Genomic DNA, 144,179 nt, shown 5'->3' with positions numbered 1-144,179 from the left:
ATGGTGGTTTGGGTGACAGTAACCAGAGTGGCCTTACTATGCTGGCCCACAAATAACCTCCCATGACACCGACCCCCACTACCTTGTGCCTTTGGTGAAGTGTACCTCATCCAACTGGTTCCTGGAGATCTGCAGCTGGTGGTGGTATGACATTGCCCATGTCTGGGGGGCACATCATTGGTGCCACAGTGGTAGAAAGTGGAATTGGAGTCTTCGGTTTGCTCAGGTGTTACAACTGGGGTGGGAGGAGTCAATGTGGGTGCAGTCAGTGTCACTGAAGTTGACTCCCCATACTGCCCAAAGGGGCCAGCCTCTTCATCATCCTCCATATTCCCAGGAGTGTTGTCATCACTGAATGCTTGATCCTGGGCTGGAATGGAGGTCTCTTCAGTGGCAGATTCCTGACTCGTACTCTGCCAGTTGGACCAATTGAGAAATTTAGTCACGTTTTATTAGCAATAGTGTGTATCGTACATTCAAATCTTTTGCGACTAAAAATGTAGATACCTTGTAGACAAAATAGGAAGAGATTATTGTGATGATAGTTTTCAATGGTATTGCACATATTACCTTAACCTTCACCAATTTCGAACAGTGCGACTTCACATAAGCAGGTAATAAGATGTCCTGAAATTCTCATGAAGTTATTAGGAAGAAGATCTAACATCTCCTAACCATTCAGCTCAACACAGTGGAGAGGTGAAATGTGTAACTGACAATTCCAATGCCTAACTGATGTCAAAACAGACATTTCCACAAATAGCATGGAAGTTTGGCATTAGTCATCATTTGGACAGCGCAGAGTCAATTTTTCAAGTGCCACTTATATCCAGCATAGTAAATTTCATATGTTAAAAACGTCAACACAGTTTGATTTTTGAAACTCGTTACATCAATTCAATTGTTTGAGAAGAACAGAGAAGAACAGCACAACATTTTGAAAAAAATGCAAACCATTTTCAGAAGAAAGCATTGAATAGGGATTGATCACTACATGACACTTTACCATATGTTGAAATCTTTTACACAAGAGAGAATGAACAATATGGGATAGCAGTATTCTTTTAAGAAACAGAAACAGGGCATCATGGTTGTTGTAGTAATTTCAAAGACAACTTACCAACACTTGCAAAATGGTAAGTGGAACATGCCTGTGGAAATTGTGAAGTTGTAACATTTGCAATCACCATACCATCATGTGACATGTAATGAATTTTGACACCTGTAATCTTAGATGCAACACAATACATTCAACCAAACAATCTAAATTCTGTGATACTGATAATTTGAGGTTTCTATGTGATGAAAGTATGTGCAAACACATTTACAGCAGCTGAAATTAGAACAAACAGGTCATTTAGGTTTACTGAGAGTTTGTAAAGTGCAAATTACCAGACTCCACTCCCTAGGTATTCCTGTCATGCCTTCAGTGTTTAGGATCTGCAAGACTTTCTTCTCCTAGGGCAATAATGGTATTGGGGGCCCGGGAGAACCACCACCAGTCCTGTTGGCCTCCGTGTGAACCTTGGAGACCAGGAAATGCATCCTTCCCCACAGACAAAACAATTATGGCTCTGCTCTCAGGACTGACAATTATCCCTCAGTAAAACATGGAAGTTTGGGGCCTGGCATTGTGCAAAAAATAAGAATAAATTAAATAATTGACCACAGGGTACTAAATGAAAGGGGATAACGGGACACGAGACAGGGAGAATGAACAGAAAACCCTCACTTGAATGGCAAAGCCTCTGGTAGCAAAAGCGTGGTGCAGTGGAATGCAAAGGATCATGGTCTGAAATGGGGTGTGTTTTATAGTGTGGTATGCAGGTGATTCTATTTGGCCAATGGACATCAGGTGTGTTCTACTAGACTGACTCTCTCCATCTGGGAACTGTTGGTAGTAGACCGCCAACACAAATGTGAAATCAGAATCTGCTCTGCAGGAACCCGCGGCCCTGACGGTGATGGAGTAGTATTTGTCAGCATTGGAGTATGCCTTGTTGGCAGTGGTGTGTAGCAACCACGGTAGGAAAAATTCTGTTGATGTGGATGATGAGGCCACCCACATGCAACTAAACACGGAGGGAAAAAGACCGCCGACTCGACGGAGTACTAGGGACCGCTGCTGCGGAGGGATGGCGGTAAGATCTAAACAGGGCCCAAAGTCTTTTGTAAATGCTATTTGCGTAGTCTACATCATTGTCCTTTATACCTACCTCAAAATTCATCTAAGGCTTCATGGTATTCTCCATAATAATGGTTGCTTTTTTAAAGAATTTCATTTGAAAAGCATCATGGTACCCTTCAAGGACTCATTTGGGTACAAGAATGTTTAAGATGCAGATGGTTTGAACATCAGAAAAAGCATAAGTAAACAGCATATGCCTAAATAAACAAAAAATAAATAGAAATAGATAGATAGATAGATAGATAGATAGATAGATAGATAGATAGATAGCTCGATAGAGAGATAGATAATGATAAATAGATAAATAAGCAAAATTGGTGTAAGGTAGTTTTTAAACCAACATAATGACTTGCATAATTCATGGCAAAATTATGTATTTGTAAGAGAGAGAAAGGCAAAAAATCAGTCCCCTCTGTTACTTGTTGCGCTATCAGCCACATAATGATGTGACCATTTTGTGATGTATGGATTTTCCTCCTTTCTGTATAGGTGTAGATGGAGAAATACATAAGCCAAAGTATTCCATCTTGCACACCACCAGGAGGGACTCAGCTGCCGCAGTCCAGACAGACCTGAACTGTAGAGCCACTGTTCTTCCTCCACTGCCTCCATGACATTTTCTTAGAGAGAGCTGAAGAGACTGTGAGCTCCTAGTTGGTATTATGTTCAGCCCCTGCCACTACTATATTTTATGTTATATGTATTTGTATAGAGCATAACTCACTCTGGAAGGTATCCTGGCACTGAAGCAGAAGCTGTATGGGTTGAGCCAGGGCTGGGGCTTGGTGAAAAAGCAGTTGTTCAGTTGCCTGCAAGATTCAAGAACTGAGGAAGTGGCTCTGAAATGCACAGGCACGATGTTCCTGACTGTAGGAACGAGGTAGGAGAAGGCATCCCTATCTGTTCTGGTTCTGTGTATACAAGGAGTGTGTGCAATGAGTCCGGCTGAGCAGAGATTTCTGATAGTTTGTGGAAGTTTGTGCAGTTTTTGAGGCGTGTTTTGCCAATATTGTGTAAGGCTTTGTGTGTGCTCATGGGGTGTTTGAAGACTGCTTGTTTGTGGAGCTCTTTGAGTTGTTTACATTTGGCTGGATTTTTCCGCTCAGTTGAGCATTGATTTCAGCATAGGGTGCATTGTTGTAGTCCAGCTTTCTGATGATAAGGGGTTTGAGTGAAAGTTCTGCAAGTGTTGGTATGGAGGCATTTCACGATCGTCTTGGGTATTTTGAGTGTGTGGATGCAGGAAACTGTATTCAGTTAGTTGGTCATGGTGAGGTAGTTGTTGAATATTATGTAGAGGTTCTTTTTTTTATTGATAAAATATTTTATTGTAATTTTTTAAACCATGAGGTACGGTACAAAGATGTAAAATAAACATACAATAAATACTTGAGGAACACAGCAGAATACAGTACAAGATTCATACTGTTTAGTGCATATTAAAAACCATTTGGGCATTAATTCATCTGTAGTATTAATATTTTACCAATCGAATTAGAAATGTATTCAACATACTGAGATGAAAGCAGGACACTCTGGGGGGGGCGTGGCCAGCCGTCGATCATGGCGGGCATGGAGTGAGGGAGCTACAGAGCCCGGGAGCATTTATCCGGCGATACTGCGGTAATTTGAGCTCTGCTGGGCTGTGCCAGCCTGGCATGGTGCAGTGTGTGGAGGGGGCTGAGATATTCGCAGGGCCTATGGCGCCGCACTACGTATACCACTAATGAATGGACACACACTCATGCTGTGCTCGTGTGGACCGGAAGTGCCGTGCCACCTCCGTCCGTTTATTTAAAGCCTTCTGGCCACGCCTGGCCAGAAGGTGATACAATTGTGGGCAGTGCTCCCGGGGCTCAACCTGAGACCCTCGGAGCACTAGAGCGCTACATCCCTTCCCAACTTGGATTTTGAAAAGAAATAAAAATAAACAGTTCAGCATGCAAAGTCTGCCAGTCTGTGGTTAGGCCGGGGATTGGGCCTAAGGTTGTAGTGCCACTTGCCTCTCAGGGGTGTCGAGTCTTGAGAGCGTCCCGGTGACAATGGAGTTGTTACTTCTGCTGTGGTTGTGGGCAGGAATGTGTTTGTTACTGCCGTGTCTCCTTCTTCTTCCCTTGTTGCTGGTTGATCATGGTCGTGAAGTTGTTCCCGCGTTGGTGGTATTTGCTTAAACCATGATATGTTTCGAGTTACTTCTTCCCCATTTCGGCTGGCTGTGATTGCTGTTCCTTTGGTTTCTTTGATGATCCAGGGTTCTGGCTCAAACGGTGTCTTGAATTTTCCTCCTGGTCTCCTTGTTCGTATTAACACTGTCTCACCGGGGTTCAGGGTCCTTGTCTGGGCTCTCCTCTTGCAACTTGCCTTCTCGTTCGTCCTTCTCCTCCGTTCTTGTGTGCTTGCTGGTGAGTATGGCGCCGGGACCCAGTTGTCTGCCATGGGTAACAGATCCCTCCTTGGTCCAGCCAGCATCAGGGCCCATGGTGACTGCTGAGTGGTGCTATGCGGTGTGCTCCGGTATTCTCTTAAGAAGGCTTGCAGCGCTTCTTCTGGGTCACTCCCTTCCACTGAGGATATTCGAAGAATTTTGTTTACTGTCCTCATAAACCTTTCCACTTCGCCATTAGCTTGTGGCCATTGAGGAGTGGCTCGGTGATGCTTTATCCCCAGATTTTGCAGAAAGTCTTTGAAGTCACTCCCTTGGAACGGGGGCCCGTTGTCCGTCTTGATGACGAGCGGGATACCGAACATTGCGAATGACTTGCTAAGAATTGGGAGAATGTTCGTGAAACTGGTTGACGCTGCTGTTTCTACGATGGGGTATTTAGTGTAGCTGTCAATTAGTACCACTGTGATCCTCCCATCTGGGAAACTCACAAAGTCTAGACTCAGCCATGCCCACGGTGACGGGGCATGGTCTTCCGTGATCACCGGAGCTGCCACGTCCGGGCTACTGGTTATTTGGCATGCTCGGCACTCCCGTACTGTGGTGTCGACGCTATCTTCCAAGTTGGGAAACCATATTTTCTCACGCATCCGAGCTTTCATCCTGCGGGTGCCTTGGTGTCCCTCGTGTGCTAGGGTGGTCGCCCTTTCTTGTAGAGTCTTGGGGATTACTACACGGGAGCCCCTCAGTATTAGCCCATTGTCAGCACAACTTAGATCATTGTGAATTCTCCAGAATTGGTTCAGGTGCGTTCTGTCTGTCTCGTTCCAACCACTGACATTCTTCAAGAAGTTTTCCCACGAGCCTGACTGTATTGCTTCTTTCACCCGTTGGATGACTGCATCATTGTCATAGTGGGAAATGATGATGTCTGCAGTTAGTGCTCTGGGGCATGCTCCGGTTGATATCATGTTCATGAACTCTTCGGTCTGGCACTCTTGTTCAGAGTTGTGGGGTCCTTCAGCAAATGGGTGCCGTGACAGAAAATCCGTCGGGTTTCGCGCTCCAGGTCGATAGACGAGATCCATTTGATATTGTTGGATTTGGATGGCCCAACGTTCAATTCTCGGTGGTGGGTGCGGAGCTGTTCCTCGGAATAGAGGGATCAGTGGCTGGTGGTCCGTCACCATTCTGAACGGGTGGCCAGATATGTATAGGTGAAAGTGGGTGCATGCCCATTTTACTGCTAGAGCCTCTCTTTCGATTTGCGAGTATCTCGATTCTGTCGCTGTTAGGGCCTTGCTTGCGAACGCTAATGGGGCCCACACACCTGGCTCTGTCTCTTGTGAAATTAGAGCTCCCAGTCCGACTGGGCTAGCATCCACCAGTATCTCTGTGGGTTTCGCAGTGTTGAAGTATGCCATTGTGGTGCTATCCAATAGGGCGTCCTTGATTTGGTGGAATGCCCTGTTTTCGGTATCTGTCCACTTCCACGAACTTTCCTTCTTCGTCAAATTTCTTAGAGGTTCCGCGATTGTGGCCAGGTTAGGTATGAACCTTGCACAGTATTGTGCCATACCCAAGAAACTCCTCACTTCAGACGCGGTTGTAGGTGCAAGGGCATTCTTGATAGCATGGGATTTGCGTGGGTCCACCTTCACTCCTTCTGAGTCAAACACGTAGCCAAAGAATTCGATGGATTTCCTGAAGAATTGGCATTTATCTTTATGTAATGTTACGCCATATTGTGCGAGCCTCTGCAGTGTGGCTTTCAGTCTGTGGTGATGCTCTTCACTCATTTTGGCGTGGATCAGGATATCGTCGCTGACGTTTAGCACCCCTTGAAGTCCGGATAGTATTTCCTTAATTGTGTTTTGAAAGATCTCGGCTGCGGACGAGATGCCGAAATTCAGTCTTTTGTATCGCCGCAGCCCCAGGTGCGTTGAGAATGTTGTTATGTAGCGGCTCTCCTCGGCTAGCCTCAGCTGATGTTTTCCTGCGTTAAGGTCTAGTTTAGAGAACCATTGGGCCCCGTTTAAATCCGTCAGAATGTCATCTACGGTGGGCGTGAGGTGCCGCTCCCTCCGTATGGCCTTGTTTGGGACCCTCATATCTATGCAGATCCTGATTTTGCCTGGTTGGCGTGGCTTTTCAGCTATTACCATGGGGGACACCCATGGTGTTGGTCCCAACACCTTCTCAATCACTCCCTGTGCTTCTAGCTGGTTCAGCTCTTTCTCTACTGCAGTGCGCAGGTGAAATGGTATCCTTCGGTGCCTCAGCGCTACTGGTTGTATGGCGGGATCTATGTGTAGTTTGATGGGCGGTCGTTTGATGGTCCCGAGGCCTTCAAATAGCGTGGGGAACATTTGTAGGATATCGTCGGTCTGGAGTGCTTTTACCGTGTTGGCAAACGCGATGAGGCAGAGGTCTTCCGCCATGTTGCTTCCGACGAGTAGGTCTGCTTCCTTGTCTATTACATGAAAAGTCGTCATTACTTCATTGTCTTCCGCTTTAACTTGAACCATCATCTTCCCTCTCAGCGGAAGTGGTTCCTGGCTGCCATAGGTCAGTATTCGTGCCTTGGAGGGAACTCGTTTGGGTCTTGGCTTCAGTGATTTATAGTGCTGGATGCCCATTACGTTCACGGTGGCCCCAGTGTCGATGACACCGGTCACTGGTGATCCATCAATTTGTATTTGGCACTTTGGCTGGGGCCTTCGACGTCTCTTTAGCTCACTTACAAGCGACACGTAATAACATTCGTCGTCCTCCTCTGTGGATGACTCATCGAATTGTGGTTGTGATTGTCGCTGCGCTTTGCCTGACCGGGATGACGCTGCGTCGTCTAATGATAGTTGTCTTACGGCTCCGGTGATCGTTTTCCTTCCTGATGCTCCTCTTCCGCGAAAACCGCCTCTGCACATGCTCGCGAAGTGGTCGGGTATTCCGTACTTTGAGCATGTCTTGCCTCGTGCTGGGCAGCCATCTTGGTTGTGCTCTTCTCTGCCACAGTAGCCGCACGGCGCTCGGCGTGGCGTTCTGGTCGGCCATCTTCCTCTGCTTCCTCGACTGGTGCCGCGAACCGCGTCTACCCTTTCCGTCTTCACTGTGGTTCCCGCTTCTGCTCGTGGATTTAGGGCTGCTTCCATCGCGGTTGCTCGAGCATCTGATAGCTCGTGGGATCTGGCGAGGATTAGTATTTCTTCGAGTGATATGCGCGGTTGCCTCAGAATCAGCGTTCTCAGGTGTTTGTTGCGACACCCTTGGATGAGTTGTGCAGTTACTTCCTTCTTTTCATCGTCTTCCGTGCACGTGCTTATGAGGTCCCTCAGGCGTGCGTGAAATGCGTCCATTGTTTCTCCTTCCCTTTGTTTGGATTGGCGGAATTTGAAGCGTTCATAATGTGGATTTAATTGGGGGTCAAAATGGGCGTTCAGCGCGGCAACTGCTGCGTTGTAGTCGGTGTCGGCCCCCGTGTTCGGTAGGTGCTTGAATAATTTGTACAGTTTTGTGCCTCCAAAATGTAGCAGCAGGGACCTCTTCACCTCATCGTCTTTCTCCCTAGTGGCGGTGAAGTAGTTGTTTAGTTGTCCCAACCACACGGCCCACCTTGGTGCTGCTGTGCCCGGGTCTATCAGTTCGCTGAAAGGCGGCAACGCTTGAATTTGAGAGTGTGCTGACGGTGCTGGTGGTTGGGCCATGGGAACTATTGCCTGTGCTGGGGGTCCCGCTCGCTGTGCTGGGTCAGCTGCCTCCTGTTGCTCCCCCTGGGTTGGTGGACATGCTGGTGCTGGGCAGGGGTGTGACGTCTCCTCACTGAGCTTCTAGGTGGTTGCACTTGCTTATGCTTGTTGTGTTAGATGTTTAGCCTTTGGGTCATGCCTTTCTTACAATTAGCATACGGGGTATCAATGTTTGCTTAGGGGTGTCTCTGTGTGCCCCACTCGTTTCATGCGTTTTGGTTTGACCTTGTTTTTTTTTTTCTCATGCACCTGTGCTTGTTTGTTTCTCTTCCTTTTGCTTTGCGTGTCTAACGGTCTCTGTGGCAGGCGTGGTTGCTCCTCTTCACCTGCGGTGTGCCTGTGTCCCGTCTGGGCCTCGCGCTTGTGTGTTTTTGGATGCCTCTCCTTCAGCGCGCTCTCACGGAGCTTCTCCCAGGGGGCGTCGGCTCCTCACTGTTCTGCGCATGCGCGCACTGCCGGGCCTGCCGCCGGGCTGCTTGCCTTGGCGCGTCTCGTCGCTTGGGCCGTCTCGACGCTTCTGCCACCGGTGCCTCACGCAGCTCCTCGCATCTGCTGCTTACCGGTAGGTGGTTTCTTCTTTAGGCGGCTGGCCTGCTTCGGTCCTCTTCGTCGCTCCGCTCCGGCGCTGCAGCCGGTATGTTCGAGCGGTGTTTCGCGGGGCGGGTAGCGCTTTCGGCCCACGCTGCTTGCTTCAGGCGGATCCCACCCTCTTCGCCAGTGTGGAGGGGGCTGAGATATTCGCAGGGCCTATGGCGCCGCACTACGTATACCACTAATGAATGGACACACACTCATGCTGTGCTCGTGTGGACCGGAAGTGCCGTGCCACCTCCGTCCGTTTATTTAAATCCTTCTGGCCACGCCTGGCCAGAAGGTGATACAATTGTGGGCAGTGCTTCCGGGGCACAACCTGAGACCCTCAGAGCACTAGAGCGCTACACAGTGGATGTCAGGGGCTGAGTGTTCAAATGCCGCGACTGCACCAATCCCGGACAAATAGCGAGGTTGGGACAGCGGCCCGTGTGATGATTGCCATTTACTGAGAGGACGCATCCTGCTTGCACAGCTCATCGGCTAGGCAATGTAGAGCGGATGGACAGGCCGGAGGCGGCCCCGATCTGCTGTGCTGCGGACCTGCCTGTGAAAAACTGAGGAATTGCCCTGAAGCCGGGAGGCGGCTGCGACTTGAGGCTGAGCCCGAGCTGGGCCGGAGCGGAGCAGCCTTAAGGCAGGAAGGTGGTGGTAGGGCGTCTGCCCTGACACTGGTGTGGGCCTGCGTGTCCCCTCTCTGGTGGAGCGGATGGATCAGTTGAATGCGGCCTGGGTCTGTGGGGTTGTGGACCTACCGGCAGGATACCGGCGCTGTGTGCAAGAGAAACCCCAAGCTGCGGCCTGCAGACTGGGGCAGAGAGCTGCGACTGGTGACTGGGCCCGGACAGAGCTGGAGGTACGTTGCCGGAGGCCGTAGGGGGTGTGCCAACCACCCCTATGCCGGGACGGGGGCTCGTGAGCTCCTCTGCGGTTAAGCTGCGGCCCATCTCTGGAGGCGGGAGGACTGGAGAGCGCTTCCCCTCCCCCCCTGGTCATCGGAGGCAGTGGCGGTGGACCCTGATCCTGGGGCCTTTCCCACCTCCCTCCTCCCCAGCCTGGATGAGTAGTGGATGTCTGCACAGAACGAGCTGGAAGGGGGAAACATGGCCATAATAGGGCCTCTGGGACCAAACCACGGATGGCGTGACCACCCACACTATTGCCCATAGTAAAGCCCGGCTGGGAGGCTGGGACTCCCCACTGGTATCGCCCAGTGTTGGGGACTGTGACCTTTGCGCATACTGTTGGTGAGGAGGAGGGGTGCGTGGTCACTGGATGTTGCCACGTTGCTGCTCTCTTCTTCCCCCTCTTTCATTCAGTCTGGCAGTTCCATAGAGGTCCTCACCCATTGACCTGCCGCTGCCGGTGGTGACCCCTTGGGCGAGGGGCGACCGACGCTCCCTGCTGAACACGCTACTACATAGCTGGTGACTTTGGTTGGGTCCTGCGGCTCAGGCTCCCTGACTGCTCCCAGAATTACTACCGCAGATAAGCCTGGGCTGGCAGAGGGCTCAGCACAACATGGTTCAATCTGCATTGCGGCCCTGACATGGTCCTGACGGTTCGGGCCACAAGTCAGTGGCTTTATAACTGCTCAAATCTGACACACTGCCCTGCTGACTCTGGGGGCTGCTGGGCAGTCCGTCTCTCCCTGCCTCCTGTGGCTGGACTGTCAAGGGAAACTGACGCACGTCTTACTTTGGAGACTCAGCTGTCACCCTTATTAGCACTGCAACTACCTATCTATCATACACGAATACCTACTGACCAGAGGCATTTGGAGCAGAGAATTCCTGATGAGAGATGGGACAAGTAAAAGGGAAAACACAGGAGATGGCCGCCACACACTCCCAAGACACAGAGGATGGAGATCTCGCCTTGAGTATGCAATCCACTAACACAGTTCCGCCTATGGGCGACACGGGATCCCAGGATAAGCTGGACATGATACTTAACGAGGTCCGAGAATCCAGGAAGGCCATAGAACAGCAGATAGGAGCTCTTACCATCGGCTTTACTCTGCTGAAGGCGGACCATCACAAATTAGCTGCAACGGTAAAGGACCATGGCTCCACCCCAAATGACTTGGTGCCACAACAGAAGGAGCACTCAAAACAGATCCAGGTCCTCAAAAACAGGTAGCAGGGCTGCTGGACAAGGTTGAAGATGCAGAGGGAAGAGGTAGGCACAACAACATCGGCATGATTGGACTTCTGGAACAGAGCAAGGGGATAGCGCTGACAACTTACATCGAGCAATGGTTTCGTACGCATGTAGGCCCGGAGGCCTCTAGGACTTCTTTTGTGTTGAACGAGCGCACCGTATTCCTACCAGGAAACCGAGAGTGGGCGCCCCTCCAAGACCCTTAATAGTGAAGAACCTTAACTACAGGGACCGCGATGTGTTGCTCCAAAAGGCACGAGAGAAGCTGCAGATCCAATTTGAGAATTGCCAGGTCTCATTGTATCCAGACTACACGTTAATGGTGCAGCGCCGCAGATCTTCATATGAAGCAGTGAAAAGGAAGTTACGCACTATGAATCTCAAATACGCGCTGTTATTTCCTGCACGTTTGAAGATACTCTACGACCAAAAGACATACTTCTTTGAAAGTCTGGAGGATGTTGAGGAGTGGCTGGAAGTCAAGGAACCCAAGCAGCTTTCCGGACAATCTCTCCCTCAGCAGACTCGAAGCCCTGGAAAAACTCGCCGACATCGACCACGCCGTGGGATCAAAACTGGGACTGTGAGGCTCTTCCCTGGCCCTACACAGCAACAGCCGCAAAAGAGTAAGGAGATGGCCTTGGCGTCTACGACTGCCTTCAGAGAAGGGGCCTCCTGGTGGAACTCTGAGTCGTTGGAGCAGAGCACTGTGCGTTCAGACTCAGAAAACATTGTGAATCTCTTCCTTAGTGTGACTCCACAACCAGCAGATTAGCTACTAGGGCCATAGGCCCTCCATATCCTATGGAACACTGGGCGCTTCCATGCCAGAGGGCATCGACGGCACACATATCTGAAGACTCACATATCCTTTTTGCTCAGGTTCCTTATATTATTCAATGTCACAATGATGCTATTCAACATATACCCGGGCCCGGAGGGGCTCCTGATCGTGTGTTTCTTATATGATGGGTACGGCTATTGTTTCCCACTTTGTAAGTGCTACAGTTTATTATGTGTCAGTTCAATGTATATTTTGTTTGGTCTAGCCTGGTTTAGTGTATTGGCGAGACCTGGTATTATGTTTACAATGAGGGTTTGCAATATCTCACACAACAACATGGGCATCATACTGGAATAAGTACGACACAATTTACTGTGAATGCATACTCTGAACAGCTATACATTTGTAACATGGAACGTCCGCAGGCTAGGTCCTGTGCACAAAAGACACAGGGTACATGCACACTTGCTACGCCGTGGGGCACAAGTGGTCCAAGAGTTGCACTTGATGGAAGTCGAAGCTGCTAAAATGCGGAAGAAGTGGAGAGGGCAAATAATGTCCACAAATTACTCTGCCTTTGCCCGTGGTGTGATGATTTGGATAATAGGGGGAGTCCCATTTGTTGTACTGGACAAAAGGTTGGATGCACAGGGTAGATATATATTTCTGCGAGGCACACTGGACGGAGCGCCGTTAATCCTGGGGAACATCTATGCTCTTAATTTTGACCAACACAAATTTCTTGCGAGCCTGAACTTTATTTTGACTGGGTGGGAGGCCTACCCATGGATAATTGGGGGCGACTTTAGCGCAGTGATGGACATTGCCCTGGATAGGTATCACCCACCGCTGAGATGCACGGTAGCCGGCAAACAGGCAGAAGCATTACATGCCTGGGTGGAGGGCTGGGCCCTTTGTGACACGTGTAGGCTTAAGAATCCAGCACATAGGGAGTACTCCTTTTCCTCCCCGGTACACCAAATACACACCAGGATAGACAGAATCCTATGTTCCAATTCCATAGCAAACCAAGTCACAAACACCACCTACTTAGCGAAGACATTCTCAGATAATAATCCCCTGGAAGTGGCCCTTAGCTGAGGTAGAGTACCCACCTCGGTTCCCACATGGCGGTTATGGCCCCAAACATTGGAAGACACAGTGTTTCGTAGCAAGCTCTCCACTGCGCTACAAAACTACTTTACGGAAAACAGGAACACAGCCTCCACAATCCTGGTCGAGTGGGATGCAGTGAAATCAGTCATACGGGGAACAGCGATTAGCACCACGGTGGGAGCTAGACAATAGACACACAGGAATCTGACCAAGTTAGAGCAGGAGGCAGTGCATGACCCCTCGAAACAAAAGTCCTTACTGGAAACATGCATTCAACATGCAGAGTTGCTGGAGACTCTCAGGCTAATCGACTATAGATCCTATACTCACTTACACCACTCTGACACAGATAAATCAGGCACGCTGTTAGCGAAATTGATTCGGAATGATCCTCCTACAACAGTTATAGGCCACATTAACCTCCCTGGGGGAGGTTTTGCAGATACGCAACATGATATGAATGAAGCTTTTTAGTTATATTAAGAGGAACTGTACAGTGAACAGCTGGTAGTAGAGGGGTCCTATATAGACACATTCTTCACCAATTTACCATATCCACAGGTCCCAGAAGGTATGCAAGACTATCTGAAAGGTCCCATTTCAAGGGCAGAGATCTAGGTAGCCATGGGTGGGCTCTTCTGCAATAAAACACCGGGATTAGACGGATTGCCGAGAGAATTTTACGATGCATATGCGGACATATTATTTCCACAATTGGAAGAGGTATATAACAAGTCACTTGAATTAGGGTATCTCCCTTGCACCACTGTCCAAGCACTGGTAGTTTCTTTGCCCAAACCAGGTAGGGACTTAATGGATATGTCACGTTATCGCCCACAATCACTTTTATCCACTGAATACAAAATCCCCAGCAAGATTTTGGCAAATAGAATTCAACCCTACCTCAATAAGCTGATCCACATCGATCAATGTGGATTTGTACCATCTAGGAGTACGTCCCTAAACCGATGTAGGCTGCACCAGATCATGACTACAGGTCTTGCACATTACCAACAAGCCGGCTGCATAGCATTAGACATGAAACAAGCGTTTGACACACTGACGTGAGAATACATGTTTAAGGCCATTGCACATGTTGGTTTACCCCCTGAGTATATCAATTGGATAAGGCTATTGTATGCTGCTCCAACTGTAAGAATTTGGTCTGGGAAATTTATCTCCAGGGAATACGGCATTCACAGGGGCACACGACAGGGCTGTCCCCTGTCCCCCATTCTGTTTGTCTTAGCGCGGGAGCCATTGGCACTCCGGCTGCGATGGGAAGCTACACATTGCGGTATACCCATAGGGGCTGCGACGCACTTGATGTCAGCCTATGCTGATGACCTAATCATATATGTGACGGATATACTAGGGGACCTGGGACCCATCCCCCGTATCTTTGCTGACTTTGAATTGATTTCAGGCTTGGCTATTAATGAATCCAAATCCAATGCTTTCTTTTTTCACGACCGCTTGTGTTCAGACAGTATCATCTTTGGGAGGCTTACACTACCAACTGCCCCACACACCTTCAAATACCTGAGCACTAATGTCTACCGCTCACAGGTGGAAGTACTGGAGGGTAACCTCAATAAGGCTATTCGGGGTACACGGTCTCAGGTAGCCTTCTGGATCACGCTCCCATTGTCAGTTATAGGGCGGGTGGCACTGTCGAAAATGGTGGTACTTCCTCGTCTTTTGTACTATTTTGCAAATTTGTCTTTACTGGTACCATCAATCATTTTTAGTACACTGGACACTAAACTGCTTGAGCTAATTTGGGGTGAGGGTCTTCGTAGAATTAGTTTTAAGAAATTGCAGATAGATACACGTAGGGGTGGCCTGGGTGCACCAGACTTTCGGGCTTATTATTACGCGTGCCAATTGCAGTGGTTATCTTACTGGACGGCAGGACAAAACTTACAAGAAATTGGCTGCACTACTAGACATTAAGAGCAGGGAACTCTCCACACTTTACTCTTACCAAATAGCAGACCTCCCTCAACTTTACCACCCCTATTGCACACTCAAGTGCAATGTTGGAAAAAAGCTCTGAAATACACTATCGATGGAGGGCGTTAGCAGACAATATCCCATTACTAGGAATACCACTGGCGAGCGACAGATTGACACGACAGACGATTGGACCGTGGCTGGACACGGGGGTGGAGACTGTTGGGGAGTTATTTGAAGGGGGGACACTGATGGATCATGATGCCTTTACGAGACACACGGGAGCGCCAACCGCACTATACATGAAACATGCAGCGTTACTGCAATATATTAAGAGACAGTGGTCTCCTCAATGAGAGTGAATGAGTTAGTAAAGTATCTGTATTTGAAGGGACGCTGCAGTCATCTTATTAAGTGGTTATATAGCAGTATCCGCACGCATGCAAGACTTCCTCTAGATAACATCCGAGTGCAGTGGTGTCATATGGATACTTCGTTACATATATTGCGTTAAGTTAGCATGAGTGTATTACATGTTTAAACAGACATTTTTCCTTTGGCTTCAGTTTTGCACACGACACCTACTTGTTGTTGTCGCTTTCAACCTAGAAGCGGTGATGTGATTTATTTGAGAATAATATGTTATTACTATGCTATCAGCTTTGCCTGGTACACTTGGTACAACTGTCTGCACACTGAGAGCTGCACACTCTAAGAATAACCTAACACAAGGTTGCTGGGAGGCCTGATCCTCGCACCACATTAGACATAACACAAATAATGTTGATGCCAACATTTTGGGCTCTACGCGGGTTTAAGATAGAGTTACACGGAATGAACGTAGACACTTGGTGCTGCGCATGAAGAGAGCTGGTAGCTGTTGATGTGATCTACTCCTACTGACATTTCGAGGTATGGGTCCGCCATGCTAAAGCCCGAATGAGACCTTCTTAGATATAAAATAATATACTAAATAGGGTGCGCGAAATATAGGTGATATAAATTTCTATAGATTTTGCATTGTAACATGCTATCACCTTTTGCTTACTATGGATTAGTGACTATGCTGCTAACACTGATTTTTATAATCTGCATTTTAGTATTATACAAGATACTGCGTTTGAGAACTTTGCATTGAATAATAAATATTTCAAACTTGCACTTGTGTTCTTTGACTCTCAGTTTTGGTTTGAAATGATTATATAACGAAAGAGTGTTCATGTGTTCCACGATTCCTGAGGTATTCTAAAGTTCATGTTCTGGTTTGTCTAAGACATGGATCATTCCATAATGACCCATGAGACACTGTAGCTAGCTAGGTAAGGGGATTTCTGACACTGAGATGAGTTTTGGATCATCCTAACTCACTGAGGTTCTAGATCTCTATGCACAGTTCTGTGGGAGAACGGAAACCCTGCTACATGGCGCCCAACGTGCAACGTACGTTGTTGGCCTTATATCATGACACTCGAGTAGTATATCATTCAAACCTTGACACCTTCATTCCCGTTTCCGGTAAACGGTGGTGTCGGAAAAACCTACCTATTTTTAAATAGGTCTTTTCAAGCTTGAATTCTTCTAAAAACGGTTTCTTTGAATTACTACCCAGTTGTGCTACAAAGTGTTCTTTGTCTTTTTTCTCTTCCTGTGCTACCATGGCCGTGGACATACCGCAGCATAGCCGCGTCGCGGTTCGCGACCACTTGCGGGCATATAATGTCCCTGTGGAGGGCTTAGCTGTGGTTCTAGTGGTGAGTGCGGAACATGCGTACCCATACGAATTGTTTTATTCCTGGGTGACATTTCCGGAAGTGGACGCTAATTCGGGTGTCTTCCATTCATACACTGCCTCGGCTGTACCGGTGGCTTATGCTCCGTACAGGGCACTGGAAGTACCTATTGATGCTTGGCAGCACGGAGTTTGGTTTAGTGGCGCCCTACCCCATTCTTTAACGGCTCCGAGGTTAGGTCCTTTGTCCATTCCGGGCACAAATTGGCCCGCTTTGGGTGGATTTACTCCTCACCCTAATCGCGCTACTTGTAGTGTAGCTGAACTGCGGCGTCTTCATGAAGTCGCGGTTGGAGTGATTAGGGCGCTTGTTCATTACATTGGTCGTAATGTTCATGGCGCAGCCCCCGCAGGTGCGCAGCTTCGAGCAGAACAGGCTGGTTTGAAAATCAGTCCTGTCTTGGTGAATTCCGTTATGGGCAAGAAGCCCCAGGATAAGGATGATTTTCCTTACTGGCTTGCCGAGAAATTCGACCAGCTGGAGGCTGTGTTTCCCAATACGACTCCGGGTGAAAAACACCGGATTCTTACGCTCAGTTTACCGAAAGATTTAGCCCCTGAACTTGCTGACTGTGAAACATGGGGTAAGACTTTTGCAGCGGTTTACTCGAGGTGCTATGGCACCCCGTCTGTGTCGAACCTTTCTGCGGTCCTTAAACGTGTTCAGGATGATCACGGACCGGAGTCGGCGGTTGAATTAGGTATGCGCCTGAGCGGCTCGTTTGAGACAGTTTGCGGTCTTATCCTTGCGAATGTCAAGGGGGATGCAGTGAACTTTCAGGTGGCCAATGCTCTGGCATTAATTCCCGATGCCGAGAAACCCCGTCAGCAAGCAAGAATTATTGTGGCGGCTTATAAAATGGTTGGCCGCACTTCTAAGGGTTTAAAGGCTTTTTCGGAAAAAGAGAAGAAGCAGCCCCAGGGACAGTCTTCGGAAACGGGTGGACAACCCAAGTCCAAAAAACAAAATTGGCCTAAAAAGCAGAATCAGGGTAAGCAACAACAACAGCAGACACAGGTTTCTAGTCGGCGCCTTCACAACCTGCGCAGTCAGATCGAGTTTATGATTTGCGCGATCGCGTGACGATTAAATCGCCTGAAAGATTTCAGGCTTCTGACCAACGCTCTCCTCGTTCCTTTCAGGACTCATCGGCTCCGTCAACCGGTGGTGGAGGGGGCGGCAGGGGCAGGGGTGGCCAGCAAGGACGTGGCCAGCGCCGCACGCGAAGTGAAGGGGATCAGCGGGACGACTCTACGCCAAAGAGACCGCAGTTTGCCAAGAAGAAGGTCGCTGCCTTAACGGCGCATCGATATGCCCCAGATAGTGAGAACGCGGCTTCGGAATCTGACGTGGGCTCTGACCTTGCTGGACAGCGCGGCGGAGATTACCATAGTGAGAGAGGCCCTCCGTCCACTGTTGAAGGTGACAGCGACTGACACTTATGTTGTGATTAAAACGGCTGATACACATTTTGCTCCCCCTGAACGACTTTTTGAAATTGTCCTGTTAATTGAAGGTGACATGCAGCGAACTGTAAAAGGGGTATTTTGGGAAAATCTTTCGTCTACGTATGACATTTTGCTTTCGGAGGCTGACTGGCCCCCACCTTTTGTTCTCGCAGCTCCGCGAGGGGAGGAGGTGATCCTCCCCAGTTTCGCGCACACTGTGTCGAGAGTGGAAGCGCTGCATTTTGCAGAAGAGTGGGCTCTGGCGCTTGCGCCGGCTGTGTACCGAAATCAGTGTGGCTGGGATAAATTGTCCCCTAGCCATGAGATTCCTTTAAGGTCACAGCCGCAGCCACAACCTCAGTATCCCATACGGCGTGAAGCTAAAGCTTCTGTCGCGGCTATCCTTGAACAATTGGAATATCAAGGTGTAATTGAAACGTGTGTGTCACCAATGAATAATCCCCTTTTTACTGTGAACAAGCCGGACGGCTCATATCGTCTGGTTTTGGATTACCGGCATTTGAACTCGCATTGCCGTAACTGTGCAGTACAGAATACTCACGGCTCTGCCCTAGTGAATAGTCTTGAGCGTAAACGGTTCAAAACCACGCTTGACATTTCCAATGGTTTCTATGCACACAGATTAGATGGTCTAAGTTCCCAGTGGACCAGTTTTACGTGCGGCGGCGTACAAAAAATGTTTAAACGACTCCCAATGGGCTATAAGAATAGTCCTGGAGTGTTTTCCGCCCGCATAGTCTCTCTTTTGGAGAGCTTCGATCCAGTTGCTTGTTCTTATGTGGATGACATTTATCTCACAGACGACGAACTTTGGGAGCATCTGTGTCGAGTGAACAGCATAATTTGTAACTTTGCAGACATGGGTTACAAGTTTAACTTTGCAAAATCACACATTGCGGAGTACACAGTGTTGTTTCTGGGTTATGAACTTAACCACGAAGGAAAGGGGTTGGCTCCTCAGTTCCTGGAGAAGTGCGCGCAGTTGCGCTCTCCGACAACGCTGAAAAAATTACAGTCTTTGCTGGGTTTTTTAAATTTCGGAAGGACATACATTCCGGAATATGCCCAGCGTATCAAGCCTTTGTATGCCTTGATACAACCTTCTTTTTCCAAATCATGCTGGCTGCCTGAGCATTCAGCCATTCTGCAGTCTTTGCAGGCTGATTTGCTCGCTTCTGACTACTTACAGACTCGTGATAACCAGACCAACCTGGTGATAAGAATTATCCCAGGGACGGTGGGTTTCACGTACCTGACTTTTAATGAAGGGGATACTGTACCTATTGCTTACAAGTCACACTTATACACTTCGGCTGAACTGCGTTTTTCCACTGTGGAGAAAGTTTTAACGGCTGTGCAGATGGCAATTCTTAAGGAACGTGCCCTGTCGCAGGGAAAGCGCATGTTGGTTGTTACCCCGTGTCCTGCCTTGGAGGCGGTCACGAAAGCCAGTGTACCGAATTCTAAAGCTTTGCACCCTCGGTGGATTCAGTGGGCTACATCCTTGACATCCCAGGATGTCACGTTTATTTTTGACGCCGCTTTACGGTCGCAGGAGTATTTACAGTATGAGTTTGTTCATCCTGCTCCTTTAGCGATGCGGCCGTTGGAGGATTTCCATTGTATCATTTACACTGATGGTTCGGCGCAGGTTGCGCATGGCTCTAAACATGCCTACGTTTCCGCTTGCGCCATTGTGGTCGGAGCCATGGTGAACGATGAGTTCAAGTCCAGTGTCGTGCACACGCAAACGCTAGGGGACTGCACCGCACAATTAGCAGAGCTTCGTGCTCTAATGCTCGCATTGGAGTACGCTGATCCAAGTGTGACGACTTTAATCGTAAGTGATTCTTACTACTGTGTCCAGTCTTACAATGAGAACTTGTTTTTTTGGATTCAGAATGATTTCCGTGATTCCAAAGGTAGCACAATAAAACATAAAATGATCTGGGTCCGAGTGGCAGAACTTAAAGAGAAACTGCCGCTCGTGTTTGTGATTCATACTCTCGGCCACCAGCGCGTGGGGGTCCACGCTGTTGGTAATTCGCTTGCTGATGAGGCAGCGAAGTCTGCGGTATCGAAATACTTAGTTGCAGCAGTCACGAGGTCCAAAAGCAAAATAGATGATGACATCTTGGCGGCTGTTGCTGCCACGGAGAAGGGAGGTAAATATCCTGCGGGGTTCCCTTCAAAGTACACATACCACTTAAGTCCCGATAAGGTTCCTTATGTGAAAATTCCGGAAGTTGGTGAACGTCTAGTTTCCAACTCGGATCGCAGGGCTTCTCTGATTACAGCGGCTCATGGAGGTGTGGCGTCTGCGCATGCGGGCGTCTCAGCCACTGTAACTCAGCTACAACAAAGGTTCTGGTGGCGGGGACTGTACAAACAGACGCGCGATTATGTCCTTATGTGTGACATTTGTCAGCAGATTAAGCCTTCTACTGCTGCGCGTCCGCCTCAGACTCAGTTGTACATCTCTAATAAACCGCTTGGTTGCGTTTATTTGGATCACTGCGGTCCTTTTTCCTCTGATACTGCGTATAAACACATCTTAGTAGCAGTTGACTCATGCACACGCTTTGTGTGGTTATGGCCGCATCGAAGCGCTGATTCGCGGACTGTCATTAAGGATTTGCGTGTCTTTGTGGGAATCTTTGCCTGTGGTACTTTCCATTCGGACCAGGGTCCGGCTTTCGCCTCTAAGGCGTATAAGGATGCTATGGTTTCGTTGGGAGTCCAAGTCAAGTTTTCAAGTCCCTACAGGCCTGAGGGCAATAGTGTAGTAGAACGAATGAACCGCGACTTAAAGCAATCTTTGACAGCCCGAGTTATAGGCACTGGTAGAAACTGGCTGACCCACCTCTATGGCGTGCAGCGTGCGCTTAATAATCTCCCTAGAAGGTCTCTGGGTGGGCGGACCCCATACGAAATGCTCTTTGGTATCAAGATGTACGTCCCTGACCTCGATGGTGCACACTGCCAGGCCCAGGCCGCGGCCTTTGACGTAGATGAACATTGCAATGTTTTACAGGATCTACAAAAGACCAGAGACAGTCTTGCTAAGGAACACTTGCCCTCCACGTCGGATGATGCGTTCCAGATCCCGGTAGTTGGCTGGCTGCCCCAAGTTGGAGAACTGGTTCGAGAGAAGATCGATAACAAGAAAGAGTTTGGTCCCTCGTATCGTGCACCGGTTCGAGTACTTGGAGTGAAGGGCACAAGAACAGTCATTTTACCACCACTTCCAGGTCGTAAAGAAAACAGATTTATTTCTATTGACAATGTCAAGACACACAGGGTGGCCGATTCTTCATAGCATGACACCGGCTGTATCCTGTCCTTCCATGGTGAGGCACTCTGTGCTGGCTATTACATCTGGCGCAGAACAGGAGGTGTCCCTCGAGATGCCTGCCATATCCAGTCCTTTATTAAATGCTATTCCTGTTACTAACATTGATGAATTGACCTATGCAGATCCTGCTGATTTATCTATGTCCGATTTACAAGCTCGTTTGGCTAACCAGTCCAGATTCTCTTTTGACTCTGATTCGGAACTTTCAAAGAAACCATCGACTATTGCAAAATATGCCACGTTGTTTAAAAAACATTTTTTAATTCCACCTTGGACATACGTTTGGCTGATACTATTTTCATTTTATCTTTTTATGTCAATTGGTTTTGTATTTTATTTTTTCCGCCTGATCGATGGCCATTATGTGAAAGAAAGAACAGGAATTCAGTACCTTAATGGAACATTGGCCCCTCTTTCCTCCTCACATTCAGCACACAGACTAAAAAGAGACTTGATTACAGTAGAGATTACTGCTTGGCCTGTCCTTGATGGGATTGTGTGGGATGCGGTTAGGTTTCAGATACATGGCCCCACAGAAGTTATTAATGTTCCTAATGTGCTTAGAGTAAACATGGGAGATGTGATTAAGCAAGATATTCGTTCTGATGATTGGGATCTACAGGCCGTAGAAGCATTGTTCTCTGATTTGAAATATTATGCGGCCTTTGATGCTGAGGATTTGTACTTAGATTCTGTCAATTATGGTGATTTGTTTTGTTATCAACATTATGGAAATCATTTCCTGCACAAAACAAGTTCCAGGAGGGTTCCTGTGAATTACACACAGTGGGAACATTGTCCTGCTCCTTTACAGGGGAGCTCAAGCACATTTCTGGGAAAATACTCTTATTTTACAGATTTTAATCAGTCAAATCCTGAGTCGTTTTATTTTAAAGTGAAACAGAAATTCATGTCCGAAGTTAGACTTACCGATACAAAATTGCTGTATTCGAAGTCCTTTCTAGACAAATTAGCTATAGATGGTTATGAGTTATGGAAGGAGGCTATTGACCTTAAATCGGTTTGGGGTACCAAAGATTGGCAGGTACAAGGCACTGAGGCTTTGCATCGTGCATGTCTCATCCCGAATCACATGTTGTTTTTAAATTCTACTATTTCTCAAACAACATGCTTTGGATTGGCTACATCTAAAAAATTAAATACACCTACCATCCCTGATTTGGAAGAATACTCAGGTTGGAGTAATTTCACTACATTGTCCATCAGTGGGATACAAGCACTTTTGCACAATTCCTCCTTTAATATTTCCAGTTTTGATCCAGAGGGGTGGCTTTTGTGGCAAAGTAGCTCTGATTCTTGCCAACGTCGTTTTTTGGGTTTGTCTGAAGGTTTTACACACATCAGGCCAGATCCCAGGTTTGAAACAGATCACACTGTTACCACTTATTCAGTAGGCAAATTGTGTCAGAACTGGTTACAACATTCCACTTTGGCTGCAGTTAAACTGCATCTGTCCCAGTTGAATGAGAATATAGAGCTAAATGATTTTATAAAAGGCCCGGCTAGGGGTAGATCTAAACGCTGGCTTTATGCTGTGTACAATGAGATTTGGAAATTTTCACAGATTGAGGCTGCTAAACGCCTGAGAGCTATTGATCAAGCAAATTTGGAAAAAGTGCTTGCAGTGGTCGATAACAGTATTAACATGCTTTCTTCCAGGATTTACACGTTGGATAATATTGTTTCTTCTGTTGTTGATATTGTACATGATGAAGTGTCCACGTTATACCATGGTCAAAATCAGTTGCGTTCTGTAATGCAGTTTGCATGGACCCTACAGACACTTAAGGCTGGTCGAGTTCCCTGGAACTCGTTGAACGTTTCGTCCCTTTTCGCCCCTTTTAATCTGACTGAAAAGCAACGCATGCTTTCTATGCGTGATGCGTCATTTTCTATGTTACATATTGAAAAGCTAGAATCCTTGCCTTTCTCTGTTGCTGAAACCACTACTGCCACGTGGCTTATTCATGGATTAATTACATTACCATTTCCCTTATACAAATTTACTAATTGTATGCGGTATATTGCTATAGGACGATATGAACCACTGGGCAATGCATTCCTACATGAGGCATGGTCATTACCATACACATACAGATGTATGAAGGATGGAAAAGAAGTGAATCTTAATGGTGAGGAATGCACACAGTCACCTGACCATTCATTAATATGCAGACACATTCAGTTACACAGTTCTTGTAATCAAGACCGGCCAAATTTAGCATGTGTTTTAAAAGGCACGCCAGTTCCAGCAGTAGTTCCTACATTTACATTATTGACTAATGGTAGTTATTTGCTTTTAAACAACGAGTTATGTTGTGGGTTATTAATTGGTGTGGCTTATGTGGTAACTGTATCAGAGCGTGTGGTGTGTTGCAAGAATGTTCTATACCCACCCACGCATGGATCTTCAGATGTCTCCATCTGGCCACGGATTCCAACCTTGGAAGCGAAGTTCAATGGTTTAAGCAGAATAAGGGACCTTTTGTCTCAAAAACAAGTGACCCTGAGTTCGGCCCGGGAAAATTATGTCCTTCACATAGCTAACACACGCACAGAGGTGCAGGCGCTTTTAAATACTGATTTGCCGTTTCATTTCTGTGAGCTGGTGCACCAGATTTTTAATGCATCTTCCACGACTGGGCTTGCACATTTTTTTAAATTGGTTAGCAGTGGCCTCGTGACTACATTTGAAAAAGTTTTTGGTATCATTCCCACGTTTTTCCACTCTATTTTTTCGAGTTTGTTTGGTGGACTACCTGTTTCACTGGCTGTAGCCGCTGGCATTTTGTTGGTGTTTTTCTTCATAAAACATGGATGCCCATCCTGCGCAAGAAGCCGTTCAACGCCTCCTGACACTGTGCCGTAATCGGATGCTCAATTACTATGGAACATTGCCGCTTGCAGCATTAAGCACGGCTTATAGATTGTCATTTCAGTTCACCGACTTCACGTGTGTCCAACCTGTGTTTCACTGCCTGAGCTGCGAGTTCGATTGGGCCATTGATTTGTGCCTATGCTTGAGGACTGCTCCTGACGTCGATTTTGATCAGCTAATGCGTCCCGTGGTGGCTCACGAGCTGATTTGTTCTGGCGAAAGAGTTATGGCCTTGGCAGCAATAAATGGAGTACTGGGCCAATGGGAGATCTCTGCAGCGGCGGATGCCTTTCTGACACACAGCGATCTGGTGAACCCACCGAGTTGTCCTCTGACGTTACAGGAGGATCCGATGCTGGAGGAGCACGTATGTTCTTTCTCATTGCTGAATTGGATTGCTGAACTATTTTCGGATGATGGCAGCGATTTCATACTGGAGGCTGTTGCAACTTTCTTTGCATATACTTTCCAATCGTGAGATGCCTGGGAGGAATGCTTTGTTATGAAATATGACTTTCCCCTTGCTGAATTGGAGGGATGGACTGTGTTCAGATGATGGAGAGTTCAATCACGTGATGTCGCTGAGGATAACGTCAATGTGGCACATGACTTTGGAAATCGGATAAGTGCCTTAATTTTTCTCTTACAGACATTTGAAGTAATGCGACCTGGTCCTACATTTCATATTTTTGAGACCTGGCGATTAACTTTTGGTTCGAAAGTTTTTTTTTTTTTTAGGTTTGAGGCCATTGTAGGCATTCATACATATTCATTCATACATATTTTTTTAGCTTATTTTAGCTCAAGATTATTGAACTTTGCTTTCATTTTATGTATCTGATTTAGTATTGCCTTTTCCCTTATGTTTGACGGTGCTCGGATCAATGGGGGGGTGTCATATGGATACTTCGTTACATATATTGCGTTAAGTTAGCATGAGTGTATTACATGTAGGGAGGTGTGGCTCACTGGTTAGAGGCGGCAGACCCGAGTGCAGAGAACGGCCCGGGACCAGGGTTCGATTCCCGACGCGGCAGGGTCTTGGACCAGGATCAGCGGACTGATAATTCTCGCATCGGTGCCCACTCCGACCGGGGAGCACACTCGGCAACTCTGGGCATTAGCTTGCCTCATCTCTACAACGGCCCCCCACAGACGCCAGGGATGCCTGGTTTCACCCTGGAGATACCCAGAAAAGGGACCATCTCACAGGGAAAACCAGGACGGGTTCCCCAGCGGTCTACAGCGCCGGGACACTCGGGTAGAGTAACTGTGCGCTATACAAGTATCCCACATTTACATTTACATTTACATGTTTAAACAGACATTTTTCCTTTGGCTTCAGTTTTGCACACGACACCTACTTGTTGTTGTCGCTTTCAACCTAGAAGCGGTGATGTGATTTATTTGAGAATAATATGTTATTACTATGCTATCAGCTTTGCCTGGTACACTTGGTACAACTGTCTGCACACTGAGAGCTGCACACTCTAAGAATAACCTAACACAAGGTTGCTGGGAGGCCTGATCCTTGCACCACATTAGACATAACACAAATAATGTTGATGCCAACATTTTGGGCTCTACGCGGGTTTAAGATAGAGTTACACGGAATGAACGTAGACACTTGGTGCTGCGCATGAAGAGAGCTGGTAGCTGTTGATGTGATCTACTCCTACTGACATTTCGAGGTATGGGTCCGCCATGCTAAAGCCCGAATGAGACCTTCTTAGATATGAAATAATATACTAAATAGGGTGCGCGAAATATAGGTGATATAGATTTCTATAGATTTTGCATTGTAACATGCTATCACCTTTTGCTTACTATGGATTAGTGACTATGCTGCTAACACTGATTTTTATAATCTGCATTTTAGTATTATACAAGATACTGCGTTTGAGAACTTTGCATTGAATAATAAATATTTCAAACTTGCACTTGTGTTCTTTGACTCTCAGTTTTGGTTTGAAATGATTATATAACGAAAGAGTGTTCATGTGTTCCACGATTCCTGAGGTATTCTAAAGTTCATGTTCTGGTTTGTCTAAGACATGGATCATTCCATAATGACCCATGAGACACTGTAGCTAGCTAGGTAAGGGGATTTCTGACACTGAGATGAGTTTTGGATCATCCTAACTCACTGAGGTTCTAGATCTCTATGCACAGTTCTGTGGGAGAACGGAAACCCTGCTACAGTGGGAGACGGATATGGGACGAGAGCTCACTGACAGAGAATGGAAACATGTAATAGAGTACCCATGGAAAATACCTCGCAATGCTACGTTCAAGTTTATTCAAGGCATGGTATTACATAGAGCCTATTTGACACCGCACAGATTGCAGAGAAGGTACCAGGCCAATGCCCATCACTGCCCCAGATGTGAAAGACCAGCAGCAGATTTACTTCACATGCTATGGGCATGCCCCTGCCTTGCGGATTTTTGGGGAGGGGTTACGAGATCACTTGAGGGGACTACTCATCTCTCTGTAGGGGGCGCAGCACTGGAGTGCTTATTAGGCATCTGTGGACGTACAAAAACACAGAAGGTCCAGCTATGGTTTCTGGACCTGGCGCTCATAGTTGCTAAAAGGAGCATCACTATGCGCTGGAAGTCGGCCAGGACCCTTCGCTGCACATGTGGCACAGTGAGCTGTCCAGATGGGTGGGGTGGAAAGTGCGGCACTGCGTAGGGAGAAGGCCCGCGGCCTACGGAAGACACCAGTATCCCTAGACTTGGACACAATGGTAGAAGCACATAAAAGTACTGATCCCGAAGACACCCCGGACATTCTGCACACATAACCATAGAACAGTGGAGCTTTTCCCTTATATTAAAACTTTTTTTTTAGTTAGCTACTCAAGGCTGGTTAGAGGTGTAGCAATGTGACCAGTTAAATTAACTGATGAATGCGTTATTTCCCTTGGAAGTAACGTCTCCTCAATGCACTCAATATGGAATTTCACTGGAATCTTCAATAAAGGTCCACATCTTTGTTTTTGAGGGATTTTATCTTTATTTCATATCAATGTTTGATTCTTCATATTATTAAATTCATAATATGTATTCATAGTTTATGCCCAATGCATTTCAGGCTTCTGCCCTTCATCATGGGACCTAATATCTGAAGGCAAAACAAGTAAAGCAATGTATAAATGCGACAAGTTTTCGAAGTACAGTCTCATAAATAAACATGGTTAAGAATAGCATGTGATTTGAGTACATCTGTGTGCTACACACATGACTAAGCCGTGGCAGTGGATGTGGAGATTCAATATGTGCACTGAACATGACATTAATACTAATTCCTCAAAAATGCATACACATGTGTGAACACAACCTCATGGTGCACAGTAGATGACTGATTAGGAGAAAAAGTGAGTGTGAATAAATAAATAAATGAAAGTGTTCTGTTGACAATAAATAGTGTACCAAACAATCTGCATGCATGATGGATGAGGTGCAAGGAAAAGCACTTGAAATCTGACCTGTCTCGTTAAGGTTAACCGATCCGAATGTAACTCGTTCCAATGTGATAGTCTGCAAAAACATTAAATCTCGATTATACACGAAAGTAAATGACGCAGTAAAGGTGCGTTTAAAATGCCGTCAGTGCTGGTGCTTACCCGAGCGGTTAACGAAGTCTTCCTCCCATTCTGCTTTCCATGTAATGTGAACGCGGCGGTCGCGGTCTGAGTGGCGCCATCTTGCGACGCAAGATGATATACATAAACTTGCGTGTGATAGGCGGGTCAAATGTCAGGTGACACTACTGTGAGTTAACCGGCCGTTGATAGGCTAACAGGTTACGTGTGGTGTATGGCGCGGTGACTGCGAAACCGTGAATATGAAACTTTATTGAAAAAAGGTGTTTACGGGGTGAACAAATCAGTGAAGCGCGCAGTGACAGCATTTTAAATGCACCTTTACCCCGTGATTTAATTTCTTGTATAATCGAGACTTAATGTTTTTGCAGACTATCACATTGGGACGAGTTACATTCGGATCGGTTAACCTTCCCGAGACAGGTCAGATTTCAAGTGCTTTTCACTGCATCTCATCCATCATGCATGCAGATTGGTCGATACACTATTTATTGTCAACTGAGCATTTTCATTTATTTATTTATTCACACTCACCTTTGCTCCTAATCAGTCATCTACCGTGCACCATGAGGTTGTGTTCACACATGCATATGCATTTTTGAGGAATTAGTATTAATGTCACGTTCAGTGCACATATTGAATCTCCGCATCCACTGCCACGGCTTAGTCATGTGTGTAGCACACAGATGCACTCAAATCACATGCTATTCTTAACCATGTTTATTTATGAGACTGCACTTCGAAAACTTGTCGCATTTATACATTGCTTTACTTGTTTTGCCTTCAGATATCAGGTCCCCTGATGAAGGGCAGGGCATAAACTATGAATATATATTATGAAGTTAATAATATGAAGATTTAAACATTGATATGAAATAAAGATAAAAACTCTCAAAGACAAAGATATGGACCTTTATTGAAGATTCCAGTGAAATTCCATATTGAGTGCATTGAGGAGACAGAAAACCAAGACAAGTATTCACGAGATTAACACATCCGAGTGCGATTTCCACACTCCGTTTATTGGATTTCTGACTAGTTAAAGTAACTCATAAAGTCAGTTCGGAGAGAGAAATATCAGTAGAATAATATGTTTGGTAGCCAGGGCCTGGGGGCCGGGGGGTTGGAGTTGACAGTGTGGAGGTGGGATTTCATGGATATCAATTGCACATAGATGTATGTGACATGATCGTTGCCATATCACAAGGGGAGGCGAGCTATGTGTGGCTTTCTCTTCCCTTTTCTTTTACCCCATTGCCTCTGTTGTTGGACATACTGCTTCTTACATGATGAATATGAAGGTGGGGCTTGTATATTGTTGTGTAATTTGCACCAATGGTGTGCTTAATACGTGGTGGAAGAATAAAAAATCCAATAAAGTTTGTTTAAAAAAAAAGCAAGACACTCTCAACTATCATTCAAAGCTTCATTCCAGTTATATAGAGGCCCCCATATACGTCTGCCATGTTTTTTCTCTTTCTTACCCTTTCTCTCGTGAATCCCTTTCTCCATATTATATATAGCTAACAGTGTTGCTACCCATTGTTGGAATAATGGGGCTGACTGATCCAACCAGGCAGAGGCAATAATAATTTGCAATGCAGACCTAGCAAGAAATAGGAAAAAATTGTACACATTTTGTCTACCATTTGATTGAATCCCCCAAAGTATTAAAGCTGGATCTAGCACCACATGTATGTTCTGCGTTTGATCCATACATTTTTCTGTTGATTTTATTAAGCTGTCCAGCTGGGGACAGGTCGCAAACGTGTATTAAATCCACTTCAGAGCTATCACAACGGGAACACCTGCTTCCCACCTGACCACCCCATTGCGCTATCCTGGCCGGCGTGTAATACAGCCAATAAATTGTTTTAAAATGTTGAGCCTGCAATCCTGCCGAGTATAAGATACTTTGCCCCAATTCTAATGATTCGGAGAAGCAGTTCTGTTCTATACCCAATTTTTCCGCCCATTTTTTCCCATATTTCTCCAAGTCATCCGGTTTTGCAGCTTGGAGTTCAGCATAGATTTTCCTGATAGTACAATTCTATCCTGCTCTTATAGCATCTAATATTACCGATCTCTGATAGCCACCCGCCCCCACCCCTTTTCCCATTCAGAAAGCTCATAAGCTGTACGTATTTAAAAAACAATCTTATATTAATCCCATACTCCTGCTGGATTTCACTAAACATCTGCATGCCATTAGGACCAATCAAATCCCCCAACACCTTTAATCCCTTCTGTTCCCACTCTAACACAATTGTATCCGAGAAAATATCCGGGAGCATTGGCTTTCTGTAAAGCTGTGTATAGTAATTAAATCTTCGGAGCCCTATCTTCTTTTTATAAGCAGCCCAAATCTTATATGTGGCCAGCAAGGTCTTAAATTTTGTTTTTTTGTAGTAGCTAGGTTCCCTAAATTTCATGAAGCAGTTATTTGCATCCTCACCTAGTAACAGCTCATGCTCATATACTTCTGGGATGACCATTATGTCTATGGGATCCCCCCAACTCTCACAAACAAATCAAACATATATTGAAATGCTGAAGCCCAGTAATACAATTTGAAATCTGGGACTGCCCACCCTCCTCTCTCCCTAGGCAGTGACATATATTGTATAGCACTTCTAGTTTTCCCATGAGCCCATATAAACCTATTCGCCATATGCTCGAGCGTGTTCATCCAGTGCTTCTCAAACTCTAACGTTATGGCCCTTCAAAGATAGAGTACTTTAGGGAGGAATACCATCTTTACCACATTACTACAGCCAACAATAGTCATATGTAAATTATTCAATCGATCAAAATCTTTTTTGGCTTTCCCTATAATTAGCTCAATGTTCTTTTTTACTAGATTTCCCAAATTCAAATTAACTTCAATACCTAGGTACGTAGCTGAATCAACCACTCTCGGATCTTCTAATTTAGCCCATTTATTTTGAACTATTAGCGTCTTCTGGCTATTTAGCGCGTCCCTAGAAATTGCACCAAAGCTTTGAGCCTCCTCTTCTATTGCACCCATTGTGTCCCGGGGATTAGAGGTGACCACCGCGACATCGTCTGCATAGGCCAACATTTTGGTCTCCCACCCAAGATACCGTTTTGGACTAATACTACTGGAGGCGCCCAGCTTTCTTAGCAGGGAGTTGATGTATAGTGTGAAAAGCAAGGGCGAGCAAGGGCAGCCCTGCCTTGTCCCTCGATTAATTATCACCGGTGCTGTGTATCCCCCATTCACTATAATCCACACCCTTAAAGCTTTGTATAGGACCTGTATGGCCTTGATATATCTACTCCCAATTCCAAACCATTTCATCACATCCCAAAGGAAGTCCCAGGAGAACCTATCAAACGCTTTTTCAGCATCCATAAGGATTAAAGCTATGGGGTCCCTTGAAACTTCTGCTGCATCAAATAGAGTTATAACTCTGCGGGTGTGTTCTGTAGTCCCTCTCCCGGTAATAAAGCTGTGCTGGGCAAGGATGGACCATTTTCCCTATAATTTGGTTCAGGCAATTTGCCAGAGCCTTTGAATAGATTTTGACATCACTGTTCATCAGTGTAATAGGCCTATAGGAGCCTGGTTCTCTCAATGGTTTGCCCTTTTTTAAAAACACGATAATATCCGCCTCTACCCAGGAGTGGGGAACAGCATTCCCTTGTTGGGCTTGTTCAATTATAGCCACCAGATCTGGTCCTATTGCATCAAGAAATGTTTTATTGGAATCTAAAGGCTTAAATCTGGTCCAGCAGCTTTCCCTGCTGGGAGACTCCTCAATGCCCCATAAATCTCATCCTGCGTCAGTGTTACCTCCAGTGCCTCTCTATCTTTGGGGTCAATAACTCTGTTCAAGATTCCCTGTAGGTATTCCTGGTTTACATTCTGCTCCCCTCGCTGCTCATCCCAGTGTAAAACTTCGTAGTACTGGCAAAAAACATTGCAAATACCTAATGAGCCCTCTATTAGCTTTCCAGCGCTATCAATAATAGCCCTAATTTCACCCGCCGCTGCCTTTTGCCTGAGGCTAGCTGCCAGAGTGTGCCCTACCCTTTCGCTAAACTCATAGCACTGTTCCCTTTTTGCAATACATTTTTCTGTGGCTTTACTTGCGGCAAAATCACTGACTTCCGCCATAGCTATTGCCAATCTCAATATTATATCGTTAGAGGTTCTTTGTGTCTGTTGCCAGAAGGCCTGCGGGTCCACGTTCAGCAGGCCACCAGGTAGAGTTTAAGAGTGAGGTGTCTTTTCTCTGTTGAGACAGTTGACTTTCATCCATCTGGCGACTTTGGTCATGCAAACAGAGAAATTGTTTCCATGTGCTTGGTGTCTTATTGGAGACAGGGTGTATAAGCTGGATGTGGTCAGGGTAGGCTGTGATGTTGATTCCCTTGGAGTGGGGTTATGTATAGTTTGAATAGGGCGGGGGTGAGTGAGGATTCTCGTGGAACTCCGCAGATGAGGTTGACTGCATCCGAGGTGAAGGGGGCTATGTTGACCACCTGGGCATGGCCTGTCAGGAAGGAGTAAATCAAGCAAAGTTTAGCACCAAGAATGCTTGGTTTGTGCAGTTATTGGATAATGATTAACACCTTGGCTGCTAGGCGTTTTCCCCCTCCTGTGCTGGGAATTACCATTTTGCTGTTTCCATGACGAGCTCAGCTCGTCATCAGCACACGACACCCATGGGTGATGACGAGCTGAGCTCGTCATCAGCATCGAAAGGGTTAAGTAGGAGTCGGTTCTGAAGGCTACAGAAAGGTCTAGTAGTATGAAGGTCTTGGTGTCATCTCTGTTCATGATCATCCGGATGTCGTCCTTGGAGGTGATACAGGTAGTCTATGTACTGTGATTGGTCCTGAATCCATATTGAGTGGTGTTGAGGAAGTGGTTATCATTGAGATGGGTGGCTAGGCATTTGTTTATAATTTGTACATGTCTTTCGTAGGGTAGGACAGCAAGGAGATAGGCCAATATTTAGCTAGTGTCTTCAGGTCTGCTGAGTGTTTTTTGAGGAGGGGGAGTACTGTTGCGTGTTTCCAGGCATACAAGTAGACCGGGTTGGTGGCTAGATAGACATTTCAACCATCAATTCAGTGACTAGCACTAAATTGGGCACAGTGCATCTTCCTACGACTACCCTACAGCACCAAGAGGGCAGCAAACCCCTGGTCACCCAATGCAATGGGGTGTTGGCAAGAGCCGCGGAAGAAACACAATACTGCCTACACACTAGTGCCCATCTGCGTGGTGGTGCACAACTCATCCTGATCAGTGCTGTCAGTGCTTGACTTAGTCCCTGGTCTCTTTTTGGAGAAGAGTGTGAGCTCCGATCAGCAAATTGTGTTAATTACGGTTGCTTTGATAATGAATTTCCAGGAACAAGTTGTACTTACACTCAAACCTGATTCACATGGTTTTCCCCTGCATTATACTGTCTTATTTCTGGAAATTAATGGGTCACACATAAATCTATTAAAATTTTCATTATAGCCCGATGCATGACATTCTCACAACAAGTGAATCAGGTGGTGGGCGAGGAACTCACCGGTCACTCATGCTATAAAATCATCTTTAGACCTTAGAATGCTCCTTGATTGAAATAAACCTTAACCTAATCAAATGTGCATCAAGAATAGTAGTTAATTTTAATCTTTCACTTAGATCAGACTCTATCCTTCACAGTGAAGGGATCTAGTGTTTCAATTATAGTTTTCATTAGTCAAATATCACTAGTGTTAAATCCTATCCTCTCTTTAAAAAGTTTGCATAATGGATTGTGTCCGATTGCTTTGTAGTTTTATGAAGTTTATATCTGAAATAAACTTTTTTGTCTATGACTAAGGTGAAGTAAAACCATGATGTTAAGTCAAAGCTATGCATAATCTTTTGTAATTTTTACTACATTACAAATCAATATAAACCATTTTCTTTTAGCTTGTAATTTTTTTAATACATTTAAAAAATATTTTTTTATTTAATTTACTATATAACAATGAATTAAATATTGAACCTAACATTTAGGTAATAGTGCTGTAGTACTTTTAATTATTCTACTAATAAATGTATACAATTAATTTATGTTAATATTTCACTTCAAATATTTTACTTAAAAAAAAGTTAAAATACCTTTTAAAAGTTTCCCTATTTAATGACTTTTTTAAAAGGAATATATGACATTACAACGCAAAGCATTACAACGCATACTTTGACAACCCAACTCCCATTACAATGCATGTTTTTACAATTCCAACCTTTACAATGCATGTTCATAGAGATGAATAGACAGTGCTATTACAATACACATATTACTATGTATACCAATACTACACATACCATTACAATGCATAGTAAATCTTCTATGTTGAAATAACAGTGTCACAGAAAAAAACTATAAACCATATTTAATTAATCAAATATTATTGTATCACATTTTACACACAAAAAACACGCTCAGTAGCAAACGTAGAATCCACAAACAAAGCATAGGAAATGGGTGTCCTTCCACTATTTCCACTACAACAGTTGGGCCATCATCTACTCCAAATGGCTGCCATTCTAAAACGGAACGTAAAAATCAACATTTCACATGCAACATTTCACATGCAATATAATAAATATATATTTTTGCAGGTTTTGAATCACACAGAAAAATCATTTACCCCAACAAACTTCTAAATTAAGCCAACCATCATTTTGTGCCCAGTGAATACCCTGGTAACCACACGCATCTGAAGTAGGAGGAGAAAAGTGCCAGCTTGGACTTCAAGCACTGTCATCTATTGACTGAAGTAAGTGTAGTTTGAAAACGAACCACATTTAGATAGAAAAATATAATTAGCAAACCTTAAAATATTTCTCAATTTTAAATACATTGATAGATCTTGTAAAACAGATCCCGCAATAAAATACTCATTTTCTATTGAAAGTAAGTGAATGTTTAAAATAAATCTGATTTAATTTTAAGCAAAAAAAACCCCAAAACCAATAATTTCATTTAATTTTTTCAATACATTCACAGACTTTGAACATAGACATGCAACAATCAAATTTGAAGCACATTTCTGAAGAAATTGTTCTGTAAATTTACTGTAAAGTCTTTTTATTCGAAAAATAATATATATTTAGATTTATTTTTAACATTAATGAATTCTTGCTGGTAAATAAGTAGTATGAGAAACAATTACCAGTAGGATGGTTTAATTTTTAATAAAATACATGAAACGTTTTCTTAAGAACACTGTTTTTATTCACGTTGTGTACTGCTGGCACCTAGCTGTTTTGCATTTCTTGTGCATATCGCTACCAGGGTGTGGTGGTGTACTCGTCTGTAAGAGCACTCTAGTGGTTCTCCGCTCTCCTCCCTATTTAAGAGTCGGGATGCAAGCGCGCGCGCCAATGGCGCTCTGAAGGCACACAAAAGGCAAGCCCGTCTGCACCCATCCGCGCATCGGTCGCGCTCAACGCCAGCCACGCCGCATCTTTTACTACTAGCTATACCTACACCAGGAATGAGCTTGTCTTGATTGGTGCTCAGAGGAATTTTGCATTAGAGATGAGGGTAGAGAGCTGTGGAAAAGCCGTCCGCAAAGAAGGTATGTTAAATGGTCTTAGTTGTGGATCGGTTAATGTGAGGTCTCTCATTAAGCACCATTCTAAGGGTCACCTATTATTGGAAGTCCAAAACCTGGATGTCCTGTTTCTTACAGAAAATTGGACACAGGTAGATGTGGAAGTTGACTAGGCTTGGCCTGCCCCCGGGTTTTAAAACATTTCATAAACCAAGGACGGGTAGGAGAGGCGGGGTTGGGATTATATTTAAAGAGATATGGAATTTCGCCTCTCTGTGTGGAGGAAGTCCCGGGGTTCGAGCTACTGGGGTTTTCACTTAAGAACAATGGGGGTGCTCTGTGCTCCAGTATACTCTGTTATAGAACTCTGGGAGGCGCCGCCCCCGCTACCAAGAACTGATTGATGTGATATACAATCTTGCACACTCCCACACTAAATTAATGATCTTGAGAGACTTCAATCTTTTGGGAGAATGGCAACAACGACTCGGCTTGCAAAGAACTGTGCCAAGCATGCGAGAATGTTAATCTACCACAGCTGGTGCTGAGCCCTATCCACCAGGGAGGCCATGTGCTAGACCTTATATTTGCCAGGGAAAGGGATGTAATTGTGAAGGAGATACTACCACTGTGTTGGACAGACCACTTCTTGATTCTCTTCTCTCTACAGTTAACCACCCATAATAAACACATTTCTCACCCAGTTAACACCTGTATGGGTAGGGAATGGTCTAAAATCTTGAAATTAAATTAACTTCCACAGCTTGTGGATAGTAGTGGTTTTGTCACTCATAGCTCAGTGGATGAAAACTATCTGTGTCTATCTAATCAGATTAATAATTCACTGGTTCCTTTGAGGAAGGCTAAGGGCGATAGGAAACCTTCCACCCCTTGGTATAATGAGGACCTTAGATTGCTGAAGATGAAATGCAAACAAGCAGAGAGGAAGTGGAGGAGGAAATATCTGGAGACTGATAAGGCAGCCTTGGAAATACTATTGCATAGCTATAAAACAATGATGGGCAAGGCTAAAGCAAAATGTCTTGAAGAAACTATTCTGCAATCATCCAACCAGACTAAAACCATATTTAGTTTAGCTAGAGACTTGCAGGTGGACCTCTTAAATACACTTGCAGTCTATACATACGGGATTAACTAAAAGTTAGATGTTCTTAACACCTTGATCACAAAAGCACAATCTAAAGCTCACTTGGTGCAGGCGGTATGTTGTTGTTCACCAATAATCGTCAACCTCTCCTCCTTACCGGAGTTCCTTGCATCGGTCTTAACCAAAGTTAAGAAACTCCCGTCATCAGGGCAGATCCGTAGTCCATCTCAGGATTATTGTTCTCCTGTGGTATCTGACCCACTTGTTCAGGATTCAAACAACAGGAATTAGGGCCCTGATAACAACAAAATCTCATCAGAAAACCTGAGACATGTCGAACCAACAACCTTTGGCATTAACAATCTCGCACCTGAACCCCTAAATGTGGACATAACAAACCAATGAATTCACCAATCCCCAATAGTAAATGCGGACCCGACCTTCTTAAAATCAAACCAAGTGACCCCTCTAAAGAACACATCATTAATCGGCAACATGGCTCCCGAGTGTTCCGGCATGGATGCCGGCAAAGTAGTGAATGCTGTACAGACCCACAAGATGAGCAAGAGGGAAAAAAAATACTTCGGAAAAATCGTAACAGACTAGTAACTGAAACACAATAAACTATTACTTTAAAAAAACACCTCTACTTTATTACCAAACTTGTCTAGTACAACTAGCATTACCACTAGCCAGTCTTTGGCCCAACAACCAACTCTGTATAAAATATCTATGTCAATAACCGAACCACAACCTGCACCAAACTTTGGGTCTGAGCAAATTGAAGTTCTTAACCTCACTCCCAAAACAACACCAAAAAGAGGCCTTCCTCCATCTAACGTGGAACCTGAAGTAGATGGAGCAAGCCCATCAGCCATAAACCACAACATAATGGCTACCCCCGGTGTCAGCACATCTACGATGCTAACAGCGGGCAAGATGAGACTAGGCAAGAACCTGGAGGGCCTAGTACGCGTCGCAGGTAACCCCACCCATGACAGAAAGATGTTGTTTTACACCAGCTATGACCCAGGGTCCTGCCACTAAGTGTAAAACCACTTCTAATAAAGCAAGTCTAAACTCCCTTAGCACTAAAACTACCCTTAACAAAGTGTCCCTCAATTTTTCAAGTGATAAGTCAGACCCTTTGCAAAGATCCTTTGGAAACCAACGGAGACCAAACAACACTGCAACGTCACCAGCGCTTACTATCGTCCCCACAGAGAGCCACCTGCCCAAAGAAGGGACCCAGTCCAAATTGTTGTTAGTCCCAGAGTATATTTACCAAGGACCACATGACATCTTAAATCGTGGGAACGTTCTAAGACTTTTTAAATCAATTCCAAAATTAAGTAATTTGGAATCTAACGACATAATATCCATAGGATTCATGTCCAGTAATAGCAATTGATCAATTAACACAATTCTGATAACCTTGGCAACTGAAGCAATGAAGGAACAGGTACAATCACAGACAGAACAATTTAACAGCAGGGGTATAACTTTAGAAACACCTACTGATCTGCGGTATCCCTCAATTCTAGCAAGCGCTCCGGTCCCTGCCCCTCAATTAGCAAACACACCATTTTCGATATTAAGATCAGCTCGAAGTAGTTCCCCAATAGAGCATGGCAAGCCAGCTGTAAAAAGTAAATCCATCGTAAAACATGATTGGGCCTGGCTGCCAGGGGCCCTGTTCCGAGACCATAAAGACTGAAATACTATTCGCCCTACCTTGTCAATATGGTCCTGGAATATTAATGGCTTGGATAAGAAACTTAAATCCCTCGACTCTTTAGACTTCCTGAAAAATAATAACATCATACTTCTCCAGGAAACATTCTCCTATCGAAGGCTATCTTGAATTTAGCCTACCATCAATAAGAGTGCACAAGCATGGTCGGCCACGATGCGGTCTTTCAATCTACGTCGCCAGTAAACTATCTGTGAATATCAATGTGTTGTAATTTCATGAAGATTGGATCATAGATATCAGAATCGGCAGTTCAAACCCAGACAGGCAACTTTTTCTGCTTAATATCTATGTTACACCTCACCCCAGAGAAAAAAGGCCAAATGTGACCGTCTGATTGAAATTACTTCCAACCTGCTAAGAGACAATGGTGCAGCCCCATGCTTATTTTCCGGAGACTTTAACACCAATCTATACTTAAGCACTCCAGATGAACATAATGAAATATTCCATGCCGTACCGTCACACCTAATTTCCCCACTCAAACCATCAGGCATCAAGCCAAGCAAACTGGGTGAATATGCTGATTTACAACTCAACAGTCTGGGTTTCACTGTATTGAATGGGAGATTTTCTATGGATTCTCCACCAGCCTGGACTTGAACAAATGGTCTCTCCCGTTCTTGATTACACGCTTGGAAACTTCGAAATGTTCTCTTTAATAGAGAACTTTTATATTGCACCACTGGGCGCTAACGATCATCACCCCCCAAATAATAGGATTATCCCTTAATGTTGTTCATCATTCGGCAATAGCCCACACTACAACTGGCATTTATACATAGAACCTCAAAAGTTTGAAATGGACCGATCATCTACTCCCCACAATAATGGACAAATGCAGATCTCTCCTGGGAGAATGGAGCACAGCAGAAATTGTACCAATTAAAATACGGGAGCTCATTGCTCAACAATTACTGAGCCAATTTCCATCTTTAGGACCATATGTATCATCAACCTGATTTGCGATTCTCAAATAGCGATTTTTAAGAAATCGCTATTTGAGAATAGGAAATAGGTATGTATGTACAAAATCGCATTTTTTTGGCGATTTCTTAAAATTCCTTAATTGCGATTAGCAAATTGCGAATTGCAATTAAAGAATACTTTCCCATTCATTTCTGTGGGCCAGGAGGCCCATAAGAATGAATGGGAAGTTATTCTCAATTTGCGAATTCGCAATTTGCTAATCGCAATTTGAGAATTATTTCAAGGGTGCAGGGGTGTCTCAAGGACACCCTGCTGCACCCCTGAAAATTACATGTGTGTGCATATGGTGCACATACATGCCCAATGGGCATGTATGTGCGTCATATGCCACCCTCACAAATGCACAATTGTGCAAATTTACAAGAAATCGCAAATTACCACCAACTACAAGTTGGTGGTAATTTGCGATTTCTAAACCTGAATTCGCAATTTTGAAAAGCTTCATACATAGCAGTTAAGGAATCGCAAAATTGCAATACCTTAAATGCTTAAGCAAAATAAGGAATCGCAATTTTTTGCGATTCCTTATTTTGCTAATTTTTCATACATTTCAAAATCGGAAAAAAGGCGGTTTGCGATTCGCTAAGGCCAAAATTCTGCGAATTTCGGCCTTTACGAATCACAAAAGGCTTGATACATATGGCCCTTTGTACGTAAATTTTCAAACCCTAAACAAACTATAACAGCTGAGACAAAAAAATTAAAAACCAAACGCAATTCTGCATTACGTCTTGCAAGGAAACGTCAGGGTGATGTTCATGCGTTCTCCATCTACAAGCAAGCTCAGAAAGCATTTAGTATATCCATTAACAGGGATAAACAAAAAGCAGCCGACCAGTTCTGGTTGAAACTAGTCCACACCAGTAAAAACCCCAATCCTAAACCTTTTTGGTCACTGGCGAACAGGAGGACTCTAGGCGTAACTGGCCAATGCAGTGCAAATATAAGTGAAGCTGAATGTGCTCTTTTTCTAACAGACCATTTCCAAGATCACAACAAAGGAAGGGATCAATTATACATCATCTCACGATTGGAACTAATGAGAAATGGTACACTAACCACACATGATAAACCCAACGCTTCTACTAAACCTGTCAACACTGTAGAAATCAAGCTTCAGCAATATCCTTTACTTTCAAAGCCCCAGCTTTCTTACGACGGCATGAGGCACAATATTACTCACTGCATCAGTAACGCCCGGACAGACGGGGCCCCAGGCAGTAATGGGCTTCCACAGGCATTGTTTAAAGCTGACCCCATACTCTGGTCCGAACATCTGGCCCCACTATTCTTGTATTGCTGACACACTCATGACATACCAGAATTGTGGAAAGGAGCAATAATTCATCTAATTTTTAAAGGAGGCAGAAGAGCCAATCCTACAAATTACAAGATGATAGCACTCCTGGACGTAGACTCCAAATACTACGCAAGCCTCCTGTTGGAAGACCTGTCATCCTTGGCAATAAAAACCCAACAGCTGCCATTTAACCAGACTGGCTTTGTGGCCAAATCAGGCACCACTAGTAACCTATTGGCCCTATCCGTACTTATGGAGAAAGCAGCATCCTCAAAAATGCCATTAAACTGCTGCTTTATTGATTTTAAAGCGGCATTTGATCGGGTGCCCAGGGATCTGTTATTGTTTAACAAAAAGGGGATCGATTCATTTGAGGGAGACAGAGGCTGGAATCAAAAAACTAATTTCAAACACAAGATTCCTCTGACACCATAAATCACACTGAATTTTTTAACAGCAGGAATCCCTTTTATTGACCCTGCATTTTTTGATATTATTTTATCAATCTATTTGTATTTTTTTGCAATTAAGTATTCCTTCACCGTGTACATCACACAAATAGCTTTTTTTAAAAAAAATTGGAAAAAGACCTTTACATATAGACACAAAGCATAAAGTCTATACAAACAAATCACTGATTTACACTTATACAACAATACATTTAAATTCCTGCAGTTGTTTGAAAATCACTAGAACTTTGCATTTTCAAAAAGGAATAAAACTATTTGTTTCTCTATACAATTCTGATGTCCTATGTTGTTTACTGTATCTGGACTATACTCAGTGTTAGTCCCATACACCTGTCCTGGTTTGTGGTCCTTTTGAGTGGTCTGAAAGGAGTTTACAGTTTATTTGGATGGATGAGGTTATCTTATTCCAATTCTACCGGGTGTACAAAAAACACCGGCCTGTCTTTAACTGGAACTTTCTAGACCACTATGCTGTGCTGACGTGTTTCGACCTTGCGGTTGTGGGATCAACACATATATTTATATCAAGGTCTTCATCAGGGCTGGTTTTGATTGTTGTAGGAAGAATTTTTGATGTCGTCTTAGTAGCTGAAGGTCGTGTATTTCTTTGCTACCCTCTCTCCTGTGGTTATGTATTTTTAGGAGTCTGATTTTTATCGATGTTTGATTCAGCTGATATTTTCTACTGCCAGTAGATAAAAATCCTGGGCAATCTTCTATAGGAAACAAGAGGGATCGCTGTACTGTTCCTAATGGGGAGTGTAGGAAGTATGTTATCTGGCATGACCGCGGATGTTAGAGTAACATCCTGGGGCATCCATTTTGTTGGATGGAATGGCCTCACACACCCCGAAGGATGTCATGCTTCATCATCGGCAGTTGCTCCTCGTCGGGGAGGCGGTGCAATCCCCGACGGGCTCACCTCAAAGAGGGGCTCTTTAGCGGAGATCTTTTTCCAACTGCCTTTTGGTGAGGTGGGGGTGTGTGGACTGGACTAGAAGTGGTGGTGTGTGGGGTTTTAAAATGTAGCAAGGGGTACCTGAATTCTATTTATTCTGGGGGTCCCCTGGTTACAGTTAAAAGGGGGTTAGGCTCACTAGGTAGTCAGCAGGTTAGGTCAAGTGACCCTAGTTGAGGCTAAAGGTGATGGGGGTCGACATGTTTCACGCTATGGGTCTATTCACCCGCGATTCATCAGGACCGTGTAAGAGTGCAGTGGCACACATGCAAGTGTCACGTGTGTTTTGTGTTACCTCTGTGGGAACTCCTATGCCTAGACATTTTAGGGAGAAAAAAGGAAAACATATTAATTGCCGTTTTATGCATGTTGGTAGTTGCAGTCAAATGCCAGAATATTTATATAATCATAAAGCATGCCTCTATATTGCGAGCAAGCATGCTTTGCAACCAAGTTTGTGTGTAAAGTGCGCAGTGACAAGCACACACAGTAGCTGTTGAGTCTGTGAGGAGGGAGGTGAAGAAATGTGGGCTAAAAACAATGATTAGAATTAAAACCAATTTTTAAGAATGAACTTTTAGCCTTTTAAAATTATTGGTTCTTATTGCAGCATTTTCAGAGGGTTTGGCTGCTCTAGTGTTGGGAGAGCGAGCAGGTATGTTAACTGTCACACCCTTTATAAAGACGTGCACCTAGAAACAAACCAAAGCACACACTGTGTCTCAACATGGTACAATAATCAACTAGCACACATGGCCCACTCACCTAAAGGTCGAGGACTACCTGCCACATGAGGGGTCGGCGGGACTAGACATCGGGGGAGAGCCCAAGGAGTATGCTAGGTGTAACAAAAAAACAACAAACAACAAAGTGCCAGGGATTGGAAATCGGTTGGAGTTAATGCATGGTATTTGCAAGCAGCATGGAGCTGCCCCGATGTCACCCATGGTCAAATCCTAGTCTCGTAGGGCTTACCTCTATCCTTCCGTGTCCGTGTAGTGTGACCTACCCTTCACCGCCGAGCTCGAGTAGATGTGGGAGCTCGGCGGCGGGGGAATTTAAAGCACGGTACAAAACCCAGGCTTTAAAACCAAACTGGCCGAAATCAACAAGGAGATGGCTGAGCACAAAGAATATCTCCTGAACCAGAAAATAGCCAAGCTGCAAAAGGATATCACAAAATTCTCTAAAGAGAAAGTGTATCCATACCTTAGGGAAGATTATGCCCCTACAAGCACCAACTACAACTCTGATTCAAGCACGACCTCCTCCAGAAGGGGTTCTAACAGTGGCTCCGACAGTAGTGGGGATAATACTCCCGCTCAAATGCCCCCGAGGGCAAAAAGAGGAAGAGGACGTGGACAGAACACTTTCAACAGTTACCCCAACCAGGGACAAGTGGTTGGTGCCCCATTTTGGCAGTACCCCCAATTTCCCCCCTTTCAGCCACCGTATGGTCCACAATACCCTCCATTCTACCCCCCAACAAACCCTACACACCCACCTTTTTTAGGCAGAGGTTGGGGCAGAGGGCGCGGGCGAAAGAGAGGGAACGCGCCGGAAAAAAGAGTGCAATGGGAGGACACACGCCCACACGGGATGGACACGAGGAGTACGAACCGGTCAGGACCGCAGTAAGCCTTGTGGTTAATCTTTCCGACCGTCTCCTCACACCCACTGAGGAAGACGCCCTACAAAAAGGTCTGGGTTTTGTTCCCACACCTAAGATTGACTCCTTTGAACAAACCAGAGAACTGAAGGCCTTTTTCAGAAAAATCAGACTGAAAACCTTCTTTGAAGGAAGGCCGTGTGAACCCAATACCGACTCTGGGTTACGGAACCCCTCTACCTTTACACCACACAATGGTATGGTGCCAAATGAGGTACTCACTTTTGAACAGGCTGTTCTCAAGGATATCTCAAAACTGAATTCGAAAAATGGGTACTGCAACATATCCAGGAATGAGATGACAACATTGCAATCGCTAGCAGAGGACCCGCTGATAACCATCAAACAGGCAGACAAGGGGGGGTGCCACAGTGGTGATGAACACCGTAGACTATGAGCTGGAATGCACCAGGCAACTGAGTGACAATAGATATTACACCCCTATTGCCAGTGATCCCACCATACGCTTACAGACGAGGATAACAAGCATGGTTACTGGCGCAGAGTGTGAAGAATGGATCACCAAACATGAGGCGGAATTTTTGGTTAAGAAAGATCCAAGGGTCCCATATTTTTATATCTTACCAAAGATACATAAAGCCACGAGACCAACTCCAGGGAGACCTATCGTGTCAGGGATTGACTCGGTATTGGAGCCCCTGTCGCAGTTTTGCGATCACTTTCTCCAACCACTAGTAAAAAAGATTCCCTCCTACGTCCAGGACACCACAGACGTACTACGCATACTAGCGGACACTGAGAACATGGAGGAGATAGATCTCCTGATCACCCTAGATGTGGAGGCCCTCTACACCAATATTCCACAGAGGGCCACCCTAGAGGTGATCGAGGAAAGACTTGGCCAGGAGACTTGGAATTCTAACACGCCACAGGCTTTCATAATGGAATGTGCCACCTTAGCTCTCACTGAGAATTACTTTGAATACAGAGGCAAATATTACCACCAGACCCAGGGGACCTCTATGGGCAGCACCTTTGCCCCTTCGGTGGCCTGTCTGTACATGGCGAAATTCGAGTGGCAACACATACACCATGAGACCAATCCTTTCAAAGATAACATCAAGCTGTGGAAACGCTTCATTGATGATATTCTGATCCTGTGGACTGGTCCACCGATGTCACATGAAGCGTTCCTGATCTGGGTTAACACTCTAAATCCCCATCTACACTTTACTATGACCAGCTCTCCTAAGGAGATCGCCTTCTTAGATTTAACTATTAAACTAGAAGAAGGTGAAATCAGCACTACCATGTACCGCAAACCCACTGACCGCAACAGTCTCCTACATTTCACGAGCCACCACCCAAGGGCTTTGCGTACTAATCTGCCCTTTGGGCAATTCCTAAGAATCAGACGCAACTGTAGCAAGATATCCGACTACAAGAAAGAGTCAGAAATCCTATCAAGGAATCTGCTAGACAGGGGTTACCCCAGAGGCGATGTACTGAAAGCCAAAAAACGCGCCAGAAACAATAACAGGGAGGCACTTCTAGAAAGACGTGAGAGACCCCGGGCTGAGAATCAACCCATCACTTGTGTAACTACATACACCCCTTTGTCCTCTGAGATTAGGGGCACCATCAAACACCACTGGGGAATCCTTAATACTGGGGAGTTGACACTAGAAGAACCTAGATTTGCCTTCAAGAGGTCCAAAAACTTGAAGGACATCCTCATCAGTACTAGACCCAAGAACACTAAGAAGGATACCCAACAGAGACTCTGGCACCTACCCCCAGTCACGGGCCATTTTCCTTGCGGTATGTGTGGTGTCTGTAAATACACCATGACATTGAAAACGATCCAACTCTCGGAGAACTTCAAGTGGGAGATTAGACATCATACCAATTGCAATACAGCCCATTGCATCTATCTTCTCAAGTGTCCCTGTGATCTACTTTACATTGGGATGACTTCCCGACCGGTGAAAACAAGAATCATTGAACACCGGAGCAACTTTCGTTGCAAAAAAACGCACACGAAGATGTGCAAACATTTTGTAGAACAAAACCATGACGAAGACTCCCTTAAGTGGGTGGTACTTGAAGCCAGCCCAAACTGCCCAAGTAATGCCCTGTTCCGTAAGGAACAAAGATGGATCCATCGATTGTCCACAGACAAACGGGGCCTCAACGAGGATATCCCATGGCACTCGCTGTAAGAGACCTGGGCTGGGCGCCCCCGCGCGCCCACCCCCTTTCTGTTCTAACACATGAAGCACTGGCCCTACACACGGACCATACACGTGACCTTTTCCCATCTGTGTCACTCGAACCTAAGTCCCAGTTGCCACTGTCACACTTGATACGTCGCTAAGTCACATACTAAGCGACGTGTCCCACGTGTTTTTGAGCAATCTATCACCTTTGTCCCCATACGACTAAAATGCACCACACTGTGGCCCCCATGTACATCTAGCACCATACATACTAGTTGACCTACCCAAGATGGCCGCCGTATTGAGCTTTGTAGGACGAGTAACTACACACGCCCACCAAATGGGTCACGTAACATCATAACAAATCTGGCATCAAGCCATTTACTTTGTCCGTACCATATTAGTCCTATAGGTAAATATTAATTCTTATTTCGCGATGGGTGCATTGTGCCATCACGATGTTTGCATTGCGCCAAACGTGATATAACGCCACTCCAAGATGGCCGCCCCAATATGCGCCTCGATCACGTGACGTTACCGAGAGGGCGGAGACGCGCCAGCTCGCTGATCGGGTTAACGCGCTTTAAATTCCCCCGCCGCCGAGCTCCCACATCTACTCGAGCTCGGCGGTGAAGGGTAGGTCACACTACACGGACACGGAAGGATAGAGGTAAGCCCTACGAGACTAGGATTTGACCATGGGTGACATCGGGGCAGCTCCATGCTGCTTGCAAATACCATGCATTAACTCCAACCGATTTCCAATCCCTGGCACTTTGTTGTTTGTTGTTTTTTTGTTACACCTAGCATACTCCTTGGGCTCTCCCCCGATGTCTAGTCCCGCCGACCCCTCATGTGGCAGGTAGTCCTCGACCTTTAGGTGAGTGGGCCATGTGTGCTAGTTGATTATTGTACCATGTTGAGACACAGTGTGTGCTTTGGTTTGTTTCTAGGTGCACGTCTTTATAAAGGGTGTGACAGTTAACATACCTGCTCGCTCTCCCAACACTAGAGCAGCCAAACCCTCTGAAAATGCTGCAATAAGAACCAATAATTTTAAAAGGCTAAAAGTTCATTCTTAAAAATTGGTTTTAATTCTAATCATTGTTTTTAGCCCACATTTCTTCACCTCCCTCCTCACAGACTCAACAGCTACTGTGTGTGCTTGTCACTGCGCACTTTACACACAAACTTGGTTGCAAAGCATGCTTGCTCGCAATATAGAGGCATGCTTTATGATTATATAAATATTCTGGCATTTGACTGCAACTACCAACATGCATAAAACGGCAATTAATATGTTTTCCTTTTTTCTCCCTAAAATGTCTAGGCATAGGAGTTCCCACAGAGGTAACACAAAACACACGTGACACTTGCATGTGTGCCACTGCACTCTTACACGGTCCTGATGAATCGCGGGTGAATAGACCCATAGCGTGAAACATGTCGACCCCCATCACCTTTAGCCTCAACTAGGGTCACTTGACCTAACCTGCTGACTACCTAGTGAGCCTAACCCCCTTTTAACTGTAACCAGGGGACCCCCAGAATAAATAGAATTCAGGTACCCCTTGCTACATTTTAAAACCCCACACACCACCACTTCTAGTCCAGTCCACACACCCCCACCTCACCAAAAGGCAGTTGGAAAAAGATCTCCGCTAAAGAGCCCCTCTTTGAGGTGAGCCCGTCGGGGATTGCACCGCCTCCCCGACGAGGAGCAACTGCCGATGATGAAGCATGACATCCTTCGGGGTGTGTGAGGCCATTCCATCCAACAAAATGGATGCCCCAGGATGTTACTCTAACATCCGCGGTCATGCCAGATAACATACTTCCTACACTCCCCATTAGGAACAGTACAGCGATCCCTCTTGTTTCCTCAGTGCTTAACACGGACACAGCTGCTACTGGACCTTCCTCCCATACCCCCCCTGGGAGGTAAACAGTGTCCGTTGATCTATTGATCACCTCTCCTACTCCCTCCTTTTTGATAGAGATCCGAGCACGGTTTCGACCGTGGGAGCACGTTCTTGGCGGGTAAACTTGGTGTTATCCCCCACCTGTAGACTTCACACAATAGATGTGAGTCATACAAGGTTCACAACCAATCTTTGACCTTGGAGCTGAATCTTCCTCTCCCCCCCTTTCCCCTGGTTTGGAAATCTCCGAACTTTTCTCTTTCCTTTTAATATTAGCCACCTTGAGTGGATTACTCCAACCCACCGAGACCGGCCTCCCTTGACCCCTCCATTATGGAGGGCCAAGGACTGAGTTTTGGCGAGGAGGAGGCGGCAGCAATAATGAGGATACCATCTCTCTTTGGCATTGAAAATGAACCTGCAACAGGGAGCAACACCACTGAGTGGCAGTCGCTCTCGGACTTAAAAAGGGAATGGATAAGGATAACGATCCATGGGACCATGATGGCCCCATACTTTAAGGCTAAAATAGCACCGAACGGGTTGATAGTCAAGAACTTCCCCAGGATCTTCTGGGAGGATGGCCAATTCAAAGTGGAATGGTCCCAAATCTCATGGAAATGTACCCACGACCTTTTGATTCTCATTGTAAATACAGCAAAAAGACTAGCAGATGCTCTTCTGGTTAAGATCCAGGCAGCCGAGGCCGCCTTGAAAAGCACGGTACAAAACCCAGGCTTTAAAACCAAACTGGCCGAAATCAACAAGGAGATGGCTGAGCACAAAGAATATCTCCTGAACCAGAAAATAGCCAAGCTGCAAAAGGATATCACAAAATTCTCTAAAGAGAAAGTGTATCCATACCTTAGGGAAGATTATGCCCCTACAAGCACCAACTACAACTCTGATTCAAGCACGACCTCCTCCAGAAGGGGTTCTAACAGTGGCTCCGACAGTAGTGGGGATAATACTCCCGCTCAAATGCCCCCGAGGGCAAAAAGAGGAAGAGGACGTGGACAGAACACTTTCAACAGTTACCCCAACCAGGGACAAGTGGTTGGTGCCCCATTTTGGCAGTACCCCCAATTTCCCCCCTTTCAGCCACCGTATGGTCCACAATACCCTCCATTCTACCCCCCAACAAACCCTACACACCCACCTTTTTTAGGCAGAGGTTGGGGCAGAGGGCGCGGGCGAAAGAGAGGGAACGCGCCGGAAAAAAGAGTGCAATGGGAGGACACACACCCACACGGGATGGACACGAGGAGTACGAACCGGTCAGGACCGCAGTAAGCCTTGTGGTTAATCTTTCCGACCGTCTCCTCACACCCACTGAGGAAGACGCCCTACAAAAAGGTCTGGGTTTTGTTCCCACACCTAAGATTGACTCCTTTGAACAAACCAGAGAACTGAAGGCCTTTTTCAGAAAAATCAGACTGAAAACCTTCTTTGAAGGAAGGCCGTGTGAACCCAATACCGACTCTGGGTTACGGAACCCCTCTACCTTTACACCACACAATGGTATGGTGCCAAATGAGGTACTCACTTTTGAACAGGCTGTTCTCAAGGATATCTCAAAACTGAATTCGAAAAATGGGTACTGCAACATATCCAGGAATGAGATGACAACATTGCAATCGCTAGCAGAGGACCCGCTGATAACCATCAAACAGGCAGACAAGGGGGGTGCCACAGTGGTGATGAACACCGTAGACTATGAGCTGGAATGCACCAGGCAACTGAGTGACAATAGATATTACACCCCTATTGCCAGTGATCCCACCATACGCTTACAGACGAGGATAACAAGCATGGTTACTGGCGCAGAGTGTGAAGAATGGATCACCAAACATGAGGCGGAATTTTTGGTTAAGAAAGATCCAAGGGTCCCATATTTTTATATCTTACCAAAGATACATAAAGCCACGAGACCAACTCCAGGGAGACCTATCGTGTCAGGGATTGACTCGGTATTGGAGCCCCTGTCGCAGTTTTGCGATCACTTTCTCCAACCACTAGTAAAAAAGATTCCCTCCTACGTCCAGGACACCACAGACGTACTACGCATACTAGCGGACACTGAGAACATGGAGGAGATAGATCTCCTGATCACCCTAGATGTGGAGGCCCTCTACACCAATATTCCACAGAGGGCCACCCTAGAGGTGATCGAGGAAAGACTTGGCCAGGAGACTTGGAATTCTAACACGCCACAGGCTTTCATAATGGAATGTGCCACCTTAGCTCTCACTGAGAATTACTTTGAATACAGAGGCAAATATTACCACCAGACCCAGGGGACCTCTATGGGCAGCACCTTTGCCCCTTCGGTGGCCTGTCTGTACATGGCGAAATTCGAGTGGCAACACATACACCATGAGACCAATCCTTTCAAAGATAACATCAAGCTGTGGAAACGCTTCATTGATGATATTCTGATCCTGTGGACTGGTCCACCGATGTCACATGAAGCGTTCCTGATCTGGGTTAACACTCTAAATCCCCATCTACACTTTACTATGACCAGCTCTCCTAAGGAGATCGCCTTCTTAGATTTAACTATTAAACTAGAAGAAGGTGAAATCAGCACTACCATGTACCGCAAACCCACTGACCGCAACAGTCTCCTACATTTCACGAGCCACCACCCAAGGGCTTTGCGTACTAATCTGCCCTTTGGGCAATTCCTAAGAATCAGACGCAACTGTAGCAAGATATCCGACTACAAGAAAGAGTCAGAAATCCTATCAAGGAATCTGCTAGACAGGGGTTACCCCAGAGGCGATGTACTGAAAGCCAAAAAACGCGCCAGAAACAATAACAGGGAGGCACTTCTAGAAAGACGTGAGAGACCCCGGGCTGAGAATCAACCCATCACTTGTGTAACTACATACACCCCTTTGTCCTCTGAGATTAGGGGCACCATCAAACACCACTGGGGAATCCTTAATACTGGGGAGTTGACACTAGAAGAACCTAGATTTGCCTTCAAGAGGTCCAAAAACTTGAAGGACATCCTCATCAGTACTAGACCCAAGAACACTAAGAAGGATACCCAACAGAGACTCTGGCACCTACCCCCAGTCACGGGCCATTTTCCTTGCGGTATGTGTGGTGTCTGTAAATACACCATGACATTGAAAACGATCCAACTCTCGGAGAACTTCAAGTGGGAGATTAGACACCATACCAATTGCAATACAGCCCATTGCATCTATCTTCTCAAGTGTCCCTGTGATCTACTTTACATTGGGATGACTTCCCGACCGGTGAAAACAAGAATCATTGAACACCGGAGCAACTTTCGTTGCAAAAAAACGCACACGAAGATGTGCAAACATTTTGTAGAACAAAACCATGACGAAGACTCCCTTAAGTGGGTGGTACTTGAAGCCAGCCCAAACTGCCCAAGTAATGCCCTGTTCCGTAAGGAACAAAGATGGATCCATCGATTGTCCACAGACAAACGGGGCCTCAACGAGGATATCCCATGGCACTCGCTGTAAGAGACCTGGGCTGGGCGCCCCCGCGCGCCCACCCCCTTTCTGTTCTAACACATGAAGCACTGGCCCTACACACGGACCATACACGTGACCTTTTCCCATCTGTGTCACTCGAACCTAAGTCCCAGTTGCCACTGTCACACTTGATACGTCGCTAAGTCACATACTAAGCGACGTGTCCCACGTGTTTTTGAGCAATCTATCACCTTTGTCCCCATACGACTAAAATGCACCACACTGTGGCCCCCATGTACATCTAGCACCATACATACTAGTTGACCTACCCAAGATGGCCGCCGTATTGAGCTTTGTAGGACGAGTAACTACACACGCCCACCAAATGGGTCACGTAACATCATAACAAATCTGGCATCAAGCCATTTACTTTGTCCGTACCATATTAGTCCTATAGGTAAATATTAATTCTTATTTCGCGATGGGTGCATTGTGCCATCACGATGTTTGCATTGCGCCAAACGTGATATAACGCCACTCCAAGATGGCCGCCCCAATATGCGCCTCGATCACGTGACGTTACCGAGAGGGCGGAGACGCGCCAGCTCGCTGATCGGGTTAACGCGCTTTAAATTCCCCCGCCGCCGAGCTCCCACATCTACTCGAGCTCGGCGGTGAAGGGTAGGTCACACTACACGGACACGGAAGGATAGAGGTAAGCCCTACGAGACTAGGATTTGACCATGGGTGACATCGGGGCAGCTCCATGCTGCTTGCAAATACCATGCATTAACTCCAACCGATTTCCAATCCCTGGCACTTTGTTGTTTGTTGTTTTTTTGTTACACCTAGCATACTCCTTGGGCTCTCCCCCGATGTCTAGTCCCGCCGACCCCTCATGTGGCAGGTAGTCCTCGACCTTTAGGTGAGTGGGCCATGTGTGCTAGTTGATTATTGTACCATGTTGAGACACAGTGTGTGCTTTGGTTTGTTTCTAGGTGCACGTCTTTATAAAGGGTGTGACAGTTAACATACCTGCTCGCTCTCCCAACACTAGAGCAGCCAAACCCTCTGAAAATGCTGCAATAAGAACCAATAATTTTAAAAGGCTAAAAGTTCATTCTTAAAAATTGGTTTTAATTCTAATCATTGTTTTTAGCCCACATTTCTTCACCTCCCTCCTCACAGACTCAACAGCTACTGTGTGTGCTTGTCACTGCGCACTTTACACACAAACTTGGTTGCAAAGCATGCTTGCTCGCAATATAGAGGCATGCTTTATGATTATATAAATATTCTGGCATTTGACTGCAACTACCAACATGCATAAAACGGCAATTAATATGTTTTCCTTTTTTCTCCCTAAAATGTCTAGGCATAGGAGTTCCCACAGAGGTAACACAAAACACACGTGACACTTGCATGTGTGCCACTGCACTCTTACACGGTCCTGATGAATCGCGGGTGAATAGACCCATAGCGTGAAACATGTCGACCCCCATCACCTTTAGCCTCAACTAGGGTCACTTGACCTAACCTGCTGACTACCTAGTGAGCCTAACCCCCTTTTAACTGTAACCAGGGGACCCCCAGAATAAATAGAATTCAGGTACCCCTTGCTACATTTTAAAACCCCACACACCACCACTTCTAGTCCAGTCCACACACCCCCACCTCACCAAAAGGCAGTTGGAAAAAGATCTCCGCTAAAGAGCCCCTCTTTGAGGTGAGCCCGTCGGGGATTGCACCGCCTCCCCGACGAGGAGCAACTGCCGATGATGAAGCATGACATCCTTCGGGGTGTGTGAGGCCATTCCATCCAACAAAATGGATGCCCCAGGATGTTACTCTAACATCCGCGGTCATGCCAGATAACATACTTCCTACACTCCCCATTAGGAACAGTACAGCGATCCCTCTTGTTTCCTCAGTGCTTAACACGGACACAGCTGCTACTGGACCTTCCTCCCATACCCCCCCTGGGAGGTAAACAGTGTCCGTTGATCTATTGATCACCTCTCCTACTCCCTCCTTTTTGATAGAAATCTTCTATAGGGCCACCTTTTCTCTTCTTTTCGTATCTCCTGTGTCTGGCAGGCTCGCGCTCAAGAGGTATCTTGTTGTGTTTGAAATCAGGGATCTGTTATGGCACAAATTGCAAAAATGGGGAATCCCGTGTGACTTGTTAAAATCAATAATCCAACTTCATTCAAACACCTGGATCCGTATCAAGCTGGGTGACGGATCACAAGTGTCAAGAAAAGTACTGACTTTCTGTGGTGTCAAACAAGGGTGCGTGTTGGCCACTCTTCTATTCAATCACTTCATTTCTGATCTATCCCATCTATTGGACAAGGTCAATTCTCAAAAACTTAACTCTGTAGGTTTACTGCAACCATCGCCATAATCTGTGATTCTATGACCAAACTGGGTCCTTCGTGTTCTCTATCAAATTTCAAGACACTTATTGTTGGAGCCTTTTGCTTGTATTACTGAAAGTTAAGGGTGGGTCTCACACCCATCAACAAGGTTATCATGTTTTTAACGTATTTTAGCTGTATTTTGCACATTTTAAAAAAAGATATATATATATGTGTATATATATGTATATATATATATCTTTTTTTTCACTACTGTATTTTTTAAATAATTTTTAACCTCTTTCTGAGCATTTAAGATGAAATGTGTTCTCTTGTTTGTTTTTTTATCCTAAATTGTCATGGTTTTAAGTAATCAAACAATAAAAAACTCTAATGGGTAATCCAGAGTGAGCAAAGAGTAAGATTCCAGCATCGCAAGAACTTTGTGATGACTTGGCAATCTTCTTTGAAGAAAAAATTAACAACATTCTAAATGGATTAAAAGCTGCAAGTGCTGGTGAGCTTGATATGAAAGGTGATTGTCCGTTTTCACAGAGGGACAGTAATCCTGAGGCAACACTGCCTAGGGAATGTATAATGCCTCTGGAGTCTTTCCAGGTTCCATCACAAGAGGAGTTCAACATCATTGCTGCTAGCATCTCTTCTGGCTTCCCTTTGGATCCACTCCCGCATAAGATGTGGAAGGTGCTCAGTACTGAGCTGTCTCTATCAAATCTGTTTCCAATCTCTAATTAATATCACAGTACCCGAGTGTTGGAAAAAGGCAGTTGTCCCCCCTCTATTGAAGAAGGCCACATTGAATCCCCAATGCCCCTCTAATTACAGACCTATCTCCCTGCTTCCCTACCCGGTTAAGATCTTGGAGAGAGTTGTGAGTAAATCTCTCACAAAATATGAGGATGAAAATAATCCTGGATGAGATCCAATTTGGGTTTCGAGCAGGACATGGTATCGAAACTGCTCTAGGGAATGTCCTGGATGACCTGCGAATGCTGCGCTGACAGTGGACAAACAGCCGTTTTAGTGCTGCTGGACATGTCGGCCGCTTTCAACACGGTAAACCATAAGATATTGATTAAGAGGCTTGAGGAATGTGGTATTTTGGGCACGGCATTGGACTGGCTGCAGTCCTATCTCTCTGACAGACAGCAGGCAGTGACCCTGAGGCCCTTCCTTTCGCAGAGTTGTTCAGTAAAATACGGGGTCCTGCAAGGATCAGCGATCAGCCCAATCCTCTTCAATTTATACCTATGCCCACTGATCTCCCTCATAAGATCTTATGGCACTGAGGTTATAAATTACGCAGATGACACCCAATTTGTCTTCTCCTTTGAGAGCAATTATGCAGTTTCCCAGGAGAAATTCCATAGCGGTATGCGAGCAACAGCAGGGTGGCTCAGGGATAACTCATTGCAATTGTGGGGACAAAACAGAAATACTCTGCTGTACTGCAAGTAAAATCCCCTATCTATTACCAGTGGATTTCTGGCCAGATCCTGCTAATAACCCTCCAATGTCTGTTAATACAGTCTGAAATTTGGGAGTACTGCTAGACAGTAATCTGCAATTGGACTCACAAGTAGATAAAACTGTGAGCACCTGCTTTTTTCTGCTTTGAGCCCTTAGAAAAATACTTCCTTTTTTACCTATCTTGGTCACACCGCAAGTGGTAAGGAGTATTATTTTGAGCAGGTTAGATTACTGCAATGCCCTTCTCCTAGGAGCCCCAGCTTCGTTGCTAAAACAAATGCAAAGGATACAGAACATTGCAGCGAAACTTGCATTGAACAGACATCATAGAGCCTCATCCTCGCTTGCCTTGAAAAGATCTCCACTGGCTACCTATGGCACAGTGAGTCCAGTTCAAGGCACTCTGCATCGTCTATAGAGCAGTACATAAAACGGGGCCTTAGACCCTACAGCGGAAACTTTTATGGTATTCTCCAGCAAGAAGCCTACGTTCCTCTTCAGCTAGTTTAATAGGTGTCCCTTTTATCAAGAAAGTCCGATTGGGGGGCTGAACATTTAGCTATGTAGCCTCCAGACTCTGGATTGTTCGGACGATAGAGCTTAGACAAATAGATACATTGTCCCACTTTTGGAAGGAATTGAAAACTAAACTCTTTCCTAGAGAATAATTCCAGTCCTATGCTTGAGCTCAATTACACAAAGTGTTTTTTTTGGTAATCTCAGCGCCAGGATACCCATTGGGTAGCAGCCGCGCTATAGAAGTACACCCTTACATTGTAACTCCGCCGGGTGCTTGCCTTAAGGAAAGTGTTGGTCAGTGGTGGGGGGAAAGTTACAAGTCTAACTCTGCTGGGTGCTTGCCTCTGGGAAGGTGCTGGTCAGTGTTGGAGGGCAAAATTACTATTATAACTCTACCGTGTGTTTGCCTCAAAGAAGATGCTGGTCAGGGGTGGGGGGCAAAATTACTATTCTAATTCTGCTGGGTGCTTGCCGTAGGGATGGCGCTGTTCAGTCGTGGGGGGCAAGAATACTATTCTAACTCCGCCAGGTGCTTGCCTCAGGGAAGGGAGCCGCACACCCCCAAAAATTGATTTAATTGGGCCTTTGGAGATGTGGTCCCCGGGGCTTAAGACGGCTTGGGGAGGGGGACTGCATATCCCCTATCCCCTTAAAAATAGATTGGGACCCAGGGGAAGGGTCTGCAGGGCTGAATATGGCCTGGGGAGGGGACCTGTGTATCCCCTCCCCATAATAAGTAAATTGGGCCCTGTGGGATGGGTTCCACAGGGCTGAACACGGCTAGGGGAGGATGGCCACAGGCTCCCTTCCCCAAATAAGTAATATTGGCCCTTGGAGATGTGGTCCTCAGGACTAAAAACTGATTTTGTTGCCAGTGATGGGGGCCCTGGGGCCTAATTAGGCTGGGGGACGCATGTCCTCTCCCTTCAATAATTACTTGGCCCCAGGGGTGGGGTCTCCTGGAACCTAATAAGTTTCTGGGAGGGGGCCGCCTGGCCCACCCCATCCCCTTTTTAATAAAATACAGCATAGGAGATGGAGTCCCCAGGGCCTAAAAAGGTTCAGAGAGCAGGCCACATTCCCCCCTCCCCTGGAGGAAGGGGGCATGTGGTCCCTGGGACCCAAATGTCCTCCCACTTATAATGTAATACAACCCCTGGGGATAGGCTCAGTGAGGGGGGTCACCTGGCTCTCCCTCCCCTTTATAATATAATGAGGCCCCAGGGCATAGGGTCCCTGGATCCTAATAAGGCTTGCGGAGGGGGGTATTTGGCCCTCTTCCCCTTTTAACTAACAGATGGCCCTGGGAGAAGGGTTCCAAAGGCTCAAGGAGGCTCAGCGATGGGGGAGCATGTGGCCCCCATCCAATTTTAAAAACAGACGCCCAGGAGGATGGGGTTCCTGGGGCCTGAGAAGGCTTGGGGAGGGAGCTGCATGCCCTCCTCCCCTGTTTAATTGTATTTGGCCACAGGAGATAGAGTCCCCGGGTCTTTTAAGGCTTGGGGAGGGAGGCTACATGGCCCAATCCACTTTTTCATTGGAACTCACCCTGGGAATGGGGTACCCAAGGGCAAATTAGGGGTAATAGAGGGGACTACACACCCCTCCCTATAATATACATGTTTTACCCCAGAGGACATGGTCCCTGGGACCCAAGTGACCTTCCCTTTATAATGTAACATGGCCCCTGCGGATAGGATCCTCAGGGCCTAATGCGGCTCAGTGAGGGGGGAGCATATGGCTCTTCCTCCCCTTGATAATGTAATGAGGCCCCAGGGCACAGGAACCCTGTGTCCTAATAAGGCTTGGGGAGGGGGGCCATGCAATCCTCTTCCCCCTTTTAAATAACAGATCAGCCTGGGAAAAGGGTTCCCTAGGACTAAAGGGGGCTCAGCTATGGGGGAGCATGTGGCCCCCTCCCTTTTCAAAAACAGACGTCCCAGGAGGATGGGGTTCCTGGGGCCTGAAGAGGCTTAGGGGGCTGCATGCCCTCCTCCCCTGTTTAATTGCATTTAGTCACAGTGGATATGGTCTCCGGGCCTTTAAAGGCTTGGGGAGGGAGGCCAAATGGCCCACTCCCCTTTTTCATTTGAACTGGCTCTTGGTATGGGGTACCCAAGGGCCAATTAGGGGTCATGGAGGGGGCTACACCACACCCCTTAATATATATGTTTTGCCCAGGGGATGTGCTCCCTGGGACTCAAAGGCCAACCCTTTGCTGTGTATTGCAGAGGCTGTGTGGGGTTAGCAGCCTGCTAGAGGTTTGTCTATAGGACCTGGCGGGAGGCTAAGTCATGTGACTAGTGCTGTGCTGCACAAGGCCAAAGGCTCAGTGCAGTGTGGGGGTGGCTGCCTGTGGCCAACGCCACACTGCGCACAATGAAAGGCATGCTCAGAGTGGGGTTGACTGTCTGCGGGGGTGGTTAGCTGCCTCCAGGAGAGTTGGCTACTGGCCCTGGCTGAAGTCTGTGTGCAGCATGGGGTTGCCTGTCTGTGAGGGGGCTTTGAAGGCCCTGTGATGAGCCCCACACAGTGCACATCCAAAGCCTGTGCACTGTGGGTGGTTGGCGCTGCAGTTGCGGTAGCCTCGGAGGGCAAGAGGAAGTGGGCAGGCCCAGCAGTCTCTCTCAATCGGTCATGCACTGGGGATGTCCCTTCACCTCAAGGTTGCCAGCAATGTATGCTGAGCCGCCCTGGGCTGTTGTCGAGCTGCGATGTGGCGAGGCAGGCAGATGCGGTGATCTCCATCGTGGTCTCGGTCAGCATATGGGCAAAAAGCTGCAGGAACCGTGGTTCGATGCCCTGGACTGGTTTTGTGCAATCTTAGCAGGGTAGGGCTTTGAGAGAGCCAGGTCTAGCAGGAGTGTTTGTAGGAACGAATCCTTTAATGGCCCTCAGACTTCTTGAACAGTGGGCAAGCCAAAAAGCCCTTGGAGTTACTTACATTGTTTTACAGAGGATGCAAAGAGTAGATCCAGCCTTTCTCACTTTCAGGCATCAGGCAGCAGACCAACACAGTAGGTCAAGTTGCAAAGTGGCTGTCCCTTCTACAGCACAGCAATCTACATGCAGCAGTCCAGCTCAGCAGAGCAGTTAGCAAAGTGGCAGTCCCTCCTACAATGAGGCTTCTCTTCCTGACATAGTCTACTCAGGTCCCAAAAGTGAACTGTCTTGGTAGGGTCAGAGCCCTAGTATACATACCCAATCGGGCCTTTAAAGTGGGAGGGGGGACTTCAAAGCAGCTCCTCGAAGTGTACAGGTCCCCTTTCATACCAGCTCTGTCTGCCGGACTGCCTGGGGGAGGGGGGAATAACCAGTCCTTTGTGTGGGGACATGACACTGTCTATTCAGATGTAGTTGTCAGCTCCCTCACCTGCCCAGGAAGCCTTTTAGAATGCAGATGAATGCAGACGAGTCCTCTGTCACACCCATCCTTCCTTTGTTTGATTGTTTAGAGGGAATGCACAAAGTGTAGCTGTCCCCCAGCCCAAATGTGTATTCGATACAGGCTCCAGTCACACAGAGCTAAGTTAAGAGCAGAGAAATGTCCACTTTCTCAAAGTGGCATTTCTAAAATAGTAATGTCAAATCCAACTTTACCATTCCAAAGACATGAAACATGATTTAGTCACTCCTTTCTATTTAGGAATTGCAGCTTAAAGGTATCTTGTAGGGAAAAATGGAATAGGCTGTTTGCCACTACCACGACATGCACAACATAAATGTACGTCCTACCTTTTACTTATATTGCACCCAGCACTTAGGGCTACGTAGGGCGTACCTTAGGGTGTCATATATGTAATGAACGGGGAGTTTAAGGCTTGGCAAGTAGTTTTAAATGCCAAGTCGAGTGGCAGTAAACTGCACACAGGCCTTGCAGCAGCAGATCTGAGACCGGTTTGAAAGACTACTTCTGTGGGTGGCACAATCAGTGCTGCGGGTCCACTAATAGCATTTCATTTTCAGTTCCTCGGCATATGGTATACCACTTTACAAGGGACTACCAAGGAAATCAATTATGTGAAACAGGTGATAAAAACCCATACCATGTTTAGAGGAGAGAGCACATGCACTTTAGCACTGATCAGCAGTGGTAAAGGGCCCAGAGTACTAAAGCAAACAAAAAAAAGGCATGAAAAAGAGAAGGAGGAAGGCAAAACGTTTGGATTGACCCTTCAGAGAGGGCCATTTTCCAACACATGGTTGCCCCTTAATGCAAAGTTGCACAAAGTGGGGCATAGCGCTACTTCGCGTTAATTTAGGCAACTTTTCAATCAATATTTGCATTGCAAAGTAAATCACATCACTTTGCACTAAGTTTGCACCACTTTTCTGATACAAAACAGGCACAACATATTAGTAAATCTTGACCCTCAACTGGCAGACATTCATTCTATAAAATAACAAACATATGTGATGCCATCAGCCAAAAATCTGACTAATCTGGTTAAACTCCCTTAACAGTTTAGCAATTGATGCAAAAATGTTTTTGATATTGTGTGCAATAGGATATTTGTGGGGCGCCTTGTCAAAGTATGGTTTCAGCTTCTTTATAGTCTAGTAGGGCATTATTTCAGATTTCAGAAGAACAGTGGTGATCAATGGACAAACCTCTGCCCCATTTACATTCAGAAGAGGGACTAGGCATTCATACCCCTTGCTACCTGTCCATTTTGACCAGTGTAGTGAGCCATTGGCACAGAATTTCAAAATGAATAGCACCTCACCATGTTTTACAGTAGATTATTTCCCCTTACAAATTAAATTGTATATAGATTATATATTTTTTTCTCTCCTTACACTGGCAGTGTAATTCAGAACTAGTTCATACTAATAGTGAAATTCAGGGTGCTTTTTTTGCTATATAGTCAGATTGGGGAAGCATATTTGCTATGTTCAAACACAGTGTAGCCCTGAGACCCCCGCTTTAGCAGCTTAAGTGGGGGGTAACTATTAAAAAGTGAATAGTTTTACAATGGCGTCTGCAAGGCTGCAGACAAAAGCCAGGGAAGGACTAAAATGTGGGGGTTGGACCCTGCTATGTGAGACACATTCAGCAAAAGAGCCCTCAGTGCCTTGAGGCCCTTGGGGGTGATTTGTTCACGCTTTACAAATACCGGATTATTATTTATTATTATGGAGGAAAATAAATGTTGCAAACAAAGAAAAACGTTACAAAGAGAGCAGAAAATAGCGCTTTAGAAAAGCATGTAAGAAAAAAATAATGTGAGAAAAGAAAGAATTGTGGTAGTTAGAAACTGGAAAGGAGGAACGGGAGAAAGCAGAAGGTGAAAGTAATGAAAGGGGGAAAGAAGGAAGGAAATAACAAAGTGAAAAGAAAAAACGAAGAGTGAGTGCAATAATGGATGGTTGAAAGGATAAATGCACGGATAGAAGGGTAAAGGATCAGTTGATGAAAGGATGGAAGAAATTATTGATGTAGAGAAGGATAAGCGGATGGAAAGGTGGACAGAAGAGTGAAAGGATGAATGGCTAGAAGAGGGAAAGGATGATTAAAGTGAATGGCCATTGATTGGATGAATGGATGGGTGGAAAGGTCAAAAGGTGGATGGATGGGTGAGAGGAAGGGTTAATATGTGAACAGATGGATGTAATTTCAGTAGCTGGTTAGTTTGATGAAAGGATGGATGGAAAGGTGAAAGGCTGATGGATGGGGGGTAAGGGTGGCAGGATGGATGGACAGATGAGTGAAAGCAACGATGAAACAAACAAATATAGGAAGGGCCAGGCTTACTTTCTTCCCTCGCTTTGTGTCACTCGACGTTCGGTTCAAAGTGATCAGGATTTAAATTTTCTGGCTACTCCCTTATTGGAACACCAGGCATTTAAATGGATTTCTGCTCTCGTTATAGGGATTAGGCCCAGACAGCTGTGGAAAATTCCATACATTGTTGGAAGAAAACAGTCAGTCTTGAAAACCTGGAGGCATCCACTACTGACATTCTGAGATCAGATTCCACCCTACAACCTTACTATTGCTTGGTTTAAGGGATGCTCCTAGGGATATAGTTGTCGGATGATGCTTGATTTGGGGTGTTACCCATTACATTCCCCAAATGTGTTATTCACATTATCTTTTCTGCCTCCCCTTTTTAGGTTTGAAAATTGTAATAAACAAAAATTGCAAAAAATTACTAACTTGTCCAACTTTTGTTTTCTATTTGACAGATGCCTCGAGATTCGCTTAAGAGACTGCGGGGTTTTATCTCCTCGTTTATAAGCGCTCAGACATACCTTTGTATTGTCTAACCTAAGCAGACCCACCTAGAGCAGCTTAATGAAATCCATGTCTGACTTCCACCTGTGTTGCCAAAATTCCCAGTTGAAGAGTACACAATGCTTCCTGAACGGTCAATCTCCACCACAGGCCTTTATTGGATTCCAGAATACATTTGATACCATAAAAGAGGAAAATCCCACGCATTCCACCACTTGGAAGGGAGGGGGGAGGTCACATTTTGTTAGCGCACGGGTTGGCAGAGAAGAGGGCTTTGGTTATTTTTCTATTTTGACTATTTGTCAACTCACAGTATGTCATTATCTACAATTCTTTCAAGTTTATTTTTATTGGTTGGTTTTATGCCAGTTTGGCAATACAATCATTGATTTCCAAACACAATAAAAATAATTCCTCATTCAAACGAATATCATTATTCAAAGACCCATGTTACATAGCTTTCATAGAGCCAAAATCTCTGATTTCATTATAATTGAAAACAATTAATTAACTTTAGGAATCTGCAAGCGTCTAAAAACTGAAGGCAATAATTAATTCCTAGGCTTGGTAAATGTGTGCAAAATAGAATTAATTACAATAGTGTAATAACAGCAGCGTCGAAGGAAGGACATGTTAGGCAAGCATCTGGCATATCAATATTCTTGTTTTTTTCATCTTCCAATTAATGTTTGATGGAACTCGTCCCAATCTTAATCTTTCCATCCACCTTTCAATTTCCATTCAGGCATATTTACAAAGAATCGGCTTAGGGCTGCATCACAACTCATTTTGCTGCACTGCCCTATGCCAATTCGAAAGGTCAGGAAGGCCCTGTATTTACCAGATACGGTGCATTCCTGTCCTTTCAGTCTGTGCTGGTGCACAATTAGCAGCCTTGCACCAACGCAAGCACCCTTGCACCACGGTGCAAGGATGTCTGTGTTGTTGGCATGGTTGTTTTTGTGCAGGAAGGGGCACCTTAAAAAATAATCTTATTTCTCCTCATTACACCACCTCTGTGGAGGGGGTGGGGGGGCATAGTTTTAATGCATTCCAGGTTTACACTATGTTGTAATGTTTCAAAGCCTATGGGCTTTGCATGGGAAAACCCACTGCAATGCCCATGGCACAGCTCCCCCACACAGTGTTAGGCATGGTAGTGACTTGTGCTGCGTTGCATCACTCCATATCTACAAGACCATGAAAAGCCAAGCAGGGTAGATTTATGTGTCATTGTAGATATGGCTAGGCCGCGTGGGCCACCGGCATTTCACAAAAAGTGAAGTTCCAATGGTATACATGACTTGTAAATAAGCACCCTGAATTGTATGTGCTTCAATCATAGCGGGATATTTACAATGAAATGGTGCAGCATGCCACTGCAAGCACTTTTGCTGCGTCATTTAAAAAATGCAAGGACGCACCGTATTTACAGGAATACGGAGTACCCCTGTGCTCTCCCCTATGCTGGCACTAAAACAGTGGTCGTGCACTAACGCAGGCACCCTTGCACCATGGTGCAAGTGCGCCTGAATTTCAGGGTCACCTTCCTGCATAAAAACAATAATTAATGGGGTTTTGCTCCTTTTATGTGCATGCAAAGAAAGAGCAAAAAAATAATAAAAGTATTTCTCCTCATTGCGCCACTTTAACACCTCTCCTTTAATGGCTTTAATTTTTGGGGCTGCCTCAGATTTACCAATCCTTGTAAATTTTGGCAGTGTCAAAAAGCCTTGGGTGTTGCTTTGGAACACCCACAGCAACACCCATGACACTCCCCTTCAGTGTAGAATACTGCATGAAAGCTGACCATATTTACAAGGTTGTGTAAAGCCACGCAAAGAGGCTTTGGTTGACCTTGTAAATATGGATCAGCACATAGCACCAATGGAGTATGAAAAAAAGTGATGCTTCGTTGGCGCTAGGGGCTTGTCTATATGCCCCATGGGTAAAAGTTTGCCTTATATTTTGTGTTAATTATGTGGGTGTCTTTTGGTCATCATACAACCTGTGGGTATTTTCTCCACCGAGCTTACTTTAATCAAATTCTTTACACATGTCGGTCAAACTTGTTATCGTAAAAGAACTTGGGTTTACTGAGCCTGCAGGCCGCAAGCCCATCAGCTTGATTTGTTTTATATTATTGCACCACAAGTCCTGCATGGGGCATATAAGAAGACTTAGATCGTATGCTGCACCTTTTCCCAGCTTGCTTCTTAAATGTGGTTTCAGAAATTATCTAATGTTTAATACTACTTAAATATTATATAGTCAATCCCAGTTCAAGTCGTATAAAGGCAGTATGCAGAGTCAGGGGAAAACAAATCTTTCCAGATGCCCGTTTCAAGAGACTGGATTCTAATGAGATCCTGTTTGGTCAGAATCTCACTTCCTTATAGCAACAGTTTTACAATTTTCAGATGGTACGTTACCTTAAGTGCTTCCATCGATCTATGGCCTAACTCATAGTCCATTCATTTTAGAACTCATGCAACTGCTTTAGCCCTCATCCCTGTTGTATGGGGTATATTTACAAGAAATGGTGCTCTGCTGTTTTCATGCTGCAGAGCATCAAAAAATGTACTGCTGCCCTACTGTAATTCCTAACGACATGTTAATGTAGTATTTACAATACAACACTGCATGACGTTAGGAAAAGCTAGCAGCCAAAAAAATGACGCTAACATGAGTGTCAAGTCAGGAATAAAATACATGCTACTGTGCAAAAAGTGATGCGTGAAGCACATTTGGCGGTGGCCGCCCGAAATCAAGGCAGGACCTATAACCATAATGAAATTATATCAACAATAATATACAGAGCTTGCAATTAAGGCTCACGTATCAGGAGTGGCAAGGAGTGGCAAGGAAGGAGCTTTTGTGCCCACCATACGCACAGACATTCTTGAACTACAAACAGAAATCCTCAGATTTTTTCGGAGGATCCGTCTAGAGGCTTTCTTTCAAATAAACCCAACATCTTTGGCTATTGCAAATACCCCCTTTAGACCAACTTCCACCTTCTCCCCTGCAGCAGGGATGGTTCCTCCAGAAGTAATTACTTTTGAAAAAATGGTGACCAAAGAGCTTAATGTATTAAAGGAGACCAAAAAATTCATTCCATACAATATGCCAATAGAAGAAAAGAAAGCCATTCAATCCTTAAAAAACATTGACACACTAATCATTAAAAGTGCGGACAAGGGTGGAGGCATTGTCCTACAGAACAGAGATGCATATACCAAGGAAATCCTTAGACAACTAGCTAACACCGATCACTATATGAGGCTCCCTACCAACCCTACTAAGGATTTACGGAGCCTTATTTCCAAAGTTACTACAGAGGCATTAGAGTTGGGAATTATTAGTCCAAAGGAATTCCAATTTTTGAACATCAAATCAAGAAGAATGCCGGTAGTTTATACCCTCCCGAAGGTCCATAAAATTGTCTCAAAACCACCGGGTAGGCCTATAGTATCCGGTTGTGGGTCTATTCTTGAGCCCCTTGGGCATTATGTGAATTTCTTTATTAAAGATTTTGTACCAGTCACCCAGTGCTACATTAGGGACAGTATGGCCACGGTGAACTTGATTGAAGAGACACCTTTCTCTGTGGGAGACCAGGTATTGTGTACAATGGACGTTGAGTCCTTGTACACGAATATCCCCCAGACTGCAGCCCTCCTGGTAATACGGGATATTCTTGAAAACAGGCCCAGGCCCCATCGGGTACCTTCCATTTTCATTCTTCAATTGCTGGATATTTGCTTGACAAGAAATTTCTTTGCATTTGAACAACACTACTACCAACAAGTCAAGGGGACTTCTATGGGGGCTATTTTTGCCCCCAATCTGGCCATACTCTTTATGGACAAAATTGAGACTGACACCATACTGACTCCTTCTAACCCATTTTCTTCTGCCATCTCCATTTGGAGACATTACATCAATGACATTTTCATAATCTGGAATAATGACCTTGACAGCCTGAATCAGTTTATCCATTGGCCTAACAACAATTGCTGTGGACTTACATTTACTAGCACTGTTGAAGGAAAGTCTATTCCCTTTCTAGACCTTACCATCTACCATTCTGAAGGCTTACTACACACTAAACTATACCGCAAACCTACTGAAAGGAACACGCTTTTGAGCTATAACAGTAATCATCCTAGAGCGCTAAGGGACTCCCTAACTTATTCACAATTTCTTCGCATTAGAAGGAATTGCTTCGCTAAAGAGGATTACTTTAGGGAAGCCACAGTCCTATCTAACAAACTAAAAGACAGGGGCTACCCTAGAAGACTCGTTAGGAGAGCAGTAAAACGTGCTTGGTACTGTCCTAGGGAGGTTCTTCTCTGCCCTAAAGATAAAGAAAATGAACCCAATAAGAGAATAGCATGTGTGACTACATTGTCACCTGTCTCCAATGCTTTGAAAAAATGTATAATTAAACACTGGCCTATACTTAATGCTGGTACTTTGTACATTGATCGACCCTTGTTTGCATTCAAGAAAAATTCTAATTTAAAGGACCATCTGGTCAGGGCTGCACTTCCTAGTCCTCCCACACGTGATACGATAAGCTCTCTGGAACCAAAAACCGCTTGTTGGTCATGCAAAATGTCGATCGTGTAATGTGTGTGACTTCACTATTGAAGGTAAAAATGTATTTTTAACAATGTCAACATCAACTGTAAAACTTTCATTAATTGCAACAGCAGTGATGTTGTTTATTTGATCCAGTGTCCATACAAGCTTGTATATGTTGGTCAAACCAAACAAAAGATAAAAACCAGAATAGGCCAACACCGCAGCAGAATTCGCTGTAAAACCCCCAACACTCCCTTGGTGGACCATTTTATGGATAAGGGACACAGGGACAATGATTTGAAATGGACTGTCCTTAAATCAGTGAAGTTACCACCACATGGAGGCGACATTGTGCGTCTACTGAATAGAGAGGAACTGAAAATGATTCTACTGACGGACAGTATCAGGAATGCACTGAATGGCAATGAAGATTGGACCACACTTCTTTGAATATGAAGCTTTCTGCCTTAACAGGCTACTCGTTGCTCAAGTACATTACTAAGCTGTCATGATTTAATAATGTGGATTTTTCCTAATGTCACTTCTATGGTCAATTTGAACATGTTTCCTTTAAAGAATCATTTCAAACCAATGTTATTAACTCATATTCACTGCGCCGTTAACCTTTTAAACTATCTAGTTTCAGTCACTTTCCCTCACTGCGTCGGAATTTTACTCCACTCCAAGATGGATGCACCTATGATGCCCCAAAAGGCTATTCGTTGTTTAAGTATATTACGAAGTTGTCATGATTTAATAACGTGAACTTTCTAATGTCACGTATTCCTTATAAAATCTGTTCCAATTTATGTTATTCACTCACACTCACTGCACCGTTACCTTAACCTTTGGAATTACTTAATTCACTTCACTGCATCGTAACTTCAATATGGCCGCGCCTATGGAACCTCGTCCCCTCCCAAAATGGCCGCCAGATCCGACCACCACGTGGGTACTAGCCTCATCCATTTTGGCAGCTGCACTATTTCTATGCTTTATGCATGCAACCCGACGCCTACCCGGTGCGATCCTGCATGGTAGACGTTGACTGTTGTTCCATCATGAACACAGACGTAAGCGCAGTTCTGATGCTTAGCTCCTTCCTTGCCACTCCTGATACATGAGCCTTAATTGCAAGCTCTGTACATTATTGTTGATATAATTTCATTATGTTATAGGTCCTGCCTTGATTTCGGGCGGCCACCGCCAAATGTGCTTATGAGACACGTATCCGGGTGAATTAAAGTATTGTATACTCCGGTAAGCGCCACTACCTCATCGTGTTCAACCTTAACTACCTTGTTCTCCGGCTTAACTCTAATACGGCCGCCCTCTTCCTCTAGGAATTCTATTACCTCCTTCTGACCGTATCGGCTCCATTAGACGGGACGTAATTTATGGTCCTCGATCTAGGTAAGAATCCCGCTCTTTTGCTGGTCTCACCAGTCACCATCACTAGGAAACCCCTTGGAGCCTTGGTTGATAACTCCCTCCTCTTTTTTAGGCTCGCCTTAACCAGGGCGTACATCAACTCATGGTGCCATCTACAACCCCTTTGGAATTGTAATCTTACACCATCTGCCACCCCCTGTAATCGTAATCGCACACGGGTAAGCACAGTTGTCATATAATCCTCTAGAATTAAATTCCCTACCCGTAGGCATATATCTAACTAGGTGCCTTCTATAGATTCTGCTCTACCGGCTCCTCCAGATGTAGTACCACAGCGGCTTAACTGGACCTTACTTACCATCCAGGTAAGCTTCTCTTGGCCTGCCAGCACCTTAACCCCATTTGCCATTATATCAATTATTAACACCATGGTACCCCTTATTTAGGTACCCGAGGCCTTGCCCCTTCCAGCTGAACCGCGGGAAACTAATTTGGCCCATATCCAAGCTACATGAAATCCATGGTTTCATTAAATAGGTAATTCCTAGCCTTCGGCCCCCAATTTTTCCCCCCCAAAACCCCCAATCCCCCGGTTTTATGCCCAACACGACGCCCAAACACAGTACGCTATTTATTGGTCGTTAAATCACTGGTAAGATACTATGGATGAATGTCACTGGTTATTGCACTCACCTGCACGTATGACAGTGTCTCCACCTTAAGGCATGGCGTGAAATCCTTTTTGCTATGTACTACAGGATGAATTAAGAATTTAAACTAATGTCCTGGGGGCGTGGCCAAGATGGCGGAGTGAGTGGTCGCTCTCCTCGCGATCTCCTCCGAGCCCGGGCCCCTGACCGTCTTCACTGGCCTTGATCTCCCCCCTCGTCGCTAGTAGCAGGCGGCGGAAGGAGCGGGGGGCCCCGGAGTTGCATCCTGAGGCAATTGTGGAGCCGTTGGCGTGTTTGGCGAGCCCCTGACGCCGGACGCCGAGCTGGTGTGGGCCGAGGCTCCGGCCGGAAGTGGACCCTGGCTGGCGTTGCAGAGAGGATCGGACCCGGTGGAGGTGGGGTGGAGGCCCGTCCTGTATCGGAGCGGGGTCTGGGCCGGCCCTGGCTGCTGCCTCCGCGAGCTCCGGGTTGAGACCACCAGAACTAGGGGTGATCGGCACCGGGAGAGAGGCCGGTCCGAGAGGCGGAGCGGAGCCGGGTGAAGAGCCGTGAGGAAGGCTCGGTGTGGCGCTAGGCTGCGCCCCCATCCTGTCTGGCCGGGAGGCCGAATCTGCGGCAGTCCCCCCCTCGGAGGTCCGGCGGAGGACTGGTACTGGTGCTGGTGCGCGAGGCAAGGTCCGGCCTCCGGGACACATCCCCACTTGCAGTGTCGCAGTCGGCCCACGCGAGGCCCCGGCTTCCCCTGCACTGGGTCCGGTACGGCACGGCCGCAGGCCCTGGTTGGGCGCGAAGACTGTTGCAGCTGTCGGAGCCCGGACCTAATCGGTCGGTCCGGGGGGGCCTGGAGCGGAGACCGCATGGTGCCGGGTCGAGCCTGGGAAGCTGGCTGAGACGGTTGGTGAGTCACCGGCAGCGGGAGTGAGACGGCCTGCGCGGAAGTCGGGACTCCTTCCCCCACCCTGGTGCCCCAGATGGGAGTGTGATGTGGACAGTGGCTGGGGGTCATATGAACAAGTGGGCCTTCGGCGGGGGACCTGACAGGGCGACACAGCTGCCACTGGGGAGCCATAAGCTGCAAATATTGTACCGGGCCTGGTGGAGGTGGTGAGGCGTGTTGCCGGCCATCCCTTCGTGCAGACTGTAGGAGGCTGCAGGCCTGAGGGCAGGCCGCCTGAGAGACCGGTCCGGCTGAAGGTTGGGGTACGACGGGAGGCCCTGGTGAGGAGTTCGTGTGGACCCTGGATTGCGCTACCCGCGACCGGCGAGGCGCTGCTCCCGGCCACCGAAGTGGACGGCATCGAGGTGATCTTGAGGAGGCCGGTGGGGCACGAACTCGACTGGGAGGGCCCGGAGGGGTCGCCTTGCCCCGGGTGAACAGTTTTTTGCTCGCGGCCTCTGGCAGGGGTGGCTCTAGCTTTCGGAGTTGCCCCCTTGGAGAACAACCGGCGCGGGAGTGCCTCGTAGGCGGACATTAGCAAAAGGGAGTAGGAGGCCCAGGACAGCTGGTTGGGCCGACTGGCAGGCGGCCTGGTGAGGTGGCAGTCGCTCTCGTCCTTGGTGGAGCCTGGAGAGTTTGGTCTGCCGCTCAAGATGGCCGGTAACAAAGGAAGCAAGAAAGGGGATCGGACCCTGCCGGAAATGCTGAACAGGAGCGCTGCGAGGCAGGACAGGGGACAGCATTCCCCGGGACAACCGAGCAACTCACAAGGGGCGAGCGGAGGGGAGCCACCAGTCACCAGATCCTTTCTTGAATCGCTCTCTGGCACTCTCCGAGAGGACTTCCAGGCGCTGAAGCAGGAGGTGGCGGGGGAGGTGCGCGCGGTCCGGAGAGAGGTTGACGGCCTGGGAGAGCGAGTGGCCTCAGTGGAGGAGGCGGGAAATGCTCAGGCTGAAGAGCTCGCACAGCTTCAACAGGAGGTGATCAGACTTCACGACCAGCAAATCGATCTTCAGTCGCATGTGGAGGATCTTGAAAACCGCTCCAAGAGGAACAACATCCTGGTCCGGGGTGTTCCGCTTGCAGAGGAGGGGGAGAATGCGGTGGACTACCTGCAGGACCTGTTCAGATACGTTTTGGAGGAGCCGACCGACTTCCTTATCAGGATTGATAGAGCGCATAGGGTAGGTCCACGACGTAGATCATCGGTGCCCCCTCCTGACCTCCTAGCCTATCTGCCGGACTACCTCTTAAAGGAAAGGATCCTCCGGGCGGCTCGCACTAGACCTTCTCTTGAGTTGAGGGGCCACCGCGTGTCACTCTTCCAGGATCTTTCGGTGGTCACTCTGCAGAAGCGCAAGTCCTTCAAAATTGCCACCGACTTCTTGCGGGAGCACGGTACTCAATACTCTTGGGGTCATCCGTTCCGTCTTATTTTTCGATGGAATGGCACACTTCATCAGCTACGTTCCCTCCAGGACACTTGTGCAGTACTGGGCATCACGGCGACTGATGAGGAGGCCCCTACTCCTCGCCGTAGGCGGATCACCAGAGACGGATGGCAGACCGTCCCTGGTCACCGACACTCCGCTTCCTCGGCGAGGCCTGATTCACCCACTATCCGGGCTGAAATGGACAGCGCGGTACGAGATGTTGCCAGAGAGACGGCAGCGGAAGAGGTGGCGTTGACCGCTTGAGGAATTCTCCGGGGGGAGATCGACATCGCTTGACTGACATTGCAGGTTTGGGGGCCTGGGGGAGGGGGGAGAGCGGGAGTTGCGTGGTGGCTGGACGTCCACTTTGTTGACTTTCCATAGACTTGCCTTTATAGGCCGGACATGGACAATGGTTCTTTTTCACTCCGTTTGGGGAGGGGGAGGTTGGGGTCGCGGGAGCGGGGATAGTTCTGTTGGGGTGTGGCGAATGGGGGGGGGACAGGTGTTGGGTGTTCAGGAGGGGGTCGTCCAGTGCATGGCACGGGGGTTGAATATCTCTGATGCTTCTTTTTCTGTTGGTTTTGACGTTGGGGGATGCAGTGCGGATGTTGGAACTAGGAAAGGGGGGCGGTCACCGCTTTGGGCCGCCAGCGGACACACTGGAGTCAGCAATATGTTGGGGTCTGTTGGGACGGGGGGGCTGGGGGCGCATGCGTGGGTTCTTGTCCTTCACCTGGTTTCTGGGGGGGTGGAGGGTACACACACCTCTAAAGGCCTCCACACGCCGTACATACGCTTGCTTGCACCTTGCCCACTATGCCTCCCTATGTTTTTAAGGTCCTAACTCTGAATGTTAGGGGATTGAACAACCCTGTCAAGCGGCGGGCGGTGCTCTCACTGTTGGAAAATGCTCATGCAGACATTTGCCTTCTTCAGGAAACACATTTGCTGGCGCGGGACACACATAGGCTGCGATCTCACAAGTTCCCACTGCAGTTTTTCTCCACTTGCAACACGAAGACTGCGGGGGTGACGATTCTAGTGGCTAGACACTTTCAGGGGGTGCATCTTCACAAACTTGCTGAACAAAAGGGGAGGCTGCTGGCGCATAGGTTCCGAGTTGGGGGCCTCAATTTCACGATTGGCTCCATTTACAGCCCTAATGACAAACAGGAGCGCTTCCTACAGTCGGCTGTGGAGGATGTCACCGCTTCGCCAGACCGACATATCATCCTTGGTGGGGATTTTAATATGGTTTTTGATTCCGCAGTAGATAGGTCAGCGCAGCGCTCTCCACAGGTCGGGGAATTCTCGGCTGGCTGTAAGGCACGGCTTGCGGAAGTGGACCTCTTTGACCTCTGGCGTCATCTACACCCCACAGATAGAGACTATTCATACTACTCTCACGCGCACAAGACTTACGCACGGCTTGATCACCTTTTGGTTACAACCCCGGTGAAAACGTTGGTCTCATCGGCTGACATGGGAGTGTTATCCTTGTCGGACCATGCCCCAGTTGAGGCCTCGTTGTGCCTGCCCCCTACCGCCCATCCCTCGAGAACCTGGCACCTTAGGGATACCCTTTTACATCGGAAGGTGGTAGTGGACCGCATCGAGAAGGTTGCGCGCGACTACCTGGCGCACAATGACAATGACGATACCACCCGGGCCACACAGTGGGCGGCGTTTAAAGCCGTTCTCAGGGGGGAATTCATGTCGGTCTCCGCGGCCGAAAACAAAGAGCGGCAGGCCAAGAGGGAGGAGCTTACCGGGAGGGTTCGGGAGCTTGAGTTGATTCATAGAAGGACCGGGGCTCCGAGGATTTGGCGGCAGCTGAAAGAGTCGAGGAAGCTTCTGGCAGCCTTGGACATGGATAGGGCAGAATGTAATGTTAATGTTAATGTCGGTGAGGGAGATCCTCGACCCCGGTGGAAATGTGGAGACGGAGGATGCCCGCATCTCGGAGGTGTTCCGAGGATTCTATGAAAACCTCTACGCCGGGGACCCGCCGGATGCGACGGCCGTATCTTCTTACCTGGATTCAATCACCCTGCCATCTTTAGACACCCTGCAAGCCGAGCACTTGAATCGGGACATCGGAATAGATGAGGTGGTCTCGGCCATTGCCAAACTCAAACACGGTAAAGCGCCGGGCCCGGACGGTTACTCCGCCCTGTTCTATAAGACGTTTTGCACGACCTTAGCTCCTGTCCTCACCCGCCTTTTTAACTCCTTTGCGGAACCTGGTGCCATCCCACCTGATCTCCTCGGGGCTTCCATCGCGGTTATTCCTAAGCCTGGAAAGGACCCCACACATTGTGGATCCTATCGACCGATATCCCTCTTGAATGTGGACCTGAAACTCTACACCGGGATTCTGGCCAGTCGACTTGCGCTTCACATGCCCGGTTTGATCGATCCGGATCAGGCTGGCTTTGTCCCGGGGAGGCAGACTGTTGATAACACAAAAAGGGGTGGTCCATCTGCTGGAGAAGGCTTCTAGGATCCCTGGGGAGAGGATGATGCTCGCGGTGGACGCGGAGAAAGCGTTCGACCGAGTACATTGGCCCTTCCTGGAACAGGTATTAGTGATGGCTGGCATCGGGGAGAAGTTTCGCACTATGGTCCTCAACTGCTACAAGGAACCGACGGCTGTAGTCCGTGTGAATGGTTATACCTCCACGGCCTTCACTATTGAGAGAGGCACTAGGCAGGGCTGCCCACTTTCGCCCCTGCTCTTTGCTTTATATATGGAGCCGTTGGCCCAGCGAGTCCGGGATAACCCGGCAGTGGTTGGAATACGAATGGGGGGATTCACTCATGCGATCAGCCTTTATGCTGATGATGTCATTTTCACAATAGATACACCCCGGACCACCCTACCGGCTTGTGTGCAGGAACTCGCCGCTTTTGGCGCAGTCTCCGGCTTTAAGATGAATGTAGGGAAATCGGTGGCTTTGGACATCTCTCTAGACCCTGCCACCAGGGAATATCTACAGGGCGGGTTCCCCCTGCTTTGGTCTTCAGAGGCGGTGCCGTATCTGGGGATTAAGAGAGCGCCCACGTTGCAGGCTATGGTTTTGGCGAATCACTCGGCCTTGGGAGCGAAGATCAGGGAAGAGCTATCCCGCTGGAACCGCGGGATCCTCTCATGGTTAGGACGGATTGCTGCAGTTAAAATGACCATCTTGCCCCAGGTTCTCTATCTGTTCAGGGCATTGCCGCTTCAGCCGCCGGTTGGGTGGATTTCGCAGCTGCAGTCTGATGTGGCCCGCTTCATTTGACAGGGGAAGAAGCCCAGGATGTGCAGGGCCTTGTCTCTTTTGTCTCCTGAGGCAGGGGGGTTGGGCATCCCGGATTTTCGTAAGTACTTCCAGGCGGCGCAGCTGCGGTACCTGGTGGAGTGGTGCAGATGGGAATCGGATAAGCACTGGCTTTTCCAGGACCAGGCGGTGGCGGGTAGGCCTCTGCAGGAGATTCCGTTTTTGCACCGCTCCCATCGGCCTAAGAACTTATATGCTTCCTTCATCACTAGGGTGCCTTTGCAGGTTTGGGACGCTACTTGCCTTAAATATGATCTTACCTCGTTCCCGTCGCCTCTTTCCCCATTGGTCGATAATCCGGCTTTTACTCCCGGAATGGAGAAGGGTGCCTTCGCACACTGGCGGCTAGCTGGTTGTAGGGCTTTGTGCCACTTGTATGGTCCTGAGGGGGTTATTCCCTTCACGCAGTTCCGTCAGGAGTTTTCTCTTCCCGAGACTGAGAGGCACCGGTATATGCAAGCCCGACACTGGGCCCTTCAGCCACAGGTTAGAGAAGCGGCAGATAGGCTTTTCTCGCCATGTGAGAGGTGGCTGATGTCCCGCGCGTCTGATTCAAAACTAATCACGGATTTATACAGGTTTCTGCAGCTACCCCCCACACACTTTTACTACCCGGGGAGGGAGAGGTGGGAGAGGGAACTTGGGAGGACGCTGAGGCCTAAGGAGTGGGACCAGATTTCCTACAGGGCGCGCCACTCAGCATATCATGTGGGCCTCACTGACACCTTTACTAAAATCACTACCTACTGGTATTACACGCCGGAGCGTATTCACGAATTTGATCGCACTAAAGCAGACACATGCTGACGGGGGTGTGGCCATCGTGGTACTCTCACACACATCTTATGGGACTGCCCTCTTTTAGCTGCCTATTGGAAAGAAGTGCTGGATGCAATAGACTCTCACTTCAATACCGAGCTTCCGCGCTTCCCTGCGTATACCCTCTTGGGGCTCCCGAACAACTTGATGTATCCCCTGAAGTCCAGGAGGGGTAGACAGATCTTGATAGCCTTAGGCTCTGCGGTCCAGAATATTTTGATTCACTGGCGCACGACCACACAGCCCACTGTTACAAGGGGGCTTCATAGATTGTGGCATGTGCTGGGTATGGAAAAGATGTCCCTTATGGTGGCTGGGGACATAGCCCAATTCAACGAGCTCTGGCAACCGTTCCACGCTCTGTTGCTTACGGAGTTTAGAGAACTTACCTGCCCCAGGTATCTTCGCCTCCTGCGGCTCACGAATCCCCTGATAGCAGACCGATGAGTTGCTGTGGGGTCCCCCCCTTCCTTGAGACTTTTGATTTTGTGATACATGTGGGGAGAGGGTGATGCACTGGACGTCGGGTGGGGAGGGTGGGGGTGAGTTGAGTTGGGACAGTTGGGGGGGCGGGGGGGAGTGTTTTTTCTTTTTTGGAAATGTTGTGTCACACCGGATTTATGCACTCCTTCACTTATCTGGTTGGACTACCGCCACGACCCGTGATTGTTGGCTTTTGTACTTATCTAATCCTCAAGAGCTGCTGGGAACTTTATGGAGATATGTATTTGTCTTGGTGTGTCATGATGAATAAAATACTTTAAACATAAACTAATGTCCTTTGTTTTCCCAATTTTATCCACAGGCTTGCATAGTAGGCAATGCATTGGTTGTCCTGATGATGATCCTTCATTTTTTTAGGATCGAAACGCCGTCGACAGATGTTGTAGTTTAAACACTAGTTCCCCATTGTGCGACATAATTGCGTTTTTACTATAAGAGGAAGACTAGATTGATTTTGTCCACTCTTGCACTTGCTTCTCAAAAATTGTAAAAATGCCTGTTACCCTTGTATATTGTTTGTTTAGCCTTGTTGTTTGCTGTGGATACAGGATTGTGTCCCACTACATACATGTCATTTTTAAATGTTTTCTATTCGTCCAATTGAATAAATTCAGGGTTCGGCTGGACACCTGAGTTATTATAGTGCTGATTGTGGCCTATAATTATATGAAGACTGTGCATTTGTGTCTTGTCAAATATCTTTTGATGACTGATATAACCAATACCCTTGGTCCTTCCTTACCGAGTGGGTTCCCTTGTTCTTCTTACTACTACCAGTAGAAAGGAAAGCACAAGGATGCGTTGTACTGTCCAAAAAATAGCACAGCCCTGCACTTTCCTATTCACACAGTTTGGTGCAGCAAGATGCTTTATTGTGCTGCACTGCACCACATGCCAATGCAGGAAGCACCTCTGTCACACCCGGCCCATGCACATTAACCTAGGCTACAAATACCTACCATACATTTGGGATCTCACAGGATCAACAACATACCTGAGGGATTGGGGCTATGTGGGCCATGGCTACTATCCACACACAGGGATATGTATATTGTCACTTCCATACTCACCTAGAGCAACCTACACAGCAAGCAGCGTTCCTGGCATGCAGGCTCACACCACGCAGGTGTCAGCTGCCATTGTAGGAACCACCTGAACTCCTCTAATCTACATATATAAGACTGGGTGTGGGGGTGAATACAACCTGTGTACACAAACGGAACATGAACCACAGTTAAAGTGAAAAGGTGCAGGGCATTTATGCATACATATGGGCAGTGCCAACATGCTACCTTTCACAAATGCATAGAAGGGTCTTATCCATTGGATTACATCCTATCCCTGTGCACACCCCTGCACTGCTGCAAAAAGAACAGTTGCACACCAACACAGGCACCCTTGCACCATGCACAAGGTTGTCTGTGTTGGGGCTTGGCTGTCATCATCAGTACCAGCGCAAGGGAAACCACATGTGGTGCACCCGTTCCTTGTGAATACAGTGCTGTCCTATGTATGATCAAATACCAAGGCTGCATAGAGAAAGTGCTTGCTGCATTGTATTGAGCCATAACAATGTGAACATGTCCCGCTGTAGGTACATGTCACCATTCCCAGTAACACTAGCATCTAGGGTGCTACCTGACACATGTCACTCTATAACAGCCTGCCATGTCAGCTCAATGTAGATGACCACGCATGATTTGGAGGTGTAGGCACTGGAGAGTCTTTGTAAGATCAGGATCCCATCACTGTGTGGCAGTAAGTCTGCAGCCCGGACCTATTTTTAAACAGCTAGAGGGGTAAATGGACACATATATGTGTATGGATCAAAGGAAAGAGATGTCTGACACCTTGCAGATGACCAACTATGGTCATGATAAAATGGAATGAATGTCAGAGATACACATAAATCACTTCAGATAAATCAGAAATGACAGACAAAAACACAGACAATGAGCATGTTAAAATATACTTGAATCACAAGTCACAGCGGAAGACAGTACCAAATTGATAGCACACTGGTTTGAAGTCTACAGAACATTTATATTTAAAGCACCTTCAAGGCAGTTAACAGTGCTTCAAGTTCAAACCAGTGCGAGGAATGTGCAACACAAATACAAATGACCTAACCCCACAACATTTAAATCCATGCAAGAAAAAGATAATAAGACTGGCTCAAATAATCAAAACATTGTTATTACCAGCTAATTCATTAGTAGAAAACAATTAACTTAAAAAGGGTTGATTCTGTGTGAAATAGCTACATTTAATTTCCCTTAGTGCCTCACTGCCTGCGTTTTCTATTTGGCGAGCTCTGACAATTGTCACACTGTGCCCCTCCTTTGTAATGATACTTGTGTATTTCTGGAGTGTCCTGTTTTTTGTTTTTCAAAATCTGGCCATCTACAGCTAGACTCTAGGGTGCCAGGCGTCACTTCCATATAGACTCTAAACACTCTTGTCATAAAGTCTTAAACGTGGCACATACTCAGAGATCAGAAGCTGGGGGCGTGGCTTGCGCGCTGGCTGGTGAGGACGGCTTCTTCGTGAGCTCCGCATTGGACTCGACCCGCAGATGCTGTGAGAGCTGATTTTCCCATTTTTATGACGGTTGAGACGGCTGCAGAGTCGGCGGAAGGTCCTGTGCACACAATGATGCTGTTCTGAGGGGATTTCATCCAGCGAGGAGTATTTTCTGCTCGGCGGTAAATTTTGTCTTTCCTGAGACGCGGGCGGCCCCCATTTTGGCTGCTGAGCCCACGTCTGTGTTTATTTGCAGTTTACAGTCCGCTGTTTTACCGTACGTGCTTGTACTCGCCATAGAAGCATCAAGATGCCTTTCCTTGTTACCGTTATGACTTTCTAATGCCCGAACTTGCTAACTCCTGTCCTTCTTTTGTTTTTTCGACGTTCCAATGTATGATGTGACAGGAAGAGGTGCCGCCATTTTAGATGTTCCGAAGTTGAAGTTTCAGTCTGCCTCCGCCATGTCACTTTTGCAATTTTGTGCCTCTGCTTATGCTGTTTGGGCTTACTGGTGATCGACTTATATATGCTGAACCTTGTAGCTGCTGCTTATGGAAGCTGATATTATATACTAGTGCACTGCATACGTCATCCATTTGAGCTGTCTCCTCACTGTCTCTGAACAGCTAGTTTTTGTGTACCACGCTCTTTTATTTCAACAGCTATTGCCTAACCTGTTCAGTTTAATTGCATTTCTTGCTGTGTGACCGGGTGAGGTTCTGTCAGCATAATTGTCACGGGCTGTTCTGTGCAGTGTCCACTGTATCTCTCTAACCTTTGCAGCCCTCTTTGGCTCCCATTCACAATACCAGTATGGCTAATGACTCTCCTGCGTCCAAATTGTCTCAAACTGGTACCAAACCCAAACGTCCTAAAAATGACCCGCCTTCTCCAATTAAGTCTTCCTCAAACCCTGTACTGGACTCCATCCTTGAGGAGGTTCGTGGTCTCCAACCGTTCATGACCGCCACCAATGAAAGGCTTAAACAGATTGAAGACCGGTGGGTACTTATTGAGGGAAAAGTTTTAAATTTGGAGCAAAGAGTTAGTGATTTCCAAGATGCCTCAGCTAAAATTCCTTTATTGGAGCAAGAAATCCACAAACTCAAGTTGCACACAGAGGATTTGGAAAATCGTACATGTAGGAACAACCTACGCGTTTGTGGTGTTCCGGAAAATGTGGAAGGTTCAGACATGGTGTCTTTCCTACGTAAATTTCTACAGGATCTTTTGGATCTTCAACCTGCGTCTCTCCCTCTTAATATTCAGAGGGCTCACCGTCTAGGCCGTATAAACACTAACTCTAACAAACCTCGTGGCATTATTATGCTTTTTCTGGAAATGTCTGTCTTGAAGGCAGCCAGACTTAAACGTCGTCTCCAATGGTCAGGTCACAACATCTTTATCTCCCATCTGCGACGAATGCCCGATGAAAGGAATTCTTGAATCTCCGGCCGCTCATGAGACAGCTAAACATCCAATATGGCATCCTACATCCTTTTTTTTGGGGCAAGATCATGCATAATGGGCGTACACACTCTTTTGATGAACCTCAAAAGCTTCATGACATCCTGCAGAGTGTCTCTCCTGCAATTATGGACACTGCTACTTAATGTTACTTTTTGTTTGATTCTTCACTGTAGTTCTTATCCTCCTTGCTGTGGTTCTTCTCTTCATCAATGACTTCATGTGATTCTGTCCCTTTAGTCTTTCCTATTGCTCTTGTGATTTCGCTCTTACATTTTTTACTCTTTTTCTATCTATGTCCTTTTTTTTGGCGGTAGCTTGTGGGGATATGTCCCCTGTGCGGTATTTCCATGCCTCAGATGTTTTGGTTATTCCCTTCTTCTCCGATCGGGCTCCTATGCCTTGATCTGTTTACTTTTTTCTCTCTTTTTTCTGTTCTTATTTTTCCTCTTCCCCTATTTTCTTTTTTCTCTTCTTCTTCTCCATTGCTATATGTTTCGCTTTTCCTATGCAGTTTCTCTCTCGAGTATTCTTCTATATGGTGTGTTTTGTTCATCTGAGTAGATTTTTTCTGTGTGCTTTGACTGTTCTGGGAGTTCCTTCCTCATACTTTTTATGTTTTTGTTATTTCCCTTTCTGTAGTCTTCCCCATGCCATGTGTTCACTCCACGTGTCGCCAATCAGCCTTTCCTCAATGGTGTGTAATTTTGTTTCATGGAACGTCCGAGGTCTTGGTCACCCTGTCAAGCGTCAAAAGGTATTGTCTCATTTATCTAAACTTAATTCACAGGTTGCTTTTCTCCAAGAAACGCATTGTTCTGATGTTGAATCGCTTAAGCTGAGAAGGCAGTGGGTGGGTCAAGTTGTTTTTTCTCCAACTGTTCTTAAAAAAGGGGGGGTTGCTATTTTATTTCATAAAGCTCTAAATGTACAGATTATTTCTTCTCAACATGATGATGAAGGATGCTGGGCATTGGCTAAAGCGATTATCCAAAATAAGACAATGGTATTGCTAAATATTTATGGTCCGGTACGTCCTGACCCTAAATTTTGGACTGATATTAAAGCCCTGATTTCATCCATTGATTGCCCCGATTTTGTTATTGCCGGTGATTTTAACCAATGGTTAGACTCTTCCTCCGATAGATTATCCTCCAGTAAATTCCAACCTGACAAATCACATAAGTGTTTTCAATCTGCCATTGCCTTGCGTCCTTTATATGATTCCTGGAAACTATGTAATCCTGATGTGTTGGAATATACCTTTTTTTCTAATGTTCATCAAACCCATTCCAGGATTGATTATATTATGGTTAGTAAATCGTTACTCCCTTCTATTCAAAAATCTGCTTTTGGTTCTATATTTATCTCTGACCATGCTCCTGTCTATACTACCCTTGACCTTTCCCTTATCTCCTCTAAATTTAGTTGTTGTAAATTTAATTCCTTTCTTTTGTCAGACTCAGTTTTTTTTAAAGAAAGTGCGGAGTTTTTTAATGAATTCTTTTCCCTCAATAATCCTCTGATACCTCCATTCCTAATAATTGGGACACTTTTAAGGCTGCTTTCAGAGCTCTTACTATTTCCTATGTTGCTAAGAAAAAGAAACTTAATAGGAAAAAATATGAGGAACAACTTCAGATAATCAAAAACCTTGAACATTTGTATTTTTCCTCTAAATCCTCCTCTACCCTTCAAAATGTAATCTTAGCTAAAACAGAACTAAATAAGATCATTACTAATGAAGCTTGTAACACTCTCCTTAAAATTAAGTCCAAATTTCATGGTGGCCAAAACAAAGCAGGGAAAATGTTGGCAAACTATTTGAAAGTTAAATCTGAACGTAAAAATGTTGGCCCCATTTTTAATGATTCTCTTAATAAATTGGTTTTGGCGGATGAAGACATTGCTGAAGTCTTTCATAACTATTACCAATCCCTATATACTGATGACACTCATCCTTCTAATGTAAACCTAACATCCTTTTTTAATGGCCTTCCCGCCTTCCATCCCTTCCGGATGACTTTACTCTCTTGGAAGGTGAAATTACTCTCCAAGAAGTTACGCGAGCTATTAACTCACTTAAAAAATCAAAGGCACCTGGTCCAGATGGCTACCTGTGGAATTTTATTCCTCGTTCCATGCTTTTTTTGCCCCAAAACTCCTACAACTCTTTAATTCTTTTATTTTGGATGCGAAGGCTTCTGGATCCTTTTTGGAGGCGCTAATTATTATAATTCCCAAACCTGATAAAGATCATTCCCAATGCAAAAATTATCGCCCTATATCCTTAATTAATTACAATTGCAAAATTTTCGCTAAAATCCTTGGATCACCCCTTGATTCCATTATCCCCCGCCTTATCAAAACGGACCAGGTGGGCATGTGAAAGGTAGGCTTGCTGCGGACAATGGTTGTATGTTTTTCAATGTCATTGCTCACAGTAAAAATCTTAAAGGTCCGCTGGCAGCACTCTCCCTATATGCTGAAAAAGCTTTTGATCGTATCAATTGGAAATTCATGTTTCGTACCTTACAATGGTTTGGTTTTGGACCCTCTTTTATTTCAATGGTCAAACTCCTTTATCCATCTCCCCGTGCCAGTATTTTTCTTAACAACCAGTTTTCCAAGTTTTTTTCATTATCTAGAGGCACAAGACAAGGTTGTCCCCTTTCTCCACTAATATTTATTTTGTGTCTTGAGCCTTTTTTAGAAAGAATTTGTTCTAATCCTTTGATTACCGGTTTTAAACTCTCCTCTACTGAAACTAAATTATCTGCTTATGCGGATCAATATCAGCGCCGCAAATGAACTCTGGAATGTTCCGCCGCAGGTGATCCCTCAGGTGAGGAAGACCGACAAGGAGGGCAAACACCTCATGCGGGACCTTGAAAATCTTGGCCTAAGAGCATTAAACGGAAGAACTAACCAAGACAACCCCCCTTCCATGACCTACATAGGCCATAACTCCTGCTCTGTACTGGATTACACATTTGTCACATTACCCCTGCTTATCCGAATACAAGACTTTCACATCACCTGCTCCCTGGACAGCGACCACTCTAAACAACACTTTGAGATCATGACGGACATACCTAAACTCACACCTGCTCCTACGTTACCAGGTAATGTAACAACAATCAACCTGAAGCGGCTCAAGTGGACAAGTGAATCTCTCCCTCGGATAGCAAATGACGCTAAAAACTTACTAGAAGAGTTCCTGACAGAGAACGCCCTGAGTCCAGACGCCTGGAACAACTACTTGAAGCAACTTCCAAGGACAAACTTAACCAATAAAACAAGATTACCTCTTAAATCTAACATCGTACTTAATAGATCAGTACTACAATTGAAAAGGCATCTGAATAAATTAACGCACCAAGCACGTGGCCAAACCCAACACGCCAGTGTCTGGGCAGCAGTACGTAAGGCCAGGACCCAATATAAGAAATTATTATGGATCGAAAAACAAAAACTCCAAAATGAGTTCTGGTCCAAACTGCTGCATAATATAAAGAGAGCGGACTCGCGGGCCTTCTGGCTACAAATTAATTCCGTAAATCGGACAGCCCAACCTACAAGCATGGCCTGCCTAACCGAGTCTGAATGGTCCAAACACATAACGGAAACATTCTCAATCAACAACTTGAGCACAGCCACAGCCCTGTACACGGATACAACAGAAAACTACGAGCAGGAAGACATCTCCCGAGTTCACCAAGGGAACTGCGCAAAGGCTTCCGGAACAACTACATTATGCCTCGGGCAAGTTGACGTACAAAGCATTGCAAAAATAATCAGGAAAAGTCGACAAGATAGCGCCCCAGGTCCAAACGGCGTTCCGCAAGCCATCTATAAGGAGGATCCACAGTACTGGGCTAACAAACTTAACTTACTGTTTCGATCGGTAACCAACATAGGCGGCATCCCCGAGAGCTGGAGGGGGGCGATCATAACTCCTATCTATAAAGGAGGAGATCGTAAGGATCCTAACAACTATCGCCTGATCGCCCTCCTCGACGCAGAATCAAAATACTATGCGTCTTTGATACTAGCTGATCTGATCGAATGGTCTGAAATGAACAGTAAAATACCTCCGAACCAGACTGGATTTCGCCATGGCACGGGCACAATGACGAACGCCATGGCCCTATGCCTGATCGCTGAAAAAAGTCTACAGAATTCCCAGGAGCTTTACACGTGCTTCGTGGACTTTAAGGCGGCCTTTGACCGCGTCAATAGGCAAACGCTTTGGGCAAAACTAAAGCATCAGGGCCTACCAGACTCTATTCTTCTGCCCATTATCAACCTACACACCGGAACGTGGATGCAGGTAAAAATCGACAACGGGCGCCACTTGACCAGGAAGATCTATACCGATGATGGACTAAAGCAAGGCTGCGTCTTGGCTCCACATTTATTTAACTTGTTTATGAGTGACCTGACAGAATCCTTAGACAAGGTCAACGCACATCCTCCCAGGCTAGGTACCCTTCGTCTAACGCACCTATCATACGCGGACGACGTGGTACTGCTGAGCCAGACAAGAATTGGCCTTCAACGACTGCTACACGACCTGTCCAGTTATACAAAAAGGAACCTGCTAACAATAAACATCAGGAAAACAAAGACATTGCTCATAACACGACGTCGCAAAAATCAGCCAATCTTCCAAATAAATAATGATCATCTGGAAGCCGTGAACAGCTATAAATACTTGGGGGTATACCTAGATAAGCGCCTAAACTTCCAAGAGCATTTTAAAGCCGTAGAAAATAAGGGGGCAACTCTATTGCACGCCTTTGCCAGACTGGCAACCGAGCTAAAGGGTCCTCTCGTATCCCCTCTACTAATTGCAATGAAAGCAAAATTACTGCCCACAATAGCATACGGCAGCATCTTGCACCACGGAAAAAGTGCCACCCTCCTGGACAAAATACAAACTAAAGTCTTCAAACGGGTTTTTGTGTTACCAAGTAGTTCTTCTCCAGCTCAAGTTAGACTTGAGTTCGGACTACAATCTCAGGTTTTGCTGAAAAAATATGAAGCCATCAAATTCTGGTACAATGTCTGGATGAATAAGGAGAACGTAATGTACGGCGCACTCTGGGAAGCAATCCAGACTAGTCCGAACTCTGACTACTCAAAGTATCTAAAACTTTCACTAGAAGCAACCGAGCTGGGAACCTTGTGGGAAACAAAACTGCCAGTTCCTTCGTTTAACCAGGTGATTAAAAGGATCGCTAAGAAACATTTGTTTCTTACTGACAAAATAACCTTTAGCACCCGAACCCACGCTTGGATGACTATTAAATCTTACACAAGACTCGCTCCAGCAGTTTACCTAGACACCGCATTCTCACTGACACTTAAACGTAAATTTCTCCTTTTACGGATGGCCATTCTGCCCACAAAACTAGATCAACCTAAATGGAGAACGCAAGAAACAACGGAATGCGATCTTTGTGGCGCAGGTAAACAAGACATTATGCACATAGTCTGTATCTGTCCTGCAATGTATCAAGATCGAAGGCACTGGCTGAAAGACAAACTCAACGAGCAAGGAGTCCGCACCTGTCGATCTGCGATTGTCCAGATTCTATGTTCAGCGGACCCACAACTGATCTGCCGATCAGTAAAATTTCTGGACAGCTTTGTGAAAAAAAACGAGGCCCACAGCCATCGAACCGACCTTCGTCGAGAGCTAAGAACACTGTTTGAATAACAACTCGTGCTCTAGCAAAGCCCACTGAAATCAGTGGCGGCCTTTTTGTAACATAGTTTTATCCTCGTTTTTTAAAATTCTCCTCCCCTTCCCTGTTGCTACTTGCTATTCCTTCCCTATTTCTTAAAAGTTGTTTTAAACGTCGTAGAATGTTATATATTGTAACGGTTTTAACTAACCAAGCAATAAAGAATTTACTTACTGCTTATGCGGATGATGTTTTGGTATATATGTCTAATCCTGAATCCTCCCTTCCTCATTTTTTGGAGGAGGTCCAGTTGTATTCTTCTATATCGGGATATAAGCTGAATCTTTCCAAAACGGAAGTCCTCCCACTTAATGCGCTTTGTTATCAATTCATGTTTAATAATACTGATTTTGCGTGGTGTCCCTCTAAAATTAAATACCTGGATATTTGGTTTGCACCCTCCTTGAGTGTCACCCTTAAACTTAATTTTGATTCCCTTATAAAAAAAATTCAATCCCTCCTTCAAATTTGGTCCCCCTTATTTCTGTCCTGGTGGGGCAGATTGGATACGATTAAAATGATGATTACCCCTCATGTCCTATATACTGTTTCTATGCTCCCTTTTAAAATTCCCATTTCTTACTTTTCACGCATTAACGCTATTTGTTCTAAATTCCTATGGAATGACAAACATCCTCGTATAGCACTGCATAAGCTGTTTCGTCCTAAAACTAAAGGTGGTGTGCGATTTCCCAATTTTAAACTTTATCACTCCACCTTCTTGATTAAACAATCCTTTTCCTTGGCCTATAATTTTAATGATACTCCTATACCTACCTGGGTTCTCCTAGAACGATCTCTTATGAAGGACTTTTCCTTTCAGCATATTGTGTTTATGTCAAACTGTTCTTTTTTATCCAAATTCCCGGTTTTAAAATATTCCCAAACAATGTTACATAATGTATTTTCCTCTACCTTATCCCCAATACAATGTTTTTTTATTATCTGTTGTATGGTATAACAAATTCCTTCGTTATGAAGGCAAATCATTTTATTTTAAATACTGGAAAGAAAAGAATACAGTATTTGTACATCAGTTTTTTGAAGGTGGATCTATCATTACGTTTCCGAATTTGCAAATTTTATTTAACCTGCCTTCATCATATGTAAATGAATATACCATTATTACTTCTGCCATCCAGTCACACTTAGCTTCTCTCTCCTTGCCTGATGTTTTTCCCTCTTTTGTTCCTACTTCTCCACTGTACCCTTTTATTTTCTATTCAACAGCCTAAGGCTGCACTTGTTTATACGTTTTTAATTTCCACTGTTATAGATCGCCCTAAATCACTTGTTGAGACTGCGTGGGAAATTGATCTCGATACTTCCTTCTCTGTCTTGTTGTGGGGTCGTATATGGTCCAAACTGTTCAAAGTTTCCCCTGCTGCTCGTATTACTCAATCCTTGTTTTTTATATATCATAGAGTCACTCTTACCCCTGTTAGTATTCATAATGTTTCCCAAACTTCATCTTCACTATGTTGGTCATGTTCTAAAGAAACTGGGACACTTAAACACCTACTTTACGACTGCCTCCCTGTTCTATCATTTTGGAAAGAGGTTTGGAAGATTTGTATGCGAATATTTTGTTGCTCTGCCCCGTTATCTTTACAGAATGTCTTTTTAGGTTCTTCGTCTACTGATGTTGATATTACCTTCATTCTGCAAGATTGTTGGACCTGTTTATTGCCCTTGTATTTAAAGTTGTTCTATTATGCTGGAAAGATAACTCTCTGTTCACACTTGGTGGAATTTTGTTTGTGATGAACATAGGATTGCTATTGCCTCATCTTCTTCGGTTCCCCTAAAAATTAAATCTGATCTCCTTTGGTTACCTCTTACCTCTTATCTTTCCTCAATCTCTCCTTCTTGAGTGACTTCTATTATTCCCACATGCTTTTACCTTCTCCTTTCTTTCTTCTCCCGTCCCCCTTTCGTTTTTCTTGTTCTGTTTCTCTTTCTTTCTCCTTTTTTCCTTTCCATTCCTCATGTACTTCCCTTTCTCTTTTCTCTTTATCCTCTTCATTCTTTGTCTATTGCTTATTGAATACATTTTGTAAATTTTTATTAACTTGTTTATTTTCCTACATTTTATGACATATGTATTGTTATTTCACTTCAAAATGCAAATAAAAAATTTCTTAAACAAAAAAAAGAGATCAGAAGCTGAGCTAAAAAATCAGGGCCAGCCTGGGAACCAAAAGCAGTCCTGATTAAAAAATAAGTAGACAAACGTCACTAATTAGGTCAAGCATTTGAGTCCTCTTGTACATACTTGAGCATATACTTATATGTGTAGGTACTTTGTGGCCTCTGAAGATCAGTCCTAGAACTTATCTGCTGCCAGTTAGGGACTTTTTTCTGTTCAACTGCCTCTATATAACTGTCTTGATAGAAAACGACCAGTGGAGGTCAGTAAAATACCAGAATTGCTTTTTGCTTGTTCAACTGCCTTTTTTAACTGTCTTGATAGAAAATGACCAATAGAGGTTAGTAAAATAACAGAATTGCTTTCTGCTGAGGGGCTTTGTTTTTTCCCTTTTTCTGGCAACTGCCTCTATTGAACCTCCTTGATAGAAAACGACTAGCAGATTGTCTTCCACAAGCACCCGTAGACAATATTTTTTTCAAATCTTGTATTTTCAGTGATATGACCACCGAAGGCCCTGATTATATATTAAAAACAGATCTTTGGACTCACCATTTTCCGATGAAAGACAATATTTCCCTCCATGTGTTTCCATACCTGGCATGTCACGCAGTTTGGTGCTTACTTTCTCTCCGTATTAAAGAACAGTAGACGTTTCAGCACCCAGGCTAATGGTGCTGCATAGCTAAATACATATAAGATCCCAAAGGCGAGACCAATTGCATTGCAAATGCTTGTTTTTAAACTAGCCCTCGCTCCCTTTCTGTCTCTTTTTTTTCCGGTCGTTGACTTTCGCTCCATCTCACTCTGTCGTTCTCTCTTTCTCTTTTTTCTTTTTCTCGGTCTCCCCCACTCTCTCTTTTTGCCTGCTGCGCTTCTTGCGGTAGAATTCCAGGCGCTGAAGACAGGCAGCGACCACTGATCTTCAGAAACTGACCTGCAATGACGCCAGCCCCTGTGGAAATGCCCCAGGGAATAAATGGCCAATCCGGCCTTGAGCAAGGTGAGACTGTAATACAAATAACACATCTGTAATAAATAAATAAACACATACGTATATAACTCAATCTTGGTGGGGTAGAACGTGAAAATAGAGAGTACATGGCTAAGAAGGTGATTTATGTTTGAGGAAATCGTATTTTCACATATTACTGGAAAATGATAACTCGTTTACCTTTCATTTTTTTTTATGCGCACACATTTCCCGCTCTCAGTCGCTGACATTTGAATGGAGTGGTGATGGCGTTATTCCGACTCTCGTCTCAGATCTGAAGTGGGGTTTCCAGATCTTATCCTTTCTCTTGTTTAATAGCACCATCAACATGATGCACGGGACTAATTGGAGACGTTTTTATTGCCGAAAAAGCCAGAAAATCACACAGCTAAATGACCTTCTCCATGTCCTCCGCTATGAAATGCACGAAGCATATTTGTAGAGATTACAGGGCGCTGGCGTATCAGCACACGCACGAATGACACCGGAATGAATGGGAGTTGTGTAGGAAGGCAATGTTGACATTTACTGCAAGGGAAAAGCACTGGAGGAAAGGTCGAAAGCATTATCCCTGTATTCTTTGAGCATAAATAACATTGTTGCCGTGCAGTTAATTCCAAGGACAGGAAATGTATTTGTCGAAAGTAGCCCTATTGTCTGTAAACCACTCACTTTGATTTCTGATTGCTTTACTAATAATGATTGGGAATAAAAGTTCTTAACCCAGGAATGAGTCGTGATCCAGGCACGTGCAAGCCATGTTTAGAATGATGTTATATGACCAGCATGCAGCAGAATTATATATGTATAATTATAGTCATACAAATGACCATGTGGAATTACAGGGTACCTTTCGGTAGGAAATCTGCATTTTCTGCTGGGTGTACACAGGGCCTGAAAGTAAAATGTCACTTGTGGACTGCAATACCTACTGTGCTCTCCACTACAGTGGCAGCACCAACATGATGTTGGGCCTGCCCTGTGTAGCTTGACTGCTGTATTGTAAACCCTGCAATACAAACATGTAAAAATAACCCATTTTGACAGGAGATAACTTTCCTTTTAAATACTAATACGCCATCCTGGCCTTGAAGTCCATAAGGTAAGGTGCATGGTTTTTAATAGTGAGTCATGTAGAAAATTAATTTTACTGTGTCCCTATAGTGATATGGCCTATTTCATTGTGGAAGGCCTAGCTGACCTATGAAAAAAACACAGTACGGATTAAAACACTGAAACTGTATCTCAGGGATGGGACCAACTAGAAACCGACAATTGTTTTATAGGGTTTCGTATTCCTGGTTAAATCCATGGAAATAGTTTTGCTCTAGACTATGAATATATTTCTGTGAAATTACAACCATTTATAACCAATGTCCAAAAAACACTGGGTAGCAGCAATTTATAATATGTGCAAAACTGTGATAAATAAGATCTCTAAAATTTAGAGAAATAAATAACATGTTTTAGTACGAAACAAATATGACTGAATAAATACAGGTAATTAAAAAACACTGCAATTTATAGATTTCATATTTGACAAATTCTATAGTATTAAAAACCAATTCATTCATACTAAAAACAAAGTGCAAATGGTGTTGTGTGTATAAAATCAACATCATAAAAAGAAAATTTGTAAATTTTATCAGATAGCAAGCTGACGAGGAATTACATTTTAAAACTCCCAACGAATGCGAACAAGATTGAATCTACAGTGGAGGGCTAGTGTCATATTAATTGCATCTATAAAAATCCTATTATACAGTCTATTAACAAGTACAATGATTTGAAACGGTAAGTTCATTCAATTCAGTTAACTAAAATATTGACAACATGTGCTCTACTATGTATAGTTGCATTTAGTTAATTACAAAATCCTAAAACAGATCCACAGACATCAATACTTAGAGAAAGGTATATATATCCTCCGAGTTGTTTAAGCCGTTCGGATATTTAATATCGAATTCGAGTATAAACTTAGTCTCCAGTTGCCTTAATAATTGTTCTCTGTTACCGCCTCTGCGTTGTTTAGGTACAGAGGCTATAGCAAAGTACTGCAAACAGTTCACATTGTTGTTATGGACCTGTTTAAAGTGACGAGCCACTGGATTAGTGGGGTCACTACGGAGGATTGCTCGAAGATGCTGTAAAATCCTCACGTGCACCTGCAACTTGGTACTTCCAATGTAATTCAAGCCGCAGGTGCACGTGAGAACATACACCGCAAATTCGGTTTTGCAATTGAAACTCCCAGCTATTTTACTTGCAGTAGTGCTAAAAGGGGTGTGGTATTCACTTTTATTGGTTCCAAATTTGCACGCTCTGCAAGAAGTGCACTTGCGAAAGCCTGGAGTTGGTTTTAACCAAATGGGACTGGTTCTAATCTCCGGACTAGGTTGGTCCAGAATAGAACCCATGTTCCTGGCTCTACTGAATGTAATCGTGGGACTTGGCGGTAAGCTTGTGCGCAGAACCGGGTCAGTAAGTACAATAGCCCAGTTCTTGTTAACAATAGATCTGATCTTCCGTTCGTTTTCGCTATAGGCTGTAATTAGTCTTGGACATTTATTGCTTGAATGTCTATGTTAGGTGCATCAAATTCTAGAGGCTGTTCTACATTTCCTGATGTCATAGGCAATAGGATTTCTCTAGATCTTAATCTGGCTTTAGACATAGCATCATTTAACATCTTATCTGTATACCCACGGGCTTTAAGTCTTTGCATAAGTTGATAAGCACAACTTTCAAAGTCACTATCTACGCTGCAAAATCTATTTAGGCATAGTAGCTCCCCGTAGGGGATGCTAGCAAAAAGGTGCACAGGGTGGGCGCTAGTCGCATGGAGTGTAACATTGCCAGCAGGTGGCTTCCTGAATAGTGTGCTTTCAACCTTGTCTTTAATGTACAATTTGACGTCTAAAAATTCTATCATTGTTTTATGTATGTGGGAGGTAAAGTGGAGGTTCAAGTTGTTGATATTAATAGCATAAATACATTTTTGTGCTTCCTCTTCACTACCTTTCCATGCAATAAAAACATTGTCAATGTACCTAAGAAAGCACACTATATTCTTGTCGAAGAAAGCCCTGTGTTCTTTTTGCAAAACCTGTTCCTCCCACCAGCCCACGTGCAAGCACGCGTAACTGGGGGAGAAACAGGCTCCCATAGCCACGCCTCTAAGCTGTCTAAAGAGCACTTTGCCAAACAAGAAATAGTTGTTGTACAGACACCAATTAATAAGGCTGATGATTGCTTCATTATGTTGGTAGAATTCGCTGGGTCTTTGTTCCAAAAAATGTTTTACCGCTTTAAGGCCCTCACTATGATCAATACTAGTGTAAAGCGATTCTATATCAAGCGATATCAATAGCATTTCATCAGACCAAACTAAGTTCTTTGTCTTATATAAGAAATTCCCAGTGTCTTTCACGTAGGTAGGTAAAGTTTTTACCAAATCTTGCAGGAAAAAGTCTATATATTGGCCAACCTGTTCCGCCACACTGCGAATGGCGGAAATAATGGGTCTACCTGGAGTGGAAAAACAGATTTATGCACTTTGGGTATCTAATATAGTATTGTCAGTACCGGATGTTCGTTGTTCATATACTTGAATTCGTCATGGGAAATTAATCCTTCTCTACACCATTACATAAGCTGTTTTTTCAATGTGTCGACAGCCTTCGTGTAGTCCTTATGACTTCTTTTCTTCTAACACGCAGGGTCATTCAATTGTCTCTTGGCCTCTCTAATATAATCATCCTTGGGCCATATTACCAGGTTGCCACCTTTGTCGGATTTTTTAATTATAATCTCGTTGTTGTTTCCAAGTTTTTTCATTAGGGTTAGCATACTCTCATTTTTGTTGTTGTATATGTTTCTTTTTTTTTACATTTTTTGTTTTTACCTGCAAGTATAATTTTTTGATGTCTGTGACCACACAGTCGTGAAAGGTATCCATCGCGTCATTCGGCATCATGGGAATAAAGTTCGATTTTTTCTTGAAGGGACTGATCCCAGCCCCTTTCTGATGGAGATCGATTCTTCCAAGTCTTGACTGAGTTGATTCATCAATGTCAGAAAATTCATTAGTGTTTAGGTCATGAATATCCAACATCACTGGAATATCCACAGCTGTTAAAGTAGGATCTTGCTCCCCAAACCTTATACTTTGTTCTCCGTTGTTTTTTTCTTTATCTTTTTTCAACACAAAGTATTTTTTCAGTTTTAATTTCCTGACAAAGCGAAATATGTCAATTCTAGTTGAGGCATAGTTGAAAGGATGACCCGGACAAAAGTTTAAAACGGATCAATGAAATATTATTGAGGGACAAAATATCGACTTGCAAAAATATCGTGGACAAAATATCGACAGACAAAATATCGAGTTTGTATCTACAAACAGGTAAGTACAAAAATATCGAGTACAAAATATCGTTTACAATAATATAGTTTTAAAAAATATCGACTTTATTAAAAACAGTGTTTAATTAAATTAATATTAAAATTTAATTACTTAAAAATACTTAAATTAACTTATAATAATTAAACAATAAATGAAATTAATAAAAATAAATTTTTACAATCATATTTGTTAAAACATATATATATAGTAACATACTATAATTAAATAAGATACTATTATATTACCGTACGATAGCAGAAGTGTAAAAAATACTATTCCCACTCCAAAGAGTGCAAACGTAGGGAAAGCATTGGATAGCGTAGGGGTTAAAATTACTATTCCCACTCCAGTGAGTGCAACAGTAGGGAAAGTGTTGAATAGCGTAGGGGTTTAAATTACTATTCCCACTCCAGTGGGTGCAACAGTAGGGAAAGCGTTGGATAGCGTAGGGGTTAAAATTTCTATTACCACTCCAGTGAGTGCAACAGTAGGGAAAGGGTTGGATAGCGTAGGGGTTTAAATTACTATTCCCACTCCAGTAGGTGCAACAGTAGGGAAAGCGTTGGATAGCGTAGGGGTTAAAATTACTATTCCCACTCCAAAGAGTGCAACAGTAGGGAAAGCGTTGGATAGCGTAGGGGTAAAAATTACTATTCCCACTCCAGTGGGTGCAACAGTAGGGAAAGCGTTGGATAGCGTAGGGGTTAAAATTACTATTCCCACTCCAGTGGGTGCAACAGTAGGGAAAAAGTTGGATAGCGTAGGGGTTAAAATTACTATTTCCACTCCGGAGAATACAACATTAGGGAAAGTAAATAATTATAAAATGTATTATTGAATATCTATTAATAATTAATTAAAAATAAATAATATTTGTATACAATGTATTAATTAATATATTATATTTACTAATTAACAATAATTATTTCTATTGATCACCTATTAATACTAATTAATAAAATTATTTACTATTAATTATTTAATAATGAAAAAGTATTTAACAATTATTTGAAATTAAATAAATAAAAATAAATGTAATTAATTAATTATTTATAATTTAATCACTTCCCACCCAATTCCCCTATAAACTCACAACCCGCTACAAAAATAATTTAGTAAAATTTACATAATTACCAATTAATCAATTAATTAAAATTAATTACCAATTAAAATTTAATTATTTAACTATTATAAATTAATTAAGCATTAATTTAAATTTACTATCAATAAATAAATTTATATATTTAATTAATTAGAATTAAAATACTTCCCACCCTATTCCCCTATAAACCCACAACCCGCTACAGAATTAAATTACGCAATGATTATAAAAACAAAAATCATTAATAAAAATTAATTATAACATAAATACACACTTTTCACACATATTAGACCATAAAAATACACTATAAAAAATTAGATATTATTTTTTACTATCTATATTTTTAACAGTCGATATTATATCACTTACCTTAAAAACAATATTTTGGTCATCTATATTCTGTCCTGTTGATATTTTTTCCAGTCTATATTTAAAAGTCGATATTATGTCCAGTCGATATTTTTGAGTCGATATTATGTCTGTGCACCGTTTAAAACCAGTGACAGCAGTTGTTTTTCCGCAACCGTTAAAACTACAGCGGATAGGTTGATGATAGATTTATCTAAATCTACCTCTTCCGTTGCCACGTAATCTTCTTCTTTTTGTTTTGTCCTTTGTTTGTGTCTTTGTCTCCTTTCTTTTCGTCGTTTGTTTTTTCTGGTATTTTTGGCTTGTTTTCTTGCCTCGGTCTCAAGCTGCAAAGTGGTTCTTCCTCTGAAAAATTCAGCTCCTATTCTAGGTTAAGAATGGTTTCAAGCGATTGTCTTACTGACCCTTCAATGCTGGATTCGCTCGTAATGAAACAGTATCAATGCTAGAGATTTCTTCATTCTGGCCTGATGCACCACCAGCTGCTTCAGAATAAACAGTACCACGTACCTTGCTGTCGAGGGAGGAGCGTGCTGCATTGGCTGCATAGCGGACCTGCTGTTACCTGCTGTTACCCCTACGACTCGCCGGACCCGCTTCGCGGGTCCCGCAGCGCGTCGGTTTTCGAGGGACTGCCAGAGGAACCTGTGAGGAGGAGCGCGGGGCAGGCAAGCGAACCAGCGGGGCTGCGAGCTAGCAGGGGACTCCAGTGACCAGGAGCCCCTGCGCGCCCAACTACCAACACCTGGGCTGCTCTCCCCGCTGGCCACGCCCCCCCGCCAACGGACTAAAAAGCTGCTGTTGCCCACTTGCCTGTGGGACACTCTACCACGTACCTTGCTGTCGAGGGAGGAGCGTGCTGCATTGGCTGCATAGCGGACCTGCTGTTACCTGCTGTTACCCCTACGACTCGCCGGACCCGCTTCGCGGGTCCCGCAGCGCGTCGGTTTTCGAGGGACTGCCAGAGGAACCTGTGAGGAGGAGCGCGGGGCAGGCAAGCGAACCAGCGGGGCTGCGAGCTAGCAGGGGACTCCAGTGACCAGGAGCCCCTGCGCGCCCAACTACCAACACCTGGGCTGCTCTCCCCGCTGGCCACGCCCCCCCGCCAACGGACTAAAAAGCTGCTGTTGCCCACTTGCCTGTGGGACACTCTACCACGTACCTTGCTGTCGAGGGAGGAGCGTGCTGCATTGGCTGCATAGCGGACCTGCTGTTACCTGCTGTTACCCCTACGACTCGCCGGACCCGCTTCGCGGGTCCCGCAGCGCGTCGGTTTTCGAGGGACTGCCAGAGAACCTGTGAGGAGGAGCGCGGGGCAGGCAAGCGAACCAGCGGGGCTGCGAGCTAGCAGGGGACTCCAGTGACCAGGAGCCCCTGCGCGCCCAACTACCAACACCTGGGCTGCTCTCCCCGCTGGCCACGCCCCCCCGCCAACGGACTAAAAAGCTGCTGTTGCCCACTTGCCTGTGGGACACTCTACCACGTACCTTGCTGTCGAGGGAGGAGCGTGCTGCATTGGCTGCATAGCGGACCTGCTGTTACCTGCTGTTACCCCTACGACTCGCCGGACCCGCTTCGCGGGTCCCGCAGCGCGTCGGTTTTCGAGGGACTGCCAGAGGAACCTGTGAGGAGGAGCGCGGGGCAGGCAAGCGAACCAGCGGGGCTGCGAGCTAGCAGGGGACTCCAGTGACCAGGAGCCCCTGCGCGCCCAACTACCAACACCTGGGCTGCTCTCCCCGCTGGCCACGCCCCCCGCCTATCTCACAGTCGTAGTATCAAAAGGAGCGCCGGACCCCCGCTGCGCGGGAGCGCGCGGGAGCGACCGGGAGAAGCCCGGGACAAGGGCGGGACCGTCTTAGGCCGTCAGTGGCCGAAGGAGGCCGGGCCGGGCCCACCCTCTTGGTTTGCCATATCGTGCAGGTACTTACAGACTCTATAATTGTGTTGCACCCGCATTGGGTGGCTTAACTAATTGACTGACCCTCCTGGAGCTTAACTATGCCGTCACCGGTAAAGGAGAGCACTCCTCAGAAGCTGGGGGGTGCAAAAAATGGGACTCTTGAAATGTATTTTGCACGGGCTGCGGGGGAGGCGGATAAAGAGGGCAATTTGTCAAGGTTAAGGGCGGAACGGAGACGTTCAGTGGATAACCTGAAAAACACCCCCTTGGGAGATTTATCCATCACACTAAGGGAGGAGTTAACCCGAATTGAGGACGTTCCACTCCTATTAAGGGAGGGTATGAATACCTCCCCTATTGAAATCACGAGCACAGCCCTACCCATTAGTACCAGTCCCGTTAGGGGGGTTACAGTTTCAGCCCCTCAACCGACCACAACCCGTAAAGATAGACATCCCAAACAGAAAGTAGTCACCACACAAGTAATCCCAGGACCCCCTCCAAAAAAACGCAGGAGAAGGGCAAAGGGAGTGCAGGGGGGCAGTAAATCTAAGACTCCACACTTAGACTTTGGGAAATCCTTAATACATCCGGTTCCCATAGCTAAACCATCGCCAGAGTCACACCCTAAATCTAGTGTGCAGGATGCCATAGCTCCCGTCTTGAGCACAGACGCAGGAACTAGTAGTAATAATGTCCCCCTCTCTGTTGTGCCACTGGGAAACTTGGAATTTCTTTTAAGGTCTCTGTTACTCCCGATCAGTGAAAGCGTAAAAAAGATCGAGATTAGACTAACTATATTGGAGGCCACATTGGGAAGTCTGAAAATCCGCGGTGGTCGGCAGGAAAGTGATTTAACACCTATCATCACCCCTGTAGCCTCCCAAGGGTCATTGCACGGGGCAGTTAATCCAACGCCAGTTCCTCCTCAGGTTGCAAATGGGGTTGTCCCTCAAAAATCGTCAAAACCAAATCCTGCAGCCACCGACTCACTTCACGCTAACACGCCTAAACCCCCCCTTGTATCAGTACCTCAGGTACATACGACAGATAACAACATCCCGGACATCCAAAAAATGCCCCCTATAAGACCTCGCCGCCCTAATCTACCACCAGAGACCAATGATCTCACAGTAGTTATGGCAGGGGTCCCCCAACTTGATGAAGGCGAAGTAGAGGACTTCTGTACTCTAAAAACTAGGGTCATTAAGTGGCTAAACAGAAATAGACCTCTTCCGAGACACCTTAACAATGAGATTATAATGGTAAGAAGGGTCCCATGGGTGGGGAAAAGTCAGAAATCCATCACTGGGGACTGTATATTGGTGAGTTTTAGGGACAAGGGTACGGTGTCGCACATTTGTCAAGGGGAAAACATATCAAGGGAATCTACTATCCATACCCTTCGTGTGTCTTTCTTCTTCCCAAACACCTCAGGCCTACAATATCCACCCCCACGACACGATAGATGGGAGAGAGTCGGAAGAAGAGGGCGTCATCAGGCTTCTCATCCCTGGCCACTTTTGGGCAGACCGGCACCACTCTTCCCAACCTATAACCGGTTTAACTGTCTAAATGACTTGGAGGGGGTGGATTGACTTACAGATAAGGCCCCTAAGGAGGCCGTAGAAAAGGGCACCCAAGTAGAAGCATCAGTGGGGCAAATGCAACCGGCCCTGCAAACTCAACTAGGCAGTGTGGAGGATTCTATGCCTGTAGATAATGAACAATCATCATATAATCAGACACCAACTACGGCTCCATTAGGGGAGGTGGAACAGACCCCATGTAGGTTTCTTAGCTGGAACGTGGCGGGCACTAGAGCAAAAAGACTAGATCCCACATGGATAGACTTCATAACAAGTAACCATGTAATTGCCCTCCAAGAAACATGGGATACCGTACCAACCTTCTGGTTGGATGGTTTCACAAGTTTTACTATACCAGCAATTCAAAGCAGCTCTGGTAGAGCCAAGGGTGGACTAGTTCTCCTCTTCTCACTTAAACTGACAGGGACGTTTAAAAAACTAGAGTCTGGCTCCCCAAATATTTTAATGGTAGAATGGACCATTTCACCAGGGCGGGTTTTAGTGGTCTCAAATTTTTATAATTCTTGGGCTAGACAAACAGACACAGCCCATGTGGATCATTTGGATAAAGTTCTTAATGATTATAGTCATAAATCTTGCACTAATTTCGATTTCATAATTTTAGGTGATTTTAATATTCAAAAATGTCCTTTAAATTGTAATTTAGGCAACTTGGACGGTCAAACAGATATTGGTTATCTGCACTTTGTTCACACCAAAGCGGGGGAGGCGCTGGAATTCTTCCTTGCTAGCCTTAATATGTCTGAACCCCTTAGCACTGGTAGTGATGAATCCCTGCCCACTTACAAAGGGTCCGAAAGTGGGTCTGTGATAGATTTTATCTTTGTTTCCCAAGGCTTAAGCTCTAAGATGGGGATCTATGAGGTAATTGCTTCCCCACATAGTGACCACAACCCAGTCTCTGTACAGGTTCACTGGAGTGACTTATGGAGCAAACACCTGGGTTTTCCCAGGGCTTGCACATCGACGGTGCCCAGTGACCAGGGCAGACGACTCAAGTGGGGTAAGGTGGTCCAGGAATCCTTTATGGCTTCCCTGTGTCCAAAGATAGAGGAACCCATGCTTATCTGCTTAGACCAAAACGCCTCCAATACAGAGATTGTTTCAGCCTTTAACTCTATCTGTTCCCAAACGGCTAAAGAACTTACAGTTCCTAATTCTAACTTGCCACCAAAGCCATATAAATGGTTTGATAGAAACTGCTCTAAAGCCCATAAAGAACTGAAAAATGCCCTTAAAGTAAAGCCGAGGGATAGAACCTTAATCTCTAAATTAAGACGAGAGTATAAATTGGTTGTCAAAAATAGGAAAAATATAATTAAAAAAAATGCTTGGAATGACCTGCTGGACGTAGATATTCTGCGGAACAGTAAAAAATTCTGGGAAATTATAAACAACCAATTTTTCTCTGGTGAGACTAATACTATCTCCGACTGCATTATCAGTGATGAGAAATGGGTTGATCATTTTAAAAATATATATGGCGGCAATGACCCTGTGAATAGAAACGAGACAGGACTGACCAGGGGTCTAGTGGCAGTAGAATTTAACGAGGAGGAGGTATATAAGGCCATAATGGACTCCACGAAAAATAAGGCTCCGGGCCCGGATGGAGTCCCTGTAGACTTCTTCATATACGCCCCAACCACCTGGTCTAAAGTTCTCACAAACGTTTTTAAGGCAGCAAATGATGGATGTTTTCCAGAAACCTGGAACACATCTATCATAGTACCCATTTTTAAAAAAGGAGACAGGGAGAACCCGGGATGCTACCGCCCAATTTCTTTGATAGACTCTGCCTTTAAGATTCTGGGCAGAGTACTTTTGACTAAGCTGAGAACAAGCCTGGAGATCTGTGGGGATCTCGCAGAGATCCAATATGGCTTCAGAGAAAAACGGGGAACCTTAGAGCAATGCTCAAATTTACATCTCCTAATATCAAAGTACACGGTGGCCGGGGAGGGTTCCTTATATTTGGCCTTTATGGACCTCTCCTCGGCCTTCGACTTGGTTAATAGGACCAAGCTCTGGGCCATACTGCGCGAGCTCGGTATTGAGGATCCCTTGGTGGCCCTCATAGCAAGCTTGCACCAAGGCCTTACTGCGAAGGTACGGGTAACCAGGGAAGGGCGATGTTCTGACAGCTTTAGTTCAAATAAGGGTGTTCGCCAAGGCTGTATCCTGGCCCCACTTTTATTCACCATTTATATTAACGATCTAGGGAAGTCCCTGTTAGCCGGTAATGCTGATGTCCCGCGGGTAGGTGGGAAGCAGATTCCGGCTCTTTTATATGCGGATGATGCTGTTCTCATCGCCCGCACGGGCATTGGGCTACAGACCCTTTTGGAACTTTTTGGTTCCTTTATGGCTAAACTAGACCTAAAAATCAATGTGACTAAATCGCATACAATGATTGTGGGCCCACAGAAAAATAAATCACATACAAAAACCTTCCTCTGCAACGGCGAGGTTCTCTCCAGGGTCCCGGTCTTTCCTTACTTAGGGGTCCTGTTTGATGAGAAAGGCTCTTGGGTCCCGCAAATCAAGGCCAAACATATTTCTTTAGCCCGGTCCACAGCAGCCCTGATGGATTTTACCAAAAGATTAGGGGCTAAACCGATGGATGCTGTGTTAAAAGTTTATAAAAGTAAATGCATTTCGATAGCCTCATATGGTGCAGCTCTGTGGGGTTATACTAATCTGGATAGTATGCAGATAGTAGAGAATAAACTTATCAGACGAATTCTGTCGGTCCCTAACTCCACACCTACCTACTCCATACATGAGGAAGTTGGCCTACCTTACATTATAGATGGATTGAAAATGGCCCCTTTACTTTTTTGGGCCAATACCTGGTTAAATACCGAGCTGTCCCTAAATCACACAATCCTTAAAGATGTGACTGCAAGGGAGGGGGCAATGAAAATAGCCTGGCTGAAATACATAAAGTCATCATTCACTGCCCTCGGGAGACCTGACCTGTACACAACACCGTCAATAATCAGGAAAGCTGACATTGCATGGATCAAGAAGGAATTCCAGGGGAGGACACGTTTAGAGAGAGAGGAGCTTGAAGCTAACAAACCATTAGTAAGAGCACATTTGGTTTTGTCCTCTTCCCCCTCGATGGAACCATACCTGCAATATGTCTCTAAACCCTTGCATAAATTTTTGCTAACCAGATTTAGAATGAATCTGATCCACTATTCATTAGGCACCTTTCCTACGTGGGGTAAACCGGAACATGCACCACCCTGTGAGTGTGACCAGTTCTCTAATCAGGACACTCTCCATTTTTTGTTTTTTTGTGCATTTTACAATAGTGAGAGGAGTAAATATTTAATTCCCCTCTTGAAAACACTGGGCTTCATTCAAGTGAGACCAGCCTTGTTTTATCTCCAAAGATTACCTGATGCATACGTCACTTTTTGTGTAGCAAGTTTTTTAACAGCCGCATACAGAGGTAGAAACAAAAGAATCCCTAGAACTGCATTGTTTTAAACTAAAAATTAATACACTAACTGTTATTTTACTGTATATATCATGGTGATTAATTAAGTGACTCTTCTATGGATACTGTGTAAAAACCAAATGAATTGTGGGTACTTTTTAAAATGTTTTTATATATATGTATGTTTTTGCCTTTTATGATTTTAACAAAAATCGAATAAAGTGTATTTTGACTGACTGACTGACAGTATTATCTTTGTCTTTAACAATGAATTTTTTGCGTTTCTCATTGCTATATTTCCGTGCAAATGTAAATATTTGCCCACTGTTATAATCTGTTTCATCCCTTGCAAATTTATGTGCCGTCTGATTTTTTATTTTATCCTCATGTTTGCGTAGCCGTTCACTGATTGCTTGTTTTGTTGTTTTAAGAAAGTCTGATTCCGATGACTTTTTGAGTTCTTCTTCTATTTTTTCGATTTCCTTTAAGATTTCAGTGCGATCTATAGCTGTGTACTTGATAAGGATATGCACCAGATTCATTGAAGCATTGAGGTTACTTTCGCCCCATTTTTTAAGCATTCCAGGATTAGGTCTGTCAAAACTCAGCGCGAGAAGTATGCGAAGACCTCCTAGCACCCGACCTACTTCGCATATTTAGTTAGGGATTTATGTTCCCACCATTTAGTCGCCTCGAGCCTCATTTTTTTTTCTAGATCTTTTAATAAAGTTTTTTCATTGCCCTCCGGTTGGTGAACACTCTGTGAAGTTGATGAAATGTTAGAAGCATTCGTCAGGCGTTTACCAAACACCTCGTCAGCAGCTGCTTCGCGCTGACGTACAGGCTCGTCTGACATGCCGAGGGATGTGACTTGTGTGGTTCGGGTTAGTAGCAAGCATTGATTAAATTGCGTCCACAGTTCTTAGAATTGCCTTGAAATCTCACCACCTCCGCTTCAATGCCCACTTACTCACCGAGGGAACTGGCTCACCACAAATCCTCCGACTACATCGTTTACCGGTTCTTCCTCGATGTTCAGTCTCACGGCTGCGAGAGGGGGCGGCCGCCAAAGTTTCACCACGAACTCCAACAGGATTGGCCTGAGGGCGGCTACCTCTTCCAGGTGAGCGGGTCCGTTTGAAGGAAGCAAACCAAACTTCTGTGAATTCAATCTATGCAACAGCAACTCCCACCACTTCCACTCGTGGCGGCGAGGAAGGAGAGACGGACCACAATTTCCAGGCAAGTTGTTTTATTAGACCCTTCACATCCAACAGCTACGGCAGATGACGTGTTTCGGGCTGGCAACAGACCTTGATCACATAAAGACTGTATGTGAATTAGCCATTTTAAATGCTGCTGCATCTCTGTTTCAAGTCACATGGTAAAATCACATGTTCACAGAAATAAAAGGCAGATTGATATTTCAAATGTTCAAGTTGCGACACAGGAAACAATATTATCTCCATTTTATACTAGAAGGTCGCCTATCTGTTGTAATGCAACAAAACTATTTTTGCCATGTAAAACTGCAAAAGAACATATGTAATATGTTAAAGTGCAAAATTGGTGTTATAACCGCATAAATGCGTTTTTATATTACACCAACAACAATTTATTTTTAGGGGTTTCGTATTCCAGATTAAATCCATGGAAATAGTTTTGCTGTAGACTATGAATATATTTCTGTGAAATTACAACCATTTATAACCAATGTGCAAAAAGCAATGGGTAGCAGCAATTTATAATATGTGCAAAACTGTGATAAATAGGATCTCTAAAATTTAGAGAAATAAATAACATGTTTTAGTATGAAACAAACATGACTGAATAAATACAGGTAATTAAAAAACACTGCAATTTATAGATTTCATATTTGACAAATTCTATAGTTTTAAAAACGAATTCATTCATACTAAAAACAAAGTGCAAATGGTGCTGTGTGTATAAAAACATTATCATAAAAAGAAAATTTGTAAAATTTATCAGATAGCAAGCTGACGAGGAATTACATTTTAAAACTCCCAACGAATGCGAACAAGATTGAATCTACAGTGGCGGGCTAGTGTCATATTAATTGCATCTATAAAAATCCTATTATACAGTCTATTAACAAGTACAATGATTTGTAATGGTAAGTTCATTCAATTCAGTTAACTAAAATATTGTCAGCATGTGCTCTACTATGTATAGTTGCTTTTAGTTAATTACAAAATCCTAAACCAGATCCACAGAAATCAATACTTAGAGAAAGGTATACATATCCTCCGAGTTGTTTAAGCCGTTCGGACATTTACTATCGAATTCGAGTATAAACTTAGTCTCCAGTTGCCTTAATAATAGTTCTCTGTTACCGCCTCTGCATTGTTTAGGTACAGAGGCTATAACAAAGTACTGCAAACAGTTCACATTGTTGTTATGGACCTGTTTAAAGTGACGAGCCACTGGATAAGTGGGGTCACTATGGAGGATTGCTCGAAGATGCTGTAAAATCCTCACGTGCACCTGCAGCTTGGTACTTCCAATGTAATTCAAGCCGCAGGTGCACGTGAGAACATACACCGCAAATTCGGTTTTGCAATTGAAACTCCCATATATATATATATATATATATATATATATGCAGTCAGCTTCTCCTCCTTACGGTGCAGAGAACCACAGGACATACCAGGATTTCTTAAGTTGGTTTATTTAATGAGGCTTGCATGACCGGTTTCGGCGTGGTGCCTTTTTCAAATGCGCTCTCAAAGCAGGGTGTTTCCTCTTACAATTTTTGTTAAGCTGGCTCCTCCTCCCAAGTGGTGGTTGGCCCACCTGCACCACGTTCGCCGTGCTTGCACTAATTATCTAGGGACTACCAGTCCCATGGTGCTGCAAGCTGCTACATGCGGTGCCGGTGAAGAGGAAAAACGTTGCATTTTCAAAATGTTCATTTTTAAAATCCATTTCTTTCTTGCCCATCAAACTCCGTGTATAAGTGATTTGTTAGGACGCAGGTATTCACTCACGTCGCCCTTTTCCCATATATATATATATATATATATATATATATATATATATATATATATATATATATATATATATATATATATATATATATATATATATATATATATATATATATATATATATATATATATAATACGTCATCACCGCCAGCTGCTCTCCCACACAGAAAATGACGATGAGCAGACCCAATTCTTGGTGCAAACTTTTAAAGTGCTTTATTCATGCCCAGCCTGTCCTCCATGACGCGTTTCGCTTCCCTTCAATCTTGATCACATGGCGGTCACCTGTAGGTAGTTAAGGTTAGGACCTATCTTCCATAGGTAATCCGTAACATTATATTTAAAATCATTTTGGCGCCGATTGACGAATCTTCGTGACATTTTCAAAACTGGTGGGGCGCTTCGGTCCACTCCTATCCTAAACGTTTGGGGTGATTCGTGAAGCGGGGGCTTAGAAAAAAGGGGGTCCCAAAACGTGTTTTCCCCATGCAATTTTCCATAGGAACCGTTTATCGCGGCTACAGCCCAAATGGCTGAACGGAATTACCCCAAATTTGGCAAAGTGGTAGTCCTTAGTTCAGCCTCGTGCCTTTTGTGTATATGGTGTAAATCTGTTCAGTAGTTCCTGAGAAAATTACAATTAAAAGTATATATGTATCTATGGCCTAGGTGGATCCGGGCATCTTGCGTGCACTATAAGCGCTTCGTCCCGTTCACGTACTGAATGCTAATTGGCTGTCAAGTGGTTGTCAACATTCGAAACCAGGAAGTGTTGGCAGCCATTTTGTTCCTCAGTAGAAGCGAGGGTCTAGAAATTAGTGGAACAAGTGTTCAAAACGTATAAAGGGGGCACGTAAGAAATATTTTGACCCTCTAGCCCTGCTTAGGTGGTCCCACAAGGACGCCTAGGGTCCCCACCAATTTTTTACAAAACTGAGGAATGTGCGCTGGGTGCATGGATCCGCTGTAAAACAAATAAAAACGAAGCGCAGGCTCCTGTGCTTGTTTAAAAATTAGCTACCTGGGAAGGACAAATCCCGGGGTATAAAATATTGCATTTGAAGCGGGGAACGACAAAAAAGGGGGGTCCCAAAACATGTTTTCCCCATGCAATTTTCCATAGAAACTGTTCATTGTGGCTACAGCCCGAATGACTGAACGGAATTATAAAAAATTTGGCAAAGAGGTAGTCCTCTGTTCAGACTCGTGCCTTTTGCTTAACTGGTGTAAATCTGTTCAGTAATTTCGAACAAAATTACAATTAAAAGTACATATATATCTATGGCCTCGGTGGATCCGTGCATCTTGCGCGCACTCTAAGCGCACCGCCCCGATCACGCTCTAATTGACTGTCAAGTGGTTGGTAACATTCGAAACCTGGAAGTGTTGGTAGCCATTTTGTGCCTCTGTAGAAGCGAGGATCTAGAAATTAGTGGGACAAGTGTTCAAAACATATAAAGGGGGCAGGTAAGATATATTTTGACCCTCTAGACCTGCTTAGGGGGTCCCAAAAGAACCCCAAGGGCCCCCCCAAAAATTGTTTATTTTGTTGAAAAAACAGAGAAATGTGCGCTGGGTGCATGGATCCGCCGTAATAAAAATAAAAACGAAGCACGGGCTCCTGTGCTTGTTTAAAAATGAGCTACCTGGGAGGGCCAAATCCCGGGGTCTAAAATATTTCATTTGATGGGGGTTCCAAGGGGCCCTGTAGCCCGGGACTGCCATTCCTCGGTGCTACAAAATAAATCGGTGAGGGAGCTCAAAGGTCCATCTAAGCCCTGGGTATTTATATTTTGGGAGGGGGCTCGCATGGTCTGCATTCTGGAGCACTCTAAAGCTTTGGGGAACACCACCCCCAGGAGCGGCTCCTGCTGTGTCTCAGGGTGTCTACCCCCGGGACACTGCTGTTTGCTATGGCAGGGCGGGAGTCGAGGTTCCCGCTGTGTCATAGCAAACTTGAAGGCATATTAACAAGTGCCATTTCGCCGCAATTTTTTTAAAAAAAAGCCAAAAATGTGGTGAAAATTATATTGCCCTATTTACTAGGCGACGCTAAAGATGCATTAATGCATGTTAGTGCCCGGTTTGCTAAGGGCTCGCCTCGTATCTCCAATGAGTTGCAATCGAGGCATTTTCAGTGGCAAGGTAGATGTTCCTATGACAATATAAAAAGGAAGAGGGAGGTATGACAACAGAGTTGTATTTACAAGGCGGCCCTGGATTTGAGGACCGATAGCAAAATTCTCGCTAATTGCGGTTTATGTCGGATCCTAACATCTGTTCTGAAGTAGACTTAAGCATATTTAATATGCGAGGTGGATTGATATGTTAAGTCCACAGTCTTATATTAACAAGCTTTTTACTTGCGAACAAGAATTATCGCTGTATTCCTCGCGATATTGGGGGCATATTTACAAGGACACCGTTAAAATTATCGCTGCTCTAGCGTTAGGAAAGTGCAGTTAAAGCGGCCATAATGGGCTTAATAATAGGCTTTTGAGATTTTGTGAGAATTCCAATAGAAGCCAAGGTTTACACCAGAGCATTTTAACGCTGTCCTTGTAAATATGTCCATTACAGACTCCTAATTTTACCGTAAAAAAACATGTCACCTACTATTTTTTTTTCTTCCTCTGGATCCCATCCCATGGGATACAACATTGGGGACTGTGGGTGGAGGCCCAATGTCTCTACGGTCCCAGTTAGCTATCTGCGTCCTTCGGAAGCCGCCATTACTTTTGCATATGGGACCTGATAATATGCAGCTCCCCGTGGGGAAAAGCATTCTGCTTTGCATTTTAAAAGAGAGAGTAGGTTTTCGTATTCTCTCTTTCAAAATGCAAACCAAGTTTGCATTTTGCAAACATAGCAAACCAAGTTTGCTATGGCAGGGCGAGAGCCTCGGCTCTTACCCTGCCATAGCAAACAGCAGTGTTGAAAAAATCTTCAGGTAAGATAACAAAGGATTTTGAAGTCCATTATCGCCGTTTTAGTTGTAGTTTGCTGCCATAAAGTGGCAATAATTTTAACGCCGTCTTTGTAAATATGCCCCTAAGTTTTGTAATGTCGACAATCCCGTCTCCCATTTAAATAGGCACTAAGTATTTAGTGAAGTGCATTGTGAATCGTGATGCAACACTGTCTAATTTTGATCGATAAAGAATTCGAAGAGTTGTGTACTTCTTTTGCTCGTAATATACATAGGGGCAGATTTACAAGACCCTTGCCCCACTATTGCGTCACTTTTAACATTGGAAAAGTGACGCGAAAGTGGCGCAAGGGGCTTGTAAATCTGCTCCACAGTGTTCTGTCATCTCAGTTTGCTTTCCTCTCAGTCATGTAGAGGATCCTGGGTAAATATAACGGTTTCTGTACAGCCAGCACCTTTCAACCCTACCCCCAAACTGCTTACTGCCTATTACCATAGTAACAGTTCATGGAACACTTAAGTTAGCACACAGGTCACAAGTTCACCACACAATGTTGCTAATACAAACAGTAACTGTGCTGGAGTTTTTCAAATTTTACATAGGAACCATTAATCGCAGCTACAGACTCTGGTAAAGAGCTGGTAAAGATTTAGCCTCGGTAACTATGCTGGACTTTTTAAAATTTTCCATAGGAACCGTTAATCGCAGCTACAGACTCTCGTAAAGAGCTGGTAAAGAGTTAGCCTCAGTATTATACTTCTAGTTATAAACATCATTTCTATTTTAATTGTTAAATCTTCTCTAAGCATATGATTATCACACTAAATAATAGTGAAATATTGTCAGAAAAAGAAGACGTATACACTTTTTTAATTAACTTTTATTACAACAAAAATAAATAACTAGAAACGTAACTTTAACATAACAAAATAATAAATACCTAGAAACGTAACTTTAACATAACAATATAAGAAACAAAATGTGAGATGGACTCCAATGGTAGGAGGGTAGGTAACCTGCAAAACAAAAATGAAAATAAGTGTTTAAAATTAGATCGATGTGACTAAATGAGGTCAAAGATCACAAATCAACATAACACTTGGCAATATTTGGTTATTTGCACGTCTGCAGTGTTCCTGATACATCCCACCCCTCTCATAGGCCAGCGTTGAAGAGGTGTCTGTAGGGAAGTACCTAGTGCGTCAGAGCTACAGTATGGTAGGGCAGGTCTTTAAAATGATTCAGAGATGAGACAGAATTAGGTGAGAGATCACGTCATTATGCAGGACAATATAGTTTATTTGCCATGCATTTAATTGGAGGCATTGTGTATCTAGGCTGCTCTGCTTACCTTTTGTAAAGACTGTGTCAAACAGAGTTCACAACTTGAAGTCTGCTTTGTTTGTACACTGCAGACTGCATTAAATTCAGCCTTGATTTATTTATCTTCAAAGTGGACAGCAGGGTCCATAACTTGAAAAGAGAAAGAGAAACAATTTGAGAGAGAGGGAGAGAGAGTAGGAGAAAAAAAATAGATTAAAAGTTTGAGAGAGAGAAAGTAATAGATGGAGCAGGAGAGGTAGTGTTAATATTGGAGAAAATCTGCGTAGCTCACCTTTTTGCCTCCGTTGTGTGTCCAAACACATGCTGGTTCATAGGGCACCCTCAAGTTTAGTGATCTGAAAGATAGTATAGAGTTAGTAATAGCAGAGTACATACAACGGCACAAGTATATTTCTGATTGATGCCTTTGGACACTTAGGATACTGTATTACATTAACTTCCACTGCAAGGTGGAATCTGTCACTCTTTTTCTCCCAGTGCACTATACCCATGCACTCCCACTGCATAGCGGTGAGTTCGCATTACTGCGTACCCAGACTGTTGCACCCCATTGACTCCCAGAGTCCGGAGGTGAGTGCCTTTTCTTGCGCACCCAGACTGTTCCAACCTATCCATTCTCACTGCCCGGAAGTAATTGTACATTGCTACGCAGTCAAGCTGCTGCACACTACCCACTATCACCGCCCACAGGTGACTTCCCGTTGCTCCAGAAACAAGCGTCTTTGTTCACCTTGTGCCATTGGCGTGATTCAAAGAGGGTGCACCACGTGTCGAAGCAGCCTTCTCAGGCGTTGTTACGATGGCCACGCATCATTGCAGAATCTTCAAACGTGCAAAGTGCAAAAAGAAGGAGGGCCTACGCGTTTCGACTACAGTTAGTCTTCAACTGGACCATAGAGTCCAAAGTGTCTAGACAGTTTATAAAGTGCTCAGTGCTTGTGCCCTCATTTGTTTTTACAATAATTTAAAACCACTAGACTACCAACCTCATTCACATTTTAGGCCACAAACGGTCGCCATTATTTACATTTCTTTTTCTTTTTCCTCTTCCTTTTATAGTTTTTGTATATACTTATATGCTGTAAAGCACTTTGTTAAAGTGCATTAATAAAGTGCAAGGTGCAAGACGATTCAAAAAAGAGAAGAAAAAGAATAATCTGCACATGATAAGAGATTGTTATGCAAAATGGCCGGCTCAATGTTCTTTCATATGAGATTTCCACAGTCTCTGGAATCCAATAGCGTTTCATAGATATTGTAAGTCATCACAGTTCATGTTTTCGCTCAAGATTCCCTTTTGGCTGATGTTACAGTAAAGTACTTTTCCACATCCTGCTTTTGTGACTGTCTCATATCTCTATTTTCTTTCTCTATTTAAAAGAGCCAAAGCTATTTACAATATTTACATTCCTATTTTTTGTTGTACAATCATGATTTTTCATATCCTCTATTCCCATGTCTTTTTCTACATTTTGTTTTTCATTATTCCACTTTAGAGTAGCTGTTTCCTCCTTATTTTTTATATAGATTAGAAGTTTTTTTGATAGTGTCCCATGCTGATCTTTGTGACCAGCCTTTGATCTTACACACAATTACTGAGATTCTTCATATATCTCAATTCAATTGGAGGATATTTTGGGGGAAAATGACATGGCTGAAGAGTTTGCATTCGTCCTGCACTTTGTAGGGCTGTTCCATGATTGAGATGGATCTTTTTTGTGGAGAAGGATTATGTTCATTTATATACACTATATTACACAGAGTTAACTTTTCATTTTAGATGGTATCTTTTTCCAAATGACCAGTTTCAAAGGTGTACATACAGTTCAGCATCCAAATTATGTCAATGTGGGTATATATCCCAATGCAAACTTCGGCAAAGCCCAAGCCACTTTCCATGGCGGGCAGCCACTCCCAACAATCAAACACAATTCAGTATACCGAGAAATGAAACTCGCTGATGCCGTGGCCTCAGCGCAATTCAGACGTTTTATTTACAGCAAACGGGTGCTCCTACGCGTTTCGGAGTTATCCTCACTCCCGTGATCAAGGAGTGAGGATAACTTCGAAATGCATAGGGGCACCCGTTGGCTGTAAATAAAACGTCTGAATTGCACTAAGGCCACGGCACCAGCGAGTTTCATTTCTCGGTATACTGGATTGTGTTTGATATATAGGTAGGTAGGTAGGTATATATAGTTAGGATTTTTTCTCTATGGGACTTTTGAAAATTCTATGTCTAATAACTTTGGCGTTTGTGGACGGAATCGGCTATAATTTTCAGGAAAATGGCACATTCTGTTTCTGAGCAGCCCCTGAAAATTTGGGGGGGTTTCGTCAAGGGGTGGCCGAGAAAAAAGGGGTGTCCCAAAATGCGTTTTTCCCATTCATTTTTTCATAGGGCGTTTGGCCTCACTTTTAGCTCGAACGGCTGAATGGATTTGCACGAAACTTGGCAAAATTGTAGGGACTGTTAGCCCGATGTGCCTTTGCTGGGTCTCAATATATGTGCTCCAGTGGATTTTGAGAAAGTAACGTTTTAAAAAACAGATATATCTGTGACAGCATCCCGGATAGCGATCCGGTTCGCGTACTTTTCGCGTTACGGAACTTTGCGAAGCGAAGCTGATTGGCTCTCCGGTGTCTGTCAACATTCTAAACAGTCCGGAACGGCCGCCATCTTGTCTCTCGGTAGGATCAAGAGACAAGAGGAGGAGAAAAACGAAGGAGGAATTTAATGAAAGGGGGCAAGGTAGACCCCTCTTGACCCCCTAGGAATGATGTTGGAGTTATTAAAGGGTCCCGTGGGGCAAATAAAAAAATTAGATTTTTCGCGGTAGAAGCGCTTCCCGGTTCGCGAACCGGTAGCGAAACGGGAATTCGCCATTTTGTGTTTCGTTTTAATTAAATTACAAGATGGAGGAAAAACAATGTGAGAAATGGGTATAAGGGGGTACGGGAGACGTATCCTGACCCCCTATGTTTTCTGAGGGTGGCTGAGGATGCTCATATATGTTGATACATGTCTTCCAGCGGCTGCGCGTGAGCGGATTTTTATTTTTTTGCTGCGTGACGTTTGTTAACGTTCGATTCGAAGGAAATCAGGAAGTGTTGTCCGCCATTTTGTCACTGCGAGTAAATATATTGTTAAAAATAATTGTTATAAATTAATCCGTATTGATAAACATTGTTTGCGCCATTTTGCCTTTTTTCCAATGGCACACTTTTGTCGTGCACGGCAGCCATTTTAGATGTTTTGACCCGACCAACTCTCTGCACGCCGCCGATCCTCAGCATGGCTCCCCACCCTCGCAAGCATCTCCCCCACGCACTGGTCACCCCCGCTCTCTCTCTCATGCATGGGCCATAAACCTCCCCCCAACTGCGCTGCTCTTCCCTGAGAATCACACCATGTGCCCGCCCGACACCTCCCTTTCACCCTATTCACTACCGTACCCTCTGACACTCCTCTTCCTCTGTTTCTGATTGTCCAGGCCGGTCCCAGGCTATCACTTAGCCCTGTGGATGTAGTTTATGGCCCCAACTGTAAAGAATCACCCCTCTTCAGAGGAGTTACAGTAGATCAAGGCCCCCACCTAAGCATGGGCGGAAAATCCGTTCCGCTCGCGGATTTTGCGGATTTTCGGGAAATCCGCAATCCGCGAGATTTGCGAATTTCCCGCAAAATCCGCAAATCCGCGAGCAGCGGATTTTGCTCGCACTGCTCGCACTGTTCGCGTGAGTTCGCGCCCCGCGAATAAGTGCAAAATTGCAGAAAGACGATTTTAGCAAAACTGAAAGTAACTACTTACCAGGTTCAAAAGTTCAGGCTCATCATTAGTAGCCATTTCCTGTAGTGCTTCCTGAGGGGCCCCTCCAGAGTTCAGTTGCCAGTTGAAACTATTATGTGACCCTGCTCTGAACCTCAGAATAGTTACACATATGCCACAAAGGTCCTGAATTACAGCTAAGGGAGACAAGCAGGAGCCAGGCTGGAAGTTAAAATCCATTAATCAGCCCCTAATTCATTATTGTCAGTTGGGGCAGGGCAGGTGTTGTAACTAATTTTGCAACAATGAAAGCACTTAGCAAGTGCAAAAGATCACTAATCAGGGCGCACTAAGGAAGCAGGTGCCAGCTAAAAAAATATTCTGTGACACATTAATCAGCCCCAAATTAATTCAGGTCACTTGAGGCAGGGAAGGTGTGCTTTGCTTTGCCGAAAATAATGTACACTGGACAACCAGAGGGTGTGGTGATGAAACAGAGGGTGGCATGGGTGGGCCAGAGGGTGGCATGAGTAGTCAGAGAGTGGCAGTGGTGACAGAGAGTGGCAGTGATGAAGAAGAGTGTCCCAAACAGGCTGGACACGTAGAAACAACAAGTTCGCGAAACTTGCGACCCGACAGGTAAGTTCGCAATTTGCGAAAGTGTACAAAACCCTCGCGAACTGGCAGAAACACGGGCGAACACAAAAAAAAAAAAAATCCGCAAATTCGCGGGAATTCGCGGATTTTGCGGATTGCGAATCCGCAAATCCGCAAAATTCGCGAACGCGAGATCCGCAAAATTCGCTCATGCTTACCCCCACCCCATGAGATCCGTCACACCACACGCGTTCCTACTATCTGATAACGATCCTGTATTGTGATTGGGGAGGGGATTCTCACTGTGAGGGTGTGTGGGACCGAGCCTGAAGCGGAAGATTCCAGGGATGCCTTTTTGTACATCAAAGTCTTCACAATTATGTGTCACATTAAAAATATATAGCACTCCAACAAAGTAGTAGGATTATAACACTTTAATAACGTATAAATATATACAACGCTCCAACAAAGTAAACACGTTAAAAAAAAACATTTTAAACAAAGCAACAATGGGCTGCTGTGAGGTGGCGTCAGTAGCGGTCCTTTGTGCGAATAGGCCGAAGGCAGCACAATGCGCTGAGATCCGGACGGCACCCAGGTGATGTCCAGTAAGTTGCCGCACTGGTCTTGGTATCCTACAATGCTGCGCCGAAAAACGGCGTGGGGCGCCCCGGGGGGGGGGGGGGGGAGGCTCCTCTGCTGCAGTGGGGCGCCCCTTTACCGTTTCAGTCGCCATTCAGCTGTTTACGGCCCGCTTTTGCTGCACTGTGCCTCATCCGCCATTCAGCTGAGTTGCGCCCGCTCTTGCGGCTACAGCGTCTCGCCCACCATCCAGTTGAATTGCGCCCGTTCTTGCGGCTACAGCATCTCGCCCACCATCCAGTTGAATTGCGCCCACTCTTGCGGTGTAGTGATAGGCGGCTGCCACAGGACTCTTAAAATGGCGGCCGGCTCTTCGGATTTGGGCCTGGTCCACTAAAATGGCCCTGGGACACATTTGAACTCGTACATTTATCTGCTAGGGCTTGGGCCCCATTCTCGAAAGCGTCCCCTCAGCCTTGAAGATTCTACAAAAGTCATCGGGCCCCCGACTCCCGCAGGCTTCCGGTGGGGAGCGGCTGCCATGATTGCTTGCGGAATGGCCACGACGGAGCTACGAGATGGTGGTGCTCTCATGCTGAAGCCAGCTTCAGTCTGAAACATCCAGAAACACTGTAGACTATCAATTCGATGACTTCCGGTGGAGCCCCAACGTGACCCGGTAGGGAAGAACTTGCCCTCCCCTCTTTTGACTGATGGTTCTTGTTGCCTGCCCCCTCTCTTGTCATCTAACGGAACCTTTTTGGATTGCTGAGTGAGAAAAAAAAAGGTGAGGCTTTCATCATTTGGGAAAAAAAAATGTTTCAATCCAATGAAAAGTGTTATTTTTAGGTCATATGATCAAGCATTTCATCATTAGGAAACCAAAAGTAAAATGAACCAATGAAAAGTTTTATAAACAAGTCACATGACCTGTTATGCGGCTTTGGGCTATAAAAAGCCTATAAAATCCGTTGGCCTGTGAGGCGGCGTCAGTAGCGGACCGATGTGCGAATAGGCCGAAGGCAGCACAACGCGCCGAGATCCGGATGGCTCCGAGGTGGTGTCCAGCAAGTTGCCGCACTGGTGTGGCCATCCTACAATGCTGCGCCAAAAGACGGCGTGGGGTGCCCGGGGGGGGAGGGGGTGCGAACTGGCCTCTCCCGCCTCCCCAGGTGGAGGCACCTCATCTGCAGTGCGGCGCCTCTTACCGCTTCACTCGCCGTCCAGTTGAGTTGCGCCCGCACTTGCTGCTACAGTAGGCCGAAGGTAGCACAACGCGCCGAGATCCGGATGGCACCAAGGTGGTGTCCAGCAAGTTTCACTGGTGTGGCCATCCTACAATGCTGCGCCGAAAGACGGCGTGGGGTGCCCGGGGGGGGGGAGGCGGCGCAAACGGGCCTCTCCCACCTCCCCAGGTAGAGGCACCTCATTTGCAGTGGGGCGCGTCTTAGCGTTTCACTCGCCGTCCAGCTGAGTTGCGGTCACTCTTGCTGCTACAGTACGCCGAAGGCAGCACAACGCGCCGAGATCCGGATGGCACCGAGGTGGTGTCCAGCAAGTTTCACTGGTGTGGCCATCCTACAATGCTGCGCCGAAAGACGGCATGGGGTGCCCGGGGGGGGGGGGGGGGGAGAGGCGGCGCAAACGGGCCTCTCCCTCCTCCCCAGGTGGAGGCACCTCATCTGCAGTGGGGCGCCTCTTAGCGTTTCACTCGCCTTCCAGCTGAGTTCCGCCCGCTCTTGCGGTACAGTGCCTCACCCGCCATCCAGCTGAATTGCGCCCGCTCTTGCGGCTACAGCGTCTCGCCCACCATCCAGCTGAATTGCGGCCACTCTTGCGGTGCAGCGATAGGCGGCTGCAACCGGCTCTTTGGATTTAGGCCTGGTCCACTAAAATGGCCCTGGGACACATTGGAACTTGGACGCTTGCCTGCTAGGGCATGGGCCCCATTCACGAAAGCGTCCCCTCTTTTGACTGATGGTTCTTGTTGCCTATCTCTTCTGTTGTCATTTAACGGAACCTTTTTGGACTGCCGAAAGGGGTTCTGGTCCCACCGCTGGTTGGTGGAGACATTTTGACTATATCCTGGACCTGCCCGGCCTCGCCCAAAATGGCGCCGGTATAAATGAGACTCGTAACTCCTTGTTGTGTACTGGTTGCCCAACCTTGATATCACGAGATACGTATGCAGTTTTGAAGCACATGGCGGCCGGGGACGAGTACTGATTGAACATTTGGACATCCCTATTGATATTAAGTTCTGATGTGTTATTGATTACTGTACTATTGAAAGTTCGAATTAACGTCACCTATGGTACTTGCCCGCAAATGTATATCTAGATAATTTTATTGTAACTGGCCCTGTCGTACTTTAATTATAAAATGTACGTCCACCGATTCCGCAACTGTTAGACACCTTAGTTCTTGCAACCTAATGGCCCGCCCGTTACGTTCTTCTACAGTGTAAATGTTCCCTCATCATATACGATTCCAGTTTGCTCCGTGGCCGGCCCACGTGGTTATAGGCCTGTATTTGTATACTGACATTTTCACAATAAAGGTTTTTAAAACAAAACATGGTAGTAGTACCTAGATTGGTAAAGTTTTGAATAATAGCCACTGTTTTCGAATCAGTAAAAGGCAAGTGAAATAAAGCAGCCCGATTACATGACGGTTAAAAGGTATAATACACAGGAACGCAGTAAAGATAAATGGTCAAGGGCTGTTGTGTTTTCTACTCCTGCAACATAAAGTGATCAATAAGAATCCGATATTCATGCCTATCAGCGACTAAGACAGCAGGCCGAGCCTCTTTTGTTCAACGGCTCCCTCATGGTACGAAGAAACGCCCTTTTTCTCGAAATAGGAATATTTTACTTGCAGGACAGTTGAAAATTTCCCGGGAAAATACATTAGCCTGGAACATTGTTAGTGGTAAACTGTAAATGCATCTGGGTGCTTTGCTTTACAAGTCAGAGTGAGAAAAAAAAAGGTGGGGCTTTCATCATTTGGGGAAAAAAATTTTTCGAAAGCAATGAAAAGTGTTATTTTTAGGTCATATGACCAAGCCTTCCATCATTAGAATAACAAAAGTAAAATGAACCAATGAAAAGTTTTATTAACAAGTCACATGACCTGTTATGCTTACGTTAAGCGCTGCGCGCCGCGCTCTGGATCGCTTCCGGGAAGCTGCGCCTCGCGCACCGGAGCACTTCCGGGTGCGCTAATGCGGCACGTCATATGACGCATTACGTGACAACGCAGGTCCAGAATATAGTCAAAATGTCTCCACCAACCAGCGGTCGGAACACAACCCCTTTCAGCAGTCCAAAAAGTTCTGTTAAATGACAACAGAAGGGACAGGCTATAAGAACCATCAGTCAAAGAGGGGAGGGCAAGTTCTTCTCTACCGGGTCACGTTGGGGTTCCACCGGAACTGATCGAATTGGTAGTCTACAGTGTTTCTGTATGTTTCAGACTGAAGCTGGCGTCAGCATGAGAGCACCACCATCTCGTGGCTCCGTCGTGGCCATTCCGCGAGCAATCATGGCAGCCGCTCCCCACCGGAAGCCTGCGGGAGTCGGGGGTCCCGGTGACTGTTGTAGAATCTTCAAGGCTGAGGGGACTCTTTTGGGAATGGGGCCCATGCCCTAGCAGTCAAGTGTCCGAGTTCCACGGTTGCCCAGAGCCATCTTTGCAGGCCAGGCCCAAGTCTGTGGAGCCGAACGCCATTTCGTGAGCTCCGTAGCAGCCGCCTGTCGCTGTACTGCAAGATTGGGTGCAATTCCGTTGGATGGCGGGTGAGACGTTGTAATAGCAAGAGCAGGCGCAATTCAGCTGGCCGAGCGAGGCACTGTGTCACAAGAGCGGGCGCAAGTCAGCTGGTCGAGTGAAGCGCTGGGGTGTAGCTGAGAAACCTCCACCTGGGGAGGTGGGGGAGGCTCGTTCGCACCGCCTCTCCCTTCTAGTGCACCCCACGCCGTTTCCTGGCGCAGGTATATGTGATGGTCGGACCAGGGCACCGCAGGACGTGTCTTCAGGTCAAACGGATTGTGGGACAAGGTGTGGAGCAGGCGCAATTATCTCGGGGGCCTCCGTCAAGCGGTTCAGGGAGGCACCGCATCACATTGTTTTCCAATGCAGTCAGGTCCACAAACAGCCCCCACTTACTTTGAGAATAGTGAAGCTGCAGCAGGTGCAAATAAGCTTCATACAGTGTTACAAGCGCTGCTCGGAACCCTCAACTATGGCACCCAACATCCAGGACTTATGCCATTTGTGCAAGGCAGTGACATCGAAGCATCTCAGGGACCAAGCAACATACCATTTCCAGAGTCCTTCCCACAGCCTCTGCCTTCCTTCTTACCTAGTTATTGTTCTTTCACTCCCACTCTAGGCTTTTAGTCTGTGGATGGAAAATCATGAACCTACACTCACCTATGAAAATCTTACTATTCATGGTTGATTTTGAGCCCCAAATACAAAGGCTTGTTTGGATCGATGTTGCAGCAGGCTGCCATGTAAATAGTTATTTAATAAAACGTTTTACCCTGTTACTTGTTGATTTTGAGCCCCAAATACAAAGGCTTGTTTGGATCGATGTTGCAGCAGGCTGCCATGTAAATAGTTATTTAATAAAACGTTTTACCCTGTTACTTTGCTGGTGTGTTGTATATATTTATAATATTTGCATAGGGTTTGTCGTTATTTTGGGTGGGGTGGGCGGCGGAGCCGAGCTGTCTTGCAGCCATCATGGTGTCGAGCTCAGTTCCTCTCACTAGTTTCGTATTTCTCAAAAGGGGTTGTTCATAATGTTTCTATTTTAGCGAGGTCAAAAAGAGATCCCATTAGTGGCCTGCTGATTTTGCTTGATTCCTTTTGTTTTTTTATCGATTTTTCTTAAACAGAGTATTGCGACTCTGTGCTTGTTTGTAAATCGAGAATGAACAAAAGAGAACCAATTCCAAAACAATAAATGCTAGGATAACAATCAATCAAATGGAGAGGGAAGCAGGCACAACGGGTTACAACGGGGGCAAAGGCCTGTGTTACCTACCCTTCACTATCTGCAAAGAGAGAATACTCCTAAAATAAAAGAGGAGGGGGGGGGCAGCGTTCAAAGCACATCAGCGTGCATAAACACGAAAATGTTTTTACCTACCACGTACTTGACATTTTAAAGCTTTTGATATTTGCTATTAAAAAACCATTGAAATTCACTGAAAAATCCATAGGTTATAGACCATATATAGTTAGGAATTAGCATTTACAAAACCTTGATTAATTTGAGATGTCATCAGTGATGTCATCAGTGATGTCACTGACTATGTCATGAATGATGTAATATGTGACATCATCAGCAGTGGATTGCGGGTGCGCGATATATAGTTAGTGCAACTAACTATATATGCGAATTTCAATGGTTTTGTGCGAGTAAAATAAGGTTTTGTAAATGCTAATCCCTAACTATATATGGTCTATAACCTATGGTTTTTTCAGTGAATATATATATATATACATATGTATATATACATATGTATATATATATATATATATATATATATATATATATATATATATATATATATATATATATATATATATATATATATATATATATATATATATATATATATATATATATATATATATATATATATATATATATATTTAAAGAGTTCGGATGAACTGTCCAATGTGGAGTGGCGTCTTCGTGCACAGGGCGAACTTTGTTGATATATATATATACAAAAGTAAACATGTTTGTATCACTTTAAAAAAGAATGGCCACTCAAACAAATGCACCCGTGAGCAAGAGGCGCAAGCTTCGAAACGCGTAGGGTTGTTTCTGTCCGTGTGCCAATAAAATACTGCACTGCGAGCAACATTTGGGCCCCGGTTCTGTTTTTTTTGCTGAATTTAAAAGCATTGGTGACCAGGAGTGTGTTTATATGGAAGGGAGCGGCGATCCCGCCGGGAAGCCCGCTGCCGAAGGAGGCTTGAGCACGCCAAAACAGTGTGTTTAATATATATATATATATATATATATATATATATATATATATATATATATATATATATAAATATATATATATATATATATATATATACACTTAGACCTCCACCCACACCTTTCGCCGCAACTGACTTTTACACAAACACGAGACATAAGACACTACATGACAAACTAGGACAGCCCGACCCTCAACACGAGGAGTCTGATCCACCGACACCCAAAACCTTACCCAGGCTGACCTATTCCCCACTGGGGCAGCACGACAGGTTCTGTACACACAATTCCATATTCGGAATTCAAGAATGAGGAGCTCCACACCAACGTGTTATCTGCTTCATGTTTAGCCGGGAACGTTGGCCACACACGAATCTCGCACACCCAAGACCCCGAGTCATTAATCAGACCCACACAGGCCAAGAAGTCAACGTGCCCATGTGGGCAGATAGACAGGTCCCATACTCACAATTCCTGAGTCTGAACCAATAATGCAGAGCCCCCACCAGAAACATGAAAACAGCTTTATGCTCAACCAACCAGTGCAAGCATACACGTACTTCGCATGCGGCAGGCTACTCAGAAATATTCTGGCCATCAATCATCAGGGCAGAGCACTACACTTATTTTGATAGTGTTACAGAACTTCGGACGAAACAAGCCTGACACACAGCGGCCAAATGCAAACAGCGTTTCCAATTACAATAGGAACATGCGCCCAGTGTGGTTCATTCACGGCAGCCGCTCGCCGAGCCAAAGCGAGAAACCCCGGTCGCAGCGGTAAAACATACACACAGACAAAATAATACAGGGCAGCCACAACACCTACTAGGGCACGAGACCCCGGTCTCAATTTCAAATTCACAGCCAAATGGGCAGAGGAATAAACACATGCTCCCTTGCCTTACCTGACACGACTTTGGAAGTTACAGAATGCGCACACAGGAGCTGTTTTCAAGCTGCATCTCGCATAATCACTTTGTCTATGTCAGTTGCAGCACGTATTGACACACGAATGTTAACACCACATGAGAACAGACTCAAAAATGTAATTTCATGCAGAATATTGTGCAATTACGATCCCAGCATCAGCAAGCAGGGTTTAAACATTTCAATGTAAATTTAAATTTTACATGTTTTTGATGATTTAACCATGACTTGCACTTTTTAATGACACAGACTCTTCCATGTCTATCACTAACTCACATGTTTCCTTGGCAACCCACCTGACCTTGATTGGTTACTGTGCACCAGTATAAATATGCTCACTTCTTTGGTGAAGACAGATGTAGTGAACAACCGCCCTCATCGCCGCCACCGACGACATCCGAGCCCTGATGGACAACGGAGAAACAGCGGCCCTCATCCTCCTAGACCTCTCCGCGGCATTCGACACTGTCTGCCACCGCACCCTAGTGCAACGCCTCAGCAACGTCGGAATCCAGGAGAAGGCACTGGAATGGATCGTCTCCTTCCTCGACGGAAGAACACAGAGAGTCCGCCTACCGCCGTACAAGTCAGAGGCCACCGAAGTCATCTGCGGCGTCCCTCAAGGATCATCGCTGAGCCCTACCCTCTTCAACGTCTACATGAGCCCCCTCGCGGCCATCGCACGCCAACACAACCTCAACATAATCTCCTACGCCGACGACACCCAGCTGATCCTCTCCCTGACCAACGACCCCGCCGCCGCCAGAGCCAACCTGCACGAAGGGATGAAGGAGGTAGCCGAGTGGATGACGACCAGCCGCCTGAAACTGAACTCAGACAAGACGGAGGTCCTCATCCTGGGCTCCACGCCCACCGCCTGGGACGACTCCTGGTGGCCCCCCGCCCTGGGCACCGCACCCAAACCGACGAACCACGCACGCAACCTGGGCTTCATCCTGGACTCCTCCCTCTCCATGACCAGACAAGTCAACGCCGTCTCCTCGGCGTGCTTCAACATCCTGCGCATGCTACGGAAGATCTTCTGGTGGATCCCCACGGAGACCAGAAAGACCGTCACCCAGGCCCTCGTCACCAGCCGACTGGACTACGGCAACGCCCTCTACGCCGGAACCACCGCCAAGCTCCAGAAGAGACTTCAGCGGATCCAGAACGCCTCAGCCAGACTCATCCTCGACATCCCACGAAACAGTCACATCTCCGGACACCTGAGAGACCTGCACTGGCTCCCCGTCAACAAAAGAATCACCTTCCGTCTCCTCACCCACGCACACAAAGCCCTACACGATCAAGGCCCGAGCTACCTCAACAACCGAATCAACTTCTACGCTCCCAAACGCCACCTCCGGTCAGCCAGCCACGCCCTCGCCGCCGTCCCATGCATCCGCAGAGCGACAACAGGAGGAAGGTCCTTCTCCTACCTGGCCACCAAGACCTGGAACTCCCTCCCTCCCGACCTGCGCCTGACCCAAGACCACCTCTCCTTCAGGAAGAAGCTCAAGACCTGGCTGTTCGAGCAGTAACGGCACCCCCCCCCCTAAGCGCCTTGAGACCCTACGGGTAAGTAGTGCGCTCTATACATGTCTTGATTGATTGATTGATTGAAGGCGGACTTGTCCGTCGAAACGCGTCTGGTCATTTTTGGAATAAATTATCTTCGAATTCAACCCACGGAGTCGGTGCCTGTTTTCTGATACTATAGAACCAGGATTGGAACTATATATATATATATATATATATATATATATATATATATATATCTCGCTCCTCCACACGCCATAGGCGGGGCACTTCCTGGTCGGGTGCAGTAAACGCGGTGGCGTACCGCGATATAAATCCCAGCTCCAAACTTCCCTCTTATCCTTCAGGAAAGAAAAGCACTCGCGAGGATTCTGTAGCTCAACAGCAATTTATTCAGGACAAACGCGTTTCGGATTTACATCCTTCGTCAGTGTCGTAAGTTCTGAAGGATAAGAGGGAAGTTTGGAGCTGGGATATATATATATATATATATATATATATATATATATATATATATCTATCTCAATAAATACTTTGCTAACCAAAAAGAGAAACCATATGTTTCACAGGATAATCAGACTAATCAAAGAACTGCAAACATTTTAAATGTGAATGACTGTGATTTCTTGAAAGATATGACAGAGATATAACTTGATTTAGAGAAGGGAATGTTGAGTACCACGCAAGCAGCTGCCTACTGTGATTTATCAACCTATGCACCTAAACCATCTCCTTTTAGACCTAAATCTATCTTCTATCCTCCAATGCCAAAAGACAACATAGATGTCTTTGCAGAAAGAGTAATCAAAGCCCTAGCTTTGGATAGCAGCGGAAACTTCCGCAAGAAATCAAATGACTATAGAATGAAATATGATAAAGTATTGAATAAAATCAAGCAACGACAAGACATTGTAATCCGCAGTGCGGATAAAGGTGGAAATATTGTCCTTTGGCCATCAGACATGTACAACCAGGAAGCTTTGAAACAACTCCAGGATAGACAATGCTATATAAGAATAAACAGCTCCAACCTTACCAATACTAAAGAAAGATATCTCATGAGCCTTTACAACTGGAAAAGCAAAGGTCTACGAAACCAGAATTCATCTATCTGAAAAATGATCATCCATTAACACCTCAACTCTACCTACTACCAAAAGTACACAAAAACATTGAATGTCCCCCTGGCAGACCTATCATCTCGGCCATGGGGAGTCTCTTTGAGAATACTGGCAAATTCATAGATTTCTTCCTACAACCTCTGGTACAGTCGCTACCAGCCTTTCTAAAAGATACTGGTGTTTTTCTGTCTAAAATTGTTGATTTTGTCTGGCAACCTGATTTTATATTTGTGACTCTTAATGTTCAAAATCTGTATACCAGCATCAGACACGTAGACGACCTTAATGCTATGAAACACTTCCTGGGCAGCCGTAACATCACACTGCATCAACATACTATGATGCTTGCCCAAATGGCAGAATGGTGTCTTGTTAACAACAAGTTCACATATAACAAACTGTTGTACCAACAGATCCAAGGGACCGCCATGGGTACTTGCTTCGCCCCCAGTTATGCGAACCTGCATATGGGGTGGTGGGAGGAGCAAGTACTCATGGCCCAACACACTGAAACATACCTCGAACATGTTGTTCTTTACAAAAGATACATAGATGACATCTTTATGGTATGGAAGGGAACAGAAGAAAGTGCGGGTGCATTTGTGAAAACCATTGAATCTAAGTTTTACAAGCACCATAGATACTACCAAAGTCCAATTTTTAGATCTAGAGGTTTTCTTGAATGAAAACAAAATTGAGACCAGAACATGTAGAAAAGAGACAGCTGGAAATACCATACTACACGGGTCCAGTTTCCATCCGGCCAAACTAAAAGAGAGTATACCTTACGCGGAGTGTCTTCGCATGAAAAGAAACTGTAGCTTAGAGAGTGACTTCAGTGATAACACTGAGAGGCTCTTTTCCAGATTGAGAGAAAGAGGGTATAAAAAACACACATTAGACCAAGCAAAAAGCAAAAGCGAAAAATTCGCTAGAAATTATTTGCTCAAAGAGAAATCTCCCATAGTGTCCAGCCAGGGAGATAGAAAATACTTCACTCCTAGAATGATAACAGGCTATAACAAACACCATAAGGACCTACGCAGAATCATGTATAGACATTGGCCACTCATAAAAATGGACCCAACCATTGGTCAAAATTGAGCCAAACTACCCCAGCTAACCTTCGGGAGAGCAATATCAATGCGACAGGAATTGGTCAACTATGCGCCCATTGTCAGTAAAAACGTGAACAAAAACCTGCCTTGGTTACAACCCCTTAAAGGTTTTTACAAATGTTCTAAATGCAAAGCGTGTTCTCATGGAATCAATACCAAAACTGTCGAATTTCCTTTTAGGAAATTCCCCTACACGATTAAAGGTCACTTTAACTGTAAAACTGACCATGCAGTCTATGTTCTCAGTTGTAGCTGCCAAAAATTATATGTAGGGAGTACGATTCATCCGGTCCATGTAAGAATATTGCAGCACTTGCGTGCCATCAGTAATGATGACCCTACTTACCCCTTTGCGAGACACATAAACACATATCACAAGGGGAAAATAGACGAATTAACATACTTCGTAATTGACCATGTGGCGCAAAATCCAAGAGGTGGAAATAGACTGCAAGCGCTCAGACATTTAGAGTCCAAATATATCATTCAGCTTAACTCTAAGATTCCGAATGGCCACAATGCTGATGAAGCACTTAGTGTCCATCTGTAATTACAACTAATAATTTCACAGTGTCCCAGCGAACTCCTCACGCTCCTCAAAGTGTACCCGACAGCTGTGAACATCTAGCTTCATCATCTTTGGTATTTTAACCCTCACATTTTCAAGTCATTCCTTAAGCACTCCACTCACAAAAACGACAATAGGACTTGAATTATGACACAGAGGATGCCTCTTCGTTTTAAACTCACTGCGATGGATACACTTACATAAACCTAAAAAAAACAAAATGCCTTTGTTCGGGGTTATATTGATTAAGGGGTGAAAGTAGCTAACCATCCACACACCGCGATGCCGTAGTAGTCTAGTCTTTGACGGGTTAAGCAAGGATGTTGCAGTAAACATTGCTACTTTGCCCACTTGGGCAGCACTCCTGTTTAGAAAAATATCTGCATTTGTATGTAATAGGCAAATTTAGAATTGTATTAGTATATGTTAAAATTGTATACCAAGTGCCTTTCATCACACAACCCATGGCATCCAGCACTCGAGAATTTTATGCACCATGTGATTTATAGAAACTATGAGTGAGACTAATTAAGTTGCTGTATCACACAGAAGTTTTATGTGTGTCTGTGATGCTGCGTTTTCTGTTAATACACCACTCATGAGTAACTCGACAGCCTCATGGGCGCGTTACCGACTCACTGTAGACCAATGTACATAAACGGCACTTTACACTTTCTACCAAATCTGTACTAAACGTTTTTCAATTAACCGCCTTCATCTGTGAAGAGAGCCCCTCTCACTTTTCATGTAAGTCATCAGATACCCTTGCACCCATCCGAGTATTCTGCACGTTTAAGCGTCCCTCGTTGTGGAGAGGTGTGGCTCACTGGTTAGAGGCGGCAGACCCGGAAGCAGAGAACGGCCCGGGACCAGGGTTCAATTCCCGACGCGGCAGGGTCGTGGGCCAGGGTCAGCGGACTCGATAATTCTCACCTCGGTGCCTACACTAACCAGGGATCAAACTCGGCAACTCTGGGCATTAGCTTGCCTCATCTCTACGACGGCCCCCCACATTCGCCGGGGATGCCTGGTTCCACCTTGGAGCTACCCAGTAGGGACCATCTCACAGGGATAGCCAGGACGGGTTCCCCAGCGGTCTACAGCGCCACAACGCCTCAGGGCAGCAGTGCGCTTTACAAGACACATTACATTACATTTACATGAGTGTGGAACTGCTATTTAAAGACCCAGCGCTAACCCAGGTAACTAATCTACCTACGCATATTTCAGAATTTACATTCTCACTATTAATACTAGCACTTGGGGATCAGGTTTCCAAAACGCACTCAGAATCCAATTATCGCAGCTTAGCAAAACGCCACACAAGCATCCATACCTGCTTTCACGAACACGAGGCCCAAACATCAACATGGGTGGAAAATTACAGAGCAGTCATGCGCTGTCAGCTCTTATAGCGAGCGCAAACCCTTCTTTCTTTTATGTCAACTGACACACAAACTGAAGTTTCTTTCCTTGCGATATGTTTTCTTTTCCAGGACAATAATGAGAATTGTTTTATGAACTGCAAAACTAAGTTTTTGACAATTATATTGTAGTCCTAAAAACCGCATATGAATTGTACTAAACAATTAATTTAGAAAGAGATAGAAGTTTTATTTTCAATTTTGGAAACATGACTCTGCATTTAAATGTAATTTTTTCATTTCCATTAAGGTGTCACATGTCAGTTTTGTCAATTCACATTGAACCAATGGGTTTTCAGTATACACTATATATGTTTTGTATGCACTTGGTGAAATCAGATGTAGTGAGCAAGGTGTCCGCCGAAACGCGTCTGATCGTTTTTCTTGTCAATAAAGACCCTTGATTGGAATCCCACGGAGTCGGTGCCTGTTTTTCGAAGAAGTGTGAACACAGGGTTGAGTTTATATATATATATGTATATATATATATATATATATATATATATATATATATATATATATACAAATATAATATAGGGAGAGCCCAAACCTTTGAGGCGGGCAATCTCAGGAAACCATAGCACCAATCACAACACCCAATACAGCGTTGGAAAGGGCAGTTGCAGCAGAAGGACATAGGCTATGCAGACGCCCACCATATACGTTTAAAAGGTAAAAGAACCGTGCCAGCAAAGTAGTCCCTTGTGGGCGTGTCTGCGTTGTGCTATGGGTGTGTGCTGGGGGCGTGACCAATGCTGGGGGCGTGTGGTACATTCCGCCATTCCGCCTTTCATGCCATGTCTCATATCGTGTGCTGTGGGCGTGTGCTGGGGGTGTGGGCATTATTTATATTATTTTTATTTATTATTTTATTTTATTACCCTTTACACCCTAACAACTAATCTCACCATGCTCCCTTTAAATACCCCTGCACCGCATAATCATAACCCACCCTTACTCCTTAAAATACCCCAACACCCTTAAACACTAACCCATCTTAACCCTATAAATACCCTGTACCCCAAAACCCAAACCTATCCCTAAACCCTAAAAATACCCCTGTACCCCAAAACCCAGAACTAGCCCTGAACCCTATAAATACCCCTGTACCTCAAAACCCAAACCTACCCCTGGACCCTAAAAATACCCCTGTACCCCAAAACCCAAACCTATTCCTGAACCCTAAAAATAACCCTGTACCCCAAAACCCAAACCTACCCCTGAACCCTAAAATACCCCTGTACCCCAAAACCCAAACCTAGCCCTGAACCCTTATAATACCCCTGTACCCCAAAACCCAAACCTACCCCTGAACCCTAAAAGTACCCCTTTACCCCAAAACCCAATCCTAGCCCTGAACCCTAAAAATACCCCTGTACCCCAAAACCCAAACCTACCCCTGAACCCTAAAATACCCCTGTACCCCTAAACCTAAACCTAGCCCTGAACCCTAAAAATACCCCTGTACCCCAAAACCCAAACCCAGCCCTGAACCCTTAAAATACCCCTGTACCCCAAAACCCAAACCTACCACTGAACCCTAAAAATACCCCTATACCCCCAAAACCCAAACCTAGCCCTGAACCCTAAAAATACCCCTGTACCCCAAAACCCATACCTATCCCTATCCCTAAACCTACCCCTGTAACCCATAACCCAAAACTATATCTAAACCCTTAAAATACCCAAAACACCCTAAAACATATACCTCAGTACCCCAAAACATATACCCCTATACCCATACTTACCATATCCAAACATTAAAAAAAACATGCTTTTACCATTCATGCATTTACAGCGAATTTCGTTGCAAATGTATGCGTGGTAAAAGCATATAAAATGTAATGACATGCGTTACAATGGCATTGCGGAGTCATGGTACTTTCAAAATGAAAGTATGCGGAAAGAAAGTTGCAGAATAATGGGTGTTTACCCTCCCCCGGTAAGTACATTGGTGGCACGGCGGCCCACATCTCCAGCAACATACTCATATTTTTTCACCACCGAATAGAAAAATGCACAGGTCTCTCTCATTGATGGCCAGCACTGACATACACTTTTAGACACACCTCCCGCCACAAGTTCTAGAATTGCGAACTCTAGAGCTGGGGAGCTACGTTCGAATTTCTGCATCAGCTCAACATCCTTTGATTCCAGGCAAATCGCTTTGTCTCCCAGTGCCTACCACAAATGAATGTGTTCTTCTGTAATGTAAATTGTGCTCATGCCATGTTGTCGAGTTCGCGCTATATAATATTGCAAGGAAAAGTAAAGTAGGGAAACTCGAGTTCACACACTACTGAATGTGCACTCTTAAGTGCATCAGCAGTGCACTGGGAATCGGAACGTTTCACAGGCCTGTCACAGATAAGAAATGCTATCAAAATGAAATCCTACAAAACAATATACTACTGGCCGGCAGCAATTCATACCCGGACAACGTTGGGATGGTCTGCTAGTATATTAAGACGCCCGAGGAACGAACTTTTGACCCCGAGATCTAACGCTATCTCAGATTCCCCCGCTGAGGGGTCTGTTCGATTCTTCATCACCTTTTGTTCCCAGGTACGCAAATTAAGAAAAATTATCAAGACAGAGTGGCCGATTGTGTTAACGGATGTTATCTTAGGCCCCATGTTACCCAAGTCACCGGCCATTACTTTCAGGAGGGCCCCGTCCATGAAAGATGCTCTGGACAAAACACAACCTGAGCTCCCGCCTAAAACTTCCTGGCTTACCAAACCAGGTTTTTTTAAATGCACATTGTGCCGGGCGTGCACTTTTGCTGATAATGGCACCCAATATACATCAACTTTTAGTGAGAAACCAATACAAATAAAAGAACATCTTACTTGTCGCAGTGATTTTGTGATCTACCAACTTACCTGCACATGCTCACATTTGTATATTGGAAGTACAAAGTTGCCAGCTAATCAGTGAATCTTGCAGCATATACGGGCAATAGTGATCTCTGACATGAATTACCCGGTGGCTCGGCACTTTAAGGCAGTACATGATAAAAAACTAAAAGATCTGAAGTACACCTTATTGTGCTCAGTCCCTAATCCTGGACGAGGTGGCGACGGTGAAAAACTACTTAGGCAAAGGGAAGCATATTTTATTCTGTTGCTTGATACAATATCACCTAATGGTTTGAATGCTTTTGATGAATTACACCATTTTCCATAAGTGCGTTGATCCATTAAATTATCTGTTTTTTGAGGTTAACATTGTCTGTTTCAAAATGAATTGAATAATGAATTTACAATCATGATGTTACTTTATGTAATATAGCAAATGCCATGTTATAGGTTCTAGGAGGGTTCCCAACCGTCTGAATTTTAATATATTATTTATTTATAATATGATTTTTCTTTCACGTTTTTGCACTTGCACTTTATACAACCAAGCATTGAGAAATAGGCATGACATAGATGAACAAGTAAGATTCGACATTGAATGGGAGTGATGTATTTCATTACAATCGTTTCATGCACTTGCAATTGATTTGATCACATCATTAATATGTGCAATATTATATGCAATAGTGATTTAGCACTTTAGCACTTTATTGATAACAATGTTTCAATGCTTTTTAAGCATTTTCATGCAACACTATCAATAGATTCAGTTATATCATTTAAGATTGTATATGATTGGTCCACTTATATATTCTTGACCACTTTGCTATAATTTTTTTTCTCTGCCTACTCCTGACGCGTCATGTGACTAAGCTCCGTCTCGGAGCGAAACGCATCAGGGAGGGCACTTGCTCTGACACCAACAGAATAAACTTCTGCACTGCTGGCACTATATCGGTGTAATGGCGTTTATGATTGATAATTGATTCATTTGTGGAGAGGAGGTCTGCGCCCGTTCATGACCGCAGCAAGAGGCGGTCGGGATTCTCATGATTTCCATTGCCGGGATTTGGTTGCTTCCGGTTTCGTGGACCCTCCCATCCTTTGAGGCACAGCGTTCTCTGCAACCAGCAACGCTCCGGCGTTTTCAACTTCTACTCGGTAGAGTTTTCTTGCTGTGCCCCCCGCAGTTCGAGAACCTGTTCAATTCTATTGTCATCGGTGTCCAGGCCCGGTGAGGTGCTTCGGAATCGGAGAGGTAGGCTGAACTCCTTGGATCCTTGAGGCGGAGTCCGGTAAGGCACCTGGTGCATAATTTTGACTATTATCTACGGAATTTAAAGCGGGATTTGGGAAATCTCCAAAAGACATTTATTCGGTACAACTAAGCCATTCAGCAGTCTGTCGGCGAAATTATTAACAAGAGCCGTTTACTTGTGTTCTAATATGATCTCCAGCGACGCGCTCAGGAGTAGGGAAACAGCGGCGGAAGCCCTTTATGAGAACCTACCGGCTAATATTACAACAACATCACATGAAAGTCGTACTACTCCGACCAACAGCAATGTGAGGGATTTGTTAAAAACATTAGAGAAACTACTCCGTAGTGAGTTATCCAAATGGTGGGAGAAGAAGTCCCTTGAGAAATACCTTGAAGCCAACCGCGTTCCAAGGGGCTTGAGAGTGTTAATTGTTCCAACCTACGAAAACCCTGACCCAAAGATGCTACAAGAATAAGCGGAAAATAACCTGCAATCGTCCAAAAATGTTACATATTTTAATCAAATATGCCCAATCAGATAGAGAAGCTTTACTGATTGAAATAGATCGGGTGAATGGACTATTGGAAGCCACAGGTGAAACCGAATTGATCAACAAAACTCGCAAAGAAATTGACCAGAGACTGACCAAATTGGAACAAACCATCCAAGAGCAAAAGATTCAAAAGTTCGCACGAGAACAGCAAGATTATGCGACTGGGCGCATTTTCACCTTTGCGAGGAAATACGATTCATATAAACGCAAAGCAATGTCGGTCCAACAAAAACCTGGCGCAACAGTTGATCAAACGGTAAATAAAAACTCTGCCCCCACTAATGAGGACAATTTATCAGTGGCATCCTATAGTGGGTCAGAAGAGAGTCTAACAACCACTGCTGCGGGTCCCACTGATTTAACCAATTTTACATTGGTGGACGAACTAAATTTTGTCAGCGAGGACCGGAGGTACTCTCTGCGCTCACGGAACAATCCTCAACCAGCAGGCAAAGCGGCAGTCAAAAACGCCGCAGCAGGAGGCGCAATACCAAAGCGCGGTGGAGGGCGAGGCAACACTCGCAGGAATTGGAACAAATAACTACTACTCAAGACAATACTGTAATTAATCTGACTGACTTGGTTCTTCAAAGGCGGAGGAACAACTTCTTTCTCTAGGTCTTTCTTACTGTCCTCCTAATGACTTTTCATACACTCAGTCACGGATTGATGTTTTTAAATTTATTAGAAAAATCAAACTGCTGAAATATTTTCTAATTCATCCTGAAACATCGAATAAAGACACTGAAATGCCCGTTGGAACATCTGAGCAACAGCCATTGCGGGTTAAGAATCTAAAAGGTCTTCAAACTTTGATCTCATTAGGTGAGGCAAGCTCGCTAGTCGGCGGACTAGCCTTGACGATTCACGGGTGGGAGCTATAAATTAAGCTTCCTTATTGTGGTCGGGTTAGACCTTTATTGCGCGACTCCCGTGGCGGATGCCTGGCGGAGCTAGTCGCATGATTCCAAGTTTTTAAAATCTATTATCGATTTTAGCCACTGTTATTTTATTGTGTTGTTTTGTGCCTGTGGTACTGGGGACTTCCCGCTACTTCTCCCTATCTCTCTCCTGAGGCGGAAGCCGGGAGATCTCCTTCTGTTCTGTGTTTTCTGGGAGGGAGTGTGCCTTTCACTTCTAAGGGGAAGCGGGGCGCTTACCCGTTTTCCCCTGATTGCCGCGCTGATCCTTGTGTGCAGAGTCCATCTGTCTGCCCCCCTCTCAGCCGATTGAGGAGCTGAGGGGTATCGTGGGATTTGAAGGCTGCGCTGCAGTGAGGTGGCCATTTTAGGTGAGACAAGCTCGCTAGTCGGCGGACTAGCCTTGATGACTCACGAGCGGGAGCTAAAAATTCAGACGGGGATGGCTCCGCGCAGCGGACGCGCCTATCCCGCGCCAAAGGAGTGCCTAAGGAGAGCCCGTCTGCACCCGTCAGCATCCCGGAGGCGGTCGGGGGCGGTCGTATGGCCGATCCTCAGTCTCTGGCACTCAGGTATTCTGCATTGCGGCTTTTGCGCCTGAGAGGCGGCATAAATTGCGCCTGTACGGTGCAGGACCGATATTTTCGAGGGTCCTTTCTCTGCCAGGGGTGTGGATGGTCCATGCATGAGGTTTGGGGCGGGTTGGCCCCCGCAAATATAGGACACTCGGTCACTCCTAGGCCGGGTCAAGGACCGCCGTTGCGCAATATTTCCTGCGCTCTTTTGAACACGAGGTCCGTAAGCAAACATTCGCAGGACCTCTTTGACCTTCTTTCATCCTCTAAGCCAGTATGTCTTTTCTTAACAGAAACATGGCTGGGCGAGTCTTCCGGTCCGGATATCGCTAATGCTCTGCCCCCTGATTACCTTATGCTTCGGAAGGACCGGGGCACAGGCAAAGGTGGGGGTGTGGCCTTGGTGGTCGACCGTCGCTTTGAGTGCTCTATTGTCCCTACCGATGACATACCTGGGGCTGAAGCTTTGGGATTTTGTCTGACCATCTCTCCAGCTCAATCTTTCGCAGGCTTGTTAGTCTATAGGCCCCCTGGACCCATTGGAGCCTTTCACGAGGCGCTATACTCTGTGATTTCAGCCTTAAGTGTGCAATTTAAACACTGCGTACGTTTAGGTGACTTCAATATCCATATGGATATGCCTGACGCAGCCGACACCATCAAGTTGCTTGATACTACCAAGCCGCTTGGCCTGTTACCTTGTTTGGCCTCTCCCACCCATAACAAGAGGCACACGCTTGATCAGATCTTTTCAACAACTCCCATCAGTGTGGCTCTTCCACAACCCGTGCTTTGGTCAGACCATTTTTTGGTCAACTTTGAAATTCCACACAAATCAAGCCTTGCGGTCAGAGGGATCGGTCCCATCCCCTCGCCTTCGCCTGCCTTTCATAACATCTCTCCTGACATGGTTTCGCAGTATCTTTTGTCCCATCCTTGCCAGCCAACAGGACATTTGGAACAGGACTTGGACCTCTTCCAAACATGGTTGGGCCATTGCCTCAAGGAGCTGGCCCCCCTTCAGCGGAAGTCTAGGAACTCCCAGCGTGCCTCGGCGCCTTGGTTTACACCCATGCTCAACACCAGCCGTAGGCGCTGCAAGAAGGCCGAACGAGCTTGGCGCGCAAATTATGATGAGCCCCTTAAGGAGGCTTACAGGCAGTGCGTGAAGACCTACCACAAGGCAATTACTGTAGAAAAGAAATCGTACTTTGCCAGGAGGATAGAGGAGGCCTCTAATTCTAGTAAATAAATTTTCCTGATTGTAAAGGAATTCACCTCTCCGGCCTCTATCACTCCTAAACGTTCCTTCACGAAGGCCTGGGTCACCCAACTGGCAAGCTTTTTTGCAAACAAGATCATTGACATTCAGTCAGCCTTCACTCCTGCTGCTGGGGTAGCAACCTCTATCATGGCTCGACCGTCCCCCCAACCGGAGTCGGGACAGACCTCTCTTGCTAATTTCCCCCCTATTACACCACAGGAATCATTGGAGAATCTTTCCAAGATGCGATCTGGGTCACCTTTGGACCCATGTCCGGCCAAATATCTTGCCAAACTGGCACACGTGATTAACCCTATGGTTAATCCTATTTTAAATTGCTCCCTTGAAACAGGAGTCGTGCCTCCTGCCTGGAAGGAAGCCTTGGTCCTTCCCCTTTTAAAGAAGCCTACTCTAGACCCTGGCACCCATGCCAATTACCGTCCTATCTCACTGCTCCCGGTTCTGGCTAAGGTGACTGAGAAGCACGTACAGGCAGTCTTGGTGGATTTTGTAGAATCTCACGGCTTCCTTCACCCTACCCAGTCCGGTTTCTGGGCTAACATGAGCACCGAGACGGCACTGCTTGAGGTGTCGGAAGCGATCAAGGAAGTCCTGGACAGTGGAGGAAAGGCCTTGCTGGTGTTATTAGACCTGTCGGCGGCTTTTGACACCGGTCCCCATGACCGTCTCCTGGCTAGACTCTCGGAGATTGGGCTTAGGGGAACGGTGCTTAGGTGGTTTGAGTCTTTTCTCTCGAACCAGCAACAGACAGTCTGGGCCCGCCGTACTCGGCCGCAGTACCGCCATTGGAGGTGGGAGTCCCTCAAGGGTCGATTCTAAGTCCCACCCTTTTCAATATCTATATGTCCCCTTTGGCGGTGCTGGCCGAGGCGTGCGGTGCCCAGATTGTCTCATACGCCGATGAAACCCAGCTGCTTTTTACCTGCAGCAGGAACAGGGATTTTGACGGAGAGCTTATTAAGAATTGCCTGGGATCTGTGTTCGGTTGGTTTCACATAAACCAGCTGAAATGCAACCCTGACAAGTCTGAAGTCCTCTTCTTTGGGTGCTCTCCGCATCCATGCTGGAAGACCTGGTGGCCCGCCGACATCCACCCTCCCTCTGCTGAGACGGGGTTGGCAAAGAATTTGGGAGTCAAGATGGACACCGCCCTGTCCCTCAAACCACAGATTCTGGGTCTGGTGGGTCAATGTTTCATGATACTGAGAATGCTCAGGAAATTCCTCCCTCTCCTCTCCATTGCCCACAGAAAAAGCATAGTGCAAGCTTTGGTAGGTTCCAGGCTCGACTATGCCACTGTGCTCTATCTTGGCCTCCCCGATTATCTTCTTTCACGGCTACAGGTGGTGCAAAATTTGGCCGCCCGAGCTATCTTCGGCCTCGGTCGAAGGGCTCATGCTGCTGGCCTGCTGAAATCCCTTCATTGGCTTCCGATACGGAAACGTATCGAGTTTAAGTCGCTGACCTTGGCTTTTAAGGCTCTCCATGGCATCGGTGCCGGCTACCTAAGGGAGCGGCTGGGCTTTCACGTTCCATCTAGAGCACTTCGCTCGGCGTCCCTCTCACTTGCTACGATCCCGGCAGTGAGGCGTGCTCGCATCGGGGGTCGCTCCTTTGGCTATCTTGCACCTCGAGCCTGGAATGCACTGCCACTGTCATTAAGAAAATGTGTGACCTTACTGTCTTTCAGGAAGGAGCTTAAGACGTGGTTGTTCTGTAACTGATTCCCCTCTGTCATGTTGGTTGTGTGGTACTGGGTCTGACAGCGCCGGGACACTCGGTTCGAGTAGCTGAGTGCTTAATAAAACCCTATTTAACATAACATAACATAACATTAGCTTATGAGGACAGTTCTCAACAATCTCCCACAGTCAGTCAGGTTATTACAGTGAACAAAACATCACCAAGTCCTTTTCGGGGAAAATCCACGTTCTTACCTTTAATGCCTAAAGACGCCCTGGATGTGTTCAGTGACAAAGTTATCACTGAATTAAAGACTTTGAACAGAACTGTTTTAGTAAGGAAAAAACAAATGGACTTCAACAATTTACAATATACAATGCTCATTAAGAAAATACAAGGCAATGCCAATGTGATAGTTAAGAATGCGGACAAGGGGGGTAATACTGTTTTGTGGGCTAAAACTGATTACCTGCAGGAGGCAGCTCGCTAGTTAGGAGACCCCCTCTGTTACACCAAAACTACCAAATTTGTCATGTTAAAAACTTATGATAACACCAGAAAAAACATCAGCCATTGGCAAAGGCAGGGTCTTCTTACTAAAGAAGAAACCACATTTTTAAGTGTAACACATCCCATCACCCCTCTTTTCTATCTTTTACCCAAAATTCACAAATGTACCCTCCCAGTCCCAGGTCATCCTATTATTTCTGCACAAGCTAGTATTAATGAAAATCTTTCTAAATACGTGGATTTTTTCCTGCAACCCCACATGACTTCACTTCCCTCTTACCTCAAAGACACCACTGATTTTTTAGTTAAAATTAGTCAAGTCACTAGGTGTTCTTATTTTTGTTTCCTGGTTATGGACATCTAGTCACTTTACACCAGCATTAATCATCTGAATGGTTTAGAAGCTGTCCAGTATTTCCTTGACACAAGAGAAGCAACTCTGAGGGAACACAATTCCATGTTGTTGGATATGATACGTATTTGTCTATTCAACAACTTTTTCCAATTTGACAGAGATATCTACCACCAAGAGTGTGATGTTGCCATGGGTTCGTGCTTCTACCCCAGTTATTCATGTCTTCATGTTGGCTGGTGGGAGGAGCACGTTCTTCGTTGAACCCATGGTCATTGGCTTCAACATCTTGCCTACTATTGGAGGTTTATAGATTATATTTTTATCATCTGGAAGGGAACGCACAAACAGGCAGCACTCTTTGTCAACCACATCAACAATAATAACAGGAACCTTATATTTACTGCCAATATAACATCCAACTCTGCAGAATTCTTAGATGTCCAAGTGTACATTGACCAGGGTCAGATCCATACTAAACTACACAGAAAAAGCACTGCGGGAAATTCCATCCTTCATGCCCGCAGTGCCCACCCTCCACACACAATCAACAGCATTCCGCTAGGCGAATTTATTTGCATCAAAAGAATCTGTAGCAATTCTGATACAACCAATCAATGTCTGGCTGACTCTTTGCAAAGATTCTTGCGGCGCGGGTATAAACAAGATGTTTTAGACCGCGCCCTCTCGAAAGCATTAAGACGCCCGAGGGACGAACTTTTGACCCCGAGATCTAACACTATCTCAGATTCCCCCGCTGAGGGGTCTGTTCAATTAATCACCACCTTTTGTTCCCAGGTACGCAAATGAAGAAAAATGATCAAGACAGAGTGGCCGATTGTGTTAACGGATATTATCTTAGGCCCCATGTTACCCAAGTCACCGGCCATTACTTTCAGGAGGCCCCCGTCCATTAAAGATGCTCTGGACAAAACACAACCTGAGCTCCCGCCTAAAACTTCCTGGCTTACCAAACCAGGTTTTTTTAGATGCACATCGTGCCGGGCGTGCACTTTTGCTGTTAATGGCACCCAATATACATCAGCTTTTAGTGAGAAACCAATACAAATAAAAGAACATCTTACTTGTCACAGTGATTTTGTGATCTACCAACTTACCTGCACATGCTCACTTTCGTATATTGGAAGTACAAAGCTGCCAGCTAATCAGCGAATCTTGCAGCATATACGGGCAATAGTGAACTCTGACATAAATTACCCGGTGGCTCACCACTTTAAGGCAGTACATGATAAAAAACTAAAAGATCTGAAGTACACCTTATTGTGCTCAGTCCCTAATCCTGGACGAGGTGGCGACCGTGAAAAACTACTTAGGCAAAGGGAAGCATATTTTATTCTGTTGCTTGATACAAGATCACCTAATGGTTTGAATGCTTTTGATGAATTACACCATTTTCTATAAGTGCATTGATCCATTGAATTATCTGTTTTTTTGAGGTTAACATTGTCTGTTTCAAAATGAATTGAATAATGAATTTACAATCATGATGTTACTTTATGTAATATAGCAAATGCCATGTTATAGGCTCTAGGAGGGTTCCCAACCGTCTGAATTTTAATATATTATTTATTTATAATATGATTTTTCTTTCACGTTTTTGCACTTGCACTTTATACAACAAGCATTGAGAAATATGCATGACATAGATGAACAAGTAAGATTCGAAATTGAATGGGAGTGATGTATTTCATTACAATCGTTTCATGCACTTGCAATTGATTTGATCACATCATTAATATGTGCAATATTATATGCAATAGTGATTTAGCACTTTAGCACTTTATTGATAACAATGTTTCAATGCTTTTTAAGCATTTTCATGCAACACTATCAATAGATTCAGTTATATCATTTAAGATTGTATATGATTGGTCCACTTATATATTCTTGAGCACTATGCTATAATTTCTTTTCTTGTGTCATCTCACCATTGGACTTGTTCGAAATATTCACTTTAATGCTTGCTTTGTTTCATTGTTCACCCTTGCCTCCTGTTTCTTTAGGCGCATGGGCTTTTATTTTCCATAAAATTGCTCTGCCTACTCCTGACGCGTCATGTGACCAAGCTCCGTCTGCGGAGCGAAACGCGTCAGGGAGGGCACTTGCTCTGACACCAACAGAATAAACTTCTGCACTGCTGGCACTATATCGGTGTAATGGCATTTATGATTGATAATTGATTCATTTGTGGAGAGGAGGTCTGTGCCCGTTAATGACCACAGCAAGAGGCGGTCGTGATTCTCGTGATATATATATAGGTGTGAACAAGAGTACATGGTACTCGAAACGCGTCATCTGAAAGGTCGTAAATAAAATCCAACATCTTGCCTGAAATCGTGGGGTCTGTTTTCTTCTTTCGCTGTCGGCGTGGAGGTCTGAGGATTTTCTCTGCATATATATATATATGACCATGTCATGAGTGATGTAATATGTAATGTCATCAGCAGGGCATTACACGCGCAAGTTATAGTGAGTCCGACTAACTATAACGTGGGAATTTCATTGGTTTTATATCAGTAAAATTTCCAGCTAACTATAACTGGTGTGAAACCTATGGTTTTTTCAGTGAATTTAATAGGTTTTTTAAATGCTAATTCCTAACTATAACCGGTGTGAAACCTATGGTTTTTTCAGTGAATTTCATAGGTTTTTTAAATGCTAATTCCTAACTATAACTGGTGTGAAACCTATGGTTTTGTCAGTGAATTTCATAGGTTTTTTTAATGCTAATTCCTAACTATAAGTTTCACTTTATAAATAAGACTGTTAGCACTCTAGTTGTTCTTTTTAACCCTCTGGTACATTCTGTCATTGGGCTACAGTTGGGCTACATCTAGTTGAAATTTGGGCTACATTTACAATTTTTGGTCTCTGGTGGCCATCTTTGGGCTACATTGGGCTACTTTGGGCTACATTTGGGCTACATTTTGGCTCTAACATATATTAAGCCCAATGTAGCACAATACATATTTTTCTAAAGTTAATTTTTTTACAAACCACTTCAGAATAGGGCTACCTGTCCCTACAATTATCCCTTTTTTTTTTTTTTTATTTTTTGGGGGAGCGCTCCCGGAGCGCGCCCAGGAGAGCGCCCCGAAAAGCGTATTTCTGAAAAGCGCCCCGAGGCGCGCTCCGGGGAGCGTCCCGTGAGCGCCAATATCGCAAACGAAAACATGATCGTGACGTATCGCGTAGCCGCGACCGCGTGATACGCACGGCGTAAGCGCACCCGGAAGTACTCGAGCGAATACGATCGCACAACGTAAACTTCCGACGCGCTTACGCTGCGCGCCCCCGGGCGCGCCCCGGGCACGTAGCGTAAGCGCGTCGGGTCATGTGAGCAGAAAATAACACTTTTCATTGGTTCATAACAGTTTTAGTTTCATAATGATGAAGCCCCTGGTCTTGTGACCTGAAAATAACACTTCTCATTGGTTCAGGACAGTTTTTTTTTCTAAATGATGAAAGACCCCACCTTTTTTCCTTATTCTGACTTTGTCCTTTGACTGAGGAAGACCTGTTTGTTGCTCTCTCTACTTTTTTGCTCCAAATAATGGCTTCAGTAGTAGCATCAGCTGGTGCATCTGCCCCACCACCACCACCACAACCACCAAGAGGACCAGCTCCAAATTATATTGGTGGTCAAGAACAGGAGGAGGAGGAAGAGGAAGAGGAGGAGGGGAGAAGAAGATGGCTGCCAGAAGAAAATACCCCATACAAACCCAAACCACACATTGTATGGGAGTTTTTTTCAATCCCAGAGGGGAAAAAAAAGGTGAATGCGCCCAAGGTGACTTGCCTCATCTGCAATGATGAACTTTCACGGGGCAACCCAAACAAAAAATATTCTTTTGGTAACTATACCATGATTCGGCACATGACCAGAAAGCACCCAATCAACTACTCTCGTGCAGAGTTCAGGGAACTGGCCAGTAACCTCCCCCAGTCATCAAGGACCCCCTCCCAAAGAAACCAACCAACTTCATCAGAACCAGAAACATCCGAGGTGATGCCTTGCATTCAGCCGAGATTTGCTGATTTTAAAATCACTTGTTCTGCATGTGGCAAGCTTATCGCCTATGGCGAAAAAAGCGTTAAGCTCATCGTCCTTGCAGGTGATAATCACAAGTGCCCCGAAAAGAAGTAATTTTTTGGGTTTTTTGTTTTTTTGCTCCAGTTGAGCCAGTTTCAATTCCCTTTTTTTGTTTCTCCCCCTAAAAAAATATAAAACTGTTTTGAAAAGCCAAAAAAAGTTCAAAAAGTTCAAAAAACACAAAAAAAATATAAAACAACAAAAAGAAGAAAAAAAAAAGTTCTTTTTAGAACTACCTCCAATTTCTAAATCAAAACTTCATTTTTTAAAAACTCTGTCACCTTTTTTCATCATAGTACGCTCCCAGGGCCGCTACCTGGTGCGCGCACCGGGCGCTTCCCCCGCGCAAAACGAAAAAAAAAAAATATTTTAAATGCCCCGCGGGGCCCTTTTATAGCCCCCACATCAAACCTAGGGGGTCAAAGGGGTCTATCCCTGACGCCTTATGGTCAGTTCCCCCTTTGTTTTAGCCACCTCTTATGTCTCGATTTTACCGAGACACAAGATGGCGGCCGCTCTGGACTGTTTCGAATGTTTACAGACACCCGAGAGCCAATCAGCTTTCCATGCGCACCTCGCGTCACGCGCCCGGAGCGCTCCCTGGTGCGCGCACCGGTGCGCTGCTATAGATATATATATTTTTTTGAACCTAAATTACTCAAAATCCACTGCAGCACATATCTTGAGACATAGCAAAGGCACATCGGGCTACCAATCCCTACAATTTTGCCAAATTTGGTGGAAATCCATTCAGCCGTTCGGGTTAAAAGTGAAATCGACCGCCCTATGGAAATTAACATGGGGAAAACGCGTTTTGGGACCCCCCTTTTATCTCTGCCCCCGCTTGACGTATCCCCCCCAAACTTTCAAGGAAGGACCAGAGCTCGACGAGGCCATTTTCAGGACATTTTCAGGCAGATTCGTCAACCGGTGCCAAAGTTATTCCAAATAGAATTTTGAGATTTAACATTGAAAAAAATCCTAACTATAACTACCTACTGGCGACCGCCAGTAGGTAATATATATATATATATATATATATATATATATATATATATATATATATATATATATATATATATATATATATATATATATATATATATATATATATAAGAAAACGTCTCCTCTCGAAGAAAGAAACAGGAGCCTCGAAGGGGATTGGCAGGACAACACCCTTTATTCTGTAATAATGGCGAATGCATTTCGGCCGGGTTGGCCTTCGTCAGCGCCTGCAGTGAGTGTGTAGGAAGTCCCAAATGTCCTGCAGAGGAAATACACCCAACCGCACTCTGATAGGTGCAAAATATTGGCTCTGCCCCTCACAGGTGAAGATTTAAGCCGGTCCGAGAAAGTCAGCGGACTTCGTGCCCCAGGATGCACTGGTTGCTCCCAGGTAAGTGTGGCTGAGGGACGTTGATGAAAATGCAGAAAATAGCCAGGGTTGGGGTCGATGCAGGACATGACACGCAAAAGAAGTAGAAGGTGCTGCCTCGCGTCCCCACCTCACAAACCGGGAGTCCAAGTAGCAAAGTTGCAAGGGTGGGAGAACAATGCAGCCCGCCCGGCAGAGGCAAATGTCTCATTAAGCCGCATCAAATCGCTTGGACTGCCGGCGAGCTTGGAGATTTTCACTAATTTTTCACTAACATGAAGAAACAGGAAAAGCCGAGGCTGGTGTAGTGTAGTTCCTAGTTTCCCACTAGGCCCTGCGCATTGGAATAACATAAACAGTAGTATCGACGTGGAACTGCGGATATTCCAGGCCTCCACTGACTATGCTAAACTTAATTGGGTTGTGTTACCAACTAGCTCAGAGGTCACTGGAAACTTTCTTCTCTGCATAGGAAGTGATCAGCTTCCTTGGCACAGACAAGAAGGGATTCAGTTTTCCAACAACCGTGCAACATGACAACTTTGCTCCTCAGATCAAGAGTCGATCTCTAGGGTCGTGTGAAACAATAGACATGTATTTCACTCAGTCAGTCTAATGCAGTTTACTTTCACAAGATGTAGAGAATAGAGAGACGGGCGTTAGTCAATAAAGGGTTAACATTTATTGAACAGTCTTTCTTCTCGTACAAGAGAAATGTATTGCCACAATTGCAATAATTGTTATTATAAAAAGTACGTACAGTAAGATAAGTATTGCGAAATAGAACTGTAAAAGCATTGATATGGTTTCTTAGCCATACAATGGTTTAAAAGTAATAAAACATATATACAGTCATATATACATTTGGCTAACGTACTCAACTGGTGCTTCTAACTAAGCCTACCCCAGTGTGCCTGACCTAAGCCTAACACGTGAGAAGGGGAGTAAGTAAGTAGCTTTAAGTTAAGTTGGTTTTGCCAAGGTTTGTTTCAAGAATTCTCGTCTAAGGGTTTAGTCAACACCATACCTCTGAATAGAATGATGGAGGATTGGTATCTCCTTCAGGGGTCTCTCTCGATATCCCAGTCACCTGCGAGGGTAGACCGGAAGCGCCGGGACTGGATTTCTCTGCACGAGAAAGGCAGCGGCTTCTCTTCAGCGCGTCGAGGAAGGAGGGGTGACAGCGTCCGCGGGCAGCTGGAATCTGCTGGATGTCTTCGCAGAGGACTGCTGTACAGCTCCTTAAGCGTACTGCACCATAGTTCGCGCTGTAGCGGCGATAATGGTAATCAGCAGCTTCACCACCACAGGATAGCAGGCTGCAGCGACAGAGTGCTAGTTTTTACCAACACAGGGTCATGCAGGCAGCTGGCATCAGCAACAGTAGCTTGCAGCTCACAGCTCACAGCTCACAGCTCACATTGCTTAAGGCAACGTTGGTAATATTTATACCTGACAGGTGCCGGGTTTGACGCAAGTTTGCTGGACATAAGACGTCAATTAAAGATGTCACTAGGAAGTGACAGTTATCAGTTGCTCATTAGAGTTCCATTACTAATCAAAACATAGCAAGCGGGGATTTCCAGGTTTGCTAAGTTTTTATCTTGTTGAAGAACTCGGAGTGTTATCTAGGAATATCAGATAGTGACTGCTGCTCTGTCATTGCACTAATTGGTCGCAAAGGAAGTAGCAGAGAGTCATGCTGGAATGTGGCTCTGTTCGTGTGAGGCCAGAGATGACTTTTCAGAAAATCGCACTTGAACGGTTATGCCAATATAGGGAATAAATGGATTTATAGCCGAATAGGGGCATAAGGTCACAGTATCGATCAGGAACCTAGATAAGCACGCAACACCCACTCCACGTTTTCATGTCCATCAAAATTACTAAAACTAAGCAATAAGATGCATGTGTAACATTGCCCACCCCAAAATACATAAATGCATTCGAAATAGGCGTACTTGTAATACATGGAATTTAGGTACTGTACATTTTTTAAAGCATATTAATCATTCAAAAAAATTATTGCATATGAAGTCAATGAACGATTATGCAAAAGGAATTACACATGAAGTATCTCTGACAGAAGAAAGGCGAGATAAATCATCACATAAAAATGCATTGTAATAACATGTGTGCTAGAGGCTGGTGTTATGTTGTTATGTCTCTAGATGTGATTAGAAATAGAAGTGTGAAGCTTCTGTTCTCTAAGAATAGTTTTTACGTTAAGCAAAGAATTGTTCGTGCCAAAAAAGGGGTCAATATTAAAAAAAAATTTGTCCAATTCAAAGAAAATAGATTTCCAAAGC

This window comes from Lissotriton vulgaris, chromosome 10 (genome assembly GCF_964263255.1).
Source record: "Lissotriton vulgaris chromosome 10, aLisVul1.2, whole genome shotgun sequence".
Taxonomy (NCBI): domain Eukaryota; kingdom Metazoa; phylum Chordata; class Amphibia; order Caudata; family Salamandridae; genus Lissotriton; species Lissotriton vulgaris.
The sequence above is the reverse complement of the archived record's forward strand: the minus strand, read 5'-3'. Positions refer to the sequence as shown.